Source organism: Serinus canaria, chromosome 12 (assembly GCF_022539315.1).
Source record: "Serinus canaria isolate serCan28SL12 chromosome 12, serCan2020, whole genome shotgun sequence".
Lineage (NCBI taxonomy): Eukaryota > Metazoa > Chordata > Aves > Passeriformes > Fringillidae > Serinus > Serinus canaria.
In genome coordinates this window covers 16,398,422-16,505,625 of record NC_066326.1, presented here as the reverse complement: position 1 = coordinate 16,505,625, position 107,204 = coordinate 16,398,422, and the positions used below count along the sequence as shown (strand labels likewise).

The following is a 107,204-nucleotide window of genomic DNA, read 5'->3' as shown; positions in this document are numbered from 1 at the left end:
GGAGCACCTGTGTTGGGGTGGTTTGGACTCCTGTTAAGGAGGAGCAGCAGGAGCAGGGTCACCCCAGCTTGTCACAACAAGCTGGCAACAAAGCTGCCTGTACCTCCTGTGCAAGGTCCATCCATGATGTGGGACTGCCCTCCTCAGCCTGAATCTGGCCAGGAGAGAAGGCTGGAGCTGCAGCACAGCTTGAGAGAGGGCTCACAGCACTGACCCAGCCTTAAGTGGAGCTCCCAATGCAGTGGGCAGCAGATGGGTGCATGGGGGCTCAGATGAGGCCACTTGGTGTCCTCAGGGCCTCAGCAGAGTCTTGGTAACTCCCTTGGGTCCTTCTGTTGCTGGGGTGTAGGAGAGGGGCCAAGCAGCTCTCTTGCACAGACAGGAAAGTCCCTTTTCACCAAAGTTCTGTTGGGCTGTGCCTGATCCATTAATTTGGCTCTGGGGTGCACTTCTGAAATCCATCTCACAACTCCCCCCACTTTTGGATTGTGTCCTAGAGCAGCTCAGGAGAGGCCTGGCTTGGGCCAGTATCAACCAGATTCCTTTCAGATGAAACCAAACCCAATATGCTCCAGGAATGCACCTCATGCTCCCCGGCCACTGATGGGCGTTCAGGCTGCAAGATCAGCCCAGAGCCTGTCTGGAGCTAAAAAACACCTTGTAAATCACAGAATCATTTAGACTGGAAAAGACCTCTAAGATCACTGAGCCCAGCTGTTAACACTGCCAAGCCCATCACTAAACCATGTCCCCAAGTGCCACTTCTACATGACTTTTAAATCCCTCCAGGGATGGTAACCACCACTTCCCTGAAGAGCCTGTTGAAATGCTTGACAATCCTTTCAGTGAAGAAATTTTTCCTAATATCACATCTAAACCTTCTCTGGCAAACCTGGAGGCCATTTCCTCTTGTCCTGTCCTCTTGTCCTGATTAAACCACAACACATTTGTTGTCTGGGGGGAGAGCCTGAACACCACCCCCCAGCTCCACCCTGCTGTCAGGGAGTTGTAGAGAGCAATAAGGACTCCTTGTACCCCCTTTTCCCCAGGGTGAACACCCCAGTTGCCCCAACCCCTTCTTATCAGCCTGAGCCCCCAGCTCCACGGCCCTTCTCTGGACATTCTCCAGCACCTCAATGTCCTTCTTGTAATGAGGGGCCCAAAACTGAACACGGGATTCCAGGGGAAATGTATAGTAAATACATCAGGTCCTTGGATATCTGTGTCTGCTCCTGCTGCACTGTGCTTGTGCATTGGAGCCCAAATCCTCCCAGATTTGCCTTCCCATCACATTTCTCTCTGGAGTTGCCCATGGACCAGAGCTTTCCTTTCCAGCCCTGATGCCCGTGTCCACGAGCCTCTCCCATCCACCGCGCTGCTCTTTGCCTTCCCAGTCCACAACAGGAGCGCTGCAGCCGGTGCTTTCCTATCCCCCCACCATGAGCTGGGCCCCGAGCCGCAGGGATGGAACTTCCCGGGAACAGACGGATATTTTCCCCTGTGGCTCCATGGAAGCCCGGCAGCTCCCGCACCGCTAGATGGCAACTGCGCCGTGCGCATGGAGGGGACGGAGCGGACGGAGGATCCCGCAGCCGGGGCTGGCTATGAATGAGGGGCTGCCCCCGGCTGTCCTCCCACCTCCGGCTCCTCCTGCCGCCTGCAGCCTCCAGGTGCTCTGGCTTCACTGGGAGAAGACGCTGGAGCCGCTGGAGCGGCGGCAGGGTGGGCATCGCCGCTGGGACCCCGCTGGCCGGTGAGTAATGAGCGATGGGTTTGATTAATTGTTCGTGAGCTCGGGCAGCCCGGGCTGCCTTGGCTGGCTCCATGAGAGCTGCCTGGGGCGGCATTGCCAGGGGGAGCAGGAGCCGGGGTTCATCAGTCCTGAGTCCGTCCGCTTGCACTGTCGGCTCCGTTGTGTTTTACTGCTTCGTGCAGAGTAACGCACGAGTGGCTGGGCTTATCCCAGCCCCTGTGCAGAGAGCAGAGCTCACCCTGCCACTCTGTTTGCCCTAGCATGGCATGAAAAGTTCTACCAATCTGTATGGAATCATGGAATGGTTTGAGTTGGAAGGGACCCTAAAGATCACCTTACTCCAATCCTTATTCCTGATCTTCTATGTTGTATCTTTAATGCTGTAACTTGGGTCCCAGGAGGTTTTGTGATTTTTTACTATGCTGAAGCTGTTTCCAGAGCTGGTTTTTCTAGGGTTTCTCAGCTTCAATGCTCTGCTTTGTTGCTGAGGTTTAACAGCCCAAAACCCACACTGGGCTAATTGTCACTAGCCCATGCTGGGGGCTTTGCCACTACTCAGAGATAACTTTGTCAGATTTCTCCTTCCTCACCAGATAAAAATCAAGCATTTGCATCCAAAACAGTTTTGTCATTCTTGATGTGAGGAGAAGAAAAAACCAGCCTCCCTAATCCGTGAGGGAATTGTCCTCTGCTTGGGCTTTACAAAATCTGTTGGGACAGGGAAAGTGTGTTCCTTCAACCCCCTCTGCAACGCCTCAACTCTCAGAAACTCGGGTCAAATGATACAGCAGGCAGAAAAGAAACAGAGCCTGAGAAATGCTGAGTGCTTTCCAAATGAGTCCCTTAACTAATGATCCCTCTGCTTGGAAGCATTGCAGATCTTGGGGATGGATGGCCAGGAGTCAGGAGCCTTGCACGCCTGAGTGTCCTGAGAGTGACGGGTGGGTTTTGGTGTGAGGGGCTGACACTCAGGGTGAGGGAGGAAGGAGAAGGCTGAATGGCTGTTTATGCCCAGAAACAAATAACCAAACACTGGAAGAACTTCAGTTAAGACAAAGAGGGTAATTTATTTCTTTCTATCCTTGAAATAAGACCCCCCTTGGCATGAATCACAGCTCCTGAGTGTGTGCCCTAGAAGGCAGCTGTGCCATGGGATGCACTGTCCACTGGAAATCAACTCCAGTGAGCCTGCCCTTAGTTAAGGAGTTTATTGCCTTTAAAGAACCACTGCTTTGATTCAGCTGCTGAGCAGTGTCAGGAAACTACTGCTAAACTGGAAAGCAGCATTTTTCCTGCAGCCATGTGCCCAAAAGAAGGGGGGAATGCTGCAGGAGATGTGGTCCCAGAGCCGCGGCCGTCCCGCACACATGCCGGCCACGCGCCCCGAGCAGGAGCCATCAGGAGCTTTCTCCCGGCCAAGTGGAGCGTGTCCCAGCTCTCTGCCGGCCACTCCTCGCTCAGCCTTCAAAGGGAGGGGTCAGGCAGCCCTGACGGGTCACTGGCTCGAAACGATGGGCTGCTGGGACGGACAGATTGCTCCTGCTGCGTTAACGCTATTGAAAACGACAGACACAAACACCCCGGTGATTAATGAGCCAGGGATGGGGAAGTCAACCCGAAAGCCAGGGCAAAGATATCAGCCCCATAAGAAATATGGGAAGAATTCACCCCTAATCTAATCTCACTGAATTCCACAAGCGTGTAAGACAGGGATCATTTGCTGCACTTCCTTAGGTTGAGAATTAAACAGGAAACCCCCAAGGATGTGAGATGTTCTCCCAAATACCATCATGCCTGTGCACAGAGGCTGGAGAGCAGCTGCCAGAGTCTGAGCCATCTCATCTGGCTGGACAAGGTGATGCCCAGGCTGTGGTGCTGCCAGCAGCAGCATCCAGCAGCACCCAGCTCCAGGACAGGGAGGGGGAGCCAAGTCTAGGGTCCTTGGCAGTTCTTGCCCTTTGCCAAGCCCAGCCCGAGCCAGCAGGGCTGGCAGAGGTTCCAGATGGGGGTCCTGCTGCCTGGCTCTCTGCCCTGCTCCTGTGGCACCCTCTCAGGGGCTGTTTACAGTAGGAATGAAGATTTATTGTAAATTTTGGCTCCCAGACTTGGAGCTGACTCTTCCTCCAAGTTTGGTCTCTCCCCACTCCATCTGGGATTACAGTGAGAGGTGGCTCAGAGAGCACAGGGCAGTTAGATCCTTACAGGCCTCACATGGTTACAGACCCACAGAGATCAGTCAGCTGAGTCACCTACTGGCCGGGGGGGCAGCCAGGAATGGCCTTTGGATGGGGAAGAGGGGAACACACCCAGCCTCATCTGCCTTTTTTGAAGTGCCCCCCATTTGGAGGAGCTCAGATCAGGGGATCGTGCTCCCCACTGCTTGGAGCAGGGAGCAAAGAGGGGAGTGGGAACAAGGAGAGAGGATGAAAACAGTGTTACCTGCCCTGGACTGGGTCTCCATCCTTGGTCCTCTGGTCCTTGCAAGCTACTTGATGCCTCCCTGCTCCTGCCCTGCTCACAGGAGCTGGCTGTACCTTCTCCAGAACATTTTACCTGGGGAAACTGAAGCACAGGATGGTGAAAGGACCTGTGAAAGTGACAGGGCTGGACTCACAGTACAGAGTACCTAGTCATTCTCCCTCCCTAAAGACTAGATTAGCCCAAATCACTGCCATAAACCCCCAGCACCTCTTTACAGGTAGATGCCTTGAATGGCAGAGGTTCTGTGGTGCCCAGAAGGGAGCACTCTGCACTCCTGGCAGAGATCAGCCTTTATTACTCCCCAGTGTAGTCACTGTATTTGGGCTCTGCCACCTCCATGCACCCCCTGATTGCCCTGGCTCCACTGTACCTGCAGGGATGCCACATGTGTGCTCCAGAGCAGCACAACCCCTCTCCACCATCAGCATGGCACGACATGGAGCACAACTGTTGCCAGCATCAGCCCCCGTTGGCTTGGGAGCCTGCCCAGGGTTTGGTTTCCCTGGAAGGACACGGTTCACAAGCACTCAGCTGTGTGGGGTTATTGTTCTGCTCTCGTGTGCTGGCGAGCTGCCATTGATTGTGTGCAGGAACTCCCTTGCTTCTCCCACCATCAGATCCAGGTTTATTTCCCCCTTCTCTAGGAGGGGACCACTGATGTCAGCTCGCTTGGCCTGAGCTCTTTGTAGTGTGAAAAGGGAAACAAGGGCTTTCGGTTTCAATCTGTCCCTTGCTTGTCCTCTGAGGGGGAACTGGCCTTCCCACGGTGTCTGCTCCCAGCAGGCGGGCGGTGACACGGTGACAGCTCTGCCACCCGCGTGCATGGAGCCAGGCTCAGTGCTGAGCTGCCCTGTGCTCTGGGAGGATGAGCTGCTCTTCGGGGGAAGATGAGACACCTGGGGTCAATCCCTGCCCTGCTGTGCTTCCCATTTGGCCATGAGCAGGTCACTTAGTCCATGTGTGCCTCAGCCCCCCACTAGGGTAATGACAGCCACGGTGGCCTTCCATGGTGGAACCATCACGGTGCAGATGAGTTCATGGTGGTAAAGAGGCCTTCAGGTGAGGTAGGGGTTGGGCAGGAGGGCATGGCATATGGGGCTGTCTGCTTCTGACCCTCTGGAGACACTGGCACAGGAGCCGTGCTGGGCAGCCGTGTTTGCAGGGCAGGGAAATGACAAAAGCAGGGGAGCCGTGTGCTCTGGGGCACCCTGCTGCGGCTGCCCCGGTTCCCCCACAGCAGCGCTGTGACATCAGCCCAGCGCCCGACCTGTCCCAGCCCCTGCGGCCGCGCTGCACCTTCAGCTCCGCCCGGAGCCGACCCGGCCTCTCCTGGGGAGAGAGACCGAGCAGCTGCCCGGGGTGAACGGCCCCGCGTCCATCCCAGCGTCCCTGCCGGTCCCCGATCCTGGGAAACACCCGGCACAGGAGCCGCAGCCCTGGTTCAGGCAGCTCCCCGGGCCGCTGCCGAGGTGCTGGAGGGATGGCGGTGCTGCCAGAGCCTCGGGAGCCCGCAGAGCCCGTCCCGGCCCCCGGGGGATGGCAGGGATGGCAGCAGTGCCTCGGGAGCCCGCAGAGCCCGTCCCGGCCCCCGGGGGATGGCAGGGATGGCAGCAGTGCCTCGGGAGACCGCAGAGCCCGGCCCGGCTCCCGGGGGGATGGCAGGGATGGAGGCCGGAGCGCGCTGCTCCGCGGGGCTCCGAGGTTTGCGAGCCAGAGACCTTACCCGGCAATCCAGGCTGAAATTCCTGGGGAGCCCGGCCAAGAGGCTCTGAGAAGAAGCAGATAACAGGTCAGGCACCCTCCATCCTCATTAAAATACTTTCTCCGGCGGAGCCCCCCACGCCTGTCCAGCCTGTTCCAATTAGCGCAGCGGCCGGGAGCGCCGGGAGCAGGGCTCCCGCTGATGAAAACAAAACACGGTCGGGCTTTCAAGTGTTGGGGGAGGCGACAGTCCCAGCTGGGACAGGTGGCCCCGGGACTGCGACCAGCAGCCGTGTCTCTGGCTGTCAGTGGTGAAGTGGCTGATGAACCGGGTTACCGGGCAGCAGAGCAGGTGTTTCATGGCCAGCTCCTGCCTGGAATGGGGAGATGTGGCCAAGCTAAAAGCACTCTGAGTGGTGCTGAGCTTCCTTGTCCAATAGGTTTGGAGGTGGGAAGCATAATACCGAGGTGAATGAAGGAAATCAATGTTGCAGATCCCGTGGGCTCGCTGCAGAAAGCCTGGGCATCTTCAGGAAGCAATCAGTGCTTGCAGTGTCATGGGAGTCCTGGGACAGGCTGCAGACTGCCCAGGGAACAGGAATTCTCTCCCCAAGGCTAGCACTCCCTGGAAACACCCCGGGGATGGAGCTGTCCCTCCCAACCCTTGGGTCTCTGCTGGAATCCTTTGCAGAGGTCCCAGCCAAACCCACCCCCCTTTCCCAGAGGCCACCAAAGGGGCTGCAGGCCATGGCACTGGGTTCCAGGTGGTGCCCCAGGACTGGTGAGCTCTGTGTTGAAACCCCAGGTGTCACCCATGGAGGCTTTACTGGCAGTCCATGGCAAGGAGCACAGGCAAACCAGCCCCTTGCTGGAGTCCGTGCTGATCCCTGGCCCTGCAGCCCCTGCCAGGTTTGAGCACATGTGGGATTCACCCAGGCTGAGCCTGGAATATCTGAAACCCAGAGAACATCTCCTGTGTGGGGCAGGGCTCCTGAGCCTCCCCAGGGCTGTGCTGAGTGTCAGGCCATGTGGCAGACAGGTGACAAGGGTGGGTTTCAGCACTGGGGTATAAATGACTCTGAGGAATTCAGTGCTGCCTCTGGGGACCCCCAAGGCTTTGAGAACCTCAGCAGGCAGGCACAACCTCTTCTCTGCCTTACTTGGGTACTTAGCATTAAAGCATGGCAAGGTCTCTCCAATGAAGTGTCTCTTCTGAGGAGATACTGCAGGAATTTGGCCTGTTTAGTCTAGGGAAGAGAAGACTGAGAGGGAATCTCATTAATGCATATAAATATCTCAGAGGTGGGTGCCAAGAGGATGGTGCCAGACTCTCTTTTGTGGTGCTCAGCAACAGGATGAGGAGTAACGGCCATGAAGCAAAACACAAAAAGTTTCACCTCAACATGAGGAAGAACTTTACAATCAGGGTAGCAGAGAACTGGACCAACTCCCCAGGGGTGTTGTGGAGTTTCTCTCTCTGGAGACATTCCAAACCTACCTGGACTCATTCCTGTGTGACTTGGTCCAGGTGTCCCTGCCTTGACGAGGGGGGGGATGGACTGGATGATCTCCAGAGGTCCCTTCCAACCCCTATAATTCTGTTGTTCTGTGAAAGAAATTTAAGCTTCTCAATTGCACTAGGATGTAAATTGGGAATTTAGTATGCTGAGTCAGCCCAGAGTTTAATACACCAAGTTAACCCACACTTGTCCCTCCTCCATTCTGTCCATGGAGGAACCCAATCCTCTGTGAATTTGCCACTTCCCACTGCCCTGGGGTGGGAACAAGGACTGTGGCACTGCTCTGTGCTAGAAGCTGCCTGTGCTCTGGCAGCATTTGAGGTGAGAGCAGACCTGCAAGGTGCAATAAATGCTGTGACTCCATTCAGCTTTCTCTGTACATTGGACTTGCTGCCCCCCTGGGGTTGGTTGCCCTTGGGGTAAATTAGGAGGAGGAACAGTGGATGTCCCATTCAAGCAGCACATTCAGGAACACCTAAAATTCCTGCAGGGGCTGGAAGCAGGGGCTGATCCAGCCCTTCACTGTGCCTGTCACTGTGCCCTTAGACAAGCCCACTGCTGGGCCACCTTCCCAGCCAGATGCCCAAGAGCCAGGCCAGGTCAGGCTTCACCTCTCAGTAGCAAGGGAAAGGTGGGGACTGAGCCAGCAGCCTTTCAAGAAAGGGATTAGCAGGATGTTAAGGGAAGCCAGCTCTTTATCCCTTCATAAACAGTTATTAATACCCTGGCCAGCCTCAGGCTTGGCAATTCCCCATTTGCTTTCAGAGGATGTGGTCCCAACTGGAGCGTGCCTGCAGCTGCTGTAACTTCAGGGACACAAGCACTGTGCTGTGCTTTTGCTCTGGGTGTCACCACAGGCAGCCAGGTCCCTCTGATAGTACCCAGACCCCCAGGCTGTCCCTACCCCACTGCCACTGTCACCCAGTGCCCATGGGTAGGGAGTCCCCCCTGGCTGGCAGGGCTGACATCCCGAGGGTCTGCAGGGTGCCAGTAGCAGCTGGGCACCTTCCACCCCACCCGTGGTGCTTGGCACACTCCAGCAGGGTTGTCTGGCAAGGAAGGGTGGTCTGGGGCTAACTGCAGCCAGGGGACAGCAGTGCGGGGGGGGGATGTCCCGGCTGGACGGGATCCTGCTGGCCCCTGGCCGGGTGATGGCAGAGACGGGGCTGAACCTGGAGCAGCCTCAGCCTTCAGCTGCTGCCCAGCAATCCCTCATCCAACCCCTCCAAAAATCTCCTCCCTTCGTCTCTGCAGATCTGTGTGGGCACGTGTGACCTTGTTGCTGAAGTTTTCACTGGGACCCCGATACTCCCCGTGCTGTCCCAGCGCCACCCAAGCTCTGGCACTTGGTTTGTGGTCCCAGCTTTGATGTCGCAGAGCAGGACCGTCACGTCCTCCTCCCACAAATCACTCAGCACCACAGGCTCCCTCAGGGATTGGCTCTGCCCCAGCCTGGCAGCTCGGGGGGAGGCAGGGAGGGCTCACCCATGTGTCTTTGTCCTTCCACTGGAGAAAGTCGACAGCTGCCTCTCCCTGCAGCTGCCGGGGTATCCATCATCCCGCAGGGGATGGAGAGGGACAGCCACAGCCCTGGGCCGAGCAGGGAGGGGCAGGCGGTGGCCCAGGGACAGCTGCAGGCGGGTGCTCCCAAGGCACCGGGCCAGCAGCTCGGGCTGGGCCCGCTCCCCTCACGCGTGGCTCCGCATCCCCACGGCACGGAGCATGGGCAGGCACCCAGCTGGCCGCAGATGTGTGAGGGATGGGCACCCGGGCTGAGTCCTCCGCACCTCTTGCCCCCGCTTTGCCCCTCAGTTTCCTCGCCAAAGTGTGACTCCCTTGTCCCAGCTACCAAAAGTGGCAGAGAGGGAACCACCCACACCAGAGCTTGTGCTGGGAGAGGCAGGACAGCCTCAGGAGTGCGGGGCTCAGGGCTTGGGAACCTTGGGAAGCACCAGCCCTATGGAGGGGGTCTTGGCTCCCTGAGGCTCCCCCCTCTCACGGGGAGTTCTAGCCCAGCGCTTCTGTCCCCTGGTGGGGATGATCCCTATGGATGGATGCCTCTCCTCCCCCCGTTCCTCGAGGTTCCCCAGCTGCTGGGGAACAGCATTTTGCCTCCCGGCCCTGGCAGCCCCCGTGTAAGAGGAGAAGGCAGCAGGCTGTGAGCGCCCTGGGGATTATCGGGACACAATCGGGGCTGTGAAAGCAGCGAGCACATGGCAACGCCGCCCTTCGTGCTGCGGGATCGCCGCGGAGCTCGGCTCGGCACGCTCTCCCTCTCAGAGATAATCTACAGCCTGATAAACCCACTGCCAGGGCCCTTCCCCCTCTGAATTTTGGGCTGCTTTAAACTATTCACGGCATCGCTACACAAAGGGGCTGTCAGGAGGAAATTGGTGCTTTCGCGGATAAATGATTCCCTCCTGTACCCGTCTCAAACAGAAGGGATTTGTCTTTTCTCTGGGCTGCTCACTCTCTGGCAAGGCTTTCCAGGGGATTTCGTGTGACAGCCCAGAACTTCAGACCTGCTGGACTTCTGTTCTGTGCAGAACTCAGTGCAGCCTTGCAGTAATCAAAGGGAGCTTATAAAAATGAGGGAGTGACTTTCTACACAGCCAGATAGTGCTAGGTCAAGGGGGAAATGGTTTCAAACTAAAAGAGGAGAGATTTAGATTAGATGTCAAGAAAAATTCTTTACTGTGAAGGTGGTGAGGCCCTGGCACGGGCTGCCCAGAGAAGTGGTGGATGCCCCATCCTGGAAGTGTTCACAGCCAGGTTGGATGGGCTCAGAGCAACCTGACCCAGCGGGTGACATCCCTGCCTGTGACCATCTGGAACAAGATGAACTTTAAGGTCCCTTCCAACACAAAACATGCTGTGATTCTGTCACTTCTGCAGATCTCCAGTAGAAGGGGAGGGCACAGGGAAGCCACTAGAACTAGGGCACTTGGTGGACTGCTGGCAGACTCAGCCCAGCACCACCTGTGCCACCTATGCCTGGCACTCCTGGTGACTGCCAGCCCCCCAAACAAGGCTCTGCCATCCCCCAAATCCTCCCCTGCAGGTCCTGTGGTGCCTGGAGTATGAAATGTCAGCCCCCTGCCTCCCCTTCCCTCAGCAGCACACCCTCACCAGCACTTCCCTCTCCAAACTGAGATGGAAAGAGCTGCAGCTCTGGACAGTTGATTATTTAAAGCTGTCGGGAGTGTTTAATTTAACCCTGGATTCATCATTCCCAGCTTGTTTCCATCCACCAGGCACCCGAGCTCCCCCTCTCTGTGTAAACTCTGTGAGCTCTTCCCCTCCAGCTGATCTGTTTCCTGGTGTCCCTGCGCTGACTGGCACAGCCAGGGATGTTCTTGTGCCAGGGGCTGTGGGCACAGGGGCCTGTGCCAGGATTTTAGCCGGGTGCCAAGAGGTGGATGTGCCTCACCACTGCCTGGGCTCGATGGGAGGGAGCCCCTAAATACCCATGAAAGGATGACCCCCGTGGGAAGTGTTTCTTACTGGAGGTTATCCTCTGGCATTTTCTAAATTTCCTTATCTGCTGCAAACCCCTCACTTTCCTGTGCCTGTGCCAAGCTCTGCCAGGGCTCTGGGAACCTCCTGGCCATGGCTGTGGCTCCTGCTGCCATCAGCCCTGCTTTTGGCATTCCCAGGGCAGGAGATGGAGCTCTGGTATAACCGAGCTCTACAGGGGAGCACGTGCCTGGCCCTAAATTCACCGTGTGTGAACGTGTCCTGAGGCAGGAGCAGTGCCCTGCCTGCCATCCGCAGAATCCCAGCCTGCCCTGGCATCCCCTGGGTCGTGAAAGATTCCTCCAAGTCTGCCTTAGCCCAAAGTCAAGCCTAGCACAGACCCAGCTCCATTTATAGAACCCTTCAATTAGAGGGCAGCATTTTCCCAAGTCCTACAGCAACACAGCACACTTTGGCAAAGGCAAAAAAATAATCCCTGTCAGATGCCAGCCCCGTCCTTGTGATGACCCTTGGGGCAGCAGTGCTTGCTCCTTGGGGCGTGGCTGTGAGTGCACAGGGTGGCTCTGGGGCAGCACTGCAGGTGTTGGGCACAGGAAGGGCTGAGATGCAGCTTGTCACTGCTGCCTGCTGGGGAGGGTGTCTGTGGCAGCAAGGGCAGCACTGCCTGCGAGTCCCCATGTGGCTGATGGGTTCCTACCCCACCTCTCCACAATCCAGGAGCAGTTTGAACCTGGCCAAACCCATCATGCTTATGGGGTGTTTTTTGTCCCCTCCCTAGGCAATGGTTGATGTGGAAAAGTGCTCAGGAAGGGCTGGCTGGGTGGGGAGAGCTGCCCCACACTAAAGAGAGACAGAGCACAGCACAGCCACCACCCTGAGGTCACATCCATGTCCCAGCATGGTGCCAGGTCTCCTGGTACCAGGGAAGGACCTGGAGCAGCAGCAGGTTGTGCTGACCAGAGTGAGATCCAGGCAGCAGTGAAGGCAAGAAAGGAGCTGCATCCAGCCCAGCCACAGTTTGCTGCTGGGAGGGAGAGAAAGTCCAACCCCACCAGCCCAAAACCTCCTCCCTAAGCAGAGCTGAGCACTCCTTCTTGTGCAAGGCAGTGGAAAGACTTGGCTCCACCATCCCTTCCACATCCCGTTGCTGGGATGGCAGGAATCCCCTGCTCCTTGTGCCAAGAGCCTCTGGCCAGGGATGAGCCAAAAAGCTCATTTTAAATCTTTCAGTCATGGGATTGGATGAAGTTAATATGCAGCAAGAGGGAGAGTTAGTCAGAGCTGCCATGTAGGGACCAAGTTTTTTATTAAGTGGAGAAAAAGCATCTAAGTGGCCTGGATTAAGTGGTTAGAGCTGGCAGACCAGCCCTGCTCCTGGCAGGGGCTGTGGGAGCTGCAGTGAGAGGCTGTGAACCCCTGTACCCCTCCAAAGGGGGGTATGTGTTAAAGAGCCCTTCCAACCCACAGCACCCTGGAGCCAGCAGATGCTGGTGGCCTCAGAGAGCTCTGTGGTGACAAGGAATTTGCAGAGATCCTGGCCAGAGATGTGTCATGCACACACACAGAGCCACAGATGATATTGGGGAGATCACAGAAATGGCATTTATGGGTGGTGCTCCAAAACATGAATTCCCCTTTCAGTGAAAGGGATCAGGTTTAACACCAAGCTGAGACCAGAGGAGTAGTAGGGATCCTTCAGCAGGCTCTGCCAAGCACTGGAGCCTGAGCAGATACTGAGCAGAGGATGCCCAAGCTCTGAGAGCCCATTGGAGGGTTGGAGGGTGCCACTGCCCTCACATCAGTCACCTCCAGGATGACAAATCCCAGCTCTCCCAGGTTCCACATGAGGTGGGCACACTGGCATCACCCCACACACCTCCCCTGGGAAGGCTGGAATAGCTGCCCTGTGAACTCCCTGGGCATGGAACGTGCTGGAGTGCCCAGGGGGGTGGAAGGTAAGAGGGTGCCAGCCACAGCTGCCCTCCCAGTGCCCCATTGGCCCAGTGCCCACAGCTGCAGCCTCTCCCCTTCTCTGCTTGCAGCCGGAGTTGGAGGTGCCATCTCGGCGCTGGACCATGGTGCTGTGAGAACAAGCAGACCCTGCCCACTGCCCTGTGCCAGCATGTGGGCTGCCCCTGGCCACTGGCTGTCCCTGGCCACACTCCTGCTCTGCCTCCTCCTGCAGCAGCTGGGCAGCAGCAGGGCATGGAAGCAGCAGGCACCACGCCTCCGTCTCACCTACAAAGGTAAGGGGTTCCTCGGAGTCTGCACCTTGCCTGGGAGGGCTGGGAGAGCTGTGTCCTGGACTGGGGCTGAACTGGGTACCTCTGGGGAATGTTCCCACCTTCAGGGACACTGAGCCCCGGGTCAGTCTCACGAGCCTCCTCCTCTGCCTCCTGCCACCACAGTCCTACCCCAGCTCAGCCCTTCTGCTTTTGACCCTCCTGTTCTGCCAGGAGAGACTGATTCCCTGTGCAGATCATCTCCCTGCTTCACTTCTCCCTTCCTCCCTGCATCTGTCTCTCTGTTTGGATGCTGAGCTCCTCAGGGCAGGCACAGTTTGCTCCTCTCAAGCCTGATGCAGAGGGGGGACTGCTTTGGTGACCTGAAGATGCAGCAAGGGCAGACTGACAGCACAAAACACAGCTCGGAGAAGTGTGGAAAGGGAGAACCTAGAGGGGAATGGCCTGAGCAGCTAGAGCAGAACCCTGCCAGCCTGGCAGCTTCTGACTCTGCCATGAACCTGCAGCATGGATGGGGCCAATTGAGCTGCTTGTAAAAACCAGTAAGTTTCTTTGGCGGATGGCAGCTCAGCACATCCGCAGTGCTGCCCTGGATGTGACCATCGGGAGGGCTGGCCCAGCCCGCTCCACACCTGAGAGAGGGTGGAGCAGCTTTCCCACGGGCACGGCACTCCAGGCTCCAGGGCCACACTCTTGGCCCACTCCATCACCCTGAGAAGCTGCTCTCCAGGCAGGGACAAGCAGCACAGTGAAAGATGCTCCTCTTTTGTGTCTGGAGAGGGCTGGACCTCCCAGGGATGCAGGATATCTGTGTGAGGAGATGGCCCTGCTGATAGCCCAGCCCAGAAACAGCTCAGCTCTGCCCTTCCTTGGAGTCAGAGCAGGCAGATGGGGCTGCTGGGGCAGCTGGACAGAAAGGGGACTGCTGACTTCAAAGCCCCAGAGTGTCCTGGGCCAAGCATGCCAAAAGCCCTCACGCCTTGGGCAGAGGCAGGAGAGGAAGCTCCCAGCATCAGGAGGGCTCGAGCACGAAGTGAACAATGGCGAAGGGATGTGACTCATGGACAGCAGCGGGCAGGTTCAAGGACACAATGCCTTCAGAAGCTTAGGTTTAAAAACCCCTAGGAAAAAATAAATAAATAAAAGGAGGCCTTTGAGAGTCCATCCACGGGATCAGCCTTGCCCTCAGATCCCAGCATGGGGGTGGCAGGCAGAGCCTCGGTGGGGCTGGGGGAGAAGACGTAAGCAGGGCCGAGAGAAGGAAATGACAGCAGCGAGGGCCGGGAGAGCACAGGAAGGATGGGGCACAGGGCACGGGGCCAGCAACAACAGCAGCGGCTCCCACCCTGCCGAGAGGTTTAGAATAGCACACGGGGCAGCCGGGGCTCAGCCGGGTCAGGCGGGGTCAGCCCCAGCGCTGCCTGAGCTCAGCCTCTCCTTCCCCGGGCTGTGCTGCAGGGAGAGCACAGCAGCCCTGCCAGCTCCTCCTGCGGGAATGTCCCAGGAGCTGGCACACGGGAATGTCCCAGGAGCTGCTCCTCTGCCAGCCTTTGATCTGCAGCCAGGCAGGACTCGGCAAGTGCTCCGGAGCACGGGGAGGTCACGGGGCTCTGTTATCACTCCAAGGGCTGCCCTGCACACGCCTTATCAGCCAACAGCAGTGAGGCGCCAGAGCCCGATTTAGCAGCTCCAGGGATCTCCTCCGTGGGCTGCTGTGCCTGTGAGGGGGAAGGGGAGAGGGCAGCATAGCCGGGCTGTGACCCCAGGAAGCTCAGGGTCACCCTGCACAGGGGGTGCTGTGGCTGAGGGACAGGAGATGATGGATGGGACAAGGCCATCCATAGCGGTCCTGGCAATAAAGACAAACACCGTGGCCTTGGGAGATAGTGAACACAAAGGAGAGGATGTTTCTCTGGGCTCACCCATAGATTTGGCCGTGGCATGGCTGCTGAAGAGCCCCCCTGGTTCCCTGTCTCCAACGTTGGGTTTGGATCTAATGAAGAGGCTGGGCTTTGTGCAGCAGCTTCCTAGGTCTGGATCCCAGCACTCGATGTCCCCTTGGTGAGAGAGCAGAGCCACGGGGTCAGGCTCAGACCCTCCTGGTCATTAACCTGCCAGAGGGTGCAAGTGCAGGGCAATGAGTCCTTCCAGGGTTCTCCCACATACTACCAGAGGCAGCAGAGAGGGCTCTTCCATCACCCTGCCTGACCTTGTCCTCAGACAGGGCTGGTGCAGGTCAGACAGTGACCAGCCAGTGACATCACTGGGACCAGCCTTGTACCCATTCCTCTTAATTACACTCATGTACTGGATGAGCCTTTGCCCTCCCACCCCACCCCCTCTGCCAGGGGTACCCAGCCCTGCCTGACATTTCCCCTGGATCAGGCAGGTCCTGGGAGCATTGGCAGACACAGGAGGGTGAACGATGCACCCACCCTGTTGGAGACCCAGCAGGGACAATGGCCCGCAGGAAGGGACAGGAATTCAGCTGTTAATCCCATTCAGCTGGTGGGAAATGGCTTGGAAGCCTTCTGCCCTGTATCTCTGGCACCCAGAGAGCCCTTGGGCACTCAGGGAAGGCGGGGAGTGCAGAGGGGCTGTGTGGGTTTTTGTGGCAGCAGGAGGAGAACCAGGAGCTCCCTGATGTGGCTTGGAGCTGCTGCTGGCAGGGGAGGATTTGTGTCCCCGCTGGAACGGGAGCTGCCCGGAGCAGGGGAGAGGGAAGCCCCAGCTGGGAGCCAGCCTGGCCGCTGGATGCGGGCAGGCACCCACACGCTGCCTGGCCCCGCAGGGACCAGAGGACATCCGTGGCGTCTCCAGCCCACAGGCTCTGGCCTCGCTTCCCCTCTGCCCTGGAAAAGCAGGGGAAGGAAGTGAGACAACCTCCCGGGGCAGCCGGTTCCCTTTGGATGGAGCCGTGCCTGTGCCCACGTCCACCCCACCTGCACCCGGGGCCGCACGTCCGCCCTCGCTCCCCTCCACGCCGCATCCAGCACCGGCTTCCCCGAGCACCTCCTTCCCTCTGCTCCTGACACGCTGCTGCACTCCATGCGACTTTGGGCAGACTTTCAGCCCGGATCTTACCGGTTTCCCTGAGTTTCCAGCCACATTCCACCTCCATTCAGCCCCCATCCAGTGCAGCCCATCTCCATCTCCCCCTCCCACTTTTTCCCGTTACCCTGCACTACACCAAAGCCAGAAGCAGCACTACACCAGCAGAGGAGCCAGCCCTCTGTCCCCAGCCACGTCCTGTCACTTCTGAGAGGGAAGAGACGTGTTATGACTTCTGGAAGCTCCGAGGACTGCCTCAATGCTGCTTTGCTCCATCTTGATCCCTGGGAGCAGAGCTGGGGGCGGCTGCTGCTGCAGTCCTGTGTCAATGCCATGGCTACTCTGGCTGCACTGGGGTGCTCGCCCCACAGTCACTCCCAAACCTGGCACTGCACATCACAGACCTATACTGGCCCCAGGGATGTTGTTTCCGGAGTTTTAACCAAGACACAACAGCTTATTGTCCTCCTCACACACCCACATGGCCACAACTGTGCCAGAAGGGCCGGGCGAGCCACCCTGGCTGCTGCATGGGAGGAGCTGCATGGGGGGAGCTGCAGCCAGAACAGCAGAGCCTTTCCCTCTGGCCTGTCTCTGCTCCCAGAGGAGTGCACTGGGTCAGGGCACACCTGGATCTTTCCCTGAGCCACTGCAATGCTGGGTTTAGGCTACGCCTCAGGACACAGAGTGGGAAATGTGGGGTGCTGGGTTGGGGTGGCACTGGGGGCACAGATGGGGATTTCCCCTACAAGGGTCAGTCCCAGTGCATCCATCCACCTGCCCGACCCTATGCATGGGAGAGAGCCACCCAACCACATCACAGACTTAAGGGTGGGTGCAGAGGGTGCTCAGAGCAGGTTGTACTGGCTCTGTTTCCATACAGCCTTTCCTTGGAGGGATGCTTTGCCCTAGCAAACAACAAAAAACCTTTTTAATGTAAATTCTCTTGATCTGAAGCCTGGGGAATCATGACAGGAGTCACAGCAAGTGAGTCACCTCTCTGCTCCATCCTCTGCCCACGGTTCCAGGGTGGTTTTGGGGCTCCAGGAGCTCCTCTGGAAGTCAGGCTGGAAGCTGAGCACTCTGAGCTACTGGGGCTGAGCCCCTGTCCTGCCCTGTGCCTACAAACAGCCCAGCTAGGGCAAGGTCAGAGCAGTTCTGGTCTCTGTAGGAGTGACTCCTTCCCTCAGCTAAGCATGTAGAGGAGTCTCCATGATGAGCTCGGGAACACCAAGGGTGGCGGGATTTTCCAAGGCAGTGGCAGGAATGTTGTGTACCCTTGGAGCAAGGATAGATAACCAGAGCTGTCCCAGAGAGGCAGGCATGGGGGCTCTGGCTGCCGGTTGTGTCATTCATGGATGGGTTTCTCTTTCTCCCACCTTGTTTGTGCTCCTCAGACCTGCTGAAATCCAACAGCTCTCGCCTGCTGCTGGCCTCAGGGGATGGGATGGATTTCCAAGCCCTCTTGGTAGATGAAGACAGGGGCTGGCTGATGGTGGGAGCAAAAAACCATATTTTCCTTCTCCATCTGGACCATCCCAGCAGAGAGCCTGAGAAGGTCAGTACTGGGAGGATGGTAGCCCTGGCCAGGCTGGCTTCTTCCTCCCGGGGAACCACTCCTTGTCCCAGCGCCAGGGCGTGGAGGTGGATGTGCTCTGAACTGGGCTGTTCTAACCTCACCAGGGACACATTTGCACCAGGATGTCTCAATCAGTGGGGTCAGCCCATCCCTGGTGGAGCTGCGCCCTGCTGGGAAGGGCTGGCGCCAGAGGGACAGGGTGGCTTGGCCAGGAGATGTGACCTGGGTGGACTGCAGGCAGTGCCCAGAGCCCTGCTGTCACACTTAGTCCCTGCTGCTGCCTCAAGAGCTCCAGCAGTGACTCCACTAATGTCATCCCAAGACATCCTGCTGGCTGGCTGTACGGCCCAAGCCCAACAAAAGAAAATCCCATTAAGGGGCTGCAGCCTGGTGTTCCCACAGGCTGGGATCCAGGAGAGCCTGCCACAGCCTGGGTGGGCCACGGCACGCCCAGGCTCTGTCCCCACGCCAGGTTCACTCCGAGTTGATTTGGCAGGCTGCCCACTGGGCCCTGGGGACTCAGGGGGGTGTCAGCCTTGTGCCAGAGCAAGCCCCTGCCGTGCACCTGAGCCTGGCAGTGCCTGCTGGCTGAGCCTGTTCCCACTGCTGCCACGGCAGGCTGAGGGAAGCAGGGGCTGCATCCATGGGGTCTTTATGTTTCAGATTTTCTGGCCAGCCCCCAGGGAGCAGGTTGAGCACTGCCAGCTGGCAGGGAAGAACGTGGAGGTAAGCAGGGCTGGCAGCCCCCACCCGTCGCCTTTGGCAGCTCAGCACTGATATTCAACAACCCCGTCAGCCCGAAAGGGAGCCTGGGGGTCTGCCTGGAATGGCGCTGTGGAGCCAGCCGGGGCCGAGCCCAGCTGAACAGCTGCCAGGACAGGGTCTGGCCGGGCTCTGCAGCCCCAGCAGTCACCACAGCTCAGCCCTGACAAACATCTCCCCTGTGCAGACCGAGTGTGCCAACTTCATCCGCCTCCTGCAGCCCTTCAACCAGAGCCACGTGTTCGCCTGCGGCACCGGCTCCTATCAGCCCGTCTGTGCCTTCATCCAGCTGGGAGCCCGGGGGAAGGTGAGGGACAGTCTGGACAGACATATCCCTCGGGCAGAAGGTGCCAAGGGACCCCTCACCCTGGGAGCAGTGGGAGAGGGAGCCCCAGAGCCTCGGGAGGGTGGCCACCCTGGTGCAGGCCCTGGCATCGGCATGGAGAGAGCAGCTCTGGCTTGGGAGTGTCAGGGTGTCCCAATGGGAATGGGACCAGGTTCTGGCATCTCCCTGAGGAGCCCACTCATCACAGACACACCAACCTCCTTCCCACTCTTTCCCCCAAGTTCCAGCTTGTTCCCAGACTCCCCCTGGGCTGACATCTGTCCCTTGGCTCTGGCAGGGTGCCAGGGCTCCCCGCATGCAGTTGGTGACCCACTCCTTGGAATCGGGGCGAGGACGGTGCCCGTACAGCCCCCACGAGCCCTTCACGGGACTCCTCATTGGTAAGAGGCAGTGAGGAGCAGAGGGGAGGATGGGAAGGGAGTGCTGGCAATAATCTGTGCCAGGAGGTGCTGCTTCCCACCCACACCCCCTGACCCTGCAGGTGGGGAGCTGTATTCAGGCACCTCCAGTGACTTCATGGGCAGCAGCGCTGCCTTCTTCCGGACCTGGGTCCACGGGGCCGAGCAGAGCTACATCCGCACGGAGCAGAACCAGGACCACTGGCTACACGGTAGGAGCAGGGGGACCTGCGGGGAAGGGGGGCCTCTCCTTCCAGCTGGGGAGAAGCTGGGGCCAGCCCTGGGGCCAGAGCTCTGATCTGGGCCCACTCTCCTTGCTGGGGGGAAGCACTGATGAAGCCCCTGGAGGGAACCCATACTCCAGCACATGTTCCACAGCCTGAGCACTGGGAATGGTGCTCTGTGTCCCCTCAGCACCTCACACTGTTCCCAAGGGCTTTCAGGGCCTTTCAGGATCAGGGCACAGAGCCACATTGTGCTGCTCCTTTCCCCCTCAGAGCCCGTGTTCGTTGGTGCCTACACCATCCCTGATACGTACAACCCCCACGATGATAAAGTCTACATCTTCTTCCGTGAGACAGCCATGGACACTGGGCAGTGGGAGCAGCGGCACATCCACGCCAGGGTGGCCAGGGTCTGCAAGGTCAGTTGCCAAGGCCAACACCCTGTGGCCTGTTGTCCCACCAGGTGGGCTTTTATCTGTTCTGGGCCAAGAAGCATCCCAAGCAGAGGAATGTGAGGGTGTCACTGCACACCTACCACAGGGAGAGAGCTCAGGGCTGGGGGTGTCCCTCCATGGGAATGAGGAGGGCACAGCAGTGGAGGAGGCTCAGAGAGGCTGGACTGATCCTGGCTCTTGGTGCCTGGCAGAACGATGTTGGAGGGAAGCGCAGCCTCATCAACCGCTGGAGCACGTTCCTGAAGGCCCGCCTGGTGTGCTCCATCCCCGGGCCTCAGGGCACTGAGACCCACTTCGACCAGCTGGGTGAGTGCCCAGCCCTGTAATGCAGCTCCACCACGGCTGCTCCCTCCAGCACACCCGCAGGATTCCCACCTGCATCCTGTGCCTCACCTCCACCCCTCTCTTTGCAGAGGATGTTTTCCTCCTGAGCACCCGGGACCCCCAGAACCCCCTCGTCTTTGGGCTCTTCACAGTCTCCAGGTGAGCAGGACCCTGTGTGGGACAGTGAAGCCCCCACCAGTGCTGCCCCCCTCAGAGGGAGCTCTGTGGGGAGAAGGGCAGCACCACCACCCAGCTGGCTGAGGAATGGCCACCAGCATTTCCCCGCTCTCCCTGCTGCTGGCTCACCGGCACATCGCTAAACCTCAGTTTTGTTGCGTAGTCAGTGATTCCCAGGCTGCACGGGCCGTGTCAAAGCGATTCCTGTCACCCCCGGGGTGCTGTGCGTGACTCCAGCGCTGACAGGGGACAGCGTGGGCTCGGGGGGGTGGGTGTACATACGCCTGGTCCCCGTGGAGCAGCCGGGACACTGAGAGCCCTGTGCTTCCCGACAGCGGCGTCTTCAATGGCTCTGCCGTCTGCATCTACTCCATGGCTGCCGTGAGAGCCGCCTTCAGCGGCCCCTTCGCACACAAGGAGGGATTCGACTACCGCTGGGTGGAATACAAGGGCCGTGTCCCCTACCCCCGCCCCGGCACGGTGAGGGAACGGGGAGCAACTGGAGGGGGAGTGGGACGGACTGGCCGGGCCCTAATGCAGCCCCTGTGTCACACAGTGCCCCAGTGAGACGTACGACCCCCTCCTGCAGTCCACCAAGGACTTCCCCGACGAGCTGATCAGCTTCATGCGCAGCCACCAGCTGATGTGGGAGCCCGTGTACCCGCAGGGCCGTCAGCCCGTGCTGGTCCGCGTCAATGTGCCGTACCGTCTGCGGCGGCTGCTGGTGCACCGGCTGGACACGGAGAGCCGGGACTACGACGTGCTCTTCCTCGGCACAGGTGGGAGCTCATCCCGGCTCTGGGAGCGCTGCCACCCCGGGGCAGCTCGTGTGGCACTCTGGTCCCGCCAGCGAGGGGGGGCTCCCAAGCCTGACAGCTCCTCCGCCTGCTGCCTTCACAGATGACGGCAAAGTCCTGAAGGCGGCCCTGGCCGGCGGGGTGAGCGGTAGCCCCGAGGTGCTCAGCCTGGAGGAGATCAGCGTCACTAAGGTGCAGGAGCCAGGGTGGCACACGGGGACTGAAGTGAAAGGGTGGGACCACACAGCCTCCCCTGGCCGCGGCACCTCCCTGCAGGCTCTTCAGGAAGTCCCTGGCCGCTCTCAGGGAGGTTCTCACTTCACTGCTGGGGGCTCCCACCCGCTCTCGGCAGCCGAAAAACACCGAGGGGCGCCAGTGGGACTGGAGCCAAGTCATCTTCCAGCTCCCCATCAAGTCCCTGAGGGGGCATGTGGGTTGCACTTTGGAGCCCACACTGAAATGGGAGGGCTGAACTCAGGTTTGAAAGCAGGGCTGTTGGGCAGAGCTGTCCTGGGCTGCCCACGCCAGAAGGCCAGCCCAGGGCCCAGGCTCCTTGCAGGGAGCCGGTGACCAGGGACCTGGCATCCTGTAACCTCTGGGGACACAATCCTACTAGGTAGGCTGGGGCACCCAGGAGGGACTGACATGGCTGCAGCATCCTCTTGTTCCCCCTCCAGGTACCTTCTCCCATTCTGGACATGAAGTTATCGCCAAAGCGGGTGAGTGTCCCTTCTGCTTCTCCCTAAAGCAGTCTGGGAACAGGGATAGAGGCGAGCTGATCCCAGCCACTCTGCCGGGTCCCTTGGCCTCAGGGGGCCCACATTTAGGGAACGGGATCCTGCCAGGGCATTGAGGGAACGGCAGGCTCTGTCTCGCACTCCTACTGTCCCCCAGTGTCGCCACCCCAGCATGGGGCTGGGCTCTGTTGCCTGCCGGCCCCGGCGGTCTGACTGCCCCTGTCCTGCTTCCCGAGCAGCAGGAGCTGTTTGTGAGCAGCACCCACGGGCTGCTCCAGCTCTCCCTGTACCGCTGCGAGCTCTACGGCAAAACCTGCACTGACTGCTGCCTGGCCAGGGACCCCTACTGCACCTGGGACAGCAAGACCTGTGCCCCACATCTGCTCACCGAGAAGAGGTGAGTGTGTGCCCGGGCCAGCCCTGCATCCCCTGCAAGGTGATGCTGTTCGGAGCAGGGAAGGGCAAGCAGCAGCCCTGGAGCTTTACCCGTCAGCCAGACCCCTACTGCCACTCTGCCTGCCTGCCCCCTACCCTTTCCTGGTGCCCCTTCTTGAGGCATTGCCACGGAGGGATCCCACAGCCCTCTCTGCTCTCCCACAGGCGTGCCCGCGGCCAGGACGTGCTGAAAGCTGACCCGCTCAGCCAGTGCCAGGACACAGCAGAGGGTGAGCGCCGGCTCCGGCGGGGGCAGCCAGCTGTGCCCAGGGAGCGCCATGCCCTGCAGGGACCGCGCTGGGAAACCAGTGCCCCCACCGCGGGCTGGCTGTCCGTGCTGCCCTCCCTCTCTCCCTCCGGTCACACAGCCTGCACTCAGGGCACTCACCCTCTCCCCTGCACAGGGACAGCCGCGGTGGAGAAGGTGGTTTTTGGGGTGGAGAAGAACTCTACCTTCCTCGAGTGCCTGGCGCGCTCCCCGCAGATCACGATCCGCTGGCTGGTGCGGCGCGGCGAGGAGACAGCCCCGAGCGAGGTACGGGGACAGGGCGGCAGGGACCAGGAGCAGGCGTGGCTTTTATTCCCAAGGACTGACCTACGAGCTCTGTCTTTGCCCCAGGTCAGGAACAACGGACATTTCTTGGTGCTGGAGCAAGGGCTGCTGATCCGCCAGCTGGCGAGGGAGGACGTGGGCACCTACGAGTGCCAGGCGGTGGAGCGCTCCTTCTCCCGGCTCCTCACCCGGTACAGCCTCCGCCTCATCAGGCATGAGGCCACGGAGCTGCCACCGTACAAACGGAGCAAGGGGCTTGAGCCGGGAGGGACCCACCAGAGCCCCCGGCCCCGGACTGACCTGCACCCGGGCTCCAAGGGCTTCCCGCGGGCCCTGGGGGTCCTGGGGGCCCCGGGCACCAGTCTGGACGCCTACTGCAATGCCCTGCGGCTGCAGGAACGGCAGCGGCAGCGAGCCTGGCACAAGTGGCAGCACCAGTCCCCGGACAGCAAGAACGGCCGGGTGCGGAGGCACCCGCAGCGCCTGTGAGGGGCAGACGGAGGCCGGGCTGCCCCCAGCTCCCTCCCCGGTCTCTCCAGGGCCCGTCTCGCACGTCGGCACCAGCTCCGGGACACCTCTCGCCTTGCGTGCAGAACCGCCTCGCTGTTACTACCTCAAGCCCCGCGGCCTCTCCGCTCCCCACGGGGCACCGGGGCCAGGGCACGCAGCACGCGCCGCCTCTCCGAGGCTCAAAGCTATTTACCTGCAGAATATTTATTTTCCTTGCTTTCCCCTGGCTTTGACTGATGATCAGCAGCAGCAATAATAAGCACAGAGGACAGGGAGGGGCAAAGGCCAGCTGTCCCAGTGGTTCCCTGACTCCCGCAGCACCCAGCCTAAGCAGGGCCAGCCGTGTGATGCCTCCCTCTGCTCTGGAGGCGGCAGGATGTTCTCCTGGGTGGCTGCCGAACTGTGGATGGAGCCCAGGTGCTGCAGGAAGCAGCAGGACACAGTTGCTGGCTGAGGCTGGGCTCCAGGTGTGCAGAGATGCTCATGTCCAGGCCAGCTCCAACCCACTTCAAATGACACCACTTTCCTTTTTTCATTTTGACATTTATTTTACTGGGGAAAAAAAAAAAAAAAGGAGAAGCAACAGGCAGTTATACCAACTTACAATTTATTATTTTTTTAAAAAATGACATGAAACACAAGTAAAAATAAATACATCATATAAACAACAAATTGTTCAAAGTCTCTGTTCTGGGAGATCGGGTGAGCACATCCCGTTGGACAGAGAGAAGAGGGAAGCACATGATCATGCGTGGGGCCAACCGACCGACCCGCCCATTAGCAATACTCTTTCCAACCACAACAAGACAGGCCACAAACTAAGGCGGTAGTAAAAAAAGAAAAGAAAAGAAAAAAAACAAACCCAAACCAACAGAAAACCCCAAATGAGACTTCAGGCTCCCATAGATGTTCCAGACTCCAGCTCTGAGCTGGGCACCACGAAGCAGCCGAGGCAGTGGTGGTGGCCCGGGAGGTGGCAGAGGTTGCTCTCCCTCACTTGCCCCATTGTCCCTTCACAGGGAGCGCTTGCTCCGAGGTGCAAGGAGCCATCCCTCACTGTAATCTAGCTGGACTATGGTCCCTGTTCAACCTCTGCCCCCCACCCCAGCCCTCCCCCACCCATGGTCCTTCCACTGGATCAACAAAATTTATTCCAGGGTGGCGAGAAATACCAGCTGTAAAGGTATTACCAGCTGTGCTGCACTTGTCGCTGTTGGCCTGGAAGCCACCCCCAAACCAGCAGCAATCCTTGCACCTTCAGCCTCTTAAATTTGTTGCCCAGAGAGGCTGTGGATGTCTCATCCCTGGAAGTGTCCAAGGCCAGGCTGGACAAGGCTTGGAGCAACCTGGTCTAGTGGAAGGTGTCCCTGCCCATGGCAGGGGAGCTGGAACAAGACAATCTTTAAGGTCCCATCCAGCCCAAACCATTCTATGATTCACTGACATCATTAAGTCAAAATACACATAATTTCTAGTGAAGACCCCATGGAAATCCCACCCTTTGCTTGCCAGAACATTTGCTTTCTCCAAATAGCTGCACCCAACCTCCCCACCCTCCCAGACACTCCAGGACAATGTGCACCAGATCCTGCCCAACACGGGCCAGGCTGGGCTGTGTTGCACCCACCCTGCAGCCCCCCAGGAAGCCCCAAGAGCCACATCAGCAGTGGAGGCAACAAGCCCACCAAGCCCAGGGTACAGAGCAGCAGCAGCCACCCAGTGCCCGTGGCACTGTCCCACAGCAGTATCCAGCCTTCACCCAACTGTCCCCAGGAGAGCAAACCTCCCACCAAAGGCAAGGACCAAGGGCTGGGTGCCAACGTAGAGGCCAGCTGACCATTCCCAAGGACCCCACAGATCTGCCCTGGCCTTGGGCTGTGCTCAGAAATCTTCTTTACTGTCCAAAACCCTCTGCAGAGAGTCCTGCGTGTTGTTCTCAGTGTCACCCACAGCCCCTCTGAGAACCAGCAGCTGCTTCCCATCAGGTCATTTGGAGACAGAAATTCAGCAGCAAAAGAAGAATTTAACCCATGCAGGGAAAGCCCCTGTAGCAAGCTCAGGAAAACCAAGAGAGAGCCCTCTGCAGCAGAGTCACATGCTGGAGAGGAGAAACCTCTGGGGAGAGCAGATGAGAGAGAAGAGCAGGCCCCATGGGAGGGGAGTTTTAGAGCTTAGAGAGCCCCTCCCACTGGGGATAACCCACACCCCCCTGTGGCTTCTGTGGGGCAGAGGAAATCCTTCCCATGGCACCGTGGAAGAGCAGGTGCCTTGGAGCAGCCCCAGCCACTGCCAGCTCCCACAGCAGCCCTGTGGTCAGGGCATCTCTGTGACCATCTCAGCCGAGGCTCTGCCAGGGCCCATCTTCTCCCTAAGGGGGGCCCAGGGCTGGTGGCTGGGGCAGAGCTGGGGCTGGGGCTGCACTGGAGCACTTGCTGTGCAGGGCCCCTGCGCTGCAGCTGCCTGGGCTGTGGATGTTTGCCAGCAGCAGGTCATGCACAGGGCAGCCACACCACAGGAGGGTGCCAGGGCGGGTGCAAGCCATGGCCACGCAGGAAGTGGGACAGCCCTCACACCTCACCCTGGTGCTGGGTCAACAGCCAGCCCGGAGCACATTCTGCACCCTGTGGCAGCAGAATGGCAGTCATCCTCAGCTCCACAGGGCTTAGGCTCTGCTGGGGGACCACTGGAGAACATCAGGTGACAGCACAGGGATGTGCCAGGGCCTGCTTTGGAAGCCCTGGGCGCTCTCCTGGAGAGGCAAGGAGCAGAGAGGTGTGCAGCCACCAGTACCACATCAGACCGCGGTGCTGACTGCCCCCAGCCACATCTTCACACCTTGTCCCAGCACAGGTCCCATTCAGAGATAATGTGGGAGGGTCCCTTGGATGAGCCCCACAACCCTGACCCACAGAGGAAGGGCTGGGGTGGCTGCAGGGCTCTGCAGGGTCGGCTCATGTTCCCACCCTCCACACGTGCCCGCAGGTCTCAACACTTGCTACTCTCGACAAGGAAAGCCCTTGCCTAGGTCCATTCCCCAAATCCACAGGAAAACTGACAGCCTCACAGGGATGCAACGGACATCTGGGCAAGCTGGTCATACAATCAGTGTCACAGGGTAGTGCATGAGGTGGACACACAGAGCACAGGAGGGCATGACTCACAGATGCAGCACTGTCAAGTCTTTGGAGAAACTTGCATGAACACCATCAGTTAATTTGCTTTGTTACTTTTGTGGGGGGGTTTGATTTTTATTTCCATGGTGCATCCAAAGACAAGTTGTCCAGCAGTTTGCTCAGAACCCCTCGGTTTTCAACTCCTAGGATATGTTAAAGAAGAAAGCACTATTTTAATGTTTGTTTTTTTAAAAAAATAATTAAAATAATTTGCATAGCTAAACTGTTGATCTAAGGCTTCTATGAATGGTGTGGTTATGTTTGACAGACAATGTCCATTAAACAGAGAAAGACACTAGGAAAGCCCCATAACATTTTTTATTGTTTCCATAACACACGCGTGCACACACAACCCTCTCTCTAAGGAAGGGAGGTCCCCATCTTCCAGCACCCCTTTGGTGGAGGATATCAGGACATCCTGCCCTTTCCTACACCTAGTTGGTCCCAGCAAGCACCAGCGACTGCAGCCTCTGTGGCCTAGGGGCCCCCTACAGGCTACCACCAACTCCAGGGCCATCCGAGGCAGGCGAGCACAGCTCTGCTGATACCCAGATGCGACACGGAGGTTCCTGCATTTCAAGCGTCCGTCCCAGTGCGGTCACACACACACGCTCCAAGTCCAGCTGCACCTGGGTATCCCAGCCTCTCCCTAGGAGCCCGGGCCCTGAGAAGCAGCTGGTGTGCTGGCTGGCAGGGCCAGGACCAGGCTCTGCACTCCTGGGGCCGAGCAGGGAGGCTGCTCCCTGAGTGGGGAAAGGCACTTCCCCAGCACGAGCCCTGTTTTCCCAGCTCCACACACCTCATAGCTCTCCTCCTTCTCACCGGGAATGAGCACAGGAGGCTTCCACATGTGCTCCTCCACCTGCCCCATGACAACAGGATTCCATCTTCCCTCCAGCTGCTCAGCACCCAGAGCAGCTCCTGCTCTGGCAGAATGTCCTGCTGGAACACATCCAACCAGTGCCACCCGGGTTAGCCACAGGCCACCTCCACAGTAGGCCCTGCTCCTAGGCTAGGCTTTGGTCAACCATCTGCTTCTGTCCCCACACAGACAACCCAACAAGTGACCACTGCATGATGGAGGCCAGCTTTTTATTTTTTTAATATGGAAATTAATTTAAAAATAGAAAGAAAGACTGCCCCAGACAATAAATATTAAGCCTTCATGAAATAAATTAATGTAGAGACTCTGTGCAGGGGAAAGTCTCTCCAGTCACAGATTCAACAGCAACTGGCACTGGTCCAGTGTCCCCTCCCAACCTTCTCCACTGCCTGGTGCTGTTCAGAAGCAGCAGCGAGCCCACCCATCAGTGGATCTGGTGGGCCACAGCAGGGTGAGACGTGGCCTTCACACAGCCTGGCAGGATACAGGGAAGTCAGCAGGATTCCCCTCTGATGGCCACCAAGACACGTGGCATTGCTCCACTCATCTGGCCTAGCACACAGAGGTGGCATCAGACTCACAGGGCCAACCTACCTTGGACAGGACCCTCCAGAAGGGCCTGGGAGAGCCCAACCAGGAGCCTGCCTGGAGCCTTGACACAGAAGCCTTGACACAGGAGCCTGCCTGGAGCCCTCCACTCACACTAGTCTCATGTGAATTTGAAGAGGGTGACAAATTCTGGGGTATTTTCTTTTTTTTTTTTTGTATTTTTTTCTTTTCTTTCTTATTTTATTTGACATCAATCCCCTCCCTCCCTGCCCCAACATACACAATGTAGATGCCTCCCCACTCCCTCCCCATTAAAAACACTTTGTCCCCAACAAAGGTGGAGTCTGGTGGAGTCACCCCTGGCCCACCCCTCTCGCAGTGAGAGAAGTTCACAGATAAGGCAGTTCATGTGAGAGGGAGCTCGGCCCTGCCAGCGGTCAAGCCCGCACCTCCAGGCCTGAGAAGGGCAGTGACTCACAACACCAAGCCTCCACAGCCAGACAAGACAGAGAACAGAGACAGACAGACAGACAGAGCGTGGGGGGAGGCACTCCTACAGTTTGCATTGCTGCTTCCCTTCTCCCCGGCTCTTGCTCCCCCGGCTCTCAAAGGTCCACTCTATCCCTCTCCCATCTCCCAGCCCCTAATACAATTCTTATCCTTGACAGCTAAAAAACAACAAAACCAAACGAAAAGAACAAAACCACCCCCACGCCACACCCTTCGCATCCTTTTCCACCCACTGCCGTGGCCCAGAGGGAAAATCCTGACTCCCAAAAAGGTCCTGCAACTTTTGCCTCCTGGCGGAGCTGAGACCGAGCAGGAGCTGGGCCTTTTTATTTCCCTGTGATCTCTATGACATCGTCGTCTTTGTCCTCGTCATTAGAGCTGCATCCCACCTCTGGGACCTCCTGGGGTTCAAACTGAGGCACCTGGGACCGAAGGAGACCCCCAGCTGGGTAGCCCGAGTGAGGGGACATGTAGCCAGGGTAGGCAGATGCCATGCTCCTGGGAAGGCTGCTAGGCAAGACGGGGGCTGGGAAAGGAGCGAACATCCTGGGCTCAGGCAGGAGTGACTGCGTGAAGGGAAGCGAGTAATTGGGCAGCACCCCTGCCAGAGAAGGGTTTAGCATGAATGAGGGGACGCTGGCGGTGGCTGAGGTAGCAGCAGAAGAGCTGGCGGTGCCGGCTGTCAGCAGAGGGTCAGTAGTCACAGGGAACACCAGATGAGGGTCTGGGAGTAAATTGGGCAGCTGGTAATAAGAGGAGCCAGTGCCCATGTACAAGGAGTTTCCTGGCTGGGAGGCAAATGGATGGGTTAGGTTGTGGTTTAAAGAGACAGGAGGCATGGTGAACCCACCAGAGACGGGGTACCCGTGTTCGTACGGCTGCGCGGATGATGGCAACTGGCGCTTCTTCTGCTGCCTCCGGGATTGCTCCTCTGGAGCCGACGGCGACGTCGACTTGCGCTTGTTGCCCCGTAAGTCCAACACCGGGTGGGCATCGCCGTGCTGGCTGGTGGCTGGCAGGGCCGAGGACACGGAGGGAGCCATGCAGTGAGCCCCCACGCGCTGTTCGGCTCCTCGGGTGGCGGCGCCGGGCACGGTGTCCGTGCGGGCGGCGTGGCCCTGTGGCGCGGTGGTGCTGGGAGAGCTATGGCGGGACTCGCGCGCAGCCGCTGCCTCCGCGTACTGCTGCAGCTCGCTGATGATCTCGGGGCTGTCGGGGGAGATGGGCCGAGTGAGCTCCTCCGTGCTGGGGAGCTGTGGGGATGAGGCACTGTGTCTGCCATTGCTTGTGGACTCCAGGGAAGAGCTCTGGGAGCCTGCAAACAAGGAGATGGGGCAGGTGAGAAATACCTCAGAGAAAAACCTGTGGGCCAAGAGGCAACAGTGGAAAGGAAAGGTAGAAATATCTTGAGGATATGGCAGGGTGAGCTCTAAACACAGACTTGATGGAATACACCAGGGAATGCTGCCCCAGACACTCCACTAGAAAAGCACACGTGCAAGCCCCACGCAGCACCCACAAGCCCCTACCTGAGGCAGCTGTCCGACGGTCTTCATTGCCCTTTGGCTTCCCAGTGGTCCGTATGGCAAAAATCCGACCGTCGCTGGTCCGGATATACGTCCCTGGAACAGAAGCAGGACAACTTCATTCAACAACTTCATTACAACTCCAGCCTCAGCTCAGAACCTGGATCTATGAGCCTGCAAGTTTCCTTGGGCAAGAATAGGACAGTAGTGCTGCATAGGCCCAGTGGAGGGCTTTTAGCCCCTTCCTCACCCTCCCCTTTCACCCTTTCAGCTTTCCTAGACTGGAGATCCCCCCAACCAGTGTGCTGCCAGTGGGAAATGTGGAACTTCACACTTGAAACAATTTGCTCTGGGAAAACCAGGAAGTGTGTGGCTGCCTCAGGACTTTTGGTGAATGTTGTGAGAGGGAAGAACTGAGCCACAAAGTTCAACAGTTCCTCTCAGGGACAGGAGCAGCCACAGCTGCAAGAGCCATGCAGCATCAGCACACCTAGAGCATGGGCTGCAACAGTCACTGCAAACTCAAGACCTTCTTCCCTTCTTGTTTCCTTTTTTCTCAAGGGATTGATTCATGCCTTTACATCATTTTCTTTGCTAATTAGCACTGGCTAGGACTCTATCCACAAGTCTTAGCAGAACAGAATTACCTTTTGTCCCTCGGATGATGTGGATGCTCTCGCCAGCACTGATTCTAGCTTGTACATCAGTGGATGTATTTGTACCCGGAATCACAATATCTGGCAGTGAGGAAAGAAACAAAATAGTGCCCATTAAACTACATGTCAGCCACAGCCAGGAGAAAGCAGGTGCACCACCAACCCCTTTTTTTGCAGTGCAGTTTTCTCTCCTGTGTGCTGTGCTATAAGCAAGCCCTGGGTTTATTTCTACACAGTACAAGGAGGCAGCAGAGGCCCCAAGGAAGCTAAAGCCATGCTGTCCTGGCACAGCCACTAGCGACAGTATTGCAGGTCCTATCAGGGAAAGTTCACTCCCAACAATCCAGCAGGTCCATGGCTCTTGTATACCTGCAGGGAAAGTCTTCCGGGCACAGAGGAACCACTCAAATGCAGAGAGACAGTATTTTTGCCTCTGATGCCCATCTGCCCACAGCCCACGTGGGCATCTACAACTCACCCTGATCCTCAGTTCACCATGGGCATCATGACCCAACCCACTTTGAACAGTAGTAACTCACCCGTGGTGGTAACAATCTTCTGCACAAAGACACCAGCTCGCTGTAGATAGTTGATGGGGAAGTTGACTGCAGGGTTGGTACTTGAGGTTGATCCTGCACCACCCATGGGGACATGCCGGGGCATCATTGGAATGGGGGTGGACTGAACTGGGCGGACACTTGCCACTGGTTTGTCCTCACCCTTGAGGGCTGGTCGCCTAGTGAGAGAGGAGGGAGGAGAGTGCAGCATCCGCCCACAGTGATAAGCATCATCTGCCCCTTCATTTCATGGCTCCAGCGTGGGGAGAAGGGAAGGGGCAGGTGCTCACCAGTTCCTCTGGCTAAAGGCAGGGATGCTCGTCAGACTCTGGTCACTGGCTGGGTAATACTGTGCGTAGGACGGCCGGGTGTAGGGGACGGATGCTCGCTTTTCCTCCTCATAGCTCTTCTTGGCTGCTTTCTTCTCTGCCTTGGTCAGCTTGTGCTCCTTCCGGTCGATCAGCAGTGACTCGTGCTGAAAAGGCTCCTGCAACCCCACAGCACCACGGTTCTGGCACCCACACACCACAAGAGGGAACCAGCACACCCCCAACGGCAGTGCCCGCTCCTGCCGCAGCCTGTCTCCTTCCCAGGCTGGCAGGGCTGGCCATGGCAGAGCACGAATGGGGGCACTGCTGTGGATGTGACCAAGGCTCATCTTGAAGAGTGACAGTCAGCTAATGCCATCACCTGCCCAGCCAAGGCCATCACTTACCACGAGCACACAGCAAAACCCAGGAGTTTTGGCCAGGCCAAGAGCACAAGTACGGAGCTTGCCACGATGTCACACAGCCCCCAGAGCCCCACAGCACCTGACACAGGCCCACTCTGCAGCACCACCCTACCAGTGACACTCCTGACAGCACAGGCCAGTGATGCCTGTCCCAGCTTTGGTATAAAGCCACCCCAGAAAAGAGCTGGCAGCAAGCTGGGATGTTCCACTGCCACCTTCACACCCAACACAAAGTTGAAGAAAGGGGGGCCTGACAACCTGCCTCCAAATCTGTACAGGACAGAGGTGTTTCTAGATGAGAGGAAGATATCACAGGGAAGGGCAGGGATCTTTGGGTCCTCTCTAGAGAATTTTATGCCTATTCCCACCAGCACCTAGGTGCATCCTTCTTGCCACCATGGCCCCATCACACTTCCAGATTCTTCCAGACCCACTCCTGTCTGTGCAGGGCAGTGCCAGCAAAGAAACAGGTTAGTCTTACCTTGGTGATGAGGTGAGGATACTTGAGACAGGCTAATTGTAGAACAGACTCCTTCATCTTGCTCGGATTGAGGGAGAGCTGAGCAGGGTCAGATTCTTCTTCCACAAAATGCAGCAGGTTCTCCACCTCCCGTCGAGTGAAGTTCAGCACTGGGTTCAGATCATCCACCACCCGATCTGGAAAAGAGAGTGAGTGGAGTGAGCAGACAAGGGAAGACATCAGCACTGCTTGCCCTTCCTACACTGCTGTCCTAATACAGCTCCCTCCTTGCAATCCATGCAATCCTCATAAATTTTCTGTAAATGTCAGGGCAAGGAGAAAAATCATCATGTTCAGAGCTGAGCCTGTTTAACCAAGTCAGTCTGACAAGTGCCTGTGTTCCACACTGCACAGCAAAGCTGTGCAGGTCACCAAGCTCCTGACAAACAGGAACACAAAAGTAATTATGGATAGTGTCCCATCTCACATAACAAGGCTGTAAACATACACATCCTGGGACAGAACTGCAGCCACGTCAGTATGTGTTCTCCCAAAAATCCTACCAAAAAGGCTCAAATTAATAACTATGCACTAAAGTGGAAAGCTCAGAAAAGCAGCCACATTCCCTCACTCACAAGAGCCTGAATGTTTTCCTTGAACATTCCCTCCTGCACACAGGTCAAATGGGAGCACATGGAGAAAACACCTCCATCCAGGGCTCTCCTGGGAGCCAGGCCAGCTGCCAGGGGACTCCACCTCAAGTGCACAACAGCAAACTGAGCTGATCACGCTGGGCTGCTGCCTCTGGAGTTTGGAGCAAAGAAGAACACAGAGCTCTCTTTGGGTCATCACAACCCTCAGCTGCACATTCTATGAGAGCAGCTTGACAACTGGAACATGCCAGCACAAAAGATACTTATGGTACAAAGGCAGCTCAGAACCAAAATGAATTCATTATTCTTGGCATCTAAGCAAGAACTAACAGTCAAAGGTGTCAACATATGCTTTAGTTTAGCTATTTTCCCTCTCTTACTGCAGGAAAATGGAGATACAGAGCTATTCAAGTAGTAACACCCAGTTTAAGATAAGCAATATCCAGGCAGAGGGGAAAACAGGATGACCAACCCCCTGCATCTCCAGTCTGTTGCAGTAACCAGAAGAGGAGCAGGGGGAGTAAATGGCTCAGCAGTGGACTGGGACCACAATCTTGCTGCAGGATGCTGGCTCTATCACCACGAATTTCTTACAGGATCCCATGTCACTGCCAACTCAAACATCAAACATGTTTGATGTCCCTGGGATGGTGCCTGTAACCTCTTTGTTTTTCAACCTTGAAAAAAGAAGTTACAAAACCCACAGAAACAGGACTTAAAGAAGCTCAGAGGAGTGAAAGCTGAGAGTGAAACGTTGTGTTCATCCACACTTACCTGACATGCCCTGCTTGGAGATCTGGCGGTCATAGATCTTCTTCTCCAGGGTGTAATCAGACACCAGTCTATAGATGTGGCACGGCTTCTTCTGCCCGTAGCGGTACACCCGGCACACGGCCTGGGCGTCGTGGCACGGGTTCCAGGAAGCATCAAACACCACCACTCTGTTTGCTCCAATGAGGTTCACACCCAAACACCCAGCACTGGAAAATTAAGGCAAATTTCAAACTGCTGCCCTGGTCAATTTTCAAAACTTCTAGGCAGGGACAACCATCACAGCCAAGAGTCTGTAAAGGGTCTATGGAAAGTTTCCTCTAGTCAAACTTTAAACCCAAGTTTGGTTTCCAAGACTGTTAAGCTGTTGCAGAGGCCTAAGGCTGAAATCCTACATCCCTAGGGAATTCAGAAGCAGATGGCACTATCATATCACGGAGAGCATATTAGAGAGGAAGTTAAGAACTGAAAACCCACGTGCATCCAGAATATCAGTACGAGTCCTTCCCCGTGCCCTTCTGCTCCAGCCAACTCACCGTGTGGACAAAAGGAAGAGCCAAACAGAGGCATTGCTGGGATCATTGAACTGGTTAATCAGCCGTTCCCTTTCCGAGGCAGAGGTGCTGCCATCCAGTCCTGAGAAAGGAATTAAAGATACATGTAAAAGCTCTGTATGTTTGGGGGATTTCTATTAGAACAAACCCACTTTCCGAACACTGAGCTTTGAAACTGGTTCCAAACCAATTCAAGTTGTACTCCAGGATCTCAACTGGACCACTCTGTACCTGTAATATGCCCAAAAAGGCAGGTGTAATGCAGCCAGCCAGGTTGGGACTTGATCAACTGAAAGATTAGGTAAATGTTACTCAAGCTTGTCAAGGCCAGGCCTAGGAGCACTACAACACATCTAGCCTTTAAGGTTCTGCTTTAGGCAAGGTGGAGAGCAAGCAGGAACAACAGGAACAAAGGCCTCATGTATGCAGGAAGCTCCAGGAATCAAGAGAAAGCAAAATTGTAAAGGCTTTGGCAAACCCTCAGAAAGTAGACCTGAGCACAGACAGTGCTGGTGTAAAGGAGTGCAGGGGGTGTCATGTCTCTGTTCCTGAGCAGCAGCTTGCTTCTGGCAGCTCTGCAAAAATCAGGAACACCATATCCACCGCTCTTCTCAGTCCTGGCCTGCAAAGTAGCCATACAAAGCAACAACCCATACCAGAAAAAGATTTAAAGCTGGGGAATAAGGGAGAGGAATTCACAGCCTTGAGCAAGTGAAAGCATTCCACAGTGATTCTGGTTTTGGAAGCAAGATCTAGCAAATAGCCAACAGGAAGCAAAAAGTATCTTTTGCAACTTAAATAAAGCAGTAGTGTGTAAGTGAGATGTCAAAGATGTCTAACATCTTCTAAGTAAGATGTCAAAAGAGGATTTGGAAATTACTGCTTAGCTGCTATCCAACTGACAGTCTTCCAAAACAACTGAAGTAAGAACAGTCTGAAAGAGGCTCATCAGAAGAATGCTTCAGCAGAACATTTTCATACCCAAAGACAACTAAAAGAAGATGGTGGGCAACTTTCAGGAATTAGTCCTTCACATGATCAAACAGTGTCACAACAAAAGAGAGGAGGACTGGATGTACTCACTGTAGTAGTTGATGTTTCGGACCCAGTTATGAACTCCTCCATCTGAGCCTGGAGGACTCGGCATCGGTCTCTTTGCCAAAAACTCTTCAATGACAGATAAGGTGGACAAGCTCTGGCTGCAAAACCAAGATCTCTGTTCAGGAAAAAGTCCCCCAGCAGCAGAAGTAGAGTATTAGAACCCTTCCCCAGCCATGACAGTGCTGATGGTTGTCAAACCCTTTTTGTGCAGCACAGCCCTCACTAGTAAATGTGACAGTGGCAGAAGTATAAAATCCACAGATAAAAATCCACATTAATACAACAAAGGAGAAAAGGGGAACTGTCACAACATTCATTCTCTGTAAAAAGCTCCTAGTACCAGGGGGGATCCAACTACTCCAGTTGGTGATACTCTGCTTACCTGAAGACCAAGATCTTGTCTCCAAGCTTCACACTTTCCTCAATTAGGTGGAAAAGTAACACCATCTTGGGTGAGTTCTCCAGGACTCCCGTCTGGTAATCACACAAGATGTCTTTGGCCTACCAAGAAATGGGAGACTATTACAGGTGGAGTTGCTCATTCCCTGTTTAGTTGAACAACCCTGTCTCAAGGTGAGAGAAATAAATCATGGCAACGAGGTTATTTACATCCAGTTGCTTGAGGTGACCATGCTACTCCCAACTATTGCTGCTACCTCCCATTCCAGAAGCTCCAAATGACAAACTTCTTCAATGAATGACTGTCCTCTCAACCTCTCATGACTCTTTCATCTCAAGAGCTTTCCTCCATCCTTCTAGATTTACCACCCTCTTATTTAGATCAAACTTCACCCTAACACCTTTACTTAGAATAACAAAATCCACAGCCTTTTTGGTCAGATGAGAACAATGACATAAGAGTGCTGCCTGCCCTTCTACCTCCTGAGAGTCACAAACCCCTCCTAACACCACGCAGATCTGCTTATCAAGATGCTCTGTAGTAAAGAGAACATAGGAGAAACCCACAACTCAAACAGAAGAGTCTTCTCTTTGCTCTGCTTCAGAAAACTGTCCAGTCTTTCAGACTCTCCAAGTGAAGAGTTTTCCAGCAGTGACACTCACCCACTCATAAGTTACGACCTGATTTGCTCTCTCCTGGAAAGGGTTGAAGCCAACACTCTGGAGGAACTTGCTATTAGTAGCTTCTCCAACTGGTGATGCCAAAGCATTACTTTCTGTTTTAACTTTAATTCCCTGAGGCTGGCAGCGGGAATTAGTGCTTGCTGTGCTAAGATCATCCACATCCAAATCCTGCTCGTTTGCCAGATTCTCCTTTTGCAGAGCTTCATACAATACATCTGGATGGTTCCAGATCTGAAGGGATAAAGAAAGGAAGTGGTAAGACCTTCACTGGTCTGCTACTTGCCAATGATTGTGACCTGAAAGCTATCACAGCTATTCAAAGGAAAGAACTAATACTTCTTCTGGCTCTCATATCTTTAAATGTGTCCAATTGTTTCCTCAAGGACAAACCAAGAGGTCACTGTGCCCCCCACACAGCACGAAGGCAGAGAAAGCTGCCTGCTTGCACTAAGTAGGTACAGTTATGCAGGTTAAGGTATCAGCCCAGATTGTTTCAGCTGATGCCAGCAGGTTTCTTGCACAGTTTGAAAGAGATATTTTAACATCCCGGCATCCCAGATAACAATACTGTTGAACCACTGCAGAGCATTCTGGGTAGAGGTGATGTCCCTGGCCAACCACACTTTTACCTCCTCTTTTGACTTATATTCCCCCTTCCCCAACAGATTAGAATCTTTCTTTGCATCTTCTGTCAAAACATACCTTACAACAGACACAGAAAGCTTTGAGTGGGTTCAGCCCCAGCCAGCCGCTGTTGCCTGCATCCCGGAACCGGTTCATGAACTCGGTGTAGAGGGCCCGCTGGATCTTGGACAGACGTACCAGAATGACATGCTCTTCCTTAGATGGGAGCTGAACCTTCAGCACGTTGTGGCCTCGCCTGTGGAGGAAATAAGAAGAGTGAGATAAATATAGGGGAAGGGAATTTCCCATTATGATCTCCCTGTGGCTGCCTGTAGGGAAAGATTTTGACTTCTTGCCCACCCAGCTGCAGGGAGAAGGACCTCTAAATTGTATGTTTCTCTAATGCATGACACTTCTGAGATACTCTCCCTGCGGCCAAATACCAATTGTAAACACAATTACAAAGATCTCAAACATTACAATCTTCTAGCACAGGTCACAGAGTTAAGAGGGTGATGAAAGTCCTGTTTTCCATGGTAGCTGAAAACCACAATCAAGATGTAAAATCTATTTTCAGCTCTACCAATGATTAAGACACTCCAGACCAGCACCCTAGAATCCTCATCTGAGAAAAAATTGCTGATTTGTTTCCAGAATGGTGGAGTCACTATGATTTTCCTTAACACTTTCACGAAACACGTTCAGATTCTAAGACAAGGATGTCACAAAACACATATCCAAATTGGCTGTTAAGCCATCAAAATAAACCTGAGGTCACTCCAGGGCAGTTTGAGGTGTAGTTCTCTGGAGTCTATGGTACCAGAGCAAACCAACTTTGCACTGTGGCCAGCAAGGAGGGCAGTGAGCCTCTCCCTGTACTCAGCATTGTGAGGCCCCACCTTAAATCCTGGATTCTGTTTTGGGTCCCTCACTACAAGACAATGAGGGGTTGGAGCATGTCCAGATTCAGGCAACAGAGCTGGGGAAGGGTCTGGAGCACAAGTCTGATGAGGAACACCTGAGGGGGCTCAGCCTGCAGTAAAGGAGGCTTTGGGGGAACCTCTCCACAAGTCTCCACAAGTACCTGGTTATATCCAGGAAAGGAACAGTCTCTTCTCCCAGATAACAAGAGAAGAGAAGAGAAATGGCAAGAGAAAATGGGATGAGAGAAAATGGCTTCATATTGTTCTGGGGAGGTTTAGATTTAATATTAGAAATAATTTCTTCATAGAAAGTGTGGTTAGACATTGGAACAGGGTGTTCAGAGAAGTGGTGGAGTCACCAGTCCTGGAGAGATTTAAAAGACTCGTAGGTGTGGCACCTGGGGACAAGCTTTAGTGGTGGCTGTGCTGGATTAATCGTTGGACTTGATGATCTTACAGGTCTTTTTCAACCTAAACAATTCCGTGATTTTATAAGGCATCAAGATTTAGTTGCACTGCACGGACTCAGCAAACAAGCCAGGTAACTTGTGAGGAAGGAGCTGTTTGCATGGGCGACACCCCTGAGATCTGCCCTTGGACTCACCGCTGCACGAAGCCCTCCAGCAGGCTGTGCAGGACGTGGCTGCGGTAGCGCATCAGCCGCACGTCCTGGGGGGTGCTGTCGATGCACTGCCCGTTCAGGATGGGCCGCTCAAACATGTTACTGAACTCCTGCCGCGAGCCCAGGAAGTCAGGCCGGACAAAGTCCACCATGCACCAGTACTCGATGAGGTTGTTCTGCAGTGGGTACCCGGTCAGCACCACCCGCCGGCGCGAGCGGATGTTCTTCAGTGCCTGGGAAGTGCTGGCATGGCAGTTCTTTATCCGGTGTCCTTCGTCACAAATAACCACGTCTGGGCCGGGGCGAGACAAAGCCTTCTCGATCCCTGAGGACAAGGGACATTAAGTGTTTGTTAGAGATGAATAAGAAAAAGTTCTGGTTTTATAAGGTCACCAGCTACACAATAGAGGGGTATTTCTGAAAGACAAAAAAGCAGTATCCATAGGTGCAGAGAGCAAGGCTGATGCAGGAGATAACATGTGACTAGGCAGTAGTTCTGATTTAGCAAAATGTGGTAATGGGCAAACAGGACTGTCCCTTGATTTCTGTTCAGTGACTTGCATTGCATCAAGTTGGGTATCTTGCATCAAATCAGAGTGGCAAATCTCACAATGACAAATCCCAGAGTTCAGTGTACTGAATTCCACACTTACTTGGAGCTCTTTCAAGAAATTAAAGACTCAGACAAAGCTCAACAACCTTCTGCCTCCAAAGACACAATCCCGCCCAGCAAAGCTCTATCATGTCAGTGATACTAAAAGCAAGTTATAGGTTGTTTCCCTGTGCTGCTACAGCTGACAGCCAGCTGGACAGCAGGGTCACACTCTCCCCTCTTGAGGGCTGACTTCCCACCTTTCAGAAGCTCCTGCTGCCGGTCTTCCTCATCCAAGTCAATAATGACAGGGCCAGTTTGTTTCTTTGTTCTCTTCTTCCTGCCAGTGGCAAAGGACTTCTTCAGTGAGAGGAGACGGTACATCTCATATCCCATCAGCAGCACACCACCTTCTGTCACCCAGTCATTCACCACCTTTGCTCGTGCAGCTGTCGTTCTGCAAAACAACCAAATAAACTTAAGCTTTACTCCAATTTCAGGTTGAATCACTGGATTGGAGTTTGCTGAGAAAAAATACCCATTCAATGGGTATTTTAAAGCATTTTTCTCACATCAAACCAGATGGAGGTTTACAATTAAATTTCTTTAGGAAACAAACAGATACAGAAGGGGGAAAAAGCCTTTTATGTGACATGGAGAAGGACAGAGAATGACAAATCCTTACAGGAAGTGAGGTATAGAAGTTTGTCATGCACAAAAGCATATAGAACTCAAGAGCTCCCTTTTTATAGAGCTGCCGAGTTTGCCTCTGCAAAAACCATTTGCAGAACAAGCTGCCAGTGCACATGGCTGTAATCTTCCAGCTGTTTATCCCCTGTTGTCTCCTTCAATGCTCCTATCCCCCAGGCTTCCTTCCCTTCCAACATGCTCAGAATTGGTTCAGATCAAGACACTGTCTTTGCTCAGTCCACCACAGTACATCAGATCCTGGCCAACAGTAAATACATGGCTGAAGCAGCATCAGAAGATTCAAATATATCCCACCTAGAAGGTGGGATATATTTGAATCTTCAAATATATCCCTACACCAACAGGGTTGGTGTATAGACACAGCTGAGAATTCCCCAGGACCACTGCACTGCCCTGAAGCATGCAAGGAAAATGACCGAGGAAGAAGCAGAGGCCCCTGAGTCGGTTTAGAAAAGCTTTTACTGTCACCTACTTGTGTTCATCATTCAGGATGTGGACTTTGAAGGTGCGGGGCTGGACCTCTTTGGAGTTATAATCAGCAGGAAGGTTTTCAGGTGCTGGGAGCCACATGTTGAACTCTGCTAGCCAGTTTTGAAGCGTATTCACCTGAAAAAGTTAGCCATGGAAGAATTAAAAACCCAATTGAGTCACTTGGGATTTTTAAGAATAAAAATGAGATTAGGGAATGATACCAAGTATGCCCAGATGGAAGCAGCAGCTCACAGCATGCAAATTCAGGAACACAGGGAATGATAGAGGGGGAAGAGCAGCAAGGATGTGATAAAGCTTGATGAGTGATGGGACTCTAATCAACCTTCTCTATGCAAAGAAAGAAGCAGTGCAGGGAAGCCCTTCAGCCAGCCCTTCATGTGGCTACTTACAGGTACAATGGCAAGAACAGTCTTTGCCTCCGTGTGCCGAAAAAGTACATCCAAGAAAGAGATCACCTGTATGGTCTTGCCCAGGCCCATGCTATGTGCTAAAATACACCCAAACCCACTGCTGGTTTTAAATCTCTCCAAGGACTCGACCAAGTTGTCATAAAGGAATCGGATTCCACCAATCTAGGCAGAAAAGTAGAAAAAGTTTTAGAATGGTGGCTGACAAAAAAGCCCAAAATGGGTAAGGATTTACAGAGTGCATGAGGACCATGAAAATGTAAAGGGCATGTTTCAAGCTCATTAAATTACTCTAATCCAGGAAAAACTCAGTATTTTTAGATGTTCATAGAATTTCTTGAGACTTTATCAATAGATCAAAATTAACTTGTAGCCAGAGGATCTGAATTGCAATTGATTAGTTTGTTTATAAATATTATTTTATTTTTAAAAGTTCATCTAAATATACAAAGGTCTGATAGTAACAGCAGCTGAAGTTATACAGAGCCTTGACCATCCTCTAGTTCAGATTTATCATTTAACTGACCACCACCACAACCAGATTGGTCACAGGGCTCACCAAAGAAGTTCTGCTGAGATTCCCAGGCAGGCTTGCCTGAATTCATTGCATTTTCATGGCTAACAAAGCTTACCTGATGAGGTTTCACTGCACGTGCAAGCTGGGGAGCCAAGAAAATGTCCTCCTCATTTGGTGGATGATTGATGTTGACAATGACTTGCCCCAGAGCATCTGACTGATTTAAGGCATCATTCACATGAGAGCCACTGCTCTCTTCACTGCCATCCTCCTCCCCTTCATTGCCAGAGTCACTGCTGTCCACAATTTGGAGGGCATCATCCTCTCCTGAGCTCAGCTCAATCACTTCTGCAAAGTAACCAAAACAGGAGAGAATAAGGACAAAGTTAACTTGATGTCAGGGTTTATCCTGAATGGAAAAAACCTATCAGGAAATAAGGCTACCCCCAGCTTTTTCAATTCCACCCTGACCTAATGATGTATACTGAACAAGCAGGCATGATACAGGCACAAACCACACCCCCCAGACCAGCGTTTGAAAGCTTCCAGGGCTTCCAAATGTTTCAGGGAACATTAACTTGGGCTGATCCAAAGAGAACATGAGACAGTTTCTAGGAGTGTTTTACATTCTCTTCCTAATTCCCAAGCCCAGACATTAATTTTATTGATTGATATAACTTCTAAGAATCACCAAGGAGTCCGGTTGAATCCATTTGGGACAAGGGACACAAAATCACTTCCAGCTGCAGATCTGAATACTTAGATGCTCCTTTTACAAGCAGCAAATGGTGCCACGTCTCCTGTAAGCATTCTTCAGCAATGCACTGGGCAAAATTAAGTGCATTTATAAAGCAGAAATAAACACAAGTTCACAAGAGGGCCTGACAGGCCATTTTATAAATGTCATTTTAGGACTCACAGGCCAGAACTGCCCATATAATTGGAAACCAATAGGCCTACAAAAGTCTGAAGTGATTCACCACTGGAGCATCTGACCAGATGAAAACAGACTTGTGGCTGAATAAACAGCATATTGTGAAAAGAGCCGGCTGAGGCAGTTGGTCACTTACCATCTTTAATGCTATTTTTTCCTTTAGTATCATCTTCACTGCCACTGCTGGTACTGTCGAGGCAGATCACTTCCTCAGCCAGGACCTGAGGGGGGAGCTGGGTTGCCTCTGCTGTTCTAAAAACGATGTCCTCTACAAACATAAATTACAAACAATAAGTAATTCATAATAATGGGGAAGGAGACAAAACTGTTCAGAAACCAGACAGTATTTCCTTCCACTTTAGCTCCAATAACTTAGTCCTGGAATTTTCCATAACAGACTCTCACTGTCTACAATCCTGCTATGACTCAGCTTCCTGGGTCACAATCTCCTCCATTCCCAATATGCTGAAACAATAGCCCATTGCTGATGGCACCCTCTGTTTCATGCCCTGACTGGGGCACACTGACCATGCAACATGCTAAAGCCCTTTGTTTCTCTTTTTTTTTGGTCTCAGTAAAAGCTGTGTTTCATCCAGCAGAGAAAGTACCAACTGCTGAAGGGATAATAACTGCTCTTTGTTAGTAGGGACACTGTAATAATTACATCCCACATATCATAAACAACTTTTGCTGATCAAGAGAATTTGTTTGTATGTTTTTAGTACTGCCATGTGGAGGAGAGGCTAATAGGGCCAAACACCATCACTGAAGTGACACAGCAAACAGTGACATTCTTCTGGGGCTGAACCTACTCTGCGTAAGCCAGAGTGTTTTAAACAGCTTATTCCTTCTCCCACGTGTAAAAGTGTTTTTAATACTTGCACATAAGGGAAAATATCTATTTCTTCAAGAAGCAAGGTCAACTCAAGAATTCCTCACCCTTGCCCAACATCCAGCTGCACTTCTCTGCCCTCTGCACCTTTTGAAGCTGTGCTATAAACTAAATCATCAAAATGATCCAGACTGGGAAACAATGCAAGGTGACATATTCACCCAAAGACATGAGTGATGCTTAACCATTTATACTGTCTGCAACTCACTGCTTGCCAAAACATGCAAGGAAGGCCAAGGTTACACCACCAACATATGTGCAGCCAGTCTATTTGTTCCACTATCCCCAGTACCAGACACATGTGTTACCAGACCATTCCCAGGACAAACAGGATCTGGCATTTCTGCCAAGCCTGTTGATTTAAGCTCCCATACCAGCTGGAAAGACAAGAGAGATCTGTTTCAGCATCCCCCTACACACACTTGATGTGCGTCAAAATATCTTCAACAAACATTACCTGGCACCTTTCACCAAGCAGCCACTGTATCCTTAATAGAAAACAAGGGCAGAAGTGGAACTGCCTACACTAAACCTACAAGTGGTCTGGAACTGCTGTTCCAAGAGTTTACACTTGAAAGTCCAAGTACAGCATAGACCCACAGAATGTTTGGGGTTGGAAGGACTCTTCAAAGGTCATCTAGTCCAACCCCTCTACACCAAACAGGGATATCTTCAGCTACATCTGGTTGCTCAAAGCCCAATCCACCCTGACCTTGAATGTTTCCAGGAGTGGGACATTTACCACATCTCTGCATAACCCGTGCCAGTGTTTCAGTACCCTCAATGTAAAGCATTTCTTCCTTGTATCTAGCTTGAATCTACCTTCCTTTAGGTCAAAACCATTACCCCTTATCCTATCGTGGACAAGCATGGCACTACCTTCTTCATTCAGCATCTATCCTTAAAACTCTTGCTTTGGCTGGCATCTCCCAGTGCTTACCAGGAAGAAACTCCAGGGGAACAGTTGGTATAGAGGCTGGATAATCCTTCCGCTGCTGCTCAAGCCGTTTCCTTCTCTCCAACTCTTCCTGCTGGGCTGCCTTTGTCACGGCTTCCAGTTGGTCCTCACGCAACAGCTTTCTGAACACAGGGGCAAAGGGGACTTGTTTACCCTCCATTTCTTCCAAAAATATGAACAGCTACACAGCTGCTGCAAAGAGGACTGACAAGCTCCAGGTATTCTGCCAGCCACATAGAGTAGGAACATCATCCCCCAAAAGATATGGGCAAATTCTACAGCTATTTCAGCACTACAGGTAACACTACTATCACTCAAGGAAAAGACAAAAGTTCAACAGAAACAAAGTAATGAAAGGAGGAAAGAGGTAAGTGAGTAAGCACATATTAAACTAGGTTACCACAGACTAGTTCTTCTGCTTGCAAGGGTGTTTTTTTATTGATACACAGTTTATAAAAACAAAATGCACTAAGTCATGCAAAAAAGATATATGGGAAGAAAATGCATCAATTCCTCCACAAAAAGTCATCACCCCGATTCTCTTCTGACAGCATCTTGAGGAGCTAGGATCTCTAATTGTTTTAACAATTGTTTCAAGACATTCCCTCAAAGCACCTTCCCTCTACAGGTAATTTTATTTACTTCCAGAAGTTGCTTTTGCCCTGCTTCAGTGTCACGTGCCCAGTCCTGGAAATGAAGGTGCTTTTGCCAGACAAGAGGTGCAGTACAAGCAGTGGTAAAATCTAGCTTCCTCAATCTAGCCTTTAAAACCACTCAACCCCACACTTCATGGACATCTCCTTCATCCTAATGAAGTCTCATTTTTCAAGGCCTATTCAATGCTTATTCCTTCAGCTTTAAGAAAATCAAGCTGCACCAGTTTAAATAGGAACCAAAGACCACCAGCACAGGGCATGAGAGCCACTTGCTGCCACAGGAGTTCTTGCTCCATTAGTTCTCCTCTGAGCTTATAAAATTCCCTTGAGCAAAATTTCCTAGTGATTTACTACCTCACAACCTGTCCCAGAACATGTGGTGAATTACACAATCAAACAACTACTGCTTTATAAAATCCAGGTGAAACTGACTTCCAACATTTCAGTCGCTAGTCATAGCACCAGCATTCCTGTCAACAAGTACCCAGGATAGTACAGGAAAGGACAGTATTTTAGGCTGTTTGCAATAGGATTCACCTCAGCAAATATCTGAAACTGGTATTTACTTAATGGTGGTACTGTTTTTCAATTACATCTCTCAAAAGACAGCAGCAATTACACAATTTTTGCAATATATTCCATAACCAAATATTCACTCTTCTGAAATACCAAACAAGTCTGCACCCACATGCAGCACTCCAGTCTGAGATCACTCTACTCCCACTGGTGAAATCCTAAGGTTTTGGAAAAGAAAAACCATCTGGTTTGCCAGCAGTGGCACAATGTAGCTCAGAAGCAAAGTGCAGAGATTCTGTTTTCACCACCATTTGTGACCTGAGCTCTTTCTGTCCTGCTGCTGCTGCTTACCTTATGTTCCTCCGCATGTGAGACGGTTTCTGAGCCCTCTTCTTTTTGGTGTCCTCAGAGGCCAGGCTCTTGTGCTGGTTCTGCAAGAGTTGCTCTGCCCGCTCGCTCTGAGATGAGGTAGTTGAAGTCGAGCGCTGCCACTCTCCATCCTCCGCGTGCTCCGCATGGTCACCGCCGAACACGGCTTCCTGGGGTTGGTCTGCAAGGGGAAGAACATGGCATGGGAACAGCTGTGCCAGCCTGGCAGCTGGCTCTTCCACGAGCAAGCAGCAGGGTTTGAGCTGAACAGGAACTGACAAGCCCTACTCTTACTCATTTGCAAGCATGTCACTCCGAGGGACAAAACTGGGGTCCTTTCTTATAGTCAAAGGGAGTTAAAAAGTTTTATAGTGAAGGATGTGCCCCTAGTGAAAGCCAAGACTAACACCCCTCAACACAGCCCAAAAGTGTCCTGACAAAAAAACAAGGCAAATTATTTAGGTCCATGTGGAGCACTTGCTATCCCAAGAGTCTGTTTTTCTATGTGGGCCTGAGAAGCTCTGATTAAAACCAGGAACATGAATCTCTTTTTCTTTGTTTCACATCATTCAAGTAGGGCAGAAATTTCCATCTATATGACCTGTGTAACCATCTCCCAAGTCAACAGAACACAGTATGTAAAAGGTTATCTGGTTCAAACACTGGGTCATGGCTCAGCAGGCAGCTCAGTGGTTTTAGCATCAGGCTTCTCTCTCATGGTTTAATTGGTAATTTCCAACAAGGTTTTTGTCAAACAAAATGTAAGTGGCAATATTCTTCCTACATTGTAAATCACATGCATTCCTTTTTCTCTTCATTCTCTGATTTTCAGACTTCCATTTGTGCCTGATTCCACTTCTAAAGAACAATGTGAAATGACAGCTTGTTCTGTGTGACACTTGGCTCTTCAACAGGCTGCCAGTGACCAAGCTAATGCTTCCAGAGCAAAGAAAGGAAATGTTTCTGTTCAAAAGCTTCCCTTGAAGCAAACTGTTTCTGACAAGCGTTGTAATAGCTTCTTTGAAGAATCTTGTCCCCTTGTGTCAGGCAAAGAGATACCCTGAACTTCATCTTGTAATCAGCTTTCTTGCTTACATTGTGTATCTGAGCTAATGACTGAACTGAAATGACACTTAGACAGAACTTTGAAGGAAAGAAGACATCAGTGCAGAGGAATGTGGCAGATGAAGTAATACAGAACCAACAAGCATCACATTGTGACTCTGAGGGATCTGGAGACAGAGAGCATTCCTCCTCAAAATGCTGGGAGCTTAAATGAAGGTTGCTTCAGTACAGCACATTGCACCTACAGCTGTCATGTTGATATGCCCATTAAATTAACCTTATCTCCCGCATCACATCTTAAAATTGAGATGACAAGAAGTAGATTCACACCTTGTTCAAAAGCACCAACTTTGCAAACTTCCTCTCCAGACATCCCACCAGACCCACCCCAGCATTTGCTGCAAGTCTATGTCAGAACAGATTTAGGACTTCAGAGCTCTGCCCACCATGGACCAGTACTGGCAGAGCAGCTCAAACATTTCTGTGAATATCTGTCTCTGCAAGCCCTACACATACTGGAAAACCAGGTATCCACAGTTTACAGGATGGAACAGATCTCATGATGACTGCAAGGAGAGTTATACATATGAAGATAAAGGCAAAGGGGTTCACTGCTAGAACCACAGCAGTTCTCCTACCACAACCAAGATCTTGGAGCCCTGTCCTCCCTCCATGCCTCCTTAGACTTTCAAGCTCAGATATCAATCATCAGCTCACTTGCAGAGAGAGAACTGTGCTGGGAATAAACCCAGTTTCTCAGGCTTCCCAGACAACAACTCTGCTATTTGAGCTACAGACACATTTTAGTCACATTACCTGCAGTTCTTCAGCACTGTTTCCTTCCCCCCACCCCTCTTGACTCCTGGTTATATAACTAGATCAAAAGATTGGATGAAATAGGGCAAAGGGAAGCAGGGAGGCTGCACACGTGATCACATGCTCCCGGATGAGTCATTAGACCGGAGACAAACACTGCCATGGTTACACTGCTGCCATCTCACCCTGGGCCCGAGGACCTTGACAAGGCACCAGAGAGCACAAAGCCACGCTTGTTTGGAAGAGGAAACGCTTCCCTCCCCACGCTCCAGCAACTGCCCACGTCACCTCCTCCAGCAGCCAACCTGCCACCTGCACTGTGCCAGGCAAGGGTGTCTTCAGGACAAGGTTGATAATAGCAAAACCTAAAGGCTCAGGAGCCCAAATTATTATGTCTCCTCTATGTTTGCAGATGTGTTCTGCAATCCCTATGTAGACTCATTCCATATCTGTATTTTACCTTTTCTTTCCTCTTAATGAGATGTAATAGGAGCTCTGGTCGAACCTACACACAGCTGGATCAGATAGAGTTTTAAAAATATAATTCTCATCTGACCAGGAGCCTGAAGCCCAAAATTTGATGATAAATTTGGTCCCACACTGAGTACAAGCCCTCATCTGCCACAGCCACGTCTGCTCAGGCTGGTGTTTGTCCTGCCAATACAAGTTCTGAGGTGAAGAACACAATCTGTGCCTCAGCCCACATTCCTGACACATATGCATCAAGAGAGCTCTTCCACGCTAGCGACAGCTCCAAACATCTCACTGATTCAGCTGAAGTGGGATTCAGGGGACAGCCAGCTTCCCAAAGGCTGCTCCTATCCTTGCCACCACCACGAATAAACTTTTACACAAAATTTAACTAACACAATGATAAAATCACAAGTCTAACCTTGCAATAGCTCCCACAACACCTGTGGCATGAGCTGGCAGTTACAAGTAGGAATTGTTTTGCTGCTGCTTTGTATTAAACTCCTGATTATGTGCACAGCCTAAACCTAACCCAGATGAAAAGCACAGCTCCCTGCTGCAGTCATGTGGCTGCTCTCCAATTTGGTGAGCTCCAAGCTGTGTAAATGGGACCCACACTGGGACAGAAACACATTAAGAAACAATAACTACACACACTAACACCTATTTTGTATAAGAACGGGTCTTGGGTTGGAGGGAGTGTGGGAACAGCCTAGTTGAACAGGTCCCATCAGGTAATCAATGGAATAATCCTGCCCCAATTTTGCCAAACCTACATAAACAACAGAAATGCAATTATGGTTTTGTAACAGGAGCTCAACACACTACCCTAACATGGTTATACAAGTAGCCTTTTACACAACACAAAAATTCATCAGCCACGTTTGCATGTTGACAATTGTCTGATCATGCTGGAGCTGCTGTGCACTCTAGGAAGACCTGGGCACATATTCACGTTGCCTGCTTGAGAAGAGCATTGCTACCAGCCTGGGGGTGACAACCCAGCACAGCCCTGCACAGCAAGATGAGCCACATCAGAAAAAGCAGGCCCAAGTCTGCCCAGCAGAAGACAGGTGTGGTTGTTGGCAAGGGTGTAAATCCATCCCATGGTTACACGCTGGGGGCACCAAGAATCACCTGTCCACACCAGCTTTGTTCCATGTTTTGCACTGTCCTGACCAGATCTACAAAGAGGATCTCCCAAGAGAAGTGGTAGTAGCATCAATGCAGCTACTCCTTCAGGTGGGTTATAGCTCTCTGTCTGAGAAATCCCCAAACAGTTCCCAGTGGTTATGGACACCTGCACACACCCAGGCACTCTGTCCTGCAAGGTGCCCTGGATGCCAAGAGGGGCACGACTATCCTTTCTCATGCACTTTAGAGGTGTGAAATGTGCTTGCACTTTCAAAACCCAACAGACCTGGTTACAGCAGGGCGCTGGTTTGTGCTGCAGGCCAGAGGTTGCCAGTTCTCTTTGCTCAATAAGCAGCAGCAAGCACCACCTCCAGATGTACATACAAACAGGAGGAGGTGTTTGTTTTCTCGACCAACACTTGCATGTCACAGTGTTACAGTTTAGAAGTCTCTGTAAGAGAGTCGTGACTGCTGTGTGTAACGCTGCTTCATATGCTCCCTATGTGGTGTGACTGCCAGAGCTGTCCCTAAACACTGCACACAGCTGTGACTCATGATGTGTAACACAGCAAAAGATCTGTCCTGCAGTCAGGCACCTCCTATTGCAGCCAAGCTCACCTCATCACCTTCTCAAACTTCTGTTACAACAGAACAGGATTCAGTCTGGAGAATATTCTCTAAATCATCAATTCAGCAGTGAACCGCTCTGCAAAATGGCTCAGGTTGCTGCAAAGTGTCATGAAGCAGCAGGTTGTTTTGAGGTGTGACATTCATGTAACTAACACTGTCCTGACACCAAGGTAAGTGAAAAACAGTGTTATAGCCAATCTCCCTGCTCCAAGGCAGCCCTCAGTAAGTCCAAATGCCGGTGCATCCACGGTTTGGCTCTAGCCATGGTCAGCACTCCTAGGAGTACAGAAGTTCCCATTCAGAAGATCTGAGGGTCTTCTACCTGAGGCTGCTGCATAAGAAGATCCAAGAGACCCCCTCAGAAGACAAACTGCTGTGTAAGTTGGTGACCTCCTTGCCTGCACAGTTAGTAGCCAGCTAACAGGGCTAGCTAGAGGTATGTACACTTCCTCCTGGGAGACCAGTTTAATTGCCAGGGTAACTCCAGTGACTCCAGGAAAGACACAGCACTGAAACCCAGACACATGTTTATTTCTAAAATCATTTCACTACACAAACTCAGGATACTAAATAGGAAAATTTGCTGAGTCTTTGAGCATTATTTCCTACCCTAATAACAGGGATGTGCATGCATGATGAGGAAGGTAGCTGCATGCAGAGCAGTGAGCAGTTAATTCTTACTTTGGGAGCTTTCTTTTGTCCTGCACAAAGAACAAAGAGCAATTAAATATTATTGCAGGCCTCCTGGGAACCTCTATGCAGTTTGTGGGCAAAAGACTGTCAGAGACTAGCTAATACTAGCTAGTGCTACTACAGCCGGTACTGAGCTGTCAAAGCAGGAATGGGAGGAGCACTGAGGGATGGCACAAGAAACTCTAATTGCACAGCTCCAGCTGCAACTCAGGCTCTGACACACTGAACTACAACTGGAGTGCCAAAGGCTGGAGGAGCAACTCTGTAGAGCAAGCCCAGCTACAAAGGCTCTGACAACCTGGAAGATTCTCTCTGGGTTATGTGGTGTTTCCCCAGTGTGCTGGGAGCTGGAGTGGTGGGTAGGTGATGCTAGAGTGAAACTGTACCTGGCTCATGAAGAACAGCAGCTCTCTAACTGCAGCACAGCAATCAACTCGGAGGCTGGCAACAGCCAGAGTCCTCTGGCTCATCCTGTACTCAGCTGTGCAATATAAATGAAATATTTTCAAAATATTCTTTGTATGAAGCTGGTGCAGCTGTTGCGTGGATGCTGTGCAAGAAAGAATAAGTGGTGGCTGCACAGAGCACCTCTCACAGAGGTGGCATTGTGTGAAAACACTTGAGCACCACAAGGCTGGGCTGGAGGCAGTAAATTCCTTGTGAAACCCCTCAAGTACAGTGTAGGTGAAAGTAAGGGAAAAGCTCAGACCCCCTTCCTCCAGGCTTTACCTGTTGCAACACCCTCGAGAGGCACAAAGACGGCACACATCAACACCTGATTGCTTCCACCCAAAGCACTGGGGAAGCCACCTTAGAGGGGATCGGAGCAGGACAGAGCAGGACCCAACCCCTACGAGCACTAGGGGCTCTCCGCGGCAGCCGCTGTCAGGGCAGCTAATTAGCAACAAGACTTTGTTCTCCTCGGAAAATAATCGGGCTCAGTCTTCGACGGCAGGACGCCCCTCCCAGCCACCAGCGCTTAACAAAGCCCTAATTATGTAAGTATTATATAACCCGGCACACCTGCCCCCCCCCCCCCCCGCGCCCGGCCGCGCTGCCCCCGGCACGGCGGACTCGGCGCCCGGCCGCCCCCCAGCCCTCTCCGGTCACCAGCAGCTGCCACTGCTGCCAGCACGACAGCCGGGACCAGCCTTTTGTCCGCCTGTCCACACAGGACCACGGCTGTAGGAGCTCCGAAGGCAGGCACTGCGCCCTGGCCAAGCGGACAGGCACCCCGAGAGCCGCGGGCAGTGGGACCTGCAGCCGCAGCCCCCGGCTGGCCCCGGCGGAACGCAGCCCACTGACCACAGCAGTGACCGACTGCCGGCACTGCTCCCGCCCCAGCTTCGCTGCCGGCCGCGATGCCTGGGGTCCTGCTGAGTCACAGCCACGCTACTGCCAGGCACAAAGGCTCTTTCGGGCTGAGCCTGCTCCCAGGGGAAGCTTCCCTCACCTGTCAAAAAGCACGTACATCTTCATTCCCGTTGCTGATTTATCTAGGAGTTAACCACCCCAGGTCTGTCGTTCATACCTGTCACTGTAACCAGACACAGAGTCTGTCATGTTGGTATAACAAAGAGTGCTGCTTGAAGTCTGAGTAACGTGTTTTTCATTTCTCTAAGTATCAGTAAAGCAATCACTCGCTGTGGGTTCAAGACACCTACGTGAAATCTGCTGGTGAGGGATGACAGGCTACCTCTGTCCCCAGTGCAGACCAGAGGATGGAGGGAAGAGATGAGCTCTTAAGAAAAGCCACCAGCACTGACTCTGTGGGCCAGAGCATGAGGAAGGAGCCAGACCATGAGCACACACAAGTCAAACCCATCTCCAGTCTCCTCTGGCAAAAAGTAAGCCCAAATAAATGGAAAACTTTAAAAGATAAATTACAAGGCAGCACTGTCCTTCTTTTTTCCTTCAGACATCTTTCAGCATATCAGTTGCTGATGAGGTTATGCTGCAGAATAAAACTCTTTTCCTGGCCTGAAGGAATCCTTCAGGAACAAAAGGCAGCAGAATTGAAGGGTAGGAGCAAGGAATATACCACCCAGAAACCAAAGGGAAAGGAAGCGGCCAAGAAGTGCCAAGAGGCAAACTGGAATATCAAACAGCCAACTTTGGTGACAGGCGATATATCTTCTAACCCTGGGATTATGCAAGCAGAACCAGGCCCCAAATACCCAAGAGATCTTGTTCTGGCTGGGCCTCAATGCTGCGGACGCTGAGACCCGGGTTACATAAACACCAAAGAGCACTTATATAACTGTGGTATCGTACAAGCTCGCAGCCACTGGTACCCCGTTGCCACTGGAGTGTGGCAGGTACCTGCTCTGGCACTCAGCCCCTCCAGGACCTCCTCCCATTCCTGCACAAGCCCCTGAGTGCAGCCTAGGTGAGGTGCCCATCAGGTTGTCCTCCCTTTAGCAGGCACCACAGGCTCATGGTTCCTCTGGAGCACTGGGCAATCTCGTATCCATTTCCAGCTCAAAAAAGGGTTGTGAAATTTCAAACCAAACATCTTCATAGTGCTTTGAGACGGCAACACATGGAGAGACACAGAATGCTCCTACCTGCTATCCCTCTTCTAGATATGGAATCAAAACTACTTTTCCCGATGAAAGCCCTCAAACCTAAACTGCTCCCTCCTGCTGTGCCCCCTCTCTTGCACAGACACTGTGGGCACTAGTGAAGACAGGGAAACAAAGACAGGAAGGCACCCACTGAGGTAGCAAGGGAGGCAGGGATCAGTCACATTTGTCCTTTAGCCAGGGGTGTTCGAGAGCAATGAGTTACATAAAGCTGCTGCTCTGGAGTCAGGAAGTGTTTCAGGCTGAGTGCTGGGAAGTTTTCAACAAGCTGTGTGCAGGAGGGAACTGAAACCTCCCCTTTCTGGTTATCCCAGTTAACTAGTAACCCAGAATAGAGTTTTGTCAGCCAGATTACGAAAATTACCATGGGGATCTAAACCACAAGTAACCGGATTTAACCTTATTTATTTTCACAACACTTCAAAGCTTTTTTAAAAAAGAGAAATATGATCTAGTTTATTGAGGTGGCTAAATATTGATTTAGGTAACAAATTTCCCCTTTCCAGCTTCAGAAAATAGATGCATATGGGGGCTTGACACGTTCCAAGCACAGTGAATCCAGCTGGCTGCTACCATGACTCTTCTAGGGATAAATTCAGGGACTAAGAAAAGAGGACGAGTAGGGGAGCAAGCATTCTGCATTATGCAATGATTACATAAGCATTAATTTACACTAGGTAGCTGGGAGTTGTAGCTTTCTACCAGCATACCCTCAGAGCAATGAGAAATAATAAAGAAGGGATTATTGCTACCACACACTTCCAAGGCCACCAAAATGGCAAACAAACAACAAGCACCAGCTGAACTTTAATCTCTGCCTCAAGCTCAACCATAGTTTTGCTCAGGACCTGCTAACAGGACAGGGTGAAGGCAGGTGTCACTCCCTCCTAATTTAAAAGAGAAGCATGGGAAATAATCCCAGCATCCTCCAGCATCGGAGTCTTTCTTTGTTGTTGCTCCTGATGGTAGTGGTATAAGGGAGGAGTGGTTTCAAAATTATAATAATGTCACTTGTACCCTGGTCAGTATCAAAGGAGTTCACGGGCATGATGAGCTCCTCACAGTACCCTGTGAAACACCCTACTGTCCATCTTGCAGAGGAAGAAACTAAATCAAAGCAATCAGGTGGGCATCAGTGCTGAGTAACTCGAGTTATTGGCTTCCTGTCCTATGCTCTAATCAACAATTCTCTTTCTTCTCCATAAATATTATTTCCTACTTGAAAAAAACAAAACACAGTTGTGGATTTTTCTCAGAACTGTAACAAAGCACAGAACTTCAGCTACATTCCCTTTTTCTGCCTCAGTCTCTAAAAAAAAATCAGAGGAATTTTTAAGGACTCTGTTTAATGAGGGAGGCATCACTTGGGAAAAAAATTCAAATTGTTGAGTTTGAGCCTGTGTGCTACCGCATTCCACTGGCACTTCTCCCATCAACTGCAGCCAGAAAAGTGACCGAGAACACTGGAGAAAGTTAATAAGACCAGGATGAAACACCATTGCTGAAAGAACAATCTGTTTCTAGTTTTCCTTTCCAAAATATTGGTGCTGCTAAAGGAGTTTGACAAAAGGCTGCAAAGTTGTTTGTGGCAATCAGACTCAACAAACTGAAGTTACAATGCCACAAGAACCCCCCCCCCCCCCCAAAAATACACAACACCCTAAAAACTAAGCACATTACAGCCTGGAAAAGAAACAGGCACCTGTTCCTTCAAAAGGTTGCTAAAATAACAATTAGCTCTATGGTCAAGAAAGAAATATATGTGTATATCACAAGGAAACAGGGATTTTTACAAAAAAGACATTTTTCTTGCAGGATAACAGGGGGATAGGTAGTGTACTGCAACAAATCTTGATTTACTAGCTGGTGGGTGCTACCATAAAATAATTACAATCTGCTCTAACTTTCTAGTGACATTTTAAAAATAAAAAAGTATCACAGCACTGTATACACAGGTGCTTGCTACTTTGAAGACCCCAAAGAAGTGTTCAGGCACCTGGACTGAGGAAAAGCCGGATAAATCAGAGCAGAAAAGAAACATTGCTCAATGGCTGAAGCACCAAACCAGAGAAGAACATGATGTGTAAGATCTGCACAGACTCACTCAGTGACCTTGTGCAGTTTATCATCTCTTTTGGGACAGGCAGGTTGTGCAGAAGTGTGATGGAGACACTCTTGGATCCACCAGCCAGAACAGAACTTCAAGATATCAGTTAAAAAGGCTTCCTCAAAGAGAGACAATTTTCTACTGCTAGAGACTTTGGTAGAGGCTGTAACAAACCTTGCCCCAGACTTTGCAACTTGACAAGTACAAAGAGGAGTTAATTTGCACTTTTGCTCTCTTACTTTTGTACAAATACCTTTCCAACCAAAATTTTTGAAAGCCCCCTAACCTTGTATTCTCCCTCCATCTATGACCTACAGTCTCATTTCCAAAAGCATCTTTCCCCTCCTGTCTTCTCTTTTTATACCTATTATCTAGACTAAGTTACATAAGCCCCTTGTATCATCACCCAGATTCCTCATTTATCCAAACTCATTTTCTATTGTAATTCCTTTTTTTCTCAGTTCACACTCTCCCAGAATTAGCTTCTTTGTCCTGCCACCACAACCAGAGAACTAAGATGGATTTTTTTTTTCCCTAGAACTCCCGTTACCACTAATGGGTAACAAATATTGCATGGCTTATTTCTATAAAAACTCCTCATGACAACCACACTGCACTTCTATAATAAACCAGGATTCCAGAGCTGGAACTCCTGGGGACCATTTTGGATCAGTCTGTAAGGTTCATAGCATGACTTTGGAGGTATTTGCCACATGAACAAAGTGCAAGAAGCCTGGCATCACAAAGTACCTCACCTCAAAGTAAGAAGTTAAATTACAAATTCAGAAAGTTCTTCAAATCTGAACAAAGTTTTTTCTCCAACAGACAACATCCTCCCACCATCAAACAAATTAAGTGGCAGCTATCCCCAAACTGTGAACTCCCATTAGGATTTCACCAGCATCTCCCATTTCATAGGGGGGAAAAAGGCCAAGTAGCTTTTAGTCTCTTAGGCACTAATTAGGGGATCTAGAGCAAGCACCAACAGCTCTGCCTGGTGCTCAGATTGTTGCCCGGTCAGCAACTCACCAAATACTTCACTGACAAAAGAAGCTCTTGAAACTCTTATCAAGTAGGATGTTGCAGAGAAAGTATCCACAGAAGGTCGAATGGGGTAGGGGAGAGGACAGTGGATATAAAATGATACTGCTATTAACAACTGCCTCCTCTCTTGGAAAAAGAACTTTCGCTGCATTACAACACAACAGCAGCAGAAACAATAACAGCCAGACCCAAAATGTCACATCATCAAAGACTTCAGAATTATAGGCACAAAGGAAGAGTGAGCTTCCCCCTCATGCCCCCTCCATCAGGCCAACAGGCACTGCAAAGCTCTGAAATCTCAACCTCTTCCATCCCTGCCTGGTAAAGAGCATATTAAAACCTGAGACCCACAGAAGAGTCTTGGTTCCTGATGACTTTTACCAGCCACTGAGTAGGGTGCTCCAGCCCAGGGGTGGGAAAATGAATGGCCTGTAACAGGAAAGCAAGAGGAAAAAGAAAACAAGGGAGAAAAAGAAAGAAAAATCAACCCACAAAATTCCCCACCTGTGTCCTACCTGGAAACTGCTGAGACTCATCCAAGAGTAGCATGCTGCTCAGTGCACCCTTTGCCTGCACACTTGTTCAACGTGGCTGCACACTCTCAGCTCTTCTGCTATTCTTGTCTCAGGGTCTTCAGGACAAAAGTTTCCAGTCACTCCTGACAACTCCTTATCTCTGCCCACAGCCCAGCGAGCACTAAATGCACTCTCACTCACTGTTCAGTTCACAGGTGGGAAAAGACTCCTGATAAAACAGTCCAGGGTACAGGCAGGGAAACCTGCACTTAAAGTTTCTGAAAATAACTTTGGTAAATAGCTCCTAGTGCTTGAATCCACCCAGCTGGTGTGACGAGAAGCAGTACGTATATATCCTCCCAGCACCCAGCCGAGACGGACCAGGGTCACCGTTATATAACTAGTTAAATATGCCTCGTGTTCAGCCTAAATAAAAATTGTCACTATCTCCTCCCCTGCTCTGAGAGTCAAACAACACAGCCCTGCCAGAGGTAGCTGCTGCTCCACTGGGGACCGATGCCTGGATGCCTGGGGCTGTGCTGCCGGGACGGTTTGGCTTCCGTACGGGCTCCCGATCAGCAGGAGCAGGCTCAGTATGCCTTGGAAAAGAGTTTCAGAAGAGAGAAGAGGAGCAGGGAGGCTGAGTGGGTGTGTACAGGGGAGGTCTCTCTCCTCTGGAGCAGCAGAGCTGCACGCCGTACGGATCAGATCCCATTCACTCAGCCTGTGATCCAGTTCAACTAGTGGCAGAGACCAAGACTGAGAATAAAATAAAAATCCTTACATAACCACTCAGGCTCCGCTGGGGCCCCGCACAAGGGGAATCCCAACAGACAACAGGACACTCAGAGCAGGGGACACGGCACCGCAACTCTGCTTCTGAGTTTCACTGGTGGGCGGGAAGGAGATGCAAAAAGGAGTACAGCCCTTCTGGCTTCAAAAACAATTGTGATTTTATGAGCTATTTGCACAATGCCGTCTAATTTGCAAGAAACCTGGACAACTGAGACTGAAACTTGAGCAATTTGATGGAGCTGGTAATCTGTTTGCACAATAACAGGTGAAAGAGCATCCTGTTTGCTTGCTTAAACCAGCAGCTTGTAGACCACTGCAGGTTTCTAAGTTTTCAGGAAAGAACTTGTCAGAATTTGTGGAGTGAGAGATTACTGTGAGTCTTTGTCCCAGTCACTCACCTGCATCAGGACAGGCTCAAGAGAGAATAAATAAGTGCAGAATAAGTCCTTTAAAGCTGTAGTTGAACCCCTAAAGGCTATCCATCCTGCCTAACCTTCTTCAGTGTTGCAGAGACTTTATCCACACCCAGTTCCCTTCACAGGCATATCTAATGCCAGTAATAAAGAGCAAACCTGGGCTGAGAGACACATAATGAAATTAGCTCTCTGGTGGTGAGCATTTGTCCATGTACCAAGTCAGCTGCTTATTGAAACAACTGGTGAGGGAGCTCTGGGAAAGCCAGGACACACACAAGGAACTCAAAGCAGGCGGTGTCCGAACAGCCCTCACACAGACCTGCAGGACTCCGGGACAATGAGCAGCAAAAGCTGATCTAAAGCTGATCTAAAGGGCTGCAAGCACAGCCAGGGCAGAGCCCAGCTCCCATTTGTGTGACTCTAGCCATTTTTATTTGACCTTTCATTTGAGAGGGTAGCAGGGCACGGAGAATGCTTGCTGCCATCAAAACACCCTCAGTGCTTCAGGGAACATCACAACTTTGAAACAAACCCAATATGCTTTTCATAGTTAGAGCTACATACATTTCACAAAAAAAAAAAGAAAAAAAGAAAAAAAAAGAACTGTATTACAATTAAGATCCTCAGTAACAGGACAGCCTTTGCCCTATGTCACAGATTCAAACAGCCTGGCTGGCACACAATGTTTATCTAGGGGGAAAAGAGGGACAAATATATTAAAGAAGTGCATAGCCAAGGATCTTGTAACAGGCCTTATAAGGACTTTGTATGGTTGGAATAAATAAGCAAACATGACCTCAGCATCTGACCTAACAGATTTATGAATCTGGAAAGCAAGATTTGAAAACAAGTACTGGGTAAATACAACTGGGTATTTGCAAAGCATGCAGTGCTGGTTTTGACTGGGAGAGAGTTAATTCTTTTCTTAGCAGCTAGTATGGGGCTATGCTTTGGATTTATGTTGGAAATAGTGTTGATAATAGAGATGTTTTTGCTATTGGTGAGCAGGGCTAATACAGAGTCAAGGCCTTTTCTACTTCTAACACTGCCCCACCAGTGAGGAAGCTGGGGGTGCACAAGGAGTGAGGAGGGGGACACAGCTGGGACAGCTGACCCCAACTGGCCCCAGGGATATCCCAGACCATATGGTGTCATGCTCAGCATATAGAGCTGGGGAAAGGAGAAGGAGAGGGGGGATATCCAGAGCGATGGTGTTTTTCTTCCCAAATCACTGCTACTGCTTTCTTGGGGAGGGCTGAACATGTGCCTGCCCATGGGAAGGAGTTGATGAATTCCTTGTTCTGCTTTGCTGTTTAACTATCTTTATCTCAGCCCACAAGCTTTGTCACTTTTACCCTTGTAATTCTCTCCTCCATCCCACTAGGGGATAGTGAGTGGCTGTGTGGGGCTGAGCTGCCAGCTAGGGTTAAACCACAACACATCCATATTACAGCAGTCAAGCATGAGAAAAATGGAAGGTCAATACACTGGGGGAAACAGGAAACCTACACCTGTCCTTCTGCAACACAGCAATAAAAAGGGAATTTCCTTCTTCACCTTAGCATGCAAAATGGAGAAGCAATTTTTCTAGCCCTTCTACTCACAACAGCCTGCTGGTGAGGCCACCACTGTTAGCTAGGATAAATACATATTCACACAACTAAGAATTAGATCTGCCTGAAACAGTCAGTTTATAAAATGATCTCCTCATGGAAGGTAATCTTGTTACAGATAAGTCCATTTACTGAATAGCTTTTCCATGAGGCCAGTCTTACCAGTAAGGAACAAGGTTCTCCCCCCCTCCATGGGGTCAGAAATCTTACCCAGCTGTCACACCTCACCTTCTTCCTCTCAAATCACAAGCTCTTTGCAATTGTACAAACTGTGCTATACATCACAAGAGGTTTCTCAAAAAGCTTTTGTCACCTGAGAGATTCCCTTGTTAACAACTTAGGGGATTACCTGTTAAAAAAAAAAAAACCACACAACACTATGAAGTTTGTATTTTCATAGAATATTAAGGTCCTTCAGAACATGTTTTTTATTTGGCTGACAAGTGTTTCCAGCAGCAATGTCAGCATCCCTGAACACTGCAAATTCACAAGCATTAAAACTCATACTTAAACCTGTCTATACAGACAAGAAACTTGACCATAAAGTGTTTCAGACGTTAAATCCTCCGTATAGCAAAGAACATTATCCAGCTGAAGTCAGTTAAACTAAATAAATTTCAACAAAATGTCCCAAAACATGCATTCCCTTCAAGGTGGAGTAGCTCCTTCCCCAGCCCCATGCCTGCTGTCCACCTTGAACCTCTCAGTCCCTGCTCCACAGGCTGAGCAGCTCCATGACTGCTTCATGACCTGATCCAAGCCCAGCAAGGACAGCACCAGAAGAAGCACTGCATCTCTGATGTGCCATCCTGCTCTTGGTCCCTGCAAGCTAGAGTGGTTCCCTTCTCTCCAGGCTGTTCATCCTCATCACCACCCCATAAAGCAGAAGAGACCTTCCTTGCCCACCCTCAACTGCTCCAGGCTGGCTGCACAGTCCCTTCCCCACCCCATGGCTTTCTCCCAGCCATGCTCCACATCCAGCACTCCTTCTGCACACCCCACTGACCTCCACTGTGCAGGGAAGCTGCCTACTAACCCAAATTGTTTGCAAGTTACTGAACATGATCTAGGCTTGATAGCCACATTTCACTCTTGATTAGCACCTGCTAGTAGCACATACACATCATTAAGGCCACTTTCCCTGTCCTAGTTTCCATGTTGTTTTAGCAACACAGAAAACACACAAGAATTCCAGGTTTGAGTTGGACACAGTATAAGGTGTTGTTTATCCACCCAGAACTGTTCAGACAGACTCACACTTGGACTCCACAACACTCTGTGTTGGCAACTGAGTATTGCTGGGCTTTGAGAATCATTTGCTTTTTAAACAAACACGGCACTGCAAATAAAAATTCTTTTTGATAAGATCTAAACCAAGCATGGAAAACCAGAGGAGTTTTTCCATTGACTTAAGTGAGTTTCAGACTGAACCATAAGGCATAAAATTGGATAAATCTGTTTTTTCTAATTTTATTTTATTAATAAAAATCTTGGTGTATTTTCTTTCCCAAAGTCATCTAAATCGTAAGTGGGGGGAGCTTGGGAAGTTGTACATAATGTAACAAAAATCTAATTGTACAAAATACAGAAAGTGACACAACGCAGTGCCTCTTGCAAATGCTTTTCACACTGGCACTGTGGCATAGCACACTGCTTGAGATTCCAAGACTTTCAAAGGTTGTTTAAATGTACCAAAGAAAAGAAGCTGTTACTAGACAAGATGTAATGATTTAAAGTCGAAGAATTTATACCATAGATATTTATCATCATTCTAACCAAAATTAAGTCCATTCAGTTACAATCCCAGTTACATTCAAGAAACTGATTCCTCATTTCTGTAACTTGCTAAATTTCTCTGCTGATGTAAATGACACAACGTATTTGTGCACCACTGAAGAGTTTTTTGATATAACTTTAATTTCATTCTATTCATTTTCAGCTATGTGCAAATTTGACATAAATCAAGCTGAGTGCACAAAAGTACCACTTTTAAATCACTTCTAACAGTTCAAGTATTTAAATATTTTACACATAGATGAGGATTATCTGCAGATGTTTTAATTGCAAAATTTGTTTTGACAGAGATTTAAACTAGAAGTTTCTGTTCACCTAGCCCAAAAAGATTTTATCTTGTAGCTTTCTTCTGTCTCATTCCTATTTGCATGTGAAAATAAAGTCCTCTGACTCCTACTTAGAATTTTTTTGAGGCTGAGTCAGTGAGCTACATATTGAAGAAAATGTGAACAAGACATTTTAAACATCTGCAGTACAAAATACTGTTAATAAAAAAATACTTTGATCCAAACAATGAACCAGACACTTCTAAGTTGCAGTTTCTCTAAAGTCTAAGCAAGAAGTTAAAAAGATAAAGGAAATACTTGTGATGTGATGTTATGTTTTAAAATCTGAAGAATACTTCTAATTTAATTAAAACAGTTAATCATCTCCTTCTATATATTCATTATTTAATACTACACTTATATAACATATAGCTACACACATATTTTATTTAACCAGTCATTAAAACCAGCACAATACCATATAAATTAGGGGGAAATGAAATTAAGGAGCCCTTGCATGGTTTTAAACTCAGAAGAAAATCAAAGAAGTTCCACCCAGTACATTTGAACATAAAAGGGGTGCTGCCTAAAATGTAAACCAGAGGATTTTCACTTCGTCTTCTTCACATTCATCAGGTGAACTTGGCAAAGTGACTTTGCCACTCCTTACCTGTTCAAGAGGGAAAATACCACACTACAAATTTGCTAATTAGTTTCCATATGATTTCATCACCTTTACAGCAGTTGCAGCTGAGGGAATACAGTACCCATTAGCAAGGGCAAGGTGTGGCACAAAGCTGACAATCTGAAATGTACATGGGGGAAAAAGACACCAAACAGGACAGAGGAGCAAGTGGGACTGTTCTTTGTTAGAGATTCTCCGGCATTATGACATGAAAAATGCAAGTTTTTGGCCAATAAAGCACAACCTCTATATCCTGCAAAGCTTATCAGAAAAGCAGGAAGACAACTCGGGGCAATTCTTTGTTCAGTTAGTAACTGCTGACCCTGCTCCCCACACCTTCATGCTGATCTCACATTTGTGACAGCTTTAAGAGAAGAGATAAAATACAGATAAAAAACATTTGAGAAACTCCACAGACATAAATATAGAAAATGCAGAGCCATGCACGTGGGCTGCTCCTGAACTGCATAGAAAGATTTCTATTTTGTATTCCATCATACGCAATAGATCAAAGGGAAGGAGGGAGAAAAGAGGGGGGAAAAGCGTAGCTGGTTATAACACCACATCATTTCACGAGATCTGCCAGTCCCTGCGCCCGATTGGCGGCTCTGAAGGAAGCAAAGCTCTGGCGTCATCACCTCCTTTTAAAGAAGTAAAGCTAGTCATTACTCCAGGTTATATAACACTCAGACTATGCCAGACTTTGTGCCACCCTCTCAAAAAGGAAGCCGCTGTCAGAGAGCCTGGGAGGCGGGCAGGGGAGTCACCGACGTTTTCCTTCGGAGCTTCCCCCTGCTCGGGATAAGCCGCGGGAAGAGTCCCTGCGTTCGGACAGAGCGACCGACCCGCGACATCGGCACTCCGAAACCCCCTGCGCAGGGGGCTGGGGGCCAGAACTCCTCAGGATCTCATCCTGCCTTCCCACAGCAGCCCCCAGGCCACACCTCACCCTGCTGAGAATAACCCAGTTCACGGGGTTACTTAGAGTGCTGGAATCAGCCAGTAAAGCCCCCGAAGCGCAGGCACCGCTCCTCCCCATTCCTCCCGGATTTACTGGCAAACAGCCCACAGGGAAGGCATCTCTGCCGTCCTCCCACCAGCGAAACTGCCCCAACGCAGCAGAATGCCCAGCCAGGCAATCTGCAGCTTCGGAATCGGCAAGAGGGGAGATAAAGAATCCACTACTGGCTGCTCCCAGCAAAGCACTCAAGAGAATTTTTCTTTAACATCACCATTTAGTGAGTCCAGTAAATCCAGTTCAAGCAAGTTGGGTGCCACAAGGTCCGCACAACGTGCTGGGGACTGGGACCCTCGCTGGCTGGGCAGGGCCAAGCCCCTCAGACTGCACACACAAACATCATTTTGCTCTGACACACACACTGTGCTCCCAGGAAACTGCCAGGATAAAAACAATGGGTAAAATCTGAAGCCTTCTGTAATTGAAGCAAAATTCCCAGAGAAATCCGTGGGGCTTTTGCCTAAATGAGAGGCAAACCTCCTCTGCAAATTCTTCAGTATTACTCAGTAACCTAAAACAGTGAATGCTACCATCCCATCTTCTTTTACCTTCGATACTAAGTGCATCTTTTGTATTTTACTCAGCTGGGTTGTGGAAACATAGAAGACAGCCAGCTCCTAATTTTTTGGGTCTTAGGAAACCGACAGAAGTCTTGAAGGTAAGGTGTGTGGACACAGAGAGTGTATGCTGAACAGACACAAAGCCCTTATCACTTTCAGGAACTGAGAGAACAACAAAACTCCCTCAACTTCTTAGTTCTAGTACATCACCTGAGAAATGCATCCGCTATCTGCAATTGGATGCACATTTACAGAGTTACCCACAACCATGTGAGGCTGAGCCCCGCACTCTGCACCTATATAATAAAGTACATTTAAATGCTCTGATCCATAAGGATAATTTTCTAATGCAATGCAGTTTCCTATGACAGTTTGATTAAGTTTAAACACATGTCAATAGGCAGGATATTAGTTGACAAGTAAATTCTCTTACAGGTAGTGATTGCTTTTGTACCTCTTATGATACCACACAAGCCATCCTCTTTGCAGGCAATTATTGGCTTGAAAGAAAGTCTACATAAAGTTACTAGAAGCATGAAAACCTGCCTGGCTTGTAAGGATCATCAAAGTGCACAGTGGTACATGAAAGTTCAGATCTGGCTCTTTACTAAGACCAGAGCCATTGCATAGGCAACAAACCTTGACTGGAGCAGAGGCTTGTTTCCCCCAGGATATGCCCTTCCAGCTTCCTTGGAAATAGTACTGGTGGGCTCTAGAGAGAACTGCATCCAGCCACAAGTAACCAAAACAAAAGAATCCATATAGGGAAGTCCATCAAGAAGGGAAAAGTGAGATGATGTCAATCACCACTTTTCATTTTTCCCAAGAAATTCACTTTATGCACCGCAAACATCCACTTGTAGATTAAAGTGCAGGATTATAATTTATGGGGACTCACCTCTCTGGCATAGGTACATACAGAACACAGAAAAGTTTACAGTCAAAGCCTGCCTCATGATTGTCTTCAGTGTTTTTCTAGACTTAGCAAAGTCCTGACTTCTGTTTCTTTCTATACCTTTTGCTCCAACTCATCCCCTTTAAAACAACAAAAAGACCCTGCTCTCCACCCCAAGCTTACTCTGATGGGCTTGTGCCTTTCCTTAGCCCCAGCACCTGCCTCCAGCTAAACAAGGACAGAAGATCAAAGCACAAGTCACCAGTCTGAGGCAAGAAGCATGCAGTAACCAAGGCCACTGTGCCACACACTGCAGCAGATGGAAGCAGGGCTCCTCAAAGAGCAGCTCTGCTCTCTGAGGCTGCCTTGACCTTGGGATGCCCATCTGCCCTTGGTGCAACCTGGAGACACAGCTGTGAAAGGCTGCTTTCCAAAAGGAGTGGAGAGATTAAAGCAGTAAGTACCTAATTACTCATCCTCTTCTTAAGGAATAAATTAAATTTTCTAACAGATAGGAAGGACAACTTAAAACCAGTGTTTCCTTAAAGAAAACGCTGTGCAGTCTGGTCAAAAGTAGAAGGCAAAACGTTTCAGGTTGTTAGAACAAATCTCCATTTACCAACACAAGCATGATCATTCATTTCAGGTAAAAAGTGCAGGGAAATTACTTTCTAACAGCAGTTTCTTTTTTCTCCTCCTTCTTATCTCCAGCAGGATGGGCCTTTCTAAATCTGGATATAAAATGATAAATTATACCATTCAGCAAGCTAGGAAACTGTCTCCATACTCTTCCTCTGCCTCTCTCAGTTTCATACAGGTGATCTAATTTATAAGAATAGCCACAGTCAAAAAGCAAAAACTCACATATTTGAGGAGGAGGAGCCTACAAAATGAACAGATTTATACCAAAGACTTTCCTCTCTTCCCCTGTAAGAACAGAAAGTTGCTCTGTTCCCAACCACACACATCCAGCTGGGGACTCCCACACACCCCAGTTTTGTTTTGTTCCAGCACTTTGTTGGGGAGAAGAAAAGATAGAATGCCTTGGGGTGGGAAGCACATGAATAACACCATCTCCAAAACGAGCAGCACATCTCTGTACCTTAAGGATGCATTCTTGTATCATTCAAAGAAGTATTAACCCATACTTCCACATGATTATAAAAACAGATTTCCAAAATAATTTCAGCTTTAATATTCCAGGTGCTAATGAACTTTCTAATAAGTATGGTATTAACTACTCATTTTCCCCATTAGATTAGACAAAGAATTTGCCCAGGCAGCTACAAATTGATTTCCCTTTCAATGTAATTGCACCCTATAATGATGACCCACAAAGAGCCACAGAGGAACATCATATTAAACAAAATCCATACTTGCTATAATTTCATGCCAACATTTTTTTCCCTCAACAACCAAGTGAAAATCATAGGAAAAGCTGATCAAGCAAGACCCCTTTAAATGAACAGGCTTTCCTCTAGTGAGGGCTCAAGGTAAGCAGAGGTCTTTTCAAGCTTAGATCAGCACTGGGTGCCATCTGAAGTCAAGAGCTCCTGCCTTGGTATCAAGGGGGAAAGTTCAAAACTGTGAGTAGCAAGTGGCAGTTCAAGTTCAAGCAAAAGCAGCTACTGAAATCCACTGTGGATCATGCTTCAGAAAGGAAAGGTGGCTCTGTCTGAGCTATCAAATGTCACAAGCAGGGTGAGCAGTTTTAAGAGGCCAGGGTGAGGAAAAGGGTCTCTCTTCCCCCTCATTGACCTCATGTGCCAATCTCTTATATGTTCTGAAATTACCTGATGCCCTCACCCTACCAAGGAGCTGCAATGCAAAACATCAATGCACCCATGTGTCCTCCTCTCCTGGACTTGCTATCCTGTACCACCAACTAACTGTGCTTCTCATTCACCCCTCTTTAAGAGTCTGTATGTCCACAAAGCCCCACACAAACCAGTCTTGGTTTGCTCCAGCACTTTGCCAGGGAGTAGGAGGAACAGTATGAGTCTGAGCTGGGAAGAGGGAGCTCCTCCAGTTCTCCAGTAGTCAAACAGAGATGCCACAGTGCTCGCACATTCCTAGCCCCGGAACATGGGGAAAGAAAGAGAGACAGGAAAGGAGAAAAAGTGCAGAACACAGGGCAGGAGACAAGGCCAATTCCATGGAGTTTGTCTTATCACAACAGTATCACCTAATATGTTATTATTTGGTGTTGTCTGGTATTTTTATACAGTAAGAACTGCAGCACTACTGTAGAACTGGAAAATTGTTCCCAGTATACCCTAAAAGCACAAGGGTGCATGGTACAGCAGACAGGGGCTGGAATCTGTATTCCAGCCCCTGTCTGCTGTACCATGCACCCTGTAATGCAAACACAACTAGGAGCCTTTGAGGACAGGGTCTGAATGCTTGTGCTCATTAAGACATCTTTCAGAGAACTGAACAACCACTTCTACCCCAAACTGCACTTTAAGAAAGTGTTTAACCCATATATTCAGAGATAAGAAAACAAGCAACTTGCCATCACTGTTAATAGCAGAATTACAGCCATACATATGAATAAGAGATAATGAATTCCAGAGACATCAGTCAGAATAATCTAGAGACATTCCCAAAGTGAAAAAACAGAAGAGTACAGTGGGATTCATTCAAACATTCAACAGCTTTCCTTGGGAAAGCTCTGAGGTATAAACGGTCCACGCATTTGAAATGATCTGTAAAATCCATATTGGAGATTTGTTTCCTCTTTGCTCAAATTAGCTTTTATTCCTATGGAGTCCTACACAGCCCTGAGCAACAACCAGGATCAGAGAAAAAGTGCAGGATTTGAAACAGCCCTTTATCTCTACAGTCATCAGTACATCACATTTCCAGTGAAAACGATTTAGGGAGTTAACAAAAAAAGTTTCTAGCAGTCATGCATTGCTATCACAAAATCAAACACGATAAAACAGGTGCTGCAACCCACAAGTGATGAAAAAACAGATGAAGTGGGCAGGGATGACAAGGCTGGAAAAGCAGTGGCAGCCTCTGGCTAGGATTGAAGCATGCTGCTGGGCTGGGTGTGCAGTCTGACAGCCAGGGAAGGGGCTGTAAGTGTCAAAATAGGTATGTTCTGGAAGGAGAATTCTAGAAAAAAAAAAGACTAAAGCTGGAAGATTTCTTACATATGAGACCCAGGTTCATTAACTGGCCACCACTGAAGAAATGGATAAAGGATGTAAGCCATGTGGTTCTTAGCTTTCACTTAGTGAGAAATATTCAGAAAACTAGCTTTTCAGGCTCTTTTGATTCCTTGAGGGCAGGGGCAAAGGTTGAAGAGCTCTGTTCTTCAATACTGAAAGCCTGTACCATACAAGCACAAACTAACTCAAGACCACCTATAGGACAGCTTATACTAAATGCAAACAAAACTCAGCGGAAATGAGAAAAATGTGCCAAAACTGAAGATAGCACTAAAGTACCAGAATATATAAAGAACTCCTAGAAGACTATGAAACTGAAACTACACACAAGGATTAACTCCACATACAACATGTATCAGAAAGACAAAAACAGGTTAAACATGCAAAACACAAGTCACTGCTAAGTTTGAGATGATATGATCAACCACCACCAAGTGTGGACAACATTACATTAACACTGGAAAGTTCTTAAGTTACTTGAGCCACCATGGAAATCCTAAACAAAGCCACTAGTTTGCAAGCAAATGGTAAAAATGTTAGTTTTGTTATTGATATGATCACTATTATTTAAAACAAGTAATCAGTTTCTGTTTGGAGAAAATGTTTATGCAGCCTGTCAGCCTTCCAAGAAACAGCTTTGAAAGATTAATAATCATCTAAAGCTTGTGCTAGAAATATGCATGAGCCCATCCTCAACGGAAAGATCCCCCCAGGATCCCCAGTGGGATCAGAACAACCACAATACCAGGAGGGGAGGAGAACAGCACAGCTGGGAATAGGGAGAACAAAGTTTTAACAGAAATTATTAAAATTAAGCTTTTTAAAAGCTTCATAATATAAACATTAGAGCACTGCATCCCTTCTTATGAATAAAACTGTCTGTTCCAAATATGATATTTATGAATGAGGTTAGTCTACAAAGCCATGGGACTACAAACATCAGATGGGCACAATGAAATGAACCTGTTAAATCTGAGGTTGGTTATATTTCATAGGCTAAAGAGCAGGAGACCTGTTTATATTAGATCTAAGGTGATACAGATGCCAAATGACATTTTGGAGGCAATGTGTAGCTGTAAGGAGATATCAGGAAGAGCAGACTGGACATCTCCACAGAAGATAATAATTATACATCTAAGCACCCAGAAAGCATTCTGATATTGTGGCAGACAGAATTAAAGCTGAACAATCTGAAACCTCAGAAGAAATCTAGCTTTGCTCAGCTCATGGAAGGGAGTTTTCCCTTGTACCTAATGAATAAACCTAAAAATACTTTATGTTAGTTTCATGTAAATTCTTTTTCATGCTCCTCGTTATTTTCTACATTTTTAAAAAATTTATTTTTAATTAGTCACTACAAAAATATAAAACACAAACATGTTTCTAGTGTTTTAACATGAAAATAAATAGCTGTCATTAGCAGTTCACAATGTTCTGCATACCTACATTGCTCTTGTTTGCTTTGAAAAGAATAATCCCGACAAACAACTGTGAGTATCCACTCACAATAACATAGATGTTGATGATAAAGCACATAAGTCTATGATAATAGATAGTGGAATAGTGGGAATGACCCACTTGGACATGACATACAGACACTCCCTTCTGTTAGCAGAAGTTTGGAACCAATGTCACACTTCCTTCTGCTCTACTGCTGCATGGTCCTGTGAACAAAGTGATATTATCATCACCAGTCTGAAACAGAGTAAGCTGTGACCTTGTAACTCTTCTCTGTGTTGATATTGGGAATTCCCTTGTTTCTTACCTGAACTAACACTTCAATTTCTGCCACTTTCTCATTAGAAAAAGGCATGATGGGAATAAAAAAAAAAAGAGGAATGCATTCGTTTGTGTGTAAATATTTTTATAAAAGCATTTAAAATCAAAACAGCATCTTCAAATAGCACATGGCTGAAAGAATACAACAACAAAACAAAAAACACTTGAGAACAACAATTTATTTTGAAGCCAAAAAATTTTTAGTAACTAGAAGAAGAGAGAAGCATCTGTTTTTAACACATTCTATGCTAAGAAAAGGAAGACTACTCTCAGTTGGTTTAGGTAGATATATTCAAATACCTGCATACCCTTTGAAGTTATTAAAAATTGCAATTTTAAAGGAAGCAAATAGAGCATCCCCTTAGGCTCTGGCTACAGTGTTGTGATATAAAGAGTTTGATGGCAAATTCAGCATGGGGAATTCCCACCTGAGCTCTGCACTCCTGTCTCTGTGCCCTAGAACATCAGCCCTTCTGGACCAACAAACATTTCTAGGATCATGCTGTGACCCAGAACAGTTATCTGGTAACACTCAAATGTAATCTGCACAGCACAGGCCCACAAACACCTGCATTTTTAGCCCTGATCTGAACTGCTCCTCTCCTGAAGAAGAGAGTAGGGCAGGTGGAACTAGGTGAGGATAGAAGGTGACAACTTACTTAGCACTTCCATCTTTCATCTTGTAAAAAAAACAAAGGAAAACCCAACCTGTATGCCAGCAGGAAAGAACATTTTCCAGCTGTTAAAGATGATTACTGTGAATGAGCAATAATTGTCCATAGCATCCATCAAATTGTTTATGTATGGGACAAGCCAATGACATAAATATATTTATTGTCACCACATCCTTTAAATAAAACAAGTAATTGCAAATCAGCTCATTTACTTTATATAATTGCTTTCCCAAAATTTGAAGCTACTTTAAAAATTCTATCCTTCTTGCAATTTTTACTTGTGGCTTGTTTTCCTGATGGAAATTTTTTTGGCCAGGAGACCATATTTAACATACATTAAGTACCTATTTAAACTAAACAGCCACATAAGGACTTCTCCCTACCAAGAGCTGGACAAATCCTAACTCTTACACAATCCCCCAAGGGGTGACAGCCAGTGCTCTATAACAATGTATTCATGCCTCAGGTTTTAGCTTTTATATTTCAGATTCTGTACTGCTTTAGTGTGTAGTTCTGAGCTTCATATTAAGGGATGGTAAGCTCTCATCACAGAGTAGCTGGACAAAACAATTCCTCTCCTAGTTTGGGACCAAGGACTACCACCCAAATTTCAGGCCCAAGAGCATAAACAACATGGACTGAAGAGAGAAAAACAAGAAGGATGGGACTTCATAACCTAAAGTTGTAATTGGATAATTAACTGCAATATGCAAATGGAGCAGAACTTATAAAAAGTGAGAGAGACCCTGTGCCTGGTGATGCATTTTGTGACCATTTTGGTTCATCTTGGGTGTAGCCCTGGCTGGGCTCTTGTGCTGCCCAAGGTGGATCCATTGAGGCCTTTTAATAAATCCCTCTTTTATTCTTTAACTCTGTCCAGCCCCTGAACTAGGTCAGCCTTCACAAGGCATCAGTATATTCCCAACCCCATTCACTCACCACTTTCATCAAGTAAGTCCTCCTCGTCATCCCCATCATTGTCCTCCTCCATTGCCTCCTCCTCATCTTCCTCCTCCTCCTCTTCCATATCCTCCTGCTCCAAGTCCGGGTCCAGGTCCGGATCACTCCCTGAGATTGACTCGTCTGACATGATTCCCAGTGGTGCTCCTTGTGCATTACCTGCTCATGTTCTACCGTGAGGCAGCCCTGCAAGGACACCAAAGAGGAACGTGAGCCCAGCAAATCCCAGCCTTTGAGCCTCAAGGCTCAATATCACAGCAGCATTACTGCACACAAAAAACCAAACCAGCCTTTTAAATAACAGACTTAGATACCAGACAAAGCACAAAACCCCGTGGAGAAAACAGATGCCATAAGAAACGGATCAGAATGACACAGGCCCAGCATTGAAGAATCTCCATCTCTTCACTGGTGCCCTTGACATGCACACAGGAATCTTCCTGCTGGAAGATTCCTGGTATCAATGCCTGATTATTCAGAGATGCAAAATTAACAAATTATGTGAATGATTTCATAACATTACCATCCAAAAAGGAAGCATACAAAAAAGGATCAGTGTTAGCATCTCCTCTGGATACCTGTTACCCTCATCTCTGCAAACACCATCACAGTGAGCAGATGAGGCCCAGAGACAGAAAGCCCCTCCTGCCTCAGCTGTATCCACTGCAAAGGTCACCCACCTCCTCATCACAGCCTGGCTGAAGTCTGATCCAGCCACACAACAAAAACACTGTTACCTTCATAGTTTGGGCAGAAAACAATAAAGACACAGTTGTAAAGGTTGAACTCCCATTGTAAAACAGGGCAGGAAGAAAAGTAAACACAAAGAAAGAATGGATCAGACAAAATTTGCATTTCCTTTCTCTCAAGGACAAGAACTGGGGCTGGCTGTGCATAACTTCTTTGTTACATCACTCCAGTGCATTACAACAGAAATTGTGGTAGGATACAAAAATAAAGCCTCAAGAGAGGACCAGAGCAACCACAAAGTCACCAGTTTATCTGTTCAGATCATGCACTGTCACTTCTGGTCAGTGATGGGTACTCCTGAGCACTCCTCTTCCATACACACAGAATGATCCTAGAGGAACCGTGTAAGACGGATGAAAAGAAACACAACCAAGAAAGGAAAATAAAGAAGGCATCTTGATCTTAAGGAACATAAGCAAAGGATGTATTCGAAGATCAAGCTGCAGAAGAATTACTACCCACACATTCTCCAAAACCTTTAAAGAAAGATGAAGGAAACATTTCCTCATCACTCCCTTCCCACTGCCCCCTACTTATACCATATTTCCACTGTAAATTATAAAATGTTTGAGAACTAATTAGCCACTTAAAAACAAAAAAGAAAAAATCTAAACCCCAAACTTCTAAGCAGATAAGGCAGTTCAAATATCTATAAACACTTAAAATTTCATTTAATTTAACACTTCAATTTCATTTTCAGCTGTGTTTCAGCAGTTACCAGATTAACTCAGAAACCTGATGGTTAAATACAACACCCCTGTAGCAAGGCTGAAAAATCTAACTGTTGAGTATGCTGAATTATTCCAGCTCAAGTCATCAGCTCCTGCTCTGCCCCTCAATAACACTGAAGAATGCCAGAAAGAAAGTAAACACAGGGAAGAGAAGGCATTGCAGAGATTGGCTTTAGAACAGGAAGCCTTTCACCACTCAGTCCCAGGAGCTCTTTACCACCAGGCAGAGACAACTGAAGTCCCTTCACTAGTACACGTGTCACACAGAATAAGTTGGCTTGGTCAAGCAGATGGCAGAAAATGCCAAAACCTGAATTAGCTCAAGTGGAACTGTGCCAGTTTACACAAGCCAAAGATATTAATTCAGCTTCTGTGGTCTGCAGGTACAAGCTCAGTTGCTGTCAGGCTGCTGCAACACAGTCACCTCCACCATCTCTTGTTTTCTGGTGTCTGGTGACTTCAGTCATGGGCTGCATACCCAAAGCCATCTATTATCAGAATTTTTTCCTAACAAATGTTATGCTAAAGTCTATGTTGATTTCAAAATGAAGCCTATTTCAAAACAGTGCCTTATTTTTTCTTGTATATAGAACCAACCAACCAAGGAAACACAAACACTGCTAATAGGGCAGGAATGAACTCTCTTCTACAAGCAGCAAAAGCAGAAGTGCTGTAATGTCACTAAATGCTCCAGGTCAAAGAATGACACATGATACAGTTTCTCCCATCACTATCCTCCTGTGTGTCATCCTCTCATGTCCCATCATTTGTCCCAGAACCTTAAAATATAAAAAAGCCAAATCAAAACACAAAACATTCTCTGAAAATTGTTTAAATGCAAGGCTATGGGTCCCTGTGTCTTAACAGATAAAATCAAACCCAGTGGAGAGCAGCTCTCCCTCAGACTGGGGCACAAAAGGGCTCAAATTGAAGCTTTATTTTTCTTTAGCAGTAGCTACACGTTCTGTATAAGCCAACTCCTGACACCCGCTCGGCAGCCCCGGCCATATGCAGGAGAGTCAAACGGAAGCTTTTGAAAAAAACTTAACTAAATCTTGCAGAGCTGGGTGAAACAAAGATGGTTAACCCCTCCGTGCCCACTGTCGTGCTGCCATTTGTCTCTGTCCCTTCCCTCCCTCGGGCTGGGTCCCGGGAGGGCTCCCGCCCTGCCTGGTGGCAGCAGGTGCGCGCTGCACAGCCCAGAGCCTGCCCTCGTTTCTCACACCGATCTGACCCAGTTCGGAGCCTCCCACCAAGGGGAATTACACAACAGGGCCAGATTGTGGCTGCCGCTACTGTTTTATGGCTGAGTTATTCCAACCTGCCCCATCTCCTGCCTTTGCAGACACAGGCACTGTGCTCAGTGTTTAATCGCTGGAGGAAGGGCACTTTGCGAGAGATAAACTGATTACCCGACACCGGGCCCTCCCCAGTCCCGCACGGGATCGCCGGGAGCCGGCCCCGAGCGGGATGTGAGCCTCAGGAGGGTTACTGCTCCAAGAAATCCCAATCGAACCCTCTGCACCACCCTTACAGCAGATATTCAGCCTTCCAGCACAGTGCCTGAACAGGGGTGAGGCTGCTGAGAAACCGGGCTGGGATCTTAGGGGGAAGCACTTGGAAAAATTCCTCTTGCTTACTCAGGGAGGAAAAAAGAGCTGTCATGTTTATCCTACCCAGAAGTTAAACCCTGCAATCAACTGCACATCAAATTAACATCCAAGACAGCCTCTCTCATGTATTATGTCCTGTCTTTCAACAAAGATAAAAATAGTTCTGAAGTTTTTTGGGCTTTTCTTTTTTAAGGTAGAACACTTCAGTTAGTAAGTAAATGCCATGTGCTGATGACTGCCTCCTCCTCAAGCCTGCACAGAAAGGAGGCCCACTTCTAGGTGAGGAAACCTTGAGAATTTGGACACATTTCTGTTGTCCTCATGTTTTTCTTTCCCTCTGCAAAGCTTTAAAATCACTTCTCATATATAAAGTTGAGAGAGAAATGTGAAAGCAACTTTTCCCCTTCTGCACGATAGTTGTTCACAGCAGGGTTGTGCATGCCACGAGCCAAACTGTTAAATGAAAAAGCAATCATCAGGGGATGTGGGGACTTAGGGCATTTCTGTACATCACTTTCATCAGAGGATCCACTAGCACTGTAAATACCAAACCATTATTTAATTAACGATTACAGATACCATCAAGTAAAAAGCACGGACGCAGGACAAGGCAGAACAGAGTCCTTCCTCACTTGAGGAGAAGGATCAGGGTTCCCCTGTACTTATAGAAAGCCAGAAAAGTCAAAGTGACTTTACAGAAGCTCTTTTGCCACTACAACACAAGCAATTTAGGGACAGGACATGCTCATTCCTGAGTACACAACCACCCCATACAAATCCCTTCAGAAAGGGCAGGTTTAACACTAATGCTGCTCCAGTGCTGAAGAGTAAAGAGGATTCCATCACCTCTCCAACCTCCAGCCAAGCCCAATATCTGGGACTCATCAAGATTTGTCCCTTAAAGCCTGTTTTGTAACCAAGACTTCACACTGGCCATTGTGGTGCCAGGCCATAGAAACAGGATCAAGAACCCTGGGAAATTGTAAGAGGATTTGCACAGACAGTTCAATAAAAACAGATATTTCTAAGTTTGTACTGCATAACACTCTTCACTGTTTATTACACAGTCATGTTTTATGACAACAATCATTTCCTTTTCTGTTTTTTGTTGGGCAGCAAAAGAGTAAAATGGTTGATGGGGCCATAAGATTCCTCTCAGCTCACACACACGCACTCCAAACTGGATGGGTATGAAGGCAACTGCTGGTTCCTTGGGGGAAATCTCAACTGTGTGTTAGACCACTGCTGTTACCATTTTGGTACCTCATAAGCAGTCTTCAGTATCTAGCAGAACATTATCATAAAGCTCATAACTTGAGTAAAGGAACTATGAGCTTAAGCTTCTCTATGACAAAAAAGTCTTGGAAGAGTTTGCAAGCGGTAACTTGTAATGTTACTGCAAAATAACAATTAATAATTCTCTGTTCCACTTCAAAATCTAACAAGAAATAACCTGAGATCAGGGGTTTTGAACAGTTTGATTCTAACAGACACTAGAATTTCTCTAATGTACATTATGCAACATATTAAAACCTCTTTTAAATTATCATGTAAAAAACAGTGTCAGGGAAATAACCTAAAAGGATAAATACTTTTTCAAAAAGGAGACAACAGTTTTACTACAGTAGCCCAGCAGACCCCTATGCTTCAAACAAAGCAAAGAAGTGTTTACTGAAAAAAACAAAAGGAACTTATTCTCCCCAAGCTGCATTTAAAGCCATCCTTAATTGATACTTCGTGATTTAAATCCCTTCTTCCTTCGCAGCCTGAGACTGTTGAGAGTCCAGCCATGCAGTTTCTCTGCTGTAACTCACAGCTAACTGGTGGCCACACACTGCTGGCTGGGAAGGAAGAAAACAATTATCTTCCTTCACTTTATCTTGTTCAAATCACAAACAAACTAAGTAACACGGATCCCCTCTCACTGTTGTGTTCTCCACAGGAATATTAAACTGAAGGAAAAAAAAAGCAGCCTGTGAAATCATAAACTGGGGAGCATCTGCTTGTCCTGGACCACCCTCCTGAGGAAGGCAAGTGTGCTTCTCCCCATTCCACATAAATATTGAACAATGGATCTAGTCTTCATCCACACTGCAAGTGAGTATTAAGGAGCCCACTGTGATTTGTGGGGAACAGGAACTGAGAGCAAAAAAATAACAGACTGCTTTTAGAAACACATCCATATATCAGTTTAGAGAGAGTTGCAGGACCTGCTCTTTTATTCTCTGCAGGCTAACAATCTCCCTCCTAAAAGGCACCACAAAACTAAAACCAGCCTGAAACTGGTTGTTCCCTGACAACATGAACAACAAAAGCTGCTGCAAGAAAGTGTGGGAGAAATTAAAAAAAAAAAAAAATCAGAACAACACAAGAAAAAAACAAAAACAAAAAAAAACATAAAATCAACCCATAAAGAAAGAAAAGGGAGAGCTAATCCTTCCCCTCTGCTGACATGACAGTGCAGGCACCGAGAATGTGACAATGAACATTACATAAGGCCTGGCTCCCGCTGTGATACGAACAAAAAGAGCCAGCGTGAGTCAATGGCAGCATCTGCAGCTCCTTACACAACCTGAGCATCCATCACCTGCTGTGGAAGCAGCCACAGGGCCCTTCTCTTCTGCACCTCGGGAGGGATGTGGGAACACCTCACTGCCAGCAGTGGCAATGTTTTGTGACCCTTAAAGAAAACCTGAACTCTCCATAAGACGCCAGCACTCCCTTCCCCACAGACTTTGTGAGGTTCTTCACCTCTGGACACAGCCAGCAGAAATGGGCAAATGTTTTCGTGTTTGTATTTATGTATGTTTATATAGATAGGTATATAATTATTTGCCTGATCACTGATGCGTTGCTTCTAAGGACAATTTTGTCTAATCATATTAAAGCAGAAATTGACTTCCTATAAGTCAACTCTCTCCTTTCAAATACTCAAAATGTCCTCACCAGTGAACCATCATAGAAGAGCAATTTGTTTATTACTGCATAAAAGTTCAGGCTACCTGAAGTAAGAAGCATGGGATCAGTTTTGCTTCCAGTAATTACTCACATCTGGAGTAACACTATCACAAAATAACAAAAAAAATTATCTTACTTCACAGAACCTCCATCAATGTTTTTAGCTTTGTCAAACTCTATATAAATGGCACTTGCATTACCTTATAAAGGAAACTCTCCTTCCCTGATCACTGTTTCTTTCAAAGCAAATAGCATTTCAATGTAAAAGCCACTTTTGAATGTGTTTTTACATGTTTTGCCCATGCTGCTACAGCTATAGAAAAAACAACCAAGACCTGTGTAAAGAGTAAAACCCTAAGAAAATATTTCAAATGGTGGAGAAAACTCTATAGTAGGGCACAGTGTGTCAGGATTCCAAATTACATTCAATACATTTTATCCAGCAGATTGACTTGGGAAAGTCTTGCCTACCTTGCATTAATGATAACCATTCTCAAATGCCAAAAGACAAATTTGAAAAGTCAGCTCATGGGAGAGGTGTGCCAAGCCTTCTCCTCGTGAACACCCAAACTATGTCAAGATGTGAGCCAATTCCCAAGCAGCAAAGACAGAGATAACTGGAAGATCCCTCTGGAATTTAAGTTCTTGTCATACATAGGTGCCAGAGAAGAAGTTATGTAATAAATCAAGACTAAATTACATAAACAGAAGCAGTGGAACAGAGAGGAGTGAAAAGGCATGGAGCTATTCCCCTCACAAGGAAAGATCAGTCACTGTCATTCTTTGAAGACAAGCTGTGGCTTTGGTCACTGAGATATGCTAACACTATGGCTCACCTCCTTGAAGGGTATCCCTCAGAAACAGACTGGGATAGCTCATAAACAATGTTTTCATCTTTCAGGATGAGGAAAATTCCAAGTTTTCCAAATGTTAAAAGGTCTAATTTTATCCTATTTTCTCAGTATCACCCCATCCACACACACTCCTCTCTTTGCCTCCCAGAGAAGCACATTTCCTTACAGGGGAATGATTCACTGCCTTCAGCTGTGTCCCTGCTCAGGAAATGAGCTTTCCCATCAGCAGCAGCCCAGGGCAGCCCACCATCCCCTGTGAGACAGACACCAGCCACATCACACACTGGCATCACCAGACCACAAAGTCAACACAACTTAACTCCGCTTTGGGTCACAGGTCTGCATTTCAGCACAAAGAATCACACAGGTCTGAGAGCTTGGTTTTGATGCCTCATCCTTCTCCCTCTTCAAAACTGGACTTAAAATCTGAGGTTCTGCTTTATGCAGTTATAGAAAAAGGAAGTACTCCACAAAGGTTTGTTCCTCATTATTCCCTACCCCACCTCCAGCAGTGAAAATTACACCAGGGATGAGGAAATATGCCACCTACAGTTTACCAAAGAAACTTGAACATGAGCAAAAACAAGAGGAAAACCAAAAAAATCATCCTGAAGTAGAAGGAAATGAAATAAACAGTTTTGAACTCAAATGATATGTTGATTAGCATATGTTAGACCCAATTTGCTGCCAAGCAATCAGACACTAAACTAATTTTTATTGGATTCCAACATAGATTAAAAATCCATTAAAGGATTAAAAACTGTCAGAAACTTCTTTCAGAGTCATTCCCTCCCTGCAACATTGCACAGGGTGAAAAAACTTAATGTTTAAGTGCCACTGTTCTGCTAGTTTTGAGAACAAAGTAACCAAAACCTCTTGATTTTGCCTTTCCCACTAAACAGGTCATAATAAAACATTTACACTGATCCTTATCTATCCTGCATAAATACATCTGCTTTAATAACACTGACACTATAGGCAGCTCACATGGAAAGCAACTGGATGAAAGAGCCTCCTGTGGTTCTGTCCTTAGTAATGGAAGCACCACTTTGGTTGTGCTTTGCTGCCTGAAAACTTCCCAATGGTTTGGACAGGCCTGAAAGGGAAGAGAATGCAGCTTACTGTCTCTCCCCACAGAGCACAAATAACCCAACCCACTGCTGAGGGGATCGTTTGGATACACACAAAAATCACCCCAATGGAGATAATAAATATTATTTCACAAGAGAAACAGAGCTATGAGTCTCATGATATGCATATTATATGCTTAGGTTATAAAATTGTGAGCATACAACCCTACATACCGGAGTTTACTTCCAAAAGAGCTTTAAAAGCAGCATAATGCAAGCTGGGCTAAGGAGGTACACAAATATTAGCAGGAAGATAATCTACCCTGAGGGACACCATACCCTTTTATAAACATATCCAACTGTCCTGTCCCAATTCATGCTAAACAGGATATTGGCTACCAACAAGCTCAAGCACACACAGTGTTAAGCCAGGAAGGACAACTGAAAAGGGACATATTAACAAATTACTGTAAAACACCATATGACAAATAAGCACCACAACAATCATCCAGAGAAGTAGCTGCTGGCTACCAAACATAGCTCTTTTAGAGTAAAAATGTCACTACCTCCCAAGTGTATAAATTGACTTAACTTTTGTAAATGCTAGCAATGTCTTTTGCTGTACTTGTTCTTACCAAACACACAATACTGTATATTCATACCCACACAGAATCCAAAATGTTACATTTCCAAGACTCAGAAGCAGAATGACAAAGAGCACTCAGCTGTGATGCAGCCAAAACCCACAACCTTTTGGGTATTCTTTCTCTCAAAGTTAAGAGCAAGTCTCAGTCAAGTGCTTTCCCCAAATGACCACTTCTATCAAAGCTCATTTAGCATTTGCAAATTCTGCCTGACTGGCAGCTGTGCCCAGTGAGCAAGAACAGTGGGAACAGCAGGAAAGCCAGGTCATCTCCTGTCCTCTTGACTCGTTACCATCCCAAGTGAAGGCAACCATGTGTCGTAAGAAGGCACCATCCCTATGCTCAGATGCTGTTACCTCCCCAAATACAACAGGAATGGAATGTCTTGCCTCATCACTATTTACCTCCCCTCCTTTTCAACTATTAGATAGATTATTGAATTATTAGCCTTGAATCATAGAACTGTTTGAGTTGGAAAAGAGCTCTAAGATCATTGAGACCAACCACTAACCCAGCACCGTCAAGCCTTGTCTCCAGGTAGCACACTGACACTTCTTTTAAATCCCTCCAGAGCTGGTGAGCTCACCACTTCCCTGAACAGCCTGTTCTGATGCTTGACAACCCTTCCAATGAAGAAATCTTGCCTAATATCCAATCTAAACTTCCCTGGCACAACCTGAGACCATTTTCTCTTATCCTGTTGCTCGTTTCTTGAGAGAAGAGACCAACTGCCACCTGCTAGAGCCTCCTCTCAGGGAGCTGCACAGGGCACTAAGGTCCCTCCTGAGCCTCCTTTTCTCCAGACTGAGCCCCCTCTGCTCCCTCAGCTGCTCCTCATCCAACTTCTGCTCCAGACCCTCCCTCAGCTCCCTTCCCTTCTCTGGAGAAGCTCCAGCATCTCAATGTTTTTCTTGTCATGAGGAGCCCAAAACTCAGCCCAGGATCTGAGGTGCCTCACCAGTGCCCAGCATAGGGGACAGTCACAGCCCTGGTCCTGCTGGTCACACCAGTGCTGGTTCAAGCCAGGTGCCATTGGCCTCCTTGGCCACTTGGGCTCATGTTCAGCCACTGCTGACCAGTGCCCCAGGTCCTTTCCTGCCAGGCAGCTTTCCAGACCCTCTGCCCCAGCCTGTAGTGCTGCAGGGGGTTGTTGTGGCCTTCCTGCCCTCTGGGAGATCAACACTCCTGCCCAAACTGGTGTCACCTGCAAACTTACTGAGGGTGCCCTCGATCCCCTCATCCAAGTAACTGATAAAGATATTAAATAGGTGTGACCCCAATCCCAAACTCTGGGGAACCCCACTAGTGCCCAGCTGGATGAGGCACCATTCTCTACCACTCTGGGCTTGGCCAGTTTTTTTGCCCAGTCATTTAACTGAACTTGTTCATTCATCTGTTGGAGAAATTCTTGATTATTATTGATTTGGGCTGAAATAAGAAATTTTTCTAACTGCAACTCTTATCTTGATGGGAGATTTTGGGTACAGTTAACAGCATTCTTTAACAGAGAAAACTAATTACATTGCACTTCCAAAGGAGATTTACTGGCAATGCTGTAAAATCTCAATCAACTTCATTCATAGTTGTCCCCCTGCTACGAATGAAGGAGGCAGATGATAAAAGTTAAAGACTTTCTTATCACAATAAAGGGATAGATGTTCACAAAGAGGCAGAGTATCTCATTCTGTTAAAATAAGCATTTCTCTGACCAGAAGTATTGATTTAATTGAAATGTAAGATCTCCTCTCTTGCTTTTTGTGAGTGCTATGGTAAGTACAGGAGGAAGAAAAAGGCACCTCTAAACAATTTTTTGAAAGGGAGAAAAAAAAATACATTTTTCTACAGAGTCTGTATGACTAAGCAGATCACCCACTTCTCCAGTGTTCTCTACTCATTATCTGGGTCTAACTTGTCTCAGTTGACTATTGCCACTATAAAATAAACAAATTCAGATCACAGACCTGAACTACTCACATTCATTGGAGAACAGGATGTGAAGTTACAGTTGACAGAAACTAAAAATGTCGGCTTGGGAATCTTACAATGCATTGTCCAGAATCAGGAACTCCCCCCCCCCCCCAAAAAAAAAAAAAAAAACAGCTTCGCAAAAAAATTCTTCTCCAGAGATAAGAGGACAAGATACCAAGACTGAAGGAAAATTCAGGAAAAAGAAAATTCTCTTCTGGGATAACAGCTTTTCCCCAAACATCTGATCTCAAATGAGCTCCTTCAATTCCAAGTCTTCTCTATTCAATGCAACAATCACCTTGACACCCAGTTATCAAGGCAACTGTTGCTCCAAATTTAGAGCTTGTGTTACACTTCATAGCTAAGCACAAAAAGGCACTGGTCTTGTAAGGTTTATTTCTTGGTCCTGTTCTCTAAATTCCTTGACACCTACGGACAAGGAACTTAAAATCCAACTGATGTCACCACTCCTACAACTTCTCGATTTAAGAAAATATTCCTTGTTCCTGCTATCTCCTCCACCCCAGCATCCCCTACGAAAGCAAGCTGATTTTCCTTACTTCCTATGCCTGGAAGTTTGGTTGCTGAGGTGCACTCCATAACCTGGGCACTTTTTTAAGGAAGAAATATACAGCTTTTGCACTAATTCAGGAAAGGAGAAGCCACAGCCAGCTGCCTTTTCACACAAGTGTTAAGTAGCAATGCTACAAGAGTAATCAAGCCTCTGGGCAGTTACATCACACTGGGAATGCTGCTCCTTTTGCTTCCATCAGAGAGTGATGCAAATAATAAATGCAAAGACTGAATAAAAGAGCACACTAAACAGAAGATGGCAACCAAACTCTGATGCTAAACCCACCAATTAGAGAGACAGAGACGTGCCTTGACACTGACAGAGAGTTTTCAGATTTCACAGGCACCAGAAGGGTAATAAACATTTCGCCTTGATTAAATTACCCATTTTCCCTCTTGCTGACTGCAGCTTCCCAGGCCTCGGACACATATTCTGCAGCAGCTGCTCTTTTCCCAACTCACACACTGCTCCCACACTGTGCCAGCACAACCCCTCTGTGTGCCTGGACAGCAATCTGATTCAGCTAAAAACCTACCTGGAAGCAAAATTCAGTTCCCAAACATGATCTACCACAAAATTGCATGAACAGCTTTGCAGGCACAAGGGGGAAAAAAAACAATGAGAGTTTGAGAACATGCAGCCCTGGGTATGGGCTGATCAAGTTGGAGTCACTGTCACCAAGGCCATCCTCTAAGCATCCAGACACTGCTCCAGTGCAGAGAACAGACAGCATTTCTATTTGAGAAAGTGAAATGGTCCTTGTGATAAAGCTTTCTTGCCTTCAAAACTCCAGCCCAAAGGATGGTGCATGTAGCCAAGGCAAGATAATCTTCTCAATTGTCTCTTTGAGTAGTCAAGGCATCACTACATGGTTTGTGTAAACCAGTTCTGAAGTTCATTTTGCTAGACTTCTTCAATTGATAAAACCAATGCAATTGCCACTCAAAGCACAGAAGTATAAAGGATATCATGCAGTCAGACACCCCTGTTGTGCACATCTCTCTCCCCACAGCAAATACTCTTAAACTGCCCAAAGCTCAAAGCAAAATACACTTCCTCATGTAAACCCTTAGCATGTAGCATCTTAGTGACAGCCTCTGTAAACAGGTCCTTCCAATTACACGTGGGCACCAGAAAAGGCAGGATAAGGCTGTTTAGAGAACAGGAAGATAAGCTGTCCCAGCCTTGAGACACTGGTTCCCCACACTGACAGAAATTTCCCTGGGTCAGGATATGTCTCCTCCTAAATGCATTCAGGGGCACTTGTTAAAGGAACACCTCTATGGGGTGACAAAGGGAAGTGATGGAATCTGTACTAAGAGAACAAATGGGTATTTTCTTGAACCTCATGAGAGGAATTTACTTTGGCCATAATGATCTCCCCCTTTCTGAGATCAAGGGCTGATTTTTACTACTTGAATAAGAGAATCACTTTCTTTAGCCCTTTGCCTTCCTTCATTTTCTTGTTCTATCTTATTATATCTGGGATAAGTAGATATTCCTGGGCTGTCCTAAAACACAGACCTTTCCCCAAAATGCAACCAAGATCGACAGTGAGGATCTGGTCATAAATATATATGGGTGTATGTAGCCTCTCATGCACATCCCCTGCGTTTGCTTTGTGTTTGTTTCACCCAACACTTGAACTTCATCCAAACTGTTCAGGGAGACATCAACACCCTTGGCATGAGATCCTCAAAGTCTTCTCTCATCCTTTCTTCTTACAGGAATGCAGTGGCCACTCCAGGGATCACTGCTGTTGGTCTCAATTTTGTGACCTAGGCCACAGGTAAACTTTTTTACATTCTATAACATATACTAAATAATGTCACAGCCAAGCATAGATAAAAGTGAGAAGTGACAGGTACCCTCAGCAACCATTAGAAATATACCTGTCTGATATAGGATACAGGAGGAGTTCCAGCACATTAAGACCAAATGAAATTTAAAAATCTGAAATCCTAATCTCCTGAGTTCTACAATCTCCTCCAATCCCCAAAATCTTATACAGACTCCTCGACAATTAACTCTGCTCACCTTCAATCTTCCCTGCCATAAAGCAACTGCAAAGAGAAGCCAGAAGAACATTGTGGGGAGGGAGGGAAGGTAAAGAAACTGTTTACTCGTAACCACTTCCGTCTCTCTTCACTGCCTTCCTTCTCTGTCAGCAAAATGGGTCAGACAAGATAGCAGAAAGGAGAGCAAGAAATGCAGAGGAGACACACCTCCTCCAAACTGCAAGGAAATTGAAAGATAAACAACTTTCCTCAACAGAAGGATTCACCTCTTCCTGCACAGGCCAGCCCAGGAGTGCAAAAAAGAAGAATACAAGACCTTGCCAAAATAATAAAATAAAGTCTTAGAGGAGAAAACATAACACTTGGCTGGAAAATGCTCCAAGGTCAGCAGGACAGCCTCTTTCAGTGATAAGTCACTTCTTACAGTGCTGACCCTTCCCCAAAACCAGATGTCCTGAACAGACAGATTACATCTGATGCTTGCTGGAACAAGGGCTGGTGTCGGCAGACATTCCCTGCAGAAGTCGAGGGGGTGCCTGGGGAAAGGCCACCCAGGACAATCTGCCATGAACAGAGCACCCAGCTCCTCCATTTCCCACGGCCCTTGCTCTGACACAGGACTGGGCACACACCCATCCTCTGATGGGGAAAGGATGTCTGGAAAGGTGCCTACCAGGCACAAGCTGCTGTCACAGCCAGATTTGCTTCCATTGTGCTTCCAGGAAGGTTTAGGAAAACATCCCAAACCAACCGTCCACAGAGAACCCACAGACAACCAGTAATCTCCCTAATGGCCAAGGCAGGAGAGGATCCATGGATTTTTCCTCTCTGCATCCTTCACTGCTTTGGCAGACAGAGCACAGCAGAAACCATTCCTCTGGTGGACAAGGGACACACTGATTTCATACTACCAGAGACACACAAGGCACAACATTCTTATGCACCCACATTCAGCTACCTCTGCCAGCAAGAGCACATGCAATTTCTTCCCCCAATGAAAAACCAATTTCTACAGAATGTAAAGACTACTCACTACTGGATTAAACCTCTTCAGAGCACATTATGAGATTTTTTTGAGGAAAAACACTGGGGAAGATATTCCAACCTCTTCAGGAAATGAAACAGTCACCCATCCTTCCACATGCAGCCCCTTCCTCTCCCCATCACCAAAAATGACAGTGTTTCCCAAAAATAAGAGATCACAAATATTTGATTTCATTTAAGTACATAGTGCACACAAGCACCTTTATTCCCTCAAGAGAAAATGTAAACCTAATATATTAAAAGAAGTTCTGTAAGAGAACAGCCATGACCACCAGATCCTTTGACTGACTAGCACGTGCAGGAAGAGTCTGAACACTGGGTGAGATCTATTTAACAAGTGCCAATGTCCCTGCACTTGTGTGGTGGCAGGTACACTCCTACATTTACAGAGCATTTCCTCACCCATATCTTCCAAGTGAAACTCCATCCTGACTTGATGACTTCTGGAGATGGAGACATCCTAATTTTCTTTATTACTTATAAGCATCTTCCTAATGTCTTCAGTGGTTGATCACATTCACTGTTAACAATCTGTGCCTCTTTCCTAATTTGAAATAATCTTTTTAACTTCCAGGCACTGGCTGCTATTGTATCTTTTTCCACTAAATTAAAGAGCTCTTTGGTACACAGCCTATTCTGCCCAAAGAAAATTGAGAAACTTTTAAATACCTTGTGATAAGCTAAACCAATTGAGCAGTTCAAGAAAAAGTTTAATAATGAGCAGTTTAATCCCTGAAATAACATTGAACAGTACATCTTTCTTGTCTTTGAACATCTCTCTAAAAACACCAACATTAAACCTTGTCAAACTACTCTGCAACTGATTTCACCTCTCTGTCCTCATTCAGTATTTCCTGTTATTAGGAATGTACGTTAGCATTTAAAAATTAATTAGCTGATTTTAAGCTCTGAGGACTCACTGCCATATATCTGCTCTTCTCCTGCCATCCTTTCCAAGGTCACTGGTTTCTGGAAGCACAATTCTGTATTCTAAACCTACAGCCTCCAGTCTTTCCCACAACATGCATAACGTGCCTCAGCTCTATAAAAACATTTGGCCATATTAAACCCAGTTACCCAAACAATTCAGACAACACTGTACAGCTGCTGCTCCTTCTTCATGCTTCACCACTCAGGCACAACTTTTACATAATCCACAAATTTGAATAGCTCTAATTTCATGTTTTCTTCCAGGCCACTGACAAAATTACTACAAAGCTCTGGACCTACTATAAATCCCTGAAAAAATCCTCCATTCATATACTATTTTCCACATCCACTGTTTTTAATCCAGTTGTTGACTCATAGATCACACATGAAACTGTATCTATTGAACAAGATTCACTTTTCAACAACACCCTCATTGACTGAGGCAGTCATGGGAATACAATTACCACACAAATCCCATTTGTAAGTATGTGTTTGATACAAGAGATTTAATTAGAATTTTTTGATCTTCCAGAGCTCTGCTACTCCCCAGCCACGTAACAGAGTCTCTTTTGCTTCACTAATTTTGAGTAAATCCCACCAGCAGCCCTCCTCAATCAATTCCTTTTGGAACAACACTCCATTTTCCATGTTGACTCAGCAGGCAGTCAGGCACCTGTGCCCCACTATCCACTCCCAGGCTTTGACAGGTCCACGGATTTTGTTTGGTTTGGGGTTTGGTTGGTTGTTGTTGTATCAGCAACAAACAGCTAGCACAAGTCACCTAAGATCAATACATTTTAACAACCTATTTATTCTGGATTCAACAATTCCAAATATAATAACCCACACTTCACTGATGCTGATATTCTGGGAAAGACTGGAGAAACTGGAGAAAATCTTTGGTGAATTACCATGTCTCTAAAATGTCATTTCCCTAGTTCTGTTTGGCTAGAAAAGTTCTCTTCACAAGAATTTTAGATAAAAACTTTCACTGTGAAAAGAAGATAGTACAAGTCAAAACTATGTTGCTTCCACCATGTTACAATTCCTTCCCATCCTGTTGTTGCCCTACAAACTCCTTGTACCCAACCAGCCAGGTTCTGGTTCACTTTGCATTTCTGTTGGTCAATTCTGCCCTCGCATAGCTCCACTTCTTTGGTAATTAGATCAAGCTGGTTTGCCACAGAGAATACCAGAGTAAAGTTTTCTGCCAAATCACTACAAAACCCCTTTAATTGCTTTTATAAGTTTAGTGCCTCTCTTATATAAAACATGTTGTTTTGCACTTGACTCGACCAAAGTCCTCCTGGTTCAGTGTAAGTTTCAATGTATTTGTAACCCAGGAAAGCACGTGGGCATGTTGAGCTTTTCCACCTTAGGTTTTCTACTTATCTGCCATCCACCAGCATAAAAACAGTTACAGTGGCAGAAGAGAAATTTTGCTAATATGCTTAATTCTTGGCTAGCTCCTACCAGTACCACTGTGTGTGCACGTGAAGAGAAGGAGGAAAGAGTAATTTAAGTCATACCAGCAAGCAGCTAGTTCATCTCATCAACTCTCCTCTGCTTCAAAGAGGTGCCCGAGAAGCACATGGTAGCTGCACTTTGCAGCTCAGAAATTCCTCTTAGGATTTAGGGCAGTAGTAGAGAGCACAGTTTGTATGGTCTGAATGCTGCACTCTGTGCTTATACTATAAGCTGCACTGATTGCATCTAACAGATTTCTTCAGCCTGGTTTCAAAGCAACTGGATAAAACTCTTCCCCTAAAGATTTCTGCATCTTTGAATGAGATCTTCAGTCATGAAATTATTCAGCACTTTTCCCCAACACAGGATCAATACTTCCTCCAGACAAGTGCCTACCAGCCTTCACATCTTTCCTGATGCTTGAATAACTGACTGTCACTAACACCAAACTTGGATCATTCTTCCTTTCTTTCTTTGTGCATTTCAACTTGCAGATACACTCTCAGAACAGCAGCTTTGGGACCAGCTGACAGGCCACCCCAAAGGGCTTCGAATCACTGCTCCTACTTGCAGGTTTTAGACCACACTGAAAATGCTGCTACCAGCTCTAAGTGATGGATGTAACACTTCAAGTGAGTCACAGATACCTTTGAAATGCCACAAGATTTTTGGAGGTGTCAGACTGACCCCAACTCCAGCATTACCACTGAGTAAGAGCAAGATTTCAATTACTTCAGCTGCTCTGAGATTGCAATAGCACTGAATCAGCCTTGCTCACAGGACTGCACAGAAATTCTGCTACTCCACATCAGGCATAAATTGAGTCAATAGTGCATCTGACCTTTAAGAATTTCTGAAAGGTTATTTTCTATACCTTGAGATATTTTTCAAAGTAACAAATCTTATTGATATTCTTATGTAGTTTTACATCTGCATGAATGAAAGTAATATATACTTTTTCACCTTTTTAATCCACCTCAAAACTTGTTTCAACTTCACGTATACCAATTTTGTCAGCAAATGTGCAGTTGGCATTTGCTGGTTATCACATACAAAATACGGATCAATAACTCACTGTTATTTAGAATGGCATGCCATAGCAAGCTGGTTTTAAAACATGATGACTTAAAAAAAACAAACAACAAAACAATACCAGCACATTCTCAGAAACTCACCCAGCTTCTAAAGGTGCCTATTCAACAAATTTTACCTTCTCATACCAGCAAGAAGCTACTTCCTGTAATTCCACCTTCTTTCTTCTCCCACTGTATAATGATGCTTGATTTCATCAGCTAATTCTGTCCCTTTCTCAAAAAACAAATGGTTATTTATTATTTCATCATTCTCCTTCCTCTTTAAGATTGTTTCTTAATAAGCATAAAGCCCTAAAAATTAAATGTGACGTTTCTAAAAGTTAACAAGAACAAAAATTTTCATTCATTGTTTCAAATTACCTAAATATCAGATTCTACACAAGTCTTCTTCTGTGCTGGCAAAAGTACTCAATAAGCACTGATTTGGGTGGCAGGGCTATCTATACCCCAGCTCTCTACAAATTATTTTTATACAGCTAAATATTGCTTAAACACAACAAATTATTGTCTTGAGCATTCTCTGAAACAAGTTCAGCTGTAATTAACTCAACAATCAGGTAAATATACTGCAGAAATTATTTTGTGTAAAACAGAAAACATGTCTCAAAACTGTATCTGTACCAAGGATCTAGGAATAGTAAACAGCACTTAATCTTTGCAGAACCTAAATTCCAGAGAATTAGGTTTAAAACAAGAGACTTTGTTAACAGTGAATAATAATTATCCCACTGGGTATTGTCTCCCAAAAACTTCCAGGCACCTGATGGAAACAAGTCCAGAGAAATTACAAGAACATCGTTGCAACTAACAGCATTCTTAAAAACCTTGTAACCAACTGTTTTGTTCAACTGACCCCATAAACCACCACATTTGAAAGCACACTTTCTGCTTTGTTACATTCTGGATTAGATCACAGGGGATTCAACTCCATCCCCATGGGAAAAGCTTGCCACTCTCATCCTAGCACAGTGACTTGATACATCTCAAAGAAGTGTTTCAAACTACAAAATCCTGAGAAACAGAGTGAAAGCAAGGTAACAGGCAGACCTGTCAGCCGGGAACTCAGGACACCTGTGACAGCAGAAGGCTCAAGAAAGGGAGCCAAGAGCCATACTAGTGACAACTGGAATATGTGGAGAAGGATGGAACAACCGCTGCTGAGTGCTGCGGGGGGTGTGACGCAACATGTGTGTACCCACACACGTATGTGTGCACATGAACGAGGCTCTCTGCAGAGCTGTGTCGCAGCAGGGTGAGACAGCAGTGGTACAAATACATCCCTGCACACAGGAGATGTAACACATGGTGATAGCACAGGGCTGTACCAGCAGGAGCACAGCCCCCTGACCCAGGGAAACCATGGCTCCTTGGCACTCAGCACTTTTCAGAGCCTCTGCAAACACCACGGGCGGTTCTGGGCACCGCCAGTACGTACCAGGCACTGATCAACCAGAGTGGGTTTGGTGGAGGGCCACCAAGATGCTCAGAGGGACAAAGCTGTGTGAAGAGAGGCTGTGGGAGATCCAGATTGGAGAAGAAAAGACTCTGGGGAGCTGACAGCAGATCTGCTGGACCTACAGGGGGTTGGTGCACAGGGACACACAGCAGGACATCAGACACAAACTGCAATGATGCAGGTGTGACCTGAGCTAGAGAAAAGGTCTTTCCTTTCCTGGTGAGGCCAGTCAAGCACCAGAGCAAGGACACAGAAACTGACAAACCTTTGTCGTTAGAGGGTTTAAGACCTGAATGAACAAAGTTGTGGTCTGACCTTGGTGTACATCCCACTGTGAACAGCAGGTTTTACTAGACACCTCTTGAGGCCTTTCCAGTCTGAATTATTCCCCGATATCAACTTGGATCCCAGAGAACACCACACCATCTGTCCTGTTACAGATTTACTATGCCAGGTTATACCTTTCAAATCTTCACTAAAATGCCACCACTATGAAGAGGACACAAAACCCTTGGTGTTTGGTTCATCTCCTCACAAGATCACGGGTTCCCACCCAGGACCTGCAATAGCCTTGAGTATCTAATCTGGAATTCCAAGAGATTTGAGAGGTGTAGAAGTTACTACTGAGTGTAGAACAAGTAGAACCCAGTGCCTAAACATTCAGAGCTTTTTGGGGAGAAAGTGGTGTACACTCCGAGGCAGAAAACCTCACACATCCACAACAGCTCTTCCTTAAAGTAGCAACTGTATATTTCTTGAAAATTTCACATTCAGGACCTACCCTCAAGGAACAACCCCTCCATTCTGATGCTGTAAAGGCACAGGGTAAGAAGCTGCGTTGTTCTGTCTGTATAGTCAGAGTGTACAGCTCCACACCTTGGAAAAGAAGCCTCACTTAGCAAACCAAAACCATGCCAGCTCCCACCAGGGGCACCTGCAGTGGTCTAAGCAGACTGCTTTGTTTTTATTCTTCTGCTGGGTGCTGCTGCCCCTAGAGCAGAGCTACTTAAACAAAGGCTGTTATTCTAAATTAATTGATTCTGCATTGAAGCACACAGAGACCACTCACAAGGCCCATTACTCTAAGACAGGAAGGGGAGCTACCACCTTCAACCAGGCAGCAGAACAGCTCAAACCAACACAGAAGTTTCTGCAGTGATTTCCTATAGGCTAAGTGATTATTCACCAAGTATGATGCTTGCATAACCATACAAAGGATATCCAGTGTTAACAGTTACAAAGACAAGCAAATGTAACCATCTTATTAGCATTAAAAAAAAAAAAAAAAAAAAGAAAAAGAAAAAAAGAACTGTTACTTCTTTTTACTGTTTGTTTTTTTTTCCTGTTCAGTGTTTTGGGTTTGGGGTTTTTCTTTTTAGTTTTTTAAATCAAAATTCCCCCACCTGCACACAGACTGGAGGGATGTAGTAAACTTTTTAAAGCACCAGTTTTGTACCAATCTACTAAGAGACAGGAGGGGATTTCAATGGAGTTTGCAAGCATCTCTCAAATGTGAGCACTGAAACATACAGCCACCCAAAACCCATCCTCGGAGAGAGCAAGTTAAAAAGCTGGAGACAGGATCCGGAGGGGGGAGGTAACAGGATCAGCAGCACCAGGTCGGCACACCGAGCCTTCCCCTTCCACGGCTCACAAACAAGTCTCACGCAGACAATAAATTATGACTTTGCATGTCTGTTTACCAGTCCTACAGACCATATTTACCAGTCCCACAGATCACTGCTGCTGGGCCACAGCAGAGCGTGACAGCCGCCGTGCCCGGGCACCGCCAGGCCCTTCAGTCTCAGCACCGCGCTGCCAGCACGGGCGGACCCCCGGGAGCCACGGCACCCCCCGGGAAGCGTGCGCACTCCCCGGCTCCCCCACAATCAGAATCACAATCCACCCCGCTCAGGCCCCGAAGCTCGGCCAGGCGACCCCCAGGCCGGCCGCCCCGCTCCCGGTAGCGGCTACAGCCTCAGCCCCGGGCCCGGCCCCGCAGCCCCCGGCTCCTCGCCCCGCACCGGGACCCGCCCCCCGGGCGACCCGGCAGCACCGCCCCTCCGCCCTCCCACCCCCGCAACGCTCCCGGCCCCTCGGACCGCGGCAGTCGCTCCCCCGCCGCCCCCACTCGGCGCCCACCGCGGGCCGGGCGGGCGCCCCGCGCACACCCCCGGCGGGGCGGGCGGGCCTTCGCCGGCGTGCCCCTGCCCGGCCCGCTCCGCTCCCATTGTGGCGGCGGCCCTGCAGCGCTGCACTCTCACCTGGGCGGCGGGCGGGGGCTGCGGCCCGGCGGCCCCGGGAGCTGCGGCCGCCCCGGGAGCTCCGGGAGCTGCGGCCGCCCCGCCGCCTCCTCCCGCCTCCGCCGCTCCTCGGGCTCCGCCGCCGCTCGGGGCCGCCCCCCGTCGCAGCGCCCGCCTCGTCCCCCGGGCAGCAACAGGCGCCTCCGCCGCGAAGGTTCCGCAGGGCGCAGAAAGGTTCCCCCCGGCCCGAGGGGTCCCGGGGCTGGAGCGAGATGAGGCGGGACGGGGCGGGATGGGGAGCCTGGGCTGCTGCTGCCGCTGCCATGGGCTGTGAGGAGAGCGACTGCAAGGGGCAACCCCCCACCGCCCGCGGAAAGCTGCTAATTAGCCACAGGGACCCGTGGTCATTAAGGCTAAGTAGCCTCGGGGGCCTCTCCTCCCGGCGCCTCAGGCAGGGACAATAAGGAGCTTAGCTGCGGGCCTTGGCCCGTCGGGGTTAAAGCCCTCCACATGCATAAAAACCCATCACGCTCCGAGCCCCTGCTCTGGCGCTGGGCTCTTCACAGGACAGAACTTTGTTTCTCGTACCCATTTATATTCATCTCTGCTGCTCCCTGCTCTCCTGCCACGAGCTTGGCTCTGCTGCCTCCATACCCTGCCCACAGGCACTGGCAACCATCACTGAGCCCACCCAAACTCTTCTCCAGCTCCACATTCCCACTTCCCTCAGCCTGCTAAACCCAACCTTTCTGCAGCCTCCCCAAGGTTTTGTAAAATTCAAAGTCTCACATGCCAGGGCAATCCAAAAGTGAAGGCAGCATTTCAGATACGAGTGCTGAGGAAAAGGTGAGCTCCTTGCTCATCTCCATGGGCTGGCTGTGGTCCCACAGACTGAGAGCCCAGCGTGCCCATGGCCTCTGTTGCTGCCAGGACACTCTGCTGACACCACACCAAGATGCTCAGCCTGCACAGCAGCCTGAGTTCTGTGTTTTCATCTGTCACAGGGAACAAAAAGCACAAGTCCAGCAGAGAAAGTGCCTGTCTGGCTCCCCCTGCTCAAATATCCAGAGGAAGAAAAATACAAGTGGAAGACTGGCATCTGGGCCTGGGTATGTACTGGCAACCTGAGCATCATCAGTGCAACTCAGCTGTGAGTCCTTCAGGGGCCACCTGGGTTTTGGGGAAGCCAGAGCTGATCCCAAATAAAAAGGCCACAGCACCACAGAGCTATCTCACAAACAGTGTGCCCCAGGGTACTTGGCAAAGGCACCAAGGGATCACAGTAAACCTTTACCCTTCTGCCCATCTAGACACATCCAAATCCTCCATGGGACCTTCTGCTGTTAAACCTGAAATGAAAGTCCAGATTTTCCTTCCCTGCCTCAGCCTGTCACACAGGGGAAGCCTTCAGAGAGAGGGATGGTGGCAGAGAACTCAGCAGCAACAGAACAAGTCCAAGTTAAAGCAGGCAGAATGCCCCAGCAGAGCAGGGAGGAGTTTTTATGGGCTTTTAATGTGTTATGCTTCAGGCATTTGCCCCACAGCAACACAGACAAGCACAGCCCAGCCAAGGGTGGCTGCTTCACGGGCCAGTCCTCTGAGCACTCCAGCAGCTAAGCACCTCCTCCTTATTTCTCAAAGGAAACAGAAAGCCTAGAAAGTTTTTATTGGTTTCTGTAGATGTACAGCCACCAGATACCATGCATCTTTCACAGCCAACAAATCTTTGCAGTGGGACACCCATGTTGTCTGTGTGGACACCTTGGGCTGGGTCTGCACAGGGAGCTGCCTGCACAGTCCCACTGCAGAGCTCACCCCTTCACACAGCTCCACATCTGCCACACTTCCCCAGCAGGCAGCTCGTGCTGCAGCCTCAGGACACCCACTGATGCCACCAAAAGCACTCAGTCCAAGCAGCAAGTGGGGGTTATGGCTGCTGGTTTGCAACACTGAGGCTAGAGTTGCATCATCCAGAGAGAACTGGGGTAGCAAACTCAGGCGTTATTTCTCAAGGAAATACCCTCAAGTCCCACCACACACAACAGGTCTGGCTCCTTAAGCAGGTACCAGCTGTCCTTTACCATCTCTGATGGAGGATTAGCTTGTAGCAATGACTCCTCCCAGATTAAGCAAATAAAGAAATGATCAGAAATCTTCCAGGTGGGATCAGTGGTTGCCCCATAACTTCGGTGGAGCAGCCACCTACACAACCCCCCAAGTGCTTTTGCAGCCTTTCACACATCGGCCATCAACAGAAGAGCTCTTCAAACAGCCAACACTGTTCCTCAGGCCAGATGCTGGTTGCTCACCACAACATGTGACCTCTGCCCTTCCCTCATGTCCTGTGCCTCAGCTGAATACGACAGGGCACCTGCAGCAGATTTTGTTCTGAGCTGGGCAGGCATCCAAGTATTGGGAAATTCCTGTAGCTGGATGTTGGGAAGCACCAAAGCAAAGGAACATGGAGTACTCCTCCTGCTTTGCCAGGCTCTATTTCAGTCAGAGTTGACACTTAGCTTTTTAAACCCAGCCTGTGCACAGACCCAAGGGGAGACCCATAAGATCTGAAGAGCAGTTGATTTTGGCCTGCAGATCAGTATGTGGAGGTGGAATATGTGATCAGCTACAGAACATTCCCCACCTGAGTCCCCGGCTTTCTAGAACACCCCACTTCACTGGGTCTCCTTTGGAGATCCCTGCACATATCCAAGGACAGCACAGCCACACCTCTAGGGGAGAATAAAGCTGACTGATTGATGCCCTACAACTGGATCCCAAAAGAGCAAGGCAGACCTTGTCTTAATACAGGAAAGGCCATCAGATTTCAAAGCAAGAGCTTCAACTTCTGACTCTTTAAATGCTCATATCATTTACAGTCTGAATGGGGTTCTTGGGCAGTATCAGTTACATGGATTAGGAGCTGTAAAGGACATAAGTACAATTCCTCTTCCTGAGTTTTTTACAGCTTAATGGACAGGAAGCATTGTTGATGAGCCTCCAGCTTCTTACACTATGACCAGAATCTCCCCATCATCCCTTTGTGCTTTTTTCTGTCCTAGAATCACTCTCAATTAACAGTACAAAAATAAAACCGATGTCATCCATCTCTCCTAAGCTGTACATGCATTATTCATCACCATGCCCTAATTGATTCTCTTATAACCATGAGCACTTCTGCACTTGGCTGTGTTCTTCTTGTCCAGCAGAGCACAATTTATGAAGTTTTATTCCACTTGGAAAAGGCACTTTCAAAGTGGTACCTTCCATGACTTTTCTGATCAGAACACCAGGTTTGATCTCAATGCATACAGACTTCAGTCCTGAGTTTTGTGCCCAGATAAAAGTGTCAATCAAGTAGCTCTGGTTCATTGATGCTCAGTGTCCTGACTGGGAGGTCAATACTGTTCTGGATACTCTGGACCTTCTTCTCCATAACAGGATCTATAAAAGAGGTAAAAGGGAAGATTTGAAAACCACTCCACATCCCTGATTAAATGCTCTGAAACATGTAATCTATAAAACATATAGGGAGCTAAAATGCCCTCGCAACAGCTTTCCACGGAAGATAGAGAAGCATCTCCTGAACTACTCAGTCAGAGGACAAGACTGAAGACTCTCTCTAGAGCAAGAGAAAAATACATATCCTGTTTACACGAGGATAACTCAGCTTTACCATCAGCACCCTGACACTAGATTACCTCTGGGTTCTTTGATCTTAAGATTTGACCTCTGGATTCTTTCATCCTAAGATTTGAGCAGGATTTCTGGGACCTGGAAGCCTGTGACAAAAAGCTTAGAAACAGCACATTTTGGTGCAGTCCAGATACTCAGTGAGACGAGCAGGTCTAAATTTCACTCTGTAACCCAAGCAAATACAAGTCAGCATATGACACCCTATACAAAGCAATTAATAAATCAAACCTCACCATCGGCACAAGTATGTTTGCTTTGATGGGACCATATATTACAGCAATTTCTTCTCAATTTCTTCTCTAGTGACAGCACAATTCCTCCTACTGGTGGAGGAAGATCCTTCTCTTAGATCCTTTTCTTTCAAATGTGGGGTCTAACCTGTTACATCAATTGCCACTGAAGAGACACAGACATCAGTGTGCCATGGTGACACCACTTGTGCTCCCTGAAGACCTTCTGTGGCCAGGGCTGTCACACAGTGCTCTGCATCACACCAGCACTCAGCATTAACCACATCTGAGTTGCCTCCTTTTCCTCATGCCTTTACAAGTCTCTGATACTCCTCATTTCTCCATTTGGTGCTTGTTCCAGATGCTGTTCACTGGTCCCTTTGCTTGCTGCTGCACTGTTCCAGTGTGAAAGAAAGGGGGACACTCCAGCCAGTCCCTCACAGGGAGCCCATCCCAACTACAGGATGGGAAACCTGGCAGTGCTGCCGAGTTGTTTTCATCCTGAGAGAAGTGGAAAATCAGAAACAGAAGTTCACTCAGTTTCTAATATCCCAACGTATCGTTGAGCTTTGTGCTGAAGGACTTGGTCAAGGAGTCACGAGGGAGCCCATCTCAGAGCAGCCTGTTTGTGGTGCCCCAGCCTCACGGGCATTAAATCAGCGGCGTGATGGCTGGATTTCATCCGCACTTCCACACTCAGCCTGCAGCCTCCTTCTTCCCCCGCTAGAAGGGGCTGAGACCCAGCCATGGCCGAGCAGGGTGTGAAACAAGGGAGTTTCGTCATGGGCAAGCTCAAGGCAAACCCCACCACATGAAGCAGCTTGAACACTTCATCTGCCTGCTCGGCAATAGCCCAGTCCAGAAGGGATTCCGTGTCTCGACAAAGCAGGATCCCTCTGTTGAAAAGCTGGCACTTTGGTTTCTTAACCCTCTGGTGAGCTGCTTTGGGGAGGATTTCAGTACTGAAACGCTGTCATGTCAGTGCATAACGCAGCACAGCACTGCTCACTTGAAACACTCTTCAGCCTTCAACACTCCATTTTCAAACACTGGGTGCAGGAAGGTAAAACCAGGCACCACTTCTTCCAGACGAAGCTGGAAGGGTTTATGGTTTTAGGAAAGTAAAGAAAATAGCAAAGATGTGATGGTATAACAGAAGAAAGATCCAGATAGGGTGTTTTGCCCATAGAAGAGGCAGTTTCATACTTAGAGAATTAAAAATAACAAGTTCACAAATGAATATAAGGCAACATCTTATTAGAAAAGGTCACACAGCTGTTCCTGGCAATCCCCAGAGCAGGGTGCTGGCTAAAACCAGACTCACTCTGCATAATCAACCACTCCAGCAGTGATGTCTATGAGGCCAGCAGTGAACCCCCAGACTCCCACAGTGCTCACACTTCCCACAGAGGGGGACAAAGTTAAACCCACAGCACCAGCAGATGTAAATGCATCCTTTAACTACCTTGTGATGGCCCATTAGCAAATTCACAGCAGGCAGCTCTTGGCTGATCCTTATTAGGGGCACAACCAACTTTTACAACACTCCAAGGGGACAGGGCAACCTCCCACCAAGAGAAGAGCTAGGTCACAGATCTGCAGGTGGCTGGTGTTCAGTCTGCCTATAGCCAGCTCTTCTTTTCTGCCATTAGCTGTGGGGCAGGGACAGGGAAGACAATACAATGCAATGTAAGCAGGTTTTTACTGCCAGTGCTCTGCCAATACCTCCAATGTTACAGGGAGCTTTTCCCTGAGGAATTAGCTTTGATAACAGCTCATACAAGGAGGGCTTCCCCTGTGTGATGACACTGACCCTGCTGGGCTGTAGATGCCAGGGCCATAGTGTCCCTAATGCCCTGACCAGCCTCACCTGGGACTTCCAACCACACACCCAGCCCTGCTCTTTAGCACAGGGCCTCAATTTAAACCCAGCTCTGGGCACTTAGTCTTGGTCTATGCCTGCTTTGTTTCGCTGGGTCTGGGCTGAAGTTTTTTCCCCCTCCCCCCCCTTAACTTTCACTGTGCCTAATTGCCATGAGCTACTCTGGTGACCTGGATCCTTGGTGATGCTGCTTGCTGTTCCTCAGCCTGCCTAGCTTTTCTGACTGACTGGGGAGACCCCTGCCCTGCAGCTCCTGGGATCCCCTTGGCTCCTGGTTTCTTGTCCCTTTAAAGAGCAGAAGGTATTTGCTATGGATGGAGAAGTGAGGGACTATTCAGCCTCTGTTCCTCTCCCCATGGTTAAACCTGCTGACCTTCACCCTCAGAGTGTGGAGATCCTGCGGCTTTACTAGCCACAGGGAGGAAGGCTATAGATTTCTACAGGCAGTGAGATTTTGTTTTGTTTTGTTTTGCTTATTTCACAACTGTATTTTAATTGATTAGCCTGAAATTTACCCTTACACAAGGGTGGCACAAAAAGAAAGGTTTTTTTAGGAGATGAGAAGGATATGTGCAATTAAATGACTAATAATAAAAGACATTTTGGTTTTGAATAGATATGCAATGGAAATAAAGACTATGAATGGATTATCAAGCTTTGGGAAGAGAATTTAGTGCACTTTTCATATTAGTGCTTAAGACCTACATTTGTTTCTTCAATCTGTGGATTCATCTAGAATTTATTATTAATCTGCAGCCATAAAACAAGGTAGAGAACTTTTCTCTGCTTTTCAATACACTTTCTACTCTTTTGTTCTTGATATAGGAGCTAATCTTTTGTTTATTAGAACAGTTGTAACACTGCAAATTCTTTAAGCAGCCCATATGTGGGGGTTGGCGTTGATTTCACTTTTCATTTATTAGCAGTAACACTTCTTTTTAGTATCATCATCCTGAAACAATGTACCACTGAGTGAGACTCCCTGGTCACACACATGATTGTTAAGGCAAAGAGTGGCATCAGAGCTGCTCCTTTCCCTACACTCCCCTGGTATCCAAGGCTGGCTCCCACCTGGATCCCTGCAGGCATTGCCCACTATCCACCACGCAGAGCCAGTTGTTCTAGAGGGATGTAATCATACTAATGGCAAAAACTGGTGTGCTTGAAAGGCACAACTCATAATGCTGTTCATCCCAGCCCCTCTTGTGTTTGGGAGTTATTTCTGCTTCTTCACTCAGTGGGAATACACTGGTCTAATTCAGTGCTCTGTGCAGCCTGCTCTTCTGCAGTGGGTGATATCTGAGTTTTGAAACAGGCAGACACCATTGTAGGTTTTTTTTTTTTCTCCACAACAGGTGAATTCACTCATTTGAAAAGCAGTCCCCGAACAACAACTGTTTAAAATATTCTCTTTCATTGGCTCTTCTAGCTTTACAGTTGTTTCTGAGGTTTAGGAGCTCAAGCAAGTTTCTGTTTCAAAAGCACATTTTCATTACTGCAAGGCTCAATCTCTGGGGCATGACCTAACTAGATAATATTGACAGTGGATGTATTTAAGTAGGGAACTTATGGAACTGTATGAATGAAGGAGGTAATTTGGAGCGGCCTGTATGGATGAAATGTCCTGATACATAAAACGAGAAGCACCATTAACATGTGATTTCTTCACCTGCATGGCTGGAGCTATGGTCAGTGACCTTCCTTGCTCAAATACAAGATCTGCCAGCTAGGCCAGTGCAGCAGGGAGGGGAGGACAATGCAATCAAGACACTGGACAATTATTTTTGGAAACTTACTGTTTACAGTTCAAAATAGCAGTTAAGGTGACAACATACTTTTTGGAAACTGTACTGGGCCACCTTTCAGGTGCTACCAAATGGTTATGAAACATCAAATAGTTCTTTTTATAGTGCAGACATGTGCTCAGCATGTGGGGAATCAAGATTGAGATCCTTCCCTTTCTCCAGCTTCTGGTAGAGGAAAAAGCAGCCTCTAGAATTGACCTCATCACCCTGTGTGGTGACCCAGCACAGGACCCATGGACATGTCCAAATACACTCTTTCTAATTTGCAGCTGCTTCCTTGCCCCTCATTACCCATCTTATGGCCCTGGTGAGGACAAAAGTGGGAGGTAAATTGAGCCATACAGTTTGTATTCCTGTCTGCACTCTGGTCTAGACCACATAAAGGATGGTTTTGAAACAGATTAATTTGCTGAAGTTAATTTGCATTAGGAGAGGAAAGGTATCAGTAACAGCTTTATTTTATTTCCAAGCATTTAAAATAACTATACAAACAAATAAGCTAATTAATCAGCAAAGTGTCCTCACTGCAGCCAAGCTGCACACACCCATGGAGAGGGTTGTTACAGGCAGCTGAGCCTGCAAACCCTGCATAGCAACCAGAATTACGTGAAGTATTAGGGCAAAATTAAAGGAAAACCACACAAGAAGAGCCAGAAGAAGGCAGACAATGGCAGGACTGTAGATGCAGAGGGTCAGAAATCAGCCAAGTGATAGGAGTGAAGTTTACCCAGACATACTTGTGTGTACCTGCCACCAACATCCACAGCCCTGGTGTGCTCTGACATGGAGTCACAGACAGGATGTGGGCAGAGGAGCTGACAGCCCTGCTTGCTCCTTGCACAGCCCCCTGCTCCACAGGAGTGAAGAGCAGTGGGCAGAGCAGGTTTTTCCACTGATAGAGCCTCCTGGAAGACCAGCAGCCAGAGGAGGTGTTTTGGCACATCTGCTGGCAGATGAGCTGGAGGCAGGGACTCTGGCTCTCAGGATGCCTCAATGTTTTCAGATTTGTGCCTCTCTCAGGGCTTTGCAGGAGAATTGCAGAGCTCTTCAGCTGTTTCAGGCTGGAGATAATTCCACTGCACACAAACTTGTTTTTCTTAGTCATCTTTCATTTTCTTAGTCATTTTCAGCTAGTCCACACCCTGGATTTAAAATTGCTTGTGTACAGTCTGGGTGCAGAACTGAGCAGGAATGGATTGCTCCCAGCTGGTGTCTGCGTGGGAAGGAGACTGCTGAATTCCCAAGAGATGTTTGGGACACAAGTACTCCCAGCAACTCCCCAGCACCAAGTGCTTTGAGATGGGATGAGAGGCACAGATCAGAACTGGCAGATCTGGATGCTGTGACTGTGGCTGAAGCACAGGTTGAAGTCAGAGTCCTTCCAGAAAGAAACAGCTCAAGGATGTGGATGCTGCATCTGACTCTTACATGGGGAAGAGAGGAGCTACAGCCCTCCCTCCAGTAAATCCTCTTCAGCCAGTGCTGAATCCCTTCTGGGGATTATTCCTAACTGAGCAAACCCCTCTGCCTCAGACACTGTTTCCTTAGGAAGGAAGATAAAAGCTCTGGAATTTGCTAGTGTCTGCAGGCTGACATATTCTCTATGTGCACAGGATAAGAGGTACAACACCAACTACAAAATATATGTGTTACTAAAGTCTTGGCAAAGGGTCAGCCAGAGAGGACCAAGAGAGAAAAGCTGCATTAGAAAGAAGAGCAAAAACTTTCCTTTGTAAGCATGGGGTGTCTGCAACCAGTCCAGCAAGACAAAAGGTTTTGTGAACCTGCCTGGAAGAAAGCTGCTTTCTTCCTCCTCCTTTCCCATTTTCCAAGGAGTCTGATGCTGATCAAGTCCAGGCAAAGAGGGAGCTAGTTCAGAAGAGCTGGAGCACTCCCTTTTCTCTTTGTGAAAGGGAGAGATGGGCAGTTGCATGGTTGGATCAGGAAATGTTGCTCTAAAGCAAACACTGAATATTCACCATCTGGATGGTGGGTAACCGCAGCTCACTTGTAAAATTTTCCACAGCAGGCAATGTTGTTCCCTGGAGCTCCCCCTTGGGGATCCATCTTCCAGGGGATTCTCTCCTCGCCCATGGCAGCTTTCTGTACCCCGGGAGAATGTAACAGTAGTTAACAGTAAGTAGTGGGAGGAGGCTGTGTCTCAAGGAGCTCATCTGGCCCGGTGCACCTCTCTGCTACAAAACAGGCTGGGAACAATCCCAGCCAGCCTGCTGAGAGAGGCTGGGCTGAAGAGAATTCAAACTGTCTATGGTGAAATCTGGCCTTTATTATCCTAGTCACTAACATCCCACATATTTCAAGGAGACCAGCATTTACTCCCACAACCAAAGACAAAGCAAAATAAATCTTGGTACTCTCAGCCACACTGCAAAACTCTGATTTATAGAAAATAGCATCCTAGCTTTGAAGAGTGGCTAAACACACTTCCTTCCTCCTTCCTGGCTTAAAGCTTTGCATCCCTGTTGCTAAAATCTCTCGTGAGCTCTACTGTCCAAACAGCCTGTAGAAGCCATAAACACCTCTCATTTTGTCCTCCCATCTTTTTAACTTCTCTTCAGGCTAAAGCATTGTTTCCTGGCAGACTACACTGAAGACTGCTGCCCAGGTACTGCATTAAATATAATGAAATTATGATAAGCATGCAAATGTTACATTAAACACAAATATAGGCTGTGAAATAAGGTAATACAGGAAAATTCCAGTCGATCATATCCAGTTGTACGGGTGATTTGATGTGTCCAGTAACTGAAAATTATATTTTTTCTCTGGAGAAGACTTGATGAAAAGAGAGACAAGATAAAAAAATCTTGGGGAAAAAAAATTTCTTGAGTGGGGTATGTCAAAATGATTCCTCCAAAATATCCCTATTTCATAATTAGCAGCTTTTTATTGCAATTTAACAATCACATTGCCGCAGGTAGAGACAGACACATTGCTGTAAATGCACAGTGCAATATTGTGAATCAAGAGCACTCCCAGGCAGTGAATGGCATCCACTTCTCTGCAACTGCTGACTGATGACGTTAGATTTTGATAATTTGTTGTTCCTTTGCACCCAGAAGTGGTAATAATGTGTCTTTCTCAGAAACCTCTCACATCACAGGGAGAGGGGGGGGGTGTGTTACACGTAGGACTGGTGTTCACACGAATGGAAATGCAGAGCTTTGCATCACCCATTTATTGTCATTTGCAGCCATCACTGCACATCTGAGCTGCCCTTAAACCCCAGCTCCAGAAGCAGAGAGGACATTCAGGTATTCTTCTGGTTATCATTTATCAATGCTGGTTTTAGAATAAGAATAAGGATACAGCACTTATCTACATCCCAAAAGGAACAGACTACTATATAAAATACCCTGCACTCCTATAAATGCAACTAAATGTTCACAAACAAGGTTCCCTGGAGACCAAAGCCCATGAGTATGTCCCTGCAGTTGCTAACAGAGCGTGCTGTGCCCTGGGAGGCAGTGGGATTTTTCTCCCTTGTGGGTTGGCATCCAATTTGATTCCTAAAAATTCAGTGTTTTCTCTTCCATTCCTCCATATTTTCAGGTGCTTTTGATTTATTTGAGTAAAGAAAACTTATGAATCTTCATTCTTGCTCTATTCCCTCTCCACTGACTGGGCATATGGAGCTCCTGGAAGGAAGAAAAGACTTGCATCTACATGAGGGAACTAGTGGAAGAGGGAAGGGAAGAGCCTCGAGCTGTTGCTGCTGTCTAGTTGTGGGAGTTCAGCAGCAGAACCAGAACCTTGTTAAGTCACCACAGTGTCAGAGATCTGGATCTGCACCAGTAACAATATGCTCCAAGGCCCACCTCCATTCCAAGGTACCCAGGCTTGGAGGTGCTCGGTGTTTCAGGAGGCTGCTCTCAAATATCCCTGTCCCTGAGTGTTTCTGGGGTTGTAGAGGCTGTTCAGGATCAGGGCAGCACAGAAGGAGGTGTTGCCAGAGGAAGTAATTCCTTCTGGGTGAAAGGAATTACTTCATGGCAGAGGAAAACTTAGGGCAAGAGTCCTGGGTGAATCCCAGCACAGACCCTCTCAGCTTTCCATCACCTCATTTCAGCTGGGGATTTTCCCCATCCAAATGCTGTTGGATGCTTTATGCTGCTAAGGGAGCTTCAGAGCTTTTTCCTAAGTGTGACCAAGTGTTCAGACTTTACAGTGCTCCAGGTCCCATGTTTGGGCAGTGCCTGCAGTGGGGCCATGCACGTGTGGCTGCTGAGGGTCAGTGTCTGTGGAGCTCCCAGAGCCATAAGCACCACCATGGACAAGCCAAAAATCAGGATTGCCTATGATGAACACCACACAGTGGTGAGTTATGAGTTATTATAACTTGGTGGCAGGCACATGTGAAGATGGTAACTTTGTGTTTATGAGTTATTTTATCACAGTGGGTTTCCACTGTGATAAAATAACTCATAAACACAAAGTTACCATCTTCACATGTGCCTGCCACCATTATAGCCCACTTTCACCAATTTGCTTATTGTTTCCATGTGCATCAAAACTGAGACATAAATGCACTTGACCTAATTAACTCCTACAGAGAGATGTCATGAAGAAAGCAGATGTAAAATCTGCACTTAAGACCCGATAAAAAGGAAAAAAAAAAAAGAAGGAAAAACCAGAAAAAACCAAAACAAAGCCCACTCTCCCCTTAAAAAGGCTAGTAGTCTTAAAATGCTACTATTCCCTGGTTCTGTTTAGTCTTTGTTATTTAAAGCTGCTATTGTAGCAAGTAATCCCTAAGATCCTAATTGCTGGAAAACATAAGGAGGAATTTGTTTGTATTCCCAGTGTGTGTCTTGCAGGCATTTCACAGTGTGCTGTGCATAGTCTTTTCTTGCTTCCTTCTGTATGAAGAGTTTCCTTTGCTTGTTGTTTCCTAGAGTAACAAAACAGATAAAAAAAGGGAAAATCCTTGTTAAACCACAAAAAAACTAGCAAGGGATTTTGTGTAGTGCCTGAAATGAACTTCTAACATTTCCCAGTTAGAGAAATTAGTTTAGTCAGGAAATGATGTCTTGTTGCCATGATGTCACTTTCTGTGTACTAACTGCCCCCCCACTTTTCTCGTGTTCTCCCTTGTATAATCTCTGTGCATGGTTTATCTGTGTGCTTCTAGTCTCCCAAAGGCTCTTCTCTGTCATAGCTTCATACTCCTGGATAGCTCATATATCACACAGGACACATCAATAACCCCATTTTCCAATAATTTAGGAAAAAGGAGAGGTATGAAAAGCTGCCTGAAGTCACTGGGTGTGTGTGAGAAGCTGAACACAAAGCTCTGAGCAAGACTGCAGTAGCAGCATGGTCAGGATTTGGGGGCCATGCTGCTGCAAGCAAGAGGTGTATGTCAGTGTATACTTCATGCAACACTGATCACTTTGTACTATTTAACTTTTTTGTTGACTTTCAGCCTGCAAACGCAGATGTGCTGTCACTCAGATGCTCAGCTAGGCAGAGTTATGTGCTCTTGGCATCACAGTGAGTGTCTGAATGGAGAGTTTTGGCACCAGCCTGTTTGGAAGAGAGCTTTTTGCCTGCTCATGTTCTCATTAGTATTTGAGCTGATGAACGACATTCTTCTGTATTTCCATGTTCCTAGATACAGATCTGGCTTCTCTCTCAGTCTGGGTCAAAAGCTCAGGGGGAGCTGGCTGGGGAGCCTGTGCCTGCACTGCTGAATCCATGCAAACACCAGGAGGGCTGCGGAGCAGTCTGCCTGATGGGGATCCTGCAGACCCTGTGAGTGTCCAGAAGAGTTAGTGCAGGTGGCCATGGTAAGGTCCTTGATACTTTCCAGAGTGAGCTGATTCTACTGATCTACAGTAGTTAAACAAGACAAAGTTGTATCTCTGCCAAAATGTAGGTCTCTTCCTGGCCCCTCCTCATAAATAGCTTAGCTGGATTTAGTTTGTGTTTTTTTAGCTCCAGCCCAGAGAAAACCTGCCCCAGAAGTGTTGCTATCACTCTTCTATCACTCTTTCCTCTCCCCACAAGCAACCACCCTTGAAATCCTTTTCCAGTAGGTGCCATCAGCCTCCTGTCGCTGTTCCCCTGTCTTCGTATCTCTGTGAGAATCTTCTCCTTGAGCTTTGATTGGCCTTTTCTGATGGAAGGAAACCCCAAATGCTCTCTCACACAAGAGCAGGCATAATTCTCAGAAAAAGTGGCATCTCCATTCCCTGGATCAGAGCCCGCCTCTGCTGCCCTCCATGTGTTTCCTCTTTGCATTCCATTGATGAGCGAGCCTCCCCTGCCTTTCCCACCGTCACTCAGAAATAGCAGAAAGGAGCACAGGCAGAATTCGATTGAATGAACACATTTTGCCTGCCCTTTTACATTTGATGTCTCTCTCCAGTTGTTGACAGGGTGGTTTTGCTCTGTGTGTGTGAGCACACAGATGGCTCCTCTAAGCACCTCGGCCCCGGATGATTGCTTGTTAATTTTTGCTTTGGGCTATTTTGAGCTTTTTCCTCTCCCCGCAAGAGGACGCTGGCGTGGTGCGATG

General features: G+C 48.8%; 2 protein-coding genes across 4 annotated transcripts; one reads left to right on the top strand and one right to left on the bottom strand.

The window, feature by feature from the left end:
- Positions 1-1,593: 1,593 nt before the first annotated feature.
- Positions 1,594-24,195, top strand: LOC103816959 (semaphorin-3D-like). Its single transcript, XM_009091003.4, has 18 exons — positions 1,594-1,753; positions 12,975-13,178; positions 17,624-17,784; positions 18,469-18,531; positions 18,755-18,874; positions 19,191-19,293; positions 19,395-19,523; positions 19,809-19,954; positions 20,182-20,296; positions 20,404-20,473; positions 20,827-20,971; positions 21,048-21,270; positions 21,392-21,480; positions 21,966-22,007; positions 22,265-22,422; positions 22,626-22,690; positions 22,865-22,995; positions 23,080-24,195. The coding sequence occupies exons 1-18, from the start codon at positions 1,609-1,611 to the stop codon at positions 23,500-23,502; spliced, it is 2,532 nt and encodes an 843-aa protein (XP_009089251.3). The 5' UTR covers positions 1,594-1,608; the 3' UTR covers positions 23,503-24,195.
- On the bottom strand, positions 24,114-93,208 carry RAD54L2 (RAD54 like 2). 3 transcript variants are annotated; one of them, XM_030228019.2, is made up of 23 exons: positions 93,075-93,208; positions 71,619-71,825; positions 45,928-46,126; positions 44,387-44,526; positions 42,691-42,822; positions 41,736-41,968; positions 41,086-41,268; positions 40,677-40,810; positions 39,754-39,950; positions 38,884-39,226; positions 37,435-37,612; positions 36,712-36,963; positions 36,032-36,150; positions 35,632-35,747; positions 34,531-34,630; positions 33,998-34,203; positions 32,592-32,767; positions 31,668-31,864; positions 31,360-31,556; positions 30,812-30,901; positions 30,168-30,260; positions 29,489-29,953; positions 24,114-26,839 (listed from the first exon to the last, which is right to left on the bottom strand). In XM_030228019.2, the coding sequence occupies exons 2-23, from the start codon at positions 71,767-71,769 to the stop codon at positions 26,772-26,774; spliced, it is 3,969 nt and encodes a 1,322-aa protein (XP_030083879.1). In that variant the 5' UTR covers positions 71,770-71,825; positions 93,075-93,208; the 3' UTR covers positions 24,114-26,771. The 3 variants fall into 3 exon arrangements, with proteins under 3 accessions (XP_030083879.1, XP_030083877.1, XP_030083878.1); XM_030228017.2 differs by lacking the exon at positions 24,114-26,839 and having other exon boundaries at positions 27,772-29,953; XM_030228018.2 differs by lacking the exons at positions 24,114-26,839; positions 71,619-71,825; positions 93,075-93,208 and adding an exon at positions 57,006-57,741 and having other exon boundaries at positions 27,772-29,953.
- Between the last annotated feature and the right edge of the window lie 13,996 nt (positions 93,209-107,204).

Coding starts and splice junctions, on each gene's coding strand:
- RAD54L2 (XM_030228017.2), bottom strand. CDS start 71,769: ATGTCAGACGAGTCAATCTCAGGGAGTGATCCGGACCTGGACCCGGAC. Junction 41,969..42,690: donor AAAAAATAGCATTAAAGATG/GTAAGTGACCAA, acceptor GTTACTTTGCAG/AAGTGATTGAGCTGAGCTCA. Junction 35,748..36,031: donor GACAAGATCTTGGTCTTCAG/GTAAGCAGAGTA, acceptor TTGGTTTTGCAG/CCAGAGCTTGTCCACCTTAT.
- LOC103816959 (XM_009091003.4), top strand. CDS start 1,609: ATGAGGGGCTGCCCCCGGCTGTCCTCCCACCTCCGGCTCCTCCTGCCG. Junction 17,785..18,468: donor CCAGCAGAGAGCCTGAGAAG/GTCAGTACTGGG, acceptor TTTATGTTTCAG/ATTTTCTGGCCAGCCCCCAG. Junction 22,423..22,625: donor CATCTGCTCACCGAGAAGAG/GTGAGTGTGTGC, acceptor GCTCTCCCACAG/GCGTGCCCGCGGCCAGGACG.